This window comes from Rhea pennata, chromosome 7, assembly GCF_028389875.1.
Source record: "Rhea pennata isolate bPtePen1 chromosome 7, bPtePen1.pri, whole genome shotgun sequence".
Classification (NCBI taxonomy): Eukaryota; Metazoa; Chordata; class Aves; order Rheiformes; family Rheidae; genus Rhea; species Rhea pennata.
Window position 1 is genome coordinate 22,114,887 of NC_084669.1, and position 121,896 is coordinate 22,236,782.

The following is a 121,896-nucleotide window of genomic DNA, read 5'->3' on the forward strand; positions in this document are numbered from 1 at the left end:
CCCCCTTGGCTGATGCACAGAGGAAACACAAGCTGTGACACGGCCCAAGATGCAGAGTTTGTCTTGCTTCTAAACCTGCTCACCGTCTCTTTGCTCCCCTCTTTCTTTACCAATTTGTGAGCAAATCTCTGACTTGATTGGAGCAAACCCTTCAGCAGATGTTTTCTTAACTTCTGAGAGGCATGTTGGTGGCTCCTTTTTGTAGAGCTCTTAGATCAGGCTGAGAGCATCCAAGTGAGTCTAAAGAGCACAGGAAGGCCCTTCAACCCACAGAGAGCCCAGTTATTTTCCAGCTGCTAAACAAGTATTATCAACAGCAATGACAGAGAACTAGTTCTCCACAAACATACTTATTACTGAAAGATTTGCCAGCAAAACTAAATATCAACAAGAGCAGAGTAGTGCTGAGGAGAGAAGAGACTATTAATAAAGGACAAGGTAATGCCAGGCATGAGTGATGGTACTAGCAAGAGGCAAGTCAGTTCTGAAGGGGCAACGGTTGGCATGAGCAGAGACTCAACAGCACTGAATCTGTCTCTTTTCTGCCTGCAATCTGCCAAACAAAGAAATGCTGAAGACAGGAAAAAGTGACATAGAGCTGAAAATCAAAAGCCAACACAAGTATAGACCAGCCAGCACTCCTCTTAAGGTGGATCTGGCTAGTGCTGCAGTTCAAAATCAAAGCAAGAAAAGTCACAGTAAGAGCTAACCAAGCAGAATTAGTCAGCTTCCAACACAAATGAATGGCACAATAAAAACAACAGCTTCTGGCTCAATTCAACACACCTGTGAACTAGTGTTCAGTGAGAGACAGGTAGAGCTGAACATGCCTTCACTCACAAGAGGCTCCTTGTTCAGAGCATGGGGGCCAAACACAGAGTCCACTATCTGCTACATAGTGTGCGTTTAACTAGCTGTTCATCAGAGCTTTCTCCTCCTGTACAAGTTTCCCCTACCTTCGGCCAGCAGCTTCTATAGTCTTTGGCTTACAGTGTACAGCAGTATAGTGTACAGCTTTATCACCCAGGGAATATTCAATCATTTATTAAAAAAAAGAATGGAAGATCTTCACCTGCAGTGACTTAGAAAGCTTCACCTTGGAAAACTCAACAGGCCAGTGTGTATTGCCTGCACCTGGTTTTGAGTCCTGCATTCAAAGCCAGGGACAGTAAACTTAAACCAGGAGATATTCATAGGCATGAATGTCATGTGAAGACAGTTACCCCTCTCCAGGCAAGAGCCTAACTGCAAGAATACACATCCCATCCTGCCCTTGGGCACTTCTCACCTGCTACCTTTCACAGCTCCCCTTCCATGTTCTGCCTGCCTTACATCCTTACACCCACCTCTGCCCATAGTTAATTCAGATGTCTGTATTTCACTGTGAACAAGTTGCCTAAAAACCAAGCATTGCAAGGCTGGAGCCCTTTTGTGGATTCTTCCCCTAAACTTTGTGTTACAATTCAACTCTGAAATGGGAATAGTAGCACTGCCCTACCTGAAAGCATATTTTAAGGATATGCAAATGAAGATGGTGAAGTGTGCAGGTACTGTTATAATGTAACATAACTCAGTAACTGAACTACCAAATTTAAGGAAGGGAAAGTTAAAATCCCTATAAAAGCAGTCTGACTAAAGAGACTTTCCTCTGAGACTTTGCAGTTTATTGTAAAATCCCAGATACATCTATCCTCTCCAGCACTGCCTCCACCATATGCAAAGTACCTCAACAGTTCTCTGCCACCATGGTAGTAAAATTCCAATGATAGCACAAAATAGATGGAAAGCCAGAGGTTTTATTGAATGAAATATATGGCATTGACTCATAACTCATTTTAGTACTCCACTCCACAGAAGCACCTAAAGCCAGCTGCTTTCCCAACACGTTCATCTTTTCACAGAATCCAGGGCTCCTATGCCACTCTATACCCACCCCCGCACAGTGGATTTGCTGTCCTCAGTGCCAAGAATATTGAATACAAATTTCTCCATGTACTTCTCAACATCCTACCTCTTTCTCTTTATGGGATATACAAGAAATGTATGAACAATATTGTCCTTTTAGTGGGAGCTGACTTCAGATACCCTGTGTAACAGCGGGCAGATTATCATTGGTGGATGGTTTCAAAGCTCAAAGTTAACAGGTATGCTGTCAGTTCAGTGGTTTTTGAACGACATCTATTTTTTCCATTCAATTTGAATTGTGTGTCTACATTGTAAGCACCCTCAGACAGAAACTGTCTCTCACTTAGCTTCATCTTTTGGCACAACCAGAATTTACACTAGAAATTGTTAGCCCCTTCTAACAATTAGGCCTGCTGCAGCATACTGACTTGGGGATGGGAACGATACTGATGAAGGGATTAAAAGGCATACTGAAGGTGATGATCCTTCATATTTCCTGTCCCTGGTTGTGTAGCACTGGTTTTTTGTAACTGAGGAAACAAATGCTCCACAGAAGCAGGTTTCAAAGAGAGAGGCAGAAGTCCAGTGCTACCTCTTACTCCTGTGCTCAGACCACTAGATCCAGTAATTCATCCAAAAAACTCCTGGCCCGACATTGCTGCTCAGAACCTTAGGGAAGACCTGGAGGTGTCTTATACGAAAAGCTACAGGCCACAGGAGTACAATTGTCCTTGATTACCATTACCTGCGTAACTGGCCAGGTGAGTTACCTGACAATGCTGATCCATTGCTCAAACCACAGTTCAGCCTTTGGAAGAAAACCCTGTATCGTGACCCTGTATCTGCACCTTCCATCTTTGCTCCTGCCAGAGCACCTGCACTACCCAGGGAGAATTAGCTCCAGCAAATACCACACTAATGTTATTTATGTTAAAGTAAACATGACTTCCCTTACTCCTCTGTTGTCATATCTTTTCCCCAGAATCTTCCTGATTCTCCCTCCGCCCTCCTCCTACCAGTTTCCTTCCACATACACACAGCTCCTAAATCCCTGTCAGAAGATGTGAGGCTCAGCAAAGCATGGCTCACAGAGCAAAGCCCTAGAATGACTCCTCAGCTTCAACCACCTCTCCCCACTATCACCTGCCCCTTTGGCCCTAGCAAAGCTGGTGACATAACAGCTGGAACATCCCCCAAATCTTCACTAATTATCCCCACAGACATCAATGTCCTCCAGAACTATTTGGAGGATCTTCCTAATTACTGGCCAGACAATAGAGTGTGGAGTCGGGTCCCAGGATCCTCCAGTTTGCTGCTGCTCCTGGCCATGCATGGTCGTATTTGGCCACTGGGACAGACTACTCCGTATGGAGACCTCCACACCACAGTCCCCTCTCTGCCATCTCTCCACCCAGCTCCCTCCCTGCCCCCAACACCACCAACCCCAGCATGTGTATTTTATGAATGAAATTCTCTGACAGTTATGGGGTTGGCAGAGGCCTATTCAGCAAGCTGGAGAATGTGTGAACATCAGGCTTCATTAGAGACTTCTCCCAGTCAGCTGATAGCTCATTAACTTAAAGTGGCCTCTTGTTTTAAAACCTCAGAGACTGGGAGGTGGGGTGTAGAGAAGGGGGGGATGGTTCTTATTGTTCCTCTTGCCTTTCTCCCCCGCTGCCCCCTGTGAGATTAGGCGCCCTTAGAGGGGAGAGAGAGAGGCTAAAACAACTTTAATTAGTTATTTTCAAAGATTTTCTCCCCCTTTCTTCCTTTTTTGTGTGTATGTCGAGCAGGGGGGGTCTCTCAGCTGGGTTTTTCTGCATGGAGGAGCTCACGTCATTATGCTTAAATCCAGCTCCTCCGTCTTTTGTCTCCTGGCCAACAATAGAAGAGAGCTTGTAAAAAGCTCCTTCCAAAACTCCTGGAGACTGTATGAAAAGGAAGATGGGATAAGGACTCCTCTCTTTCCTCCCTCAGGCACAAAAGTGACAGGCTGGTGCCTGTGCCAGCAGCTTTCCTGTGTTAGAAGCTAGCACAGGAGTAAGTAGGGCAAACTGAGTGCTGATTCTTAAATTGATGCCCTAGCAGATGAAAAACAGAGCCCAGACTCACCCCAGAAAGTGTCTGGTAACCGTTCTCTGTGTAGATTTAAGGTCAGGCTGGCAGCTCTGGATGTTGAGATCAGTCCTAGGCCTTTATCCCAACTCCTGATCCTCCACTGTTCTTTAAAGAGACCATAAAATAAAAGCAGCAATAGGGCAAACCCTCCCTCATGACCCCACTTCAGAAGAGCACAAAATAAACAGCTAAATTTCTATTATTGTCAGCCATAGGTCTCTCTGGGAAAATGGGCTGAGACGAGCACATTCATTCCACACAGGCAAGTGAACTGCAAACCATAGCAGCTTCCAAGTTAAACTGATAGTTTCAGCAGAAGAGAGAAGAAAGGTGCCATCACCTCTGTGCGGTACAACAGCAGCAGCAGCAGAGTATTTGTTCCTTGTTAGCACTGAAGCCCAGAGCAGCAGCTGTTACAGTGCCAGCCTCCAACTTCACTTACTGCCCTTTCAGTAGCATAAAACACATTTCACATATTGTCTTTAAGCCCATCTGAAAAGATGTGCCTCTGAAGAAGACATCAGCTGAAGTTTCAATGACGCAGAAGGGCTTGCATTTGAGACACTGGGATGCAGAAAATCAGCAAATAATGAGCTAACCATGAATCAACACTGTGTAAAATACATTTAGTAATACCTCCTTTGCCTATTTAAACCAGGAGTACCCAAGTGTTTGGGCCAATCAGCTCCAAGAGCTTTCATACTTTATTCTCACATTCTAGCACAGAAACAGAACTGGTAAGTTGGTGAAAAGTACAGTTTAAGAGGATACCAGGGAGTAGACACTGATTGCCTACCATGGCTTCATGAGTCACAGCTTCAAAACTAATAATTTGGACTATAGATTTTTTCAGAGTAAAGACTTCTAGTGGTTTCACATCATTCAATACCTGATTTGGTCAACGTTCTCAGAGCTCTCCCAAGTTCTCTGCAACAAGGACTTCCACTCCTCTACAGCTACTGTGAAAACAGAGCAAAAAATGGGTCCCTTTCAAGCCAGTGGAATGCTCCTATTGTCTTTCTGGGGGAAGGGAGGACAGGATTTCGACCCCATTGTTCAAATTACTCCAAACCAGTCTGTTTGGTCTGTAGGTATTTGTGCTGTGATCCTGTCAGTTCTCATAAGCTAAATAAGACTGGCTGGCTGGCTTACTGCTTGGTAGTCCTCCAAGGAGTACTCCACACTGCAGCACTGAAAAAGCAGCACTTGCCGCTGGAGCCTGGGTCAGCAGTGAGCTCATGTCCCAAATCGGTGGTAAAGGCCACTGTGCTGCAGGACTCGGACTTTTTTTCCAAGACTTTAAACCAAAAAGGTCTTACAGCATTTTCAGCAAGGGTTGTAAGGATGATTACTCTTTCCTCCTACAGTATCCCTGCTGTTCTCTTTTCACTGTCCTAACTCATTCCCCACAACTTGGAGGGATTTTTTTTTAATGAAACCACTCCAATATCTCATTCAAGAAACAACTGCATTTCAAAAGTAGCAAACATGATTCTTACATACTAATCAGAGGGGAATTATATGATCTTTAAATCACAGTTGTCTAATGAGGCTGGTATCTTTGAATTAAATAAACTACACAAGTATTACTTTTTATTGTGCTTTCATTAAAACAATGAAGTTTCTTCCCTCATTGACTGCAAGGATTTTAAAATGTAGATTCATTTGCATTTGTGGGAATTTCTAATTCTCTGCCCTCTGCATCAAAAAACGTATTACATTTTGTCATGAGGCACATTCATTTTGCTTCCACCATGAACTGGTAGGCTGAAATGTTTCCAGGCAAAGCCATTCTCCAGATTTTGTTTCATTACCAGTGACTTTAAAATAGCAAAGCCTTCAGCTGTTGTGCTGCAGCTATCACCAGAAACAGTTGCACCCATCAAAATACTATACTTTTCCCTCAAGAAATATTAAGTGTTACTCATAGAACATTTATCAATAGAATGAAATTGAATTCATAATGAAGAGAAAGCAAAGACAGTAGTAGTACAAAGATTGGCAGAAAGGAGACACCTATGATACTGCATTTTACCGATCCCTGAGTAATACAGAAACATACAGACATCATAAAGCACCAAGTATTAATCACATAAACGTAGTTAAAAGCCAAGCCAGAATTTTAACACAGGTAGGTTTCCAACCTTTGGATCTAAACCAAGAAGTCCACATAGCCTGCAGATAAAAACCTAACTGAGATAAAAGCAGCTCATCAACCTCCACTGTAGTGCACTGACTAGACAGGGATGCTGCACTGAATAAGCGTAAGTTGGGACAGAAAAGAAAGAAAGAAGGTATTGTTTTTTCCTCAGTTTACGTTTGGGTGATGCAAAGAAAGACTACATGTCTTCAAAACAGAAATGCATGATTGTAACAGAACTGGAAATAAAAATGAGATTTCATGAGAATAATTTAAAAGAAAGAGTCATAAATAACAGGACAAGGGTGAGAAAGTGTTTTATTAGACCAACTGCTATACTGATACTTTCCTCAGACTACAAACTTTTTCTAGAATCTATCTTTAGAGCATCATGACTACAACAAAATACCACTTCAGCAATAAGATGGCATTCACCCTCTCTTTCAAAACACTCTTCCAGTGCAAAATGGAAGCAGAGCAGAATCTGCAGAACTGTGTGATGGCTCCTATCAGGCTACCAGTTAGAAAAGACCAAGCAGAAGGTGGATCAGAGCAAAGTAACTAGTGGGCAAGAAAAGTTTTGTGCATAGCAGTAGCACAAATAGGAATGGTTAGAAAATGCACAGAACTGACATTTTAAATGTCTTTCCCAGCAGGAAGGCTGCATGATGACAAGCTCCAAATTTAACCTCAACAAGCTCTATGCTGTCACAGCTGGGATGTTCTTGGTACCCAAGATAGCTAATTCAGCCTTTGCTGAATTTATTTGTTTCTTGGCACCGATCAAAAGCCCAAAGCATCTTTTATTTCTCAGCCTAATATGCACAACTTCTCCCATATGGAAGCACAGGTTGTTATATTGCTGTAGTATTGAGAGTTCAGCTATCCCCCTTGCTGAGTGCTGCCAAAACACATAGGAAGAAATACATCCTACTGAAGAAGTCTATGAACTTTAAAACCATCCCTTGAAGATCATTTCCTTAGCAAAGGATCTACTACCGGGCAGCATGGCACAATTATTGCATACATGTATATGGCATAACCAAAAATTAGCACATGATAACCACAATAGCATCACAACTTAGTATTACTGCTGGGCTATGCCAGATGGAGAATTCACTTAGGTACCACTAGCTTCCTTCACCTTCCAGGGCACTGGACTTCTCTTCAGTATGAGCACTATTTTTTCAAGCATCTTTTCCATTTCAAATCCCCAGTCACAGGACCTGGAGAAGGGTATGCAAGCTTCAGAGTTTAAGCAGAGCAAGTATTCTTGCTGCTGCTCTTAATGACTCACAAACATGAAACAGAGCACACTAACATCAGTCATCGCAGAGCCTGTGAGCGGGCTATCTGCTCAGCCAGAGAAAAGCTGGGAATTTCTGGCCATTAGTGAGTGAACCAAAAGTTAATGACACTGCTAAAGCTACAACTAGTATACGATTTTCATTCCCTGCTTTCACTGAGGCTCAGAGACTGCCCCAGTAGGTACTGGTCTTGGGTTTACACATACTCTCCCTTTAACTAATTAGTGCTTAGGGGGCCCTGAGTATCCCAGTTATCTTTTTTTCATTAATGCTGAAAGATAATACTTGTTCTTCTTTTCTCTCTCTCCTCTCATTCAGTGATGTCCAAAAAGCAAGCATGGTACCGATTACCGTGGATCCCTCTGTATCAGGCAGTACAATGCATTCATCTTCACTGAAGGTGAAATACTAAGTCCTATCCCAGAAACTGGCTAGGGGAGTAAGTCACTGGTTTCTCATCAGCAGTTCCGTTCAGTGGGGCATCTCCTGGCTGGTGGGAAATGATGCATTCTCTTTACCCAAAACTATATGAGGATGAAGTTTGGGTTTTATCCCCTGCCAGGGCTCAGGAAACTTCTTTACCTTCTCTCCTTGTGAAACAATCCCTTTTTACTGCGCTGTCTGTGTAAGGGTGGCAACTAAGGCTCAGCTTTCTGTCATGGCCAATATCACTCCAGATTTGGCTTGACATCATCAAAGCTCACACAGAACTGCCAACTCCTCTCCTTGTTTTCATCAATTTGATGCTGTTTTTAAAACATATCCATATGTCATAACTCTGATGGCATGCCTTTCCTAGCTGTCTTTTCCTCCTCCACTGTCACTATTTCATTTATGTATACAAAGATTCCTAGATCAAATACAAATCACTCAACATCCTGACATTCTCAAGAACTAACTGTGAACTGTGATTATCACAGAAAATTTCTCCTAAAACAAGTATCAGACAAACAGAGCCTATTTTCTCTTCTCAGTGAGACCTCAGGCAGGGTAATCCTGACATGTGGAACCTCCACATGCTCAGCTACTGGTGATACAGTGGCATAAGGAGACAGTGAGTCATCTCTCAGAACTGCGAGTTTCTGCAGGTGTGCTGAAACAGCAGGGAAAGATGAAGTCATATCTAAGAGAATAGTATGTTACTGAAAATTATACTCAATGGTGAGAAAAGATAATGTTGAAGCACTACAAAACCCTGCATACTAGTGAAATGCCTCGTGGTATCTCCTCACTCCCCCAAGGTGATTCAGGGGAGCTCAGAACATTTCAGAGGACAGAGCATCCCAACAGCACAGCATAGCCCCAGAAGCATGGAACTAGTAGGAGCTGCACAATAAATAAGCAATAACATAGTAAAACATTTTCTTGCTTCCTGTCACATTGCTATGTATTTGCTACCAGCTAATATCAAGGCAGGCTGTTTTTTAGCACAGATCAGGCAGGTTCACACAACATTTAGTTGATTATGAAGTTCTGCTAAGGAAGAGGGGGAAAAAATGCCAATAGCAAGTCTGCCACAGAAGGCAGCATTAAAAAAAAAAAAAAAAAAGAAAGAAAGAAAAAAAAAAGCTGCAATAAGGAGGTTCTGAAAGAAGGCACTAGCACTGCAGCCAAGGGAAGGGTAGAAAGAAGATTCTTGGAGAAATATCACTACGAAAGAGCATGAAGAAAAGGCCATCTACTTGATGCCTCTTTGGAAGGATGCAATGTCTTCAAGGAAGAAAGCAGAAAAGGAAAGAAAGAGAAATAAATCAATATGAACTTCTCTCAGGAATGCAATGAACACAGGGAGTGTTTCTGTTTGGCAGCCCCAGGACACTTGCAGTTCTTGCTTGGAGTGTGTGGATATGTTTTTGACTTGTCCCGGTCAGCAGATTAATGGCATTAACGAAGTTTCCATTAGCATCGGAGATTGGGGAGGAGGGTGAAGAGACAGAGGCGTCCAAGCGGAAAGCCACATGACTGCAGAATTGATAAGGCTAAAGATGAAACGGAGCTTCATTGGCAGAAGAGAGGCCAGGAAATGCCACTACAAATTAGCCCCAGGCCTCATTTCTTTTCCCTTCATTATCCAAACCCCTTCAGGAGAAGAATGGAGGAGGTTATGACCCTCTCCCAACACACACATACACAGATATTGAGTGAGTCTCTCTCAATGAGCATAGGCGTGGGTATATCTGTGTGTGTCTAAGGGTCTGTGTGTGGTATACTTCTGTTTAGAATATCTGTATGAACACATTGGTTAAAAAAACCACACGTGTATCAATACATATCTACATACCTGTAAAGGTATGTAAGCTTTTGTGCCTATGATCTCTGTAGCTAAACTACGTAATCCTTTTTTGTATTAGTGAGCTTTTACTGACAAGTAATGCCATTGAAAGCAACGGCTTTGCACAGTTCAGTAAAAGTTCTATCACCTGAATCTGCTATATATGCCCAGTGACCTATATGTGCCCAGTAACTCTGGGCACATATAAGTTTATTTGCATTGGATTGTGCATAGCATTTATCTGCTACTACATATGTACATAACCAGATCCTGTGCATATGCACTGGTGTCTAAGTGAATATTCATGCATGCCTGCAGCTGTTAGGCTATGAAGAAAGGCGTGCAAGCATGAGTGTATACATGCACAAAAGTTTCTGCATAGTTGCTTTCCTGCAGGGTTATCCTTGTACCTCTTCCTGATGGTCTATGTATGATGATTTCTCTGGGGGCATCTATATTGTTTCACATGTATCTCTTTTTGTTCTGAGTGCATCCCCTGTGTGTATGAATCTATATTCCATTGCTTATGAAGTTGTTTGTGTCGCAGCTATGTTTCTTCAGTGCATGACTGCCTTTTACTCAAGATTGCATATCCCAAGTATGTTATAGTCTGCCTGTAGCTCTGTGTGTCTTTATTTCTCTTGGTATGTATGTGCAAACATATGAATGCCTGTATTTCTGAACGTTTCTGTATGTTACATGTAAACTATTCTTTGTATACGTGGATATGAGTTTCTCTGCCTGCCTGTCCCTGTGCATTTTATTCTTGAGTGTATTAACAAGCCTGAACTTTTTGCTATTACTATTAATTGCACCTGAAAATTAAAGACGACAGGTAAATACAGCAATGAATGCTGTGATTATTTGTGGTAAGAAACACAAATCCCATTTTACAGATATAGAAAGTAGTAAGGAGAAATGAGCAGAGATTCATTTTAATAAGTCATACATATCCAGAAAATTCAGGGAGAGGAAGGTGATTTCTTGCATAGATTAAAGAATAACATTTCTCCAAGCCTAATGACATCTATGTGCTGTTAGTAAGAAAGGTAGGTTCTCTTCAAAGAGACCGTTAGCCACAGGCTACAAACATGAGAGACAACTTGGCCCAGGGGCAAACAAGAAAACAACCTCCTTCTGCGTTTGGAAAACAAAAAGAGGAAAGGAAAAAAAGCAGGGAGGGATGTGTAAATGGAGCTTTTTGTGCAATGGTGCTCTGTTATGTGAGCTGTATGTGACAATAGCCCTGAAACCCTATGCGAGCAAACTCATAAAAGAGGTCACTGTCTCTTTAATTAAAGCTCCCTGGTTTGAGGTTAAAAACAAACCCAGTGTTTTATGACCAGGTGTGCGTGTGAAAGAAATGGGAACCCGATCTCCAGCCCAGGGAGACAGCAGCATTGAGGAGATAAGGGAGGGAAGCTTTTTATTAAGGTGTCACTTGAATGCTGCAACAGGGCAGCACCAGGCAAGGAAAATGCTAGAGTGGCAGGAAGGACAAGTCCCCAGGGACGAAGCCTTCCAAACCATCAGGAGTGAGAGAGAGGGTCCTAGGAGAACTAGCTAAAGAGTGCACAGGAAACGGGAACAGTACTAAGAAGGCATGCAGAAAGTAGCAACTGATAATCTCAAAGATCTACAGAGGCACAGAAGAGAGTGCAATTCATGCAGTGTTCTCTTCTCTGTTTGACAGATAACAGGGGAGCAAGGGGAATTACAGAATCCTGGTTGGTAGGGCTAGAGGGGGACCAAGCCAAGGTAAGGCCAGCGCACTGAGATCTATGGAGGTCTGCCAGCAAGATCCTCATGTTGTTCACAGAAGCAATAGGGATGAAGCTGATTCTAAGCATCTAATAAAATGCCAAAGTAAGATGAGAGGTAGAGGCATCTTCACTCTCTCTAAGCTTTTTCTGTCCGTTATATGTATGCCTCAAGATATTTATGCCCATGACATCATTACTGACAGCAGATCACACTTGGAAACTAGAGCCTCCCTTTGCCACAAAACCTAAACTTCAGATAAGGTACCTACTAAAAGGTACCTGCACCATAATGCTGAATCCTAACAAAGTACCTATATCGCATGGGTCATCGCTCCTTTCTTTACAGGATCTCCAACAATCAGTCCCTGTCCTTAAAATTTATCAACAAGAAAAAGAGTAGTTCTTTCTTACACGGACACTGAGAATTGTAAATATCTCACCTGAAGATGAGCCACAACCAGATCCACGGATCCAGGTTCCCAGCTCAGAGTCTGCATAGAAGGACCAAACTCAAACATTCTTAACTCTGGGAATATTTGAATTCAGTTCTGGACTTCGATTCACTAATTTAAGATCACTTCACAGAAAAGAAAGTGGAACAGAGTCCCAAATCCTGCCCTCAGTCCTCACAGACAGTCAGAAGGTCCATATAGGGTCCTTCAGAGAACTGAGATGTACATACTGTGGCTTCTGCTAGGCATCTTATTATATATAAGAATAATTCTTGTCCTAGTGTAAGGAGCTGTCACAGGAGTGAATGAACTTCCAGGCCACAAGCAGTCCTGAGCAAAATCATAAATGTTATACATCACAAGTCTTATATACCTCTGAATCTGGGCACTTTTACACATGCTTTGAGCCAAATCTGAATTCCAACTTCAGCGTTGCCATGAAAATCCCTGAAGCCAAAGTGACACAGCTATGAAATTGTCAGCAGACAAATTTGCCACAGTATTATTAAAAGAAAATTGACACATAACATAGAACAAAAAAAAAAAAAAATCTGATCCTTGTGTTTCATTACAAAGCTTTGTAAATAACAGCAACAAAAAAACATGTTCTTGATTGCTCTATTATGGATAAATGCAAGGCTAATTTGGGATTTCCTCTGTTCAAATGTATGTGACTAAAAAAAATACAAATTAAAACAATATTAGGGATAAAGAAAACATATGTAAAATTTTAGTAGATATAATCTGAAGACAGTAGGTTAGCCCAACATCATTTACTGCATTCAATGAAAATATCAATGAGACATGGATGGAGAAAACAAAATGGGAAAACCAGAAGAGCAAAAAATATGAGAGCAGAGCACAGACTGATACTTTACTCACAGTTGTCAGTTTTCTGTTGCACATTTTAAGTTTCTCTACAGATGGGATTAAATATCGTATCTTCATGTTATAAGCAGGAAAAATAACACAGAGAGCCAGCAAACCTGCCTGCCAATGTAAGTGACAGAATTAGGAGCAGGACCAGAGTCCCAGCCTTGTTCAAGAAAAAGAATGATTAATCACTGGAACAAACTTCTAACAGAAGTAGTATTTCCTCCATTACTTGAAACCTCTTAGTCAAGAAAGGTACCTTCTTCCCCCCCCCCCCCCCCCCCCAAAAAAAAACATACTAGTTACTAGGTTTGATACTGAAATAACTGAGTGAAATTCTACAGTCTATGGTATAGAGAAGGTCACAGTATATGAGCTAATAGTCCTTCTGGGTTTGAAATCTATGAAAACTGCAAGATCAAATTCATCCCTGGTGTAAAGCCACTGGAATCAATTGAACTTTTTCCAGGAATAGATTTAAATCAGTTATGGTAACGTATTTGCTAATAGAAGGCAGACAAAGCCCCGAACTACAATTCTATCATTTTTTGTTCCCTTGCAACATACACGGTTCTTCCATACGAAGCTCCTGCAGTCATAGCTGTGCACCCTCTTTTTATATCGGGTATTAAATATGACTTCTAATCTCCAAAATTGTGGGTCAGATTGATTAGTAGTACAACTCTCTCACTATCAGTAAACTATGATTGAATTTACCATTTCCCAGTTTCACAATCTGTCCTTATTAGATAGTTTGTACATAATGGCATGAGTTGACATCTATTCCCTACATGAAACTGTTCAGAAATTAATCATAGACAATGTAAGGTGACTTTTCTTGTGTCTAAAACGGAAAGACTGAGCAAGAACTTAAAATGCAAGTTTGACTGAAATCATCTTCAAATTTATTTCAAAATTGCCCATTTATTTCAACTAAGAATTCTTTTTTCTTTGAAAGTCCAAATGATTCTATTTGATATTTTGAATATAAAATGTGTTCCCTTTAAACTCAAAGCTGTATTACTTTCTTAAAATATAATTGAGATTTATTTTTTTTTTAATCACAATATATGGTAACATTTCAGGTCAAAGAAAATGTTTTTTAAACTAAAAGTATTTTCCTCTGTCCTTGCTCTCCACTTTTCTGGTTCTACAAGCAAATCAATAGAAGAGTTATTGGAAAAGTCATCCTTTAACATCCAATAATCTGGCTGGTTTTCCTTGGGCTGGACTCTCTAAGCCTTGCTCACTCCTACCCTGCTGCTCCTGATACTAATGAAAAGCAAGTAGATGCCAAATACTGATGAGTACCAGTTAACAGGGTTAACAGGTTCCATTTAGTTTGCACTTGTGTAAATAGTCACATAAAGTGTAAGACTTGGGACATATGTTCACAGACTCCTGCTGAGCAGTAACATTGCCAGCATCTGCTTCATGACTAACGTTGGGTCTCTTAAAATGAGTTTTTAGAAGGGGTTGGGGGTGGTGGGTGAAATTTCTTTGTTGGGTTGTTTGTTTTTGTTTTTATTTCCTTATTACATGCCTCTTCCAGTTCTGTTTCCTGACTCTCCCTTTCAGGTTTGCATAGATGATGAAAGTACTGTCTCCAGCCATTACAATTTATTGACTTTTATATAACTTTATATAGGTTTTATATAAGTTTTCTTGCTTTAGAAAGAAATAATGCAGCTTGGTGGCATAGTTATAAGCAGACTGTCAGATAGATCTCACTGACAAAAGAGCAGCTATGCTGATTTACACCAAAAGTTAAGTACAAATGCCTAGTTCTCTGTTTACATTACTGAAGTGATTAAAACAGTAATACAGGTTGCAAAAGACATGGCTTCCCCATACGTGCTCCGCAAGGGACTATGGCTTCTTAGATTTTCTCTTTGACATGTTTCATCTTATCCAATCATAAATTTTTCAAGACTTATGAGAGAGTCTGTGCTCTGCTCTCATATCATGTGTTTCTCAAATCCAACATTCTGAATCTGTATGGGTGATTCTAGACTTTCCCATAAAGTAAATAAGAGCAGTAACAACATTTAGATAGATGAAATACACACTTGCAGCTTCTTGATCCATGAAAAGCTATATACTGGTATAGTCGGGCCAGTAGGGGGAAATGAGGAAAATAGAGAGTAAAAGCTGTTGCATTGCATAATATGGATGTGATTTGGTGCTATTTTTCCTACCCTGCCTTGTAGGACTGAAAAAGATGAAGACAAGAAGAGAAGATAAGAAACAACAACCTCTTATACACCGTTTTGTAAAACAAAAGCTCTGCTGGTTGGGACCACATATCAAGGCAGATTTCAGAGGAAGGATAGCTCCAGGGAAATCCACATATTCTCTAGAAAGGAGAGTCAGAAAGCAACATTAGCTGCATTTAATCTGTGCAAAAGGTGCATGCTGCAACACACCCCAGGATCCTGATCCACCTGTCAGTCACTCAGAGACCAGACTGGCATGTTCCACAGCTCCCTCCCTGTTGATGTACCTAACTGCTTCCATAGAGAAACTAAGGGGAAGGGAGGTTGGTGTATGTTCAAGCCTCACTGCTCCCTCCCCACAAAAGGCAAAGACACAAACAAGACAACCTTGGACTTGGAAGCATTTCTGGGTTCTCCATAGACATGGACATAGTCACCTCCATGGACAGAGTCATTGTAACCAAAACCGAGTTGCAACAGAACATGGCTCAGAGACAGTTGTGGGAGGGGCTGTGAATGCGACAAACCTATTCTTAAATGCCTCATCAAGATTTAAATTACCATCACTTTGCTCCTAGAAAGGAAAACGTGTCAGCTTCAGCGCTGACTTTGTCAGTTTCAAGAACTTTGCTGTTTTTCCCTACAAAACAAAATTAGTATAGTCCCGCATAGACTCTTCTCCTAAAAGCCTGACATTATCATCTCTTTCTGGGGAAAAGAGTTTGTGGAAGAAATGGGATTACCAAAGGTCTGCTCTACATTTTTTCCAAAAAAATGAAAAAGAGTTAAAGTAAAAAATTTAGGAAGCCAGATCACATCCCTAATAACAGAGGCAACTTTATTACGGTTTAACATAAAAGATCAGCTGATATTGATCCATAATTTGGACAAGTGCCATGCTATTGACAAGAAGACAAAATAAGTTAGAATGGCCATGTTTCAAAAATTCTGTATGTACACTCAATCACTGGAACAGAAATTGCAGCTGGGTATATAATAACACAGCCATGTTCTCTATTTCCTCTGTAGATCAATGCTAATATAAAGACGGCCCCAGAAGATGGATGTTGCCGACAGAAAAGCTTGAAATTCCAGGTTAAGACTTGGGTGGTTTCATGGATAAAAGATTGTGCTGTGGCAATGGTAGTGTAATTTAAATATAGAAGACCAAACTCTTTCCTTAATACCTGAGAGTACTTCAGAGCAGTCACTTTTGTTAAATTCAGGTTCAGAAAAAGCAGAAACTGACCCGACACTAAGTTGGATAACTATATAGGCTTTAGTTCACATACCTAGGAAACCCCCTAGACAGATTAGTTAGAAGAGTTCGACAACCACAAGACAATATGCACTTAGACCCTCCCAGATATACAGAAAAAAATATAAGCTTTCTATACATTACTGAACAATCACTCTGCCAGAAAGCAACTTCTCCAAGAGACAGGGGGGTGCCGGGAGAAACAAAACATTTCTTTCTGCTACTTGTTACTGAAAACTATTCTGCCAGTCTGCTAAACTGATGCAGTATTTCTAGCTTGTGCTGTCTGTGCCTGTGCATTTCACTGGTAAGGTTCATGACCCCCATGTAACATGTTTAAACTGGTTAGCAGGGACCAAATATAGGATCTTCAGCACCAAAAAGCAACCTTCTATTATTTGAACTAAATGAGAAATTCCTTTTGCAAGTAATTGTAACTTATTTATTCTTTGTACAGACCAATTGGTACAGAGGACAAAACAGCTGGACAAGGCGTTATACCAGCCTGTTGCCCAGGGCAATTCTTTTTGAGTACTTAAGTCCTGTAATGTCAAATTCCTACACAAACCTCTATTTTAACAAGGCTAGATCCAGTCACAGTCTAGATGGGAGGCTTGCACAAGACTGCGTATCACCAAAGCAATGCTAGTGTCCTTAAGAAGCACCCAAAAAACCTCAGGTCCAAGATACATGCCCCTACCATTCCCTACTTAAAAAAAAAAAATCCATTAAGTGATAGCAGTGAAGGTCTTCTCCTCTGTAAGCCTGCTATCTGAGGCCAATCTAATTCACTTAACAATGCACTGCATGCTATTCCTAATTATGTAGGAATACATATTAATTGAAAGAGGAATAATATGCATCAATGACCAGGAGTTTTACCAGGATTTACCTCTTCCTGTTTCCTCCTGCTCAGCATGTATTCATCTTCAGAGCTGAGCACAACGAGCCACACAGTTAAACTGAAGTCTCTATGATTACATTGGTAAATCCTTCTACAGAAAAGGATATATATACACCCATATATAAAACATTTGGACAACTAGGCAGAAATACCACAAACTCCAGCAGGTTCACGAGGTGAAGAGACTACTCAGACTCACATTTTAGTCTGACAAGAATAAAATTCTCTCCTTGACACCCCTGTTCAAGGAACTTCTTCCATACTTCAAAACAACATGTTCATGTTGGCTAACACTACACTGTATGAACAGGGAATATTTTAAAGAGATATATGGTTTGGGCAACTTATACAAAGCGCTCACTTTCAAACTGCTAAGCAGACTCAGTTTCCAGAAAAGATACTGCCCCATCAAAACTTCAGTTCACAGTTCAATCAATGTGAATTCAGACTCCATAACTAGCTTTTATCTTGGCAACCATAATCCAGATACTATTCAGTTTTCTGGGCTGCATAAACCCCATATTGAAGGTTGTGACTCAAGCCCATTATTAGGTTAGTGGGATTACAAATAGTTTTGATGTCTACTTCTCAGTACAGTGCTGCAATGTTTAGGATGCATATGGGAATGGTGAGGGAGGGGGTTCTTAACCATTCTTCTGCTAACCACAAGCTTTTATAAACTTACCTGCAGAAAGGCTAAATCCTGTACCTTGATTGTACCAACAGAAACAGTAAGAATCACAAGCCTTGGGATCATCCATTAAACTCAAAGAATTCTACCAACTGAGCTATAAATGTCCTTTCACCTTGCCCTTCCTCTTTCCTTCTGAGCTCATCTGGCCAACAGGTCAGAACTGAGGACACCTGTGTACTAAACCACTGAAGCTGAGAGATTATTTGCTAACTCTGGAGGTTTAGTTCCCATCTGAAGCACCTGCTGCTGGCCCTGGCTCACAGGCAGCTGAATCCACTGCCGGTGGCCCCTGGTTCACCTTTTGACTGTTTTGTTGGCGTCATTGGAGGGGTATGCAAGGAGCATGGCCTGTCTCTCCCCCACATAGGGCTTTCTGGGAGCTAATGCTCCTACCCTTCCCCATCAGGATGGCTCTTGCTGCAGGCTTGCAGAGCTCTTACTGTGGCCTAAGAGTGGCATCTAGCGCTCAGCTGCTGCAGCAGCAGCAGCTCAGCACTTCACCAGCACAGTTGCACTGCTCTACCTGTTCTCACAGATTATTCCACCTGCTGCCCTGAAACCACAAAGACTCTGTCTTGGACGACAAGAAAAATAACTGGGCTGCTAAAAGGTAATTAGTGTACTTTCCTCACCAACTGCTGGATTCATTGATCACATGAGGAGGAATCAGTAGCATAGTGAAATAATGAGTATTCTTACCCTAGTTAACCAGGCCATGCTCTACGAAGAAGATAACATCTATACAACCCAGACTATAAGACAGTAAGCTCCATTTAATATTTACCCTCTCCTGTACGCTATTTAAAGTGGTTTTAGTAATGTGCATCTATGGATGAAAACCAGATGAAAAGTACTAAGCACTTCCAAAGGCTATGTCTGTTCTCAGACATTGCAACTTTCTTTTACTACTGCTTAGAACAATTTTGTCTCCCAACTCTAATTTTTCCAGCTCATTTTTTCCTCTTCTTCTATCTGCCAGTCACGTCTGCAAAGCAAAATCCTTTCAGACCAAGGCATCAAGAGCAGACAAGGAACCAGATACCCACTATATCCCTTCTTCACATCCAAGGAATATTTTGGCCAAAAATACCAGCCAGTAGAATCCAAAAACCACAAACTGCCTGGAGCTCTTGAGGGAATTCCTGAAGGCAGCATTCATTTTGTTGTTGCGTGATTTACTCAAAATATAATTTTATGGTGCACGATTTAATCAAAATGTTCTGCAGGCAGGTACATTATCTCAACTGAGAACGTTTTCTCTTTTCAGCCTTCTTGAGATGAAGTGCTTGAACAGGTAAAAGAAAAGCTGTATAGTTATAATAAGAAGTATGTAGCTTTTTATACACTTTTCAGTAGCAGATCTCAAGTGTTTCAACAAGAGAGGTCAAGTGTTAGTTATTGGGCTCACTTTATCCACCTGTGTAATGAGGATAATGCCCCAAAACAGAGGATGTGAGGATTAGAATCTGTGTCCTGAACTCTCTCCAGTACAGAAATAGTTTGGTTAGATTTTTCCCATTACACCTGAACAAAAGAAATCAGAGGTAACAGTAAGACAGTGCTTAAATCGTGTCCCAATCCTATCCACATTTTAGTTTTATCAACTGCAAAAATCAGGCAATTTTTAATGAAAATTCAGAAGTATGTTTAAATACAGATTGATATGTATCACAGTTTTCCATTTCTTAAAGTAGGGAAAGCTTTCACATGTGAATTCTGGTTGAGTTAGTTGCTTAAAAAAAAATAGAAGTGACTTTCCAATATGAATACAATAGAAAAACAAATCCTGTCAATGTTGTATCTATAAAACACAACAGCCAAACTAAAAAGCTTCCAGTAAATGAAATGTGAAACAGTTTGGCCCTGATCTGGCAAAGAGCACAGCAGCTACTGTGGCATATGTCTGTAAAATATTCTAGGGCCAAAAGGTTCATCCTGGCAGCAGAACCTGCATTCACAAACAAACTGCAAGAAGCCACAACAGTTTTGATGCTGTAAATGTCAGTTACTTCAGTACAACCGAATGTCCATTAATGGCTGACTGTTGTCCAAGACTAGTAGCTAGTCTTAGTACTATTAGTCTTAGCTAGCTGACTAGCTACATCTACAAGAAGTTCAGAAAAAAATGCCCTACATAGAGTTTACAGCACTTAGGTATCTGCACCCAGAAGTATACCATATTCCAAATACTTAGAAGACTAAAAGCTCCTCCTAGCCGTGGGATCATCTGACATTGTCAGCTGGAAAGTTCTCAATTGACTTTTAAATAAACAACTTTATAATTGTTTTTTTCACTGGCTTGAGTACATCATCCTATATAACAGCATCAAGGGCCTTTTAGAGAATATTGTCTATAACACTAAACTACTAAAGAGATAGATGTTAAGTATCACATTCTTACTGCTCCTTTAAGGTTAGGTAAGTCAACAGAGCAGTTCAAAAGCTGCCTCAAAAAAAGGCACCCTGGCTCCTTACACTTTGTTCAACACCTCACAGTCAGAGACTGTAAAATGACTTTGACCACCAACCATTTCCCTCCTGCATATCCTCAAGAAGGCTTGTAAGTAATATAGTTGGTATGGCAAAAGATTCAAGGAACCCAAATTCCTGATTCCTTTTTCTGGCTCTGCCACAGACAGACTCATAATGAAACACAAATCATCCTTAAGCGCTCCAGCATCCTTCAGTGCTCCATATATAAAATGATGATAAAGACACAAATGTAAAGCATAAGGAGTTCCCTGACAGAAAGACGATAGACAAATTATTAATTTACTTATTATTCACCAACTTTGTTTTTTATTTTTAGATTACTTGCTCGTTTCTCTGTCACAAAAACATTTTTATACCTGTGAACACTAGAAAGCTAAATAAGCCACAATACAGGAATGAAACAGATTCTTTTGTCAGAGACATCTTTAGAATCGTCTGTTACTTGTCTGCAAGATTTTTGTAATTGTGATAAAATGTGCATGTAGCACTAAAGCAGAGGAGGCACAGCATGACAGAAAGAATCAAGGAAATATCCACGTAGAGCTTCTTGTTACCAAGGAAGAGCAAAGACAAAAAGACTCTAAAAAAATCTAATTGCAATGTCAAGATACAGATTCATTTATTTGTAAGACTCTGAAATTGCAAGATAAGTTTTCTCAGGAGGAACAGAAAGAAACCCCTTTTGGATTTAAAATTAAGTATATGTACTGGTGTATATGTATACTGGTGAATATGGCAATGCGTTTCCAGAGTTTAATGACTCGCATGTTCAGCTGACTTCTTTCTATACGCATCCACCAGAGGGCTCCAGGACTCCATTTTTACTCTCTGTCCTGAGAAACAGCAACTCGGCAATTCCTGCAAAAATTAATTTGGAGAGTCAGTCTCCTTTGGTAGGAGCAGGAAATCAGGGAGAGGGATGCACTTTCACAGGAGCATGCAGAGGTTTTACGCACTTAAGGTCTGAATTGCTGTAATGCCTTAAAAATAAATGCAATTCTGAACTAAAACAAACAAAAACAAAACAAAAAAATCCAGAGATTTTTAGCTCTAGAAGTACAGTTATTTTAAGTTGCCAAAGCAGGCCTGTAGAAGACTGAAGGTAAATCACCATTAAAGTGCATTTTGGCTTAGTAAGAATAAAAACAGTGGACAAAAACCACAGCTATGTACTGATATTTTGGGCCTACTAATGGATAAGAAAATATTTTGAATAGTCTGAAGGACACATATGAATAGATGATGGGATTAACTAAAAAAGATGACAAATATAGCCAGAATATCAGGAGACACACCTCTGCAATGAGCTCCTTTCTTTAGGTTAAGCCCCATTACCAGAGCTTTTCAAAACTAGAATAGACAAAATCTGTAGAACACCTACTCTAGGGAACATGCCTACATTAAGCAGGGGGCAAGACAAAGTGGATAGAATACATTTTTTTGTTCTCTAATTTCAATTCAAATATAAAAGAGAAGCATATGTAACAGTTAAAATTAGTCATGTACAAATGTTATACACCCACGCATTAAATTACCACAGAAGAAACTTACTTTAAGTATGTTATACAACAAGGAGTTAATAATAAGCTAGAGAAGAAAATACTCATCTGGCTTGATTCAACACACCTGCATTACTCATGAGGTTTGTGAGGGAACAGGATCCCACCAATTAGATGGTATGTTAACCTCTCTGGTTTGCACTAGTCTGTGACTGATGAGTGGAAGGGCTCTTCAAGAACCATTTCCTGCTGGGTTGCTCCTTTCTGCCTGGACTCTCTAAAAAGGGCATGTTTGGTGCGTGTGTGTTTGTAATATAGAAACCTTGTGGAGTTTCTACAGAGTTCTTGGTCAAGAAACTCTGAATTTAACTTTAAATTAAGGGAGCAATTAATTCCTAAATTTGTTCCAGCGCCTGTTATCAGTACCACAATATTGATCATATTCCCCTAAACAGAAAAAGAACCACCCTCTTACATTACATTGCAAGAAAGTATGGTAAAAGGAGAAGCCTAAGCACTGGTAGGAGAATTTTAGTCACATTTTAACCTTAGATTTTTCTAAAATCTCTATTTCAAAGACTAGTGTGGTTTTCTCCTGCCTTCATTCTCCCTAGGACAGACTGACCTGATTACCAGCCAGACTGACAGTTAACTTTTTAAGGATTTGCAATGTAGAAAAACAGAGGTCCTGACTGCTGTCATTCTAAAACCTATGATCTAAAGCAAAGGTTTACAAATTGTCTGAATTAATGACACCTGAGAACTCTCAAAACATCTCCTGGGTCTTGAGGTTTCCAGGTAAGTCAAGGAAACTACGAAGCACACTCACACACACAAAAATTTAGTCATTAAATTCTGCTACTGAACAAGGTGCAATGGACCACCTATGAAAAAGGCAGCAAAACCTCATATGCTATCCTGGACATAGATCAGTTTGGGAAGGCCTGGTCTAGTTCAAAGAAGAATTAACTCAGGGAAGTTATAAGGTCAGACAAGATAACTATGATCATTTCTCCTAGCTTTAAAGTCTGCTAATTTCTTGGGGCTTTACATGCGCTACTTCTTTTTCTTCAAAAATTCCCCTTCCACTTCGCTGTGATGTAATACAATTTTCATCTTGTACCGGCCCCAGAAGCAGTGGCATTTCCAGTATGCCCTTTATACAGTGGCATCATACAAGTTGAAACCTGTCCTAGCAGTATTAGATTTGATGGGGGATTTTCAGACTCTTCATTTCCCACACTAAGACAAAACCATAGAATAACGGAGGAAAAACAATACTGCATAGTTAATTAGTTTCAGTCAATGTATTGGATAAGTGTGGCAAACAGCAGTCAAGAGAAAAATGAAATATATTAACATAAGGTGAAGGGAGGAATGTATATAAGCAGAAAAAAAAAACCTATGAGTACAGATTCTGCTTTTAATGACCACTGGAGTGAGTGTGGAATAACATTCCATATCCGACTGGCATTATTCTGAATTTTTCCTGATACAGTCCAAGGCAGAATCAGGCCCATCTGTTTGGAATTTAGCAATGTATTACTGAGGAGCAAGATATATATTTAGGAATCTATTACTGAGTTGGAAAATAATTATGCCTTGCTGCTTTAGAATTTTTATGAAGGAGAAACACCTGATACCATGGTACTTCTCTCAAGCTGACGTTGCCAAAGCTTTTGCTGCAGAAAGCATCTGATAGTTTTGTCAAACCAAGTAAATGAAAGCACAGCTCACCTTACTGGGAAATGGGGGCTGCAGTGAGCAAGGCAAAAGCAGCAATCCTGTCCATCAGCACTGCTCTGCTGTGACTTCTCAAATGGCCCTGAGGCTCCCCTGAAGTAAAGCGGTCCATTCTTCCAGTCTCCCAATCAGAAGAAAGGCACAAGCAGAGACTTGTCAAATGTAGGATTCAGCAGGGAGGCTTTTAGAAGAGAAAAAATTGAGATCGGCAACTCTGATGCAGCTTCCACCTTTTCTGAAAGTGGAAGCTCCGGGATCAGTGCTTCCATCTGACAAGAACTTCGTATCTAAGGAAGAACATCCCAAATACCTGGATAGCCTCACTCATTTTCACTCAGCAAACATGCCATTTGAGCTGCTAGGGAGGAAAACTTCACTTTATGGTGGTGTTTCAGTGACTGACTCCCGCATTCTCCGACTGCAAGTACTTCTGCACCACTGCCTGCCTGGGCATCCTTACCACCAGCCATCACCTTTTGCCACCTTTTCTCTCCCCTCTGCCTTCTCCAGCGGCAGTGCAGAGGCCCTGAGCACAGGCCTCACCTTGCCGGGGCAGTAGTGGCCCTGCCCCCCCCCCCCCGGGGTCACCACAACCACCCCTTGGGCGGCCTCTGGCCTGCCGGGCCCGGCAGCCGCAGCCCCCTGCCCGGGAGCCCTCCGGCGCACCCCGAGCGCCCTGGCGCTGCCGCTAGTAGTGAGCGGATCGGACCGGATCGAGCTGCTCGCACCCAGCGCCAGAGCAACGGTCGGGCCACCGCCTAGCAGCTCCTGCCCGCAACGAAGATGGCGGCGCAGGAGCCCGTCAGCACGAGGCCGCTCTACCCTCCCGCTCCTGCCTCTATGACTGGCGGCGGGCGCAGCCACGTGACGCTTTCAAGCGCGCTGCGCGGGACCTGCGCCGGGAGAGAGCGAGGCCGCGGCGGGGAGGCGCGCGCGCGCGCGACCAGGTGACCCCTGCCCCAACGGCCGCTAACGGCCCCAACGGCCGTCCCCCAGCGGCGTCCGGGGGGCGGGGGCGAGCCGGGCCGGGCCGGGCCGGGCCCCCGAGGGCGGCGGGGCCCCGCTAGGCCGTGCGGAGAGGCGGCCGCGGAGCCCGGGCCATGGTGCCGGGCTGCCCGCGCCGGGGCGCCCCGCTGCCGCCCCGCGGGGCGCTTGCGGGGCCTGCGAGCGGCAGGCGGGCGCGGGCCCGGGCGCGGCGTGGGCGTAGCGACCACGGTCACCAGCGGGACCCCTGCATGCAGCCGAGTAAAGCACGCGTCCCCCTGGCCCGCACAGTTTCGGCCCCCTTTGTGCTTTGCCCCTTTCAAGAAAGCTTTTTGTTTTGTGCGTAATCCTGGGGACAGGGCCGGAGCGTGTGGGAGGCTTAAAAAATCAGAAGCTTTGTTTAATTCTCACGTGCGTAATGATAGCAAGATTTATAATTTGGGAGTTTACTGGTTTACCTGCAAGCCTATAAAGAGCCTTAGTTCTTTCCAGGGAAGAAGCCTGCTAGTTACTGTGGATAGCGGTAGGGAGGTATGCTTTTGCAAGGCATAAAGCTGCTCACTACAGAAGTTAGGATTATTTCATCACTAGTGCCAGAAAAGCATAATTACTGTCCCTGGTGTGTAAAGACATCTGTTATTTAAGCAAATTACTTTTGAAGAGGGTGTTAAAGTTAGGCAGTGAAGTGCTTCAAGATATATATCATGTCGAAATGGTATTTAGTGTTTTTACAGAATTTACTTAGGTGCTTTTTAAGTATTGCTGAACTCTCTCAAGTCCTTGGGAGATAAATAGCTGAGTATTATCATTGTTGTTACAGGAGAGGAAATAGCAGCAGTGGAAATAGATAACTTCCCAAAGTTACTCAGCCAGTATTTTAGGTCTAGGATTATAGCTCAAGATAAATTAAATACCAGCCATTTACCCTGTTTGGGTCTCTGATGCTTTGCCCTTGACCATGTGCCAAAAGCATGCAGCAGCAACAACAGGGGAAATCCAACCCGTGTTTTCTTGTCTATCTTATTAAAGCAACCAGAAACAAGTTCTATTTCATAGTCATGATGATGCCACAAATTCTTCTGGAATTCATTAATTATGTTCAGGGACCCTTTCAAGCCATACTACAGAAAGTATAAATGTTGGGAAAAAATCCCAACACGACAGTGAATTCTAAGGCTAACAGGATGATATTCTGGCATTCAAATTAGTCTTTTTTTGTAGTACCTTTTATTCCAAAGGACAAAGTTGTACCCTTTGCATTAGGAAACATTGTCACAAGTGACTTGAATGATAGCGTAAGGACACTAGTATACAAAGAAAGAGTCTATTGTGCTCCGTCTAGCTCATTCTGCTTTTATTTCCCATACAGGACTCTTGACTTGGGCTAAGCATTCATAGGCTGTTGATTCTACTACCATCACCAAAGTGATTTGCAATTGCTGACCATGAGCTGAGTCTTTGTACACTCCCTCTCAGGTAAGGGTCCAGTGTCAGCAGAGCACAGTATCATGAACTATAGCTAGACCACAGATATTGGCTGAGTAGCTTTAGGAAGTGCAGGCATCCAGTATGGCTCTCAGAGGGGAGGGAGAATTCTGGCTGTCAACATTAGTTTCATGTGTTATGTTAGTCTAGTGGAAGAGACTTAAGTTATTAACAGAAGCCTTATTTTAATGTTCTAGCATTAAGCAGTTAATTGCAGTATGTGCACAGCGAACTCAGCCTGCCCTCCTATAGCAAACACACTACAGAAGTCCTTTCAGGGACTTCTTCAGCAACAAAAACAGAAGCACTGAAATTGAGTCTACAAGGTGTTCCTTTAAGTTGTTTTAAGTCAGCAAAGTTTCCCAAAATAAAATAGTTTGCTACTTGTAGTGAAAATTTCTTTTGGAGAAAAGACTTGTGTCTGTTGTTGTATTTTTAGCTAAAGAGTAGCAATTGAAAACCTTGCATTTTGAATGAAGAAGATAGAAGTGGATAGAAAAGAGAAAACACAGCTGTTCTTCAGTGCCTGTAGGCAGGATAATTGTTGCCTCACAAACCCCTCCCCTCGGTTTGAGTCTCCTTTTGCTTTCTTCAGCTGGAGACAGGGTTTTTTTTTAGTCCTCTTTCACAAAGCATGACGTTTGCTCCTTATTTTCTCCTGCTGGTCCTGGAAATGAGTTTGTTAGACTGAATTAGGAAGCAGTTGAGAAGAAGAGGTTTGAAAACACTTCCAGAGGAAAGAAGCTATAGGAACCTTATTGCTGACATCCGTAGGTGAAGTGGAATAAATAGTCTGCAGGTCAGACTATTGCTTTTTATATTGTATACATGATATATGTTATTTACATAAAAGAGATTTCCTCTGAGGTTGTGTTTCACAGAGTGAACTGAGAGCTCCATATATCCCAGGGGTCCACTCCTCCCCAAGCGTGCGCATGCACACATGCAGCTGCATGAAAGGACACAGTGAACTATCCCTGTCTCATTACTTACCTATTTAAGAACAATTATTGAAATTTGGGCTGAAAGAGCCTTCTAAAGATTTTAGTCAATCCTTCTGCTGGACCGCCAGATCAGTTTTACCTGAAGTTTCTCTGACCTGCTCTGAATATTTTTAAAGTCTACAATATGCATTTCCTTCCAGTTACAGAAACTTCAACTCATTGATAGGCAAATTTATGATTTCATAAAAGTTGATATACACCCGAATGACAGTTCATCTTAGCTCAGAAACACTTTTCCTAAATTGCTCTCCTCAAGTCTGTCTTGTTAATATAAAGTCCAGGGCACAATCAATCATCGCCATCCCATCACATTGACTGCTTAAGAATGATTACTGAAAATTGGAGAGCCTTCAGAAATGATCTAGCCATATGCAAACATGTCAGATTTTCACTCAATTTTAAAGAAAGGCAGAATCATATGCCTTGTACAAAGAGAAGCCAGCTTTTCTGGAATACAGAATAGGCAGGTATTTTATACACTGCAAGGGTAACTGTACTTACAGGAGGGTGTAGTTCTGCAGTTGTTTTGCAGAAAGCAAATTTGATATTAACATAATAAGAGGAAAAGGGGCAAGAGAGATGGAGATTGCCAGAAACTCAGGACAGACAGTAGGATATTATAGTTGCTGGCCAAAGTATCCAGTACAGAAAATGAATAATTTTCACATTCGTATTTTGAAAACTGATACCACTCCTCTCTTCCTGAGGTGAGGAAATAAGACTGCCGGGAAATGTTACATGAATTGGATAAACACTGCTGTTATTTCAAACCAATCCTGTCTTAATGAGATGGCTTATAGTGCTCCACTGGAGACTCTAATGATAAACTCCAGTGTTTTATGATTGTCTAAAAAATTACAGGGACTTCCAGTGAGTTTCCTGTTCTGACAGTGCAAAGCTTTAAGCCACTAACTGAGAACAGAGCAACAGGAATAATGTGTCTTCACTGTATCTTTAAGAAAAATAAAGTTTATTCCATGCAGAATGCTAAACAGAGCCCCGCTTATAATGACAAGAATTGACTTTCATAGACAGGGTTGAATCAGCTGGCAGCTACCAAAGTGATCTTAATATCTACATTGACATTATGACTAGAAGTTTAAAACAATGTTAGCACCTTTTCAATACAATTGCGCTCTGGAGAAAGCGATTTTTTATGCTGCTGAGTTTTAGATCATTCAGTGCATTATAAATCATGTCTCCACAAAACTGTGCACAAAGGATAAGCCATACTGTTAAATCTCTCTCTTAACTATTAGATGTCACACCTGGAAAAAATGTGGCTTTTGAAGGCATAATACATAATGTGTTTTGCTGTCATGAGCTATGGAATTCTAAATTTGGATATGTGCGAAGAACATGCAACAACATCAGTTTATTCCTTGAGGAATCCAGGTGTATTTGTCTTTCAGAAGGCTTAGCACCTGCAGTCTTGTGGGAGTGGTATTACGGGAGCACAAATGGGTTCTCCAGGTACAAAGGCAATGGCTGACCCATGAAGAAATACGAAATCAGCTAGCCACTTTCTATTCTTTATTGTAAGACCATGCTTTTCTCATTAAAGGGTTTCTTTTCTTCAAAGGTAGGCTAAAGGTGGCAGCTTGGCTTCTCTAGGTGTAAGCCTTAAATCTGGGTGTGCTGGTGGATGTATTTGTGTGAGGTGCCAGAGGGAATTTATGCCCAATGAGTAAAATCTAGTGCTTTCTTTACTCTCACGGACGCAAGGAAATAGCTTTTGTTCCGATACCAGCATGGTAACTCTGTGGGAAAACATTTGAAATCATTTCAAACCAGGATTCCTTGTGGTTGTTAGAGGTTGGGAAAGTGGTTTCAAAATGAGCAATTAGCAACTGGCCATAGCTACAATACTTCTGATGCCAATTTATTTTTTTTCCTATATTTCTTTTGTTCCAGTCTGACTTGACTGCAAGTGTCTTTGCTTAAAGAGATGAGTGACTTTGCCTGTTCTATTGATAAGAATAAATTACTAGCAGTTAATTTATGGTGCTCACAAAAGTGCCTTTGACGTGGTGAATTGTGCTCTGTTGTTCAGTTAATTGGGTTGTCAGGCAATGTTACTGGTTATTATATAGTTGTCTCTCCCAGAATATTGGCTTGCTTCAGGGAAAGGACTAAAATCTTCTAGATTTCCAGTTCCCAGGATATCATGAAGACTCAGAGTAAGAAGGAAACAAGCATTTGTCTGGACAGTAGTGATGGTGGAAAGAACATTTTGACTGTTATGGTTCAATCTTCCATCCCTAATTTCTGCAACAAGAAAATAACTTTTCTTCTGAAATCTGTAAGTTCCAGGGAGGTCGGTGGCAGCCAGCATTCACAGAAGCTTAAGATGTGGAAAAACTGGCTGCTTAGGACAGTCATCTTGCTACCAGTGAGAGTCGGAATCGTATCACTGGGTTTCCGATGTCTGAAATGGAAGTTCACCTTTCTCTGTGTATGTTGCAAAGACAACAAAGGTAAACTTGTTTCTGCCTCACTGCTAGAGGTATGACTCATTTAAAACACACACAAACAACAATCAGGCAGCTGGAAGGTGTTTATACACATGGTAATTTTTACTGCCAGCTTTCACACTTGCAGGCCATGACATCTGCAAAAGTGAGAAAAATGCCAACAAAGGATCCTAATGAGGCTGAAAGACAAAAGCAGCAGCACAGTGGTCAGGAGTTCACTTGGAGGCTTGGTTTTTGCATGATGAGCTCATATTTAAGAGTGTTTAGACTGTTGGTTTCCTCTAATACTGTGAAATGCAAATTTCCTTATTGAAATTACAGAAGGTAAAGAAACTTTTTAGCTTAAAAGGAAAACAGCAAACAAAAAACCTTGTCTGATGGTGCCTTCTCCTGGCTGTTGTTGCAGAGGTGCTGAGTTTGAGTATGTCTGTTGGTCATGTAACAGTGCAGCTTTGATAACTGATTGTTCTTTGTCCCAAATGAGAGATAAATGTAAACAGGGTTTGTTTTCTTCTTTAGTTACTGGATCTAGATGCATGGGAGTGTCAATATTAATCATAGCTGCAGGAGAGTTTAGGTGATTAGGCAGCTTTTGTGTTTAGCCCTGATCGTGGTGAAAACTAGAGTAGTTCTTCTGTCAGCATGTTTCACATTTTGTGGCCAGCTGTTGTGATGGTCTTTGCTTACTTGTCTTCCTGCCTCAAGGGAGTGGTGCTGACATAGAGATACCGGAAGAGACAGTCCTGTCTCTTTAAACTTCTAGTATCTGTATCTTTTCAAAGTCCTGAAGAGTAGAAGAGCACAGACTGGGCTTATTAGGTAGGGAATCATTGTAATGAGAAGCAATGTGTGATGCCATAGACCCAGCAGAGCACTTTCATGTAAGCTTTTGTCACAGCTTTCTCCCTCTAGGTCAAGAAACAAATGACTGGAGCCTCAATATGACTATAGCTAGAGGCAGATCTGGCTGGCTTGGGTGTGCTTCTCTGGCCAGCCACAAACAGAGGAGTTGTTGCTGCCATGCATTGTTGCTGCCATGCTGCATAGCATGTTGCTATGGTCTTGAGATGGTAGCCAAGTGCAGTGCAGGGTTTAATGAACTCTAAGATACATCTCCTGACAGATGGGCTTTGGTTGTTTCTAGGCCCCTAAAGAGCTGCGTTGAATGTGGTTAGAGTGGTCCAGCTTCTATCTTGCTAGCTATGGAAGTCTCATCTGAGGAAATCCTGAACCTTGATTCCTGTGGGAATCATTTCTTAGCAGTCCACTAGACTGCTCCACATGAAGTCAGGGAGTAGTACAGCTGGGAGCATGATGACATCTGTAGCCTGTAAGCTCTATGGACAATGATTATGACAGTTCCTGCAGATGCAGGGCTAATTTTCTTCCTCAGGAAGAACTTGGGGCTTATGCTGAGTGTTCGTTCACCTGGCAGCTTTGTAGGCCCAAGGGGGGAGAAATAGTTAAGGAGTGGCTTTTCTCCACCACGTTCAGTCCAGGCCTGGTACTGATAGCAGAACAAGGGCTGTGGGCAGCCCCATTCTGTCATTGCTTGTGTAGGAGGTCTGTGATTCTTAGCACTCCCCTGCGAGTTTGAGGTTATCAAGTGCCCCTTGTTGCAGCTGCAGAATGGCTCATTTACCAAGCACAACAACAGGCTCCTGTTTGGGCAGGATTCCACTGGCAGTCCATGCCTGACCTGGAGACCTTTGATATTTTGGCTGGCAGTCTAGTTGACTGTGCCCTGCTTGGTATTTCTCTGTGAAATCCACTCTAGGTTGTCTTTTTTCTCCAAGAGGCATTACTTTCCTCCCCATCATTTTTGAGTGCAGGCATCACTACAAATGCTCTTAACTGGAGCTAAGAGCCCTTCCTGCAGTGAGCAAGCAAACCCCCTACCCAACCCCTGCTTGCTGCACAATGTTCCAGCTCAGGAGGTGTGTCTGAGGTCCTGCAGCCGGACATATCTGAATTTCCAGCTTTAGTTTATGCTGCCCCGGGAGGTGTTTTACATGTGCAATACAGCTGCGTACTGTCAGCATCAACACGAGCAGGATACTCAAGAGACTGAGTTCGGCTGATATTTCCTCATATTGCTGCTTTTTGCAGGTATCTTTGACTGCTTTTACCTAGGGGTGACATGTCAGGTTGGAGAGGTTCATGAATTGTTCTGATGGGAAGCATACATTTTCCTGTACTATGCATACCTTTTGATCATGTTGATCTTTTGATCAAGTTCTTGCATTTGAAATTACATGGAGTTTTCTTTTTCCTCTTATGTTTTAAAGAAAAAGATTTGAAGAGATATGGCGCTTGAGAGGATCATTCGAGACACACTGACACGCTTCATCCAGTCCCACATCCCTGCTGCAGACTTCAGGTATGTCTAGATAGGAACATCCAAGATCATCATTTGAGCTTTTGCTCTATATTAATTGCCCCTCTGCACATTATGCTGAGCTCCAAGTGGAGCATTGTAACTTTTCTATCTTTTGTGTTGCTTTTCCTTAAGTCTGATTCAGGATGCACCTGGTCTAGTGTGAATGTTCGAGCAACCATTATTAGCATTACAATTTAGCATGTCATTTCTTTGATGACCAAGATGATTAATTTCCTGCCTAATAGTATACATTAGAATATGGAATTCCTTTCATTCCACAGTGATCCCAGAAGGCTTTGTGAACAGCACAGTGCTATGTCAGGGCGCTCCCTGTTGCAAACTCTGCCTGCAGGCAAAAATACAGCCACCTGGAGGCTGGAACACAGCAGCTGGTTTTGCAGCTGGTGGCAGCAGTGACACAAGTGTGGGACAGCAAGAAGAGAACACTGCATCGCATAGGAATTGCAAATTGACTGGAGCATAATGACATCACCTGACCAGTCAGTGTTGAAAAGTCAAGGTTTTGAGCACTTGCAATATTTCAGCTCAGCTGAAGTACCTACAGTAGCATAGCCTCTGCCTCATGCTGGGGCATTCGTTCAGTGCTGCCCAGGAAGAGGATGGCATGCAGTATTTTCTGCAGTATTCTGTATTATCCCTAGAAGTTTCCCACTCAGCCACTGACTTCATGCTACCTGGCTTTCCTACTGAGATCTGTGCATAACATAAGAGACAGGCTATAAGGGTCCTTCTGCTGCTCTATTTAGAAAGACACAAAGTTAGAGGGAAGAGGGGGAGAGAGAAAGTGAGAGAAAATGGGCCTGCTGACCCTGCTTCCATGTCCTGTGTTCTTTTTGTCTCCAGTGGAATGGATGATGTTTTTTTCTCCTACATCACGGGTGTCCTGGAAGAGCTGGGCTCACCAGAGTCCTCTGAAGAGACCTTTGACATGGACACCTTTGTGGAAATGATGGAGGCGTATATTCCTGGTTTTGCAGAAATACATAGGTGTGTGAATGTGATTGTTTTGTATGTATGTGCCATGCCTTGGGACCTAGACCCAAGCCTCTCAATACCGTAAACTCTTTCTTACAGCCAGATCAGGAGGTATTAGTACTGAACCTGTGCCATTCTGATTAAATCAGGCTTTGTCTGGCTGCACAAATGCTAATCCCACTATAGTTTGCAAGTAGGTCCTGGGCCATCTGAAATGCCAGTTTGTGACACTGGGCTTCACAGCAAGCCTGGTCTCTCTAGAAAGAGGTAGCTAAGTAGGGTAGGCTAGTGCTTGTTCCTCACACTAATTACACAGTTTCTGTCTCTTGTAGTGGGGATGTTTGTGAGATGATGTTCTCTCTCTCTGAAAGGCTTGGTGAAGCTCGCAACAGAGGTGAGTTAAACAGAGAATTTCAGCACAAGAAGTATATTCTGCATCAGTGTTTGGGGTTGAGCAATGTCACAGAACAAAACACAATCTTGTTTGCAACATATAGGATCTCATAGGGTAGTCTGATTGATTGACTTTTTTTCCTACTGTTCGGTGTTTTTTGAGATCCACACATGGGAGGTATACCTCACATGAAATACTATCCGACATACAGGGTGGGGAGGGTTGGTAAAATACACTTGACCAGATCTCCAAATGCCACTCAGAACAGATCCAGAGTACTGAAGAAGAAATGGCAGATACAAGGCTGCTGGTCAAAATTCAGTAGGTTACTTCTGATGGTGGGGATTTCTGCCTGCCTCTGGTAGCCATATGCCTAAGGCCATATGGGCAGCCTGTGTCAGGTGCATCATCAAACCGAATCCAGCTGACAATGTCTTATCACTTGTAGACTTTGCGCATCCTTCAAACTCACTTCCTGGTCACCCCATGTATCCTGGTATTGATGCAGAATCACGGGAGGGGTTTGCAGGACTGCAGAAGACTATACCGTCCTAGGGGTCCTTTCTAGCCTCAGTGTTCACAGATCAGCTGAACTGCTACGTTTACCATCGTCAAAGCTATTTCCCACCAGAGAGCAGATAGGTCAAGTGCCTGGGCATGAAACCTTTCAGAGCATACTAGTCTGGGTTTTGCTTGTCTGGCATCATCACTGCTTTCTTCTCAGGAGCCAGAACGCCATACAGTGTAGAACAGACAATCCTGTCTTTCATCCTACTTACTGCTTTCCTGTACTTAACAAAACCTATTGCTCTGGTCCCCTGCATCCTACCCTTTGAGGATCCTGATACAGCTTGTGTGTGGAAGGACAGCACCATCCCAGTTTACAGATGACAGAAGAGGTGAAATGGTTCTTCTTAGAGTGACACAGAAAGAACCTGTATTAGAACTGCAGAGAGAGATGAATCAGAGTAACCTGATCACAGGATGTGCTGGGTCGCACACAGCACAAGAACGACCACTGTGTATTCCCTAACTTAAAATCTAACCCATACCCAGTTCACAGTTAGAGCAAACACCAGTGAATTCTTAAAAACAAGACAAAAAAAATGCCATAAGTATCCACAATCAAGCATTAGAAGCCCAGAGAATTCACAGCTAGAGTTGTGTTCAGAAGCAGCCTCTGATAAGGCCTGGAAATGCAGGGCAGAGACATTCCAGCATGTGTTAGTTCTGCCTTCCTGCAGGTCAGTGTAATTAGAGCTGCAGCTGTCCCCACTGAAGGGAGGAGGAGCACTAGCACTTTTCCCCTCCTGTCACCTAAGAAGGGTACAACAGAATGGTTGGTATTTTTTCAAATCCAAAGGGTACATGACACACTAGCAATTTAATACTAACAGAAAGCCCAGAGCTCTTGCCTTTGTGGGGCTGTTCCTCAAAAGATATCACTGTGTCTTTAAGAGAAACCTGGCCAAAAGGCTGTGGAGGGCGGGAGTGAAGCAACTTCTGAAGACCTGACCCAGGGCCAGGAGCCTGCAGCAGGAGCCTGCAACGGGAAACATCTGCGCGCTTTGACAGAGGGAGCTGGGGCCCAGGTATGGCCACCCTGCAGAGGAGCAGAAGCACTGGGGGCAGGGTCACCCAGCACCAGGTTACCAGCACCACCTAAGGGCATTTTCTGGCTCTGAAAGGTACCACAGCATAGGCTGTGACATAGTATCACTGGTATCTGTGATCTCCTCCATTATGTGGCCTCAACAGGTCTATGTCACTAACTGGAAAAAGAAAATTACCTGTTGCCAGGAGAGTATGAGCCATCACTGGCTCATTCTTCCAAGCCACTGATGTGGTGGCTTGGGGCTAATGGGAGCTTGTCCCAGAGATCCAACAGCAGTGCAGTAAGGATGCCTCTGCAGCCCTAGCCAGGCTTTACCGTGCTTGAACTGTGTTCCCCCAGGCTCACTCTACAGTCTGAGTTGGATCACTCCATTTCTCTTCCCAGCTATCAAGCTGCAGCCTGCATAAGAACAGGGTGCCTTTAGGTGTTGGTCCTGGACACTCAAGTCCCACCCTCAAGCAGCCTCTGTGCTGTGTATTTCTTGAGCCACACAGCACTGAGTCATTGATGCAGCAGTCCTGATCTTGTAGCACCATTCAGCATCACCTGTGTTACAGGCATTACTGCACCTCCCAAGCTCTGCTTGCTGTTTCTCCAGTATGGATCTCTTCTTACTCTGCAGTCAGTCATTGTGTCCATGGCCAGGAGGGGCTGTTGCCTTCTAATGTGGCTAGAGGGCACTGTGCCTAGCCAATCCTTCCTTTCCTGATTGAGCACATATAACCTTGCAGGGAGGGAAAATAGAGCATTGGCACTGCAGTGCCCAGAACGTTCACTCCTGAGAAAGCAGGGCCACACAGATGAGCCAGGCAACAGAAGCCCTACCATAAGGGAAATACAGGGGGAAGAGATAAAGGAAGAACAGTGTTTTGTCTTGCCAAAGATGCAAACCTATATCAGCTTCAGGAAGGAGATTTACAGTCATAGCTGTAAGGAGTGACAGCCTTCAGCTAAGTGTAAGGATGAAGGTGAATTTCCTGACTTAATACAAGACCAAAGGGACCCTTTTCAGTAACCTGCCCTCTACATCCCCAGCTTAGCCCATGTCTGTCTTATTCTAACTAGGAAGACAATGACTTGAAGGATGGAGTGGAGCTGCTACTGGAGATGTTCCCTGCCTGTACCATGGGCCAGGCAGAGAAGGCACTGTCCATGGCCTTGGGTAACTTGGAGGAGGCAGTGCAGTTAATTGTGGAGGAGAAGGTGGAAATTGGCACAGCAGGCATGAGCACAAAGGTATCGTACACTGAAGTAGGTGACACTAGGCCAAAAAGCAGTGCAGTGCTCAGATACATATGGATATACCAGCTGTCTACTGCAAGCTGAAATTTTTGATTGTGGGAACTTTGCCCACTTCCAGCAATGAGCTAGGCAGACCCCCCCAAACCACCACCCCTTCTCCCTCTTCTGGCTCTCTGGAGGACAGGCTATGCCTGCAGCCAAGCCAGCACCTCAGAGAAGCTGTGTCTGGCATCCCCCTTCCCACATGGGTTGGCAATGCTACATCAGCAACTGGAGTCAGCTAAGCTAGCAGGGGGAGCTGTACACCCCAACTGTTTTGCTACTAACACACCTGTTTTGTCTCCTCCCAGGAATGGGCACGGCCCCGCAGAACACCCAATCATGAGGAACTAAAACAGGTTATCTTGCAGAAGTAAGTACCAAATGCAAGGATTCCCATATAGCCTTATTCTGTTTGCAATAAAGCAGGTCATGGCAGATGACCAAGGTCAGAATGACAGTGTCATCTGTAAAGAGCGTGGGCTGCATGATGCTTGGAAAAGATATTATGATGCCAATTTGGGTGTAGCTGAAACACATCTGAGTGTAAGTATAATCAGTGGGTGGGAAAACAAGTTTGGATTTTCCTGCTTCTTTTAGAGCTCTGAAATACAAGTAAGTTACCTTCATCAGCTGGAGCACAGCAACTGGCTGGTTGTGAGACTTCAAACTGCTACAAATATATAGTAAGACACAGTATTGTCAGCTGAGGTCCCAGTTAGAGATTCAAGGCACAAACATCATGCTGCAGCTCAGGTACACATGGTGATTTGTGGAACTACAGCAGCTCATTCATATCTCAGTCCTTGGAGATAGTCCAAAGAAGGCTAAAGATTTCTTTAAGGGACTGTCTGTACAGCAACACTGGGAAGATTAAATCTCAGTTACTGCAGGTGTGCATTGGGTGTTTTTAAAGAATCCTCTCAGAAATCCCCTGTAGACTTCTTGGGAATGAAGATGGCTTTAGATTGGTTTAGCTTTATTCACTTCCAAAAGCACTTTAATTTTCAGAAGGAGAACACATACTGTGGTTTAATCAATCCACTTTAAGGTATCAGCTTTCCTGAGTGTTCTCCTGTGGGCATGCAGACTCCACATGTCTATCCAGCCATGTCTTTTCCACCACTTTACATCCTCCCCAGTGACAGAAAAACAGCTGATGGTCTAGGGAAGATAAAACAAGGCAGAATGTCATCCAGACTGAATTAATAGTCCCTGTCCTTGCCTGTGTTATGTGCAGGCTTGCTTCAAAGGAGCATATAAGGAAATAAAAAGCACCACCTGCCAGCAGTGTTTCTGGGAACTTCACTTTAATGACATTTTGGCAACATCCTGTGCTTCAAACATCACTCAAGCACAGGTACAGAGAGCAGATCACCATAGTTGACTATATACAGGAGCAACTATATTAATTACTGAGGGAAAAGTCACAGTCAGCTGCACTGTCCCCCTATTGAACCAGCTCCAAAGTCTCAAGAGCAGTAACCCAGCAGTACAGCAAGCAAATATTTGGGCCCTGGTATGTCAGTCACATAGGGAATGAGGTGATACTTTTATGAAGTTGCTTCCAGCTCAAACCCGCTTCCTACTCAAGTAGTACACGGAGCTTTAAAGGCACACCATCTCCTCAGGGCAGAAGCAGCCAGCTCAGCCCTGTGCAGTGTGGATCTTACTTTTGTCTCCTTCAGCTGCCATCACTCAGGCTGAAAAGGAGCAAGTCTGCCTAAATACCAGACTAGACTTTTCTTCATTCAACAAGGGCTGCCTTCATTGTCTCAGCAGCCTGAGTTTTGATATTGTTCACAAACGTCCATGGATGCTACTCCAGGAGAATCCTTCTGGATTCTTACTAGAAGGATGGCACACTTCTTTCCTACAAAGGGACGAAACTTCTGTTTCACACAGAGGGAAACCTTAAGTGCTCCTAGCTGCAGTCTAGGCAAGTAGTACACATTGCACAGCCACAAACCAGCCAGAGAAGACATAGGCTCTGAGCAGCTCTAGGCAACACGTCGTAGAATTTGCTAAACTTACTGTGTTTCAGATACATGATGGTGGATAGCGCAGAAGATCAGAAAACACATCGGCCAGCTCCACCAAAAGAGGTGAGAAGAGCAGACCTAGCTCACCAGCTCTTTGAAAGTCCTTTGGCTATAATGTCTAAAAAGCTGACTGCAAGCCCAAAAAGAAGATGGGCAGTCGCAAGGAAGGAACATTCACAGGACCACTAGTCAGCAAAGAGGAAAAATGAGTTTAGCTAAGGGGTGCTGCAAGGTCTGGCTGAACTTAACCACTCCTGACTAGCATGGCTCCTGCCTCCACCCCACCAGACAGCTTCCCTCCCATTTTTGACTTGGGCTCCCAGCACACGTGATGGGTAACTCAGTCCATCCCAGTCTGGCTGGCCACCCCAGGCATGCCCTGCTTGTGCTTGGCCCTTCCCTTTCCCCAGCAGTATGACAGTCCACTTAGTGTCAATGTCTTTCTTCTGCAGGCTCCCAAGAAGCTGATCCGCTATATTGATAACCAAGTGGTGAGTACAAAGGGAGAGAGGTACAAAGACATAAAGAAGCCAGAGAGCGAGGAGATGAAGAGGACTTACATCAGCCTCAAACCAGCCAGGAAGTACAAGTTCCACTGACAGCCAGTCTCTCCTGCTCTTCAGCCTCTGCCTCACTGGCTTGGGCATGGAAGGATGGACACGTGGCACTAGCGACGAGAAGGGACTCTTCTACCCTCCACTAATTGGAACTAACCTGGGAGCCAGGACACTGCTTTCAGCTTCTCCAACTAACCCAGATGACAAGGAGGGGCCTTCTCTCTGTGCGTAGCTGTCCCACCACCCTAGGGCACAGGGCAACAGCTGTCCAGGTCATGGGTTTTCTCCTTTACTCCTTGCATGGGACATTTTTAGATCTAAGATATGGCTTGTGCTTTTGCAACAAGCTTCTTACAAGTCTGTATGCACTGTTGTTTTAAAATGAGTGCTAGTGTTTAATAAAGATCATGTGAGTTGGTGTGTAGTTCAGCTGGAGAGTGCATGTGCTTTACAGACACTGCCTTCAACGCTTCCTGGGCCAAGGAGAGGAGCAGGGTTGCCCTCTCTTATCTTAACCACTGTCTTCATCATGCTCTCCACGAGAGGCAGCTGCTGTTTGGTTAAGCACCTAGTGGCTACAAGGGTGGAGGTTGGATTTTAGACCAGAGCTAGGCCACTCTTGCCAACACAGCTTGCATAAACTGCAGTTGAAAATACAGCCAGGGCCCCTGCCATTTCTCTCACCACTGTTGAGTGCAAAAGCCACAGCCTTGTGACATGGAGCAGGATGGAGTTTCAGAAGGCCTGGGCACTAACCAAAGTATAAATCAGAATCTAGAAGAAATGAGCAGCAACTATCAACTGCTTTCAGTGACAGCATAGCTAGATTTGGTGTATTTCCTCTAGTGAAACTGCAGCAGGAGCCCATTGCCCCAGAGTACCAGAGAACAACTCCATTGCACTGGCCTGAAGCAGTGCCCAGGGGCAAGCAGCTAGGCCTAGACGGACACATGCTGCCTGAGCTGGGCCCCTGCCAGCCCTTTCATGCCAGCTAGCCAGTTGCTGCCGCCTGGAGCTGTGCTCACACTGCCCCCTCTCCCCGAGCTCAGAGGGGCCTGCCCTCTCCAAGAGGAGGACTGGCAGCTTCTCTCCTTTCTGCTCCAGCTAGCTAAGTTTGTTCCCAACAGTTCTTCAGGCATGCCCTGCACACCCACCTTAAGGGACAGTACTCCACAGTCCCCATCAAACACTCTCCTGCTCCTTGGACAGCTGCCACTTAAGTTTTAAAATAGAACAAATAATAAGTCCTATCTACTGGCTGGCCTGGCCAAGGCCTGTTCAGCACCATGGTGTTCCTGCAAGTCACTCGCTCTCTGCATGCTATTGCAGAGGGAGTTACTTCCCCAGGAGACACCATCAGAGCACACTCGTGAACACCCAGAGAGAAGAGTGAGCCCCACGCAGGCCAGCCTCACCAATGGGACGACCTCTCTCCGCGTGCCTCAGCAGCAACCGGTTCTGGCATCCTCCTGGGATCCCAGTATCGTATCCACCCCCTCCCCTCCCCACCCCCAGCAGCAGCAGTTCTAGATCTGGAGGTTAATGAAAGGGGCAAAGCCAACCACGTCCTGCAGGAGAACAAGGGCCCTCTGCAGCGGAGGCTCCACATCCAGCTCTACTCCGCGGCCTCGGAGGATGCTCAGGCTGGATTCAGCCACATTGTGGCAGTGCTTCACCTTGAGCGAGCGCAGCTTGGGACAGTACTCAGCCAGGACCCTGCCAAGAAAGAGAGCACACGCAAGTTGTAAGCCAGGACTCCTGAGCACACAATTCACCCTCTTCTCCACTCCCAGCAGGTCAGCGCGTGCACACACACGCAGCCCCTGTACTTTGGGAGCAGCAACATGACAGCTCCAGAGAGAAACTCAAGGGACGTGGTCAGACCAAGTCAGCTGTGTCCCACATCTACATTCTATGGCATCCCAGGGAATTTGCTGCCAGTAGCAAACCCTCCTTCTCCTGAAAGGCCTGCCAGCAGCTTCTCCCCAAAACGCAGCTTTCTGCTTCCAGCATAAGGAAATTCAACTCTTCTTTCTCTATGCCTCCTCTTCCTCACTCCTGCCATCCTCACCCCAGCTTCCCACATTGCCCAGTACCTGATGGAGTCATTTTTGACTCGCAGACAGCCTGTGAGGTCCAGGTGCTCCAGTTCAGGGCAGCACTTAGCAATCTCCTCCACTGCCACATCACCCACATTGGCATTGACAGCCAGTGAGACAGACTTAAGCTTGCCACACTTCTGCACCAGATAGCAGATGGCTTCATCCTTCAGCTGGCGACAGGCCGTCAGGTCCACGGCCTCAAGCACCTTGCAGTGGTCAGCCAGGCTGCGCAGGGACAGGCTGTCCACCCACTCACAGTGAGCCAGGGAGAGCTGGCGCAGATTGGGGCAGCTCAGCGAGATGGCCACCAGCGCATGGCGGCTGAGCTGGGCACAGCCCTTCAGCTGGATCTGCTGCAGGTGGTGGTTCTGCCCGATGACCGGGAGCAGCTCCCGGTCCGTCAGCCAGTCAGAGCAGTTCTGGAGCGCCAGCTGATGCAATACTTCGTTGTCCTTCAGCAGGTTAACGAAAGCAGCTCTAGGAATGGCAGGTCCAATCTGCACAGAGAACCCAGGAAGAATGAGGCACTCACCACGGTCTCAAATCAGCTTGGCTCAGCCTGGCCCTCACCCAGAGGCTCTTCCCACTCCTGTCTTCCACTGTGGCACAGAGGTGACCACAGCCACCCTCCCCTAGTCCCAGGGCAAACCCTGCCTTAAGGCTTCCCTCCCAACAACATCTCGTGACCAGGCTTCTACCACTGCCCTCAGAGAGCCAAAAAGTGGTCTCTCCCCTAGCCCACTCATCACTACTGAGTTTATACACCCATGCTGAGCTCCATGTCTCTGCTCTCCGTAAACTCTTTGCCAGACCACTCTTGTCCCCTCACAGAACAGCAGCCACTCCTGCATCTCCAAGGCCCATCCAGTCTCTCCGAGGGCTTGTACAAGCTTCCCCTCAAGACAGGGCACAGCATTATCTCCTAGCAGACCCACACCAGTGCACACTCCAGGTGAGATCTATCAGGCTTGCCACTCTGGAGCTGGCTGTGCTTTTGCAAGCCACTGCCCTGGAATGGCCTGGGTGGAGCTCCAGGCACACTGCTCCCCAAAGCTTCCTGCTAAAGACAGTCACATTGCTGGGCCCTGAATCACCACCTCTCTCCCTTGAGCCCATCTGTTCAGGCCAACAAGTGAGCCATTAACTCAAGCTCCTGAGCAGAAACCAGCATCCTTGCCAGGGGTTTCTACCTCCCACATGGCCACATGCTCCCATGTTAGCCCCAGAGCAGTGGCACATCTGAGTCTCCCCCAGCCTCGGAGCCATCCTATACCTTGCTGGAGTCAAAGCAGTGCATGTTGGCCAGATACAGCTGGATGAGAGACTGGAATGACCTGCTGACCCTCTGCAGGCTCAGGAGCTGCTGCAGTGGCAGGTGGCAGAGGATATGTGGAACCAGAATGTCTTCCCAGGGCAGATCCAGGAGGCATCCTCTGGAAGGGGTCAAACTCATCATCAGTTGCCAGGGAGCCAGGCTGTGGTGAAAGCCAGGCTAAATCACCTCACATCTACTGCCAGGCACCTCTAGGACAAACAGCCAGAAAGAAACTCAGCAGCCTCTCCCACAGCCAGCCCAAAGGGGGAAATCCCCACGGCTCGCCACCAGCAGGGCACGCTCCCGCCGCGCTCCCCGCCTCCTCCCCGGCCTGGGACGCTCGCTGCCCAGGCACGAGCCCGCGCACCGGCGCCGCCCTCCCGGAGGGCTCAGCCGCGGCTCCCCTCCGCTGGGGAAGGCGCTCCCGCCCCCCAGCCGCCGCCGCCGCGCCGCAGCTCTCCCCTCCCCGCGGCCGGGACCGGGCCAGGCAGCGCTCCAGCGCCCGCACCGCTCCACCGCCGGGAGCGGGGCCGCCGGCCGAGGAGCCCCGCGGGTCGCGGCAGCGCGGAGCTCCCGGGCCCGCCGCCACGAGCGGCCCCGGCACCCGGGCTGCGCCGCGCAGGGCCAGGCGCGCCCCGCGCTCGCGGCCAGCCCGCGGGCTCCGCGCGGCCCCGCCCGGCCCCGGCCCCGGCCCCGGCCCCGGCCCCGGCCCCGGCCCCGGCCCCGCCGCCCCGGTACCTGCCGCCCCGCCGGGGCTCCGCGGGCGGCTCCATGCGCGCCGCCACCGACGTCACCGCCGGCGGCCGGAAGTGAGCGCGCGCCCTGGCGGGGCGGGGCCTGCGGGGCGCCGGGGGCGGGGCCTGCGGGGCGGGGGCGGGGCCCGGCGGGGGCGTTCGCCCGCGCGCGAGCGGCCGGCCCGCCTCGGGAGAGGGGAGTGCAGAGCCTCGGCGCCTTTCGGGCTGGGACACCGCACGGGTGCGGCGAGCGGCGAGCGGCTCGCAGCTGCGGAGGGGGCCGAGCGGAGCGCTGGGCAATGCCCGCGCGGCCCCTCACTGCGAGGGTCGTTACGGCGGCTGCAGTTGTGTCCGTGCTCTGCAGCCCGAACAGCTGCAGACCGACCCGGCAGGCAGCGCAGCGCAGCGCAGCGCAGCCCCTTCCTTGCAGGGGCGGCCCCGAGGGCCCTGCGCGGAGGGTGCGATCCACAACGGCATGCAAGCTGTGCGCAGCGCCGGGCGGGCACGCTCGCCCGCCGGCCCGCACACACCTCCGTGTGCGGCGCAGACGCATGTGCACACACACCCCGCGGCTACGCCAGTGCCCCACTGACACCTTCGTCCTGCTCCCCGCCTGGCGCCAGCCCCCCAGCTGCCCGCTGTCGCCCCAGCTCTCCCGCATCCCCGTGCGCACCCAGCCGCCCCGCTGCGCGGCGGCCCCCGGCGCACGCGGTACCCCCGCCTCCCCCCTCCCCCGCCCCGCCAGCGCGCATGCGCGCTGCGGCCGGAGCGGTCTCGCGCATGCGCGCTGCGGCCGGAGCGGTCCCGCGCACGCGCGCTGCGGCCGGAGCTGTCCGTTCAGCACCGCGCGGAGCCGCCGACGGCGCCGCCCGGCCCGGCGCGGCCGCCCCTGCCCGCCGCCCGCGGGAACTCCCGGGCCCCGGGGGCTCCGGGCGCGGCTCCCTTCCGCGGTGCTCTCCCCCCTGCCCGGGGCCGCTGCTGCGAGGCGGAACAAGGCCGAGCCCGCGCGGCGGGGCCGGCAGCGCAGGCGGACGCGGGGTCCCTCCCGCCTCCCTCCTCCCCCGAGGCGGCTGCCGGCCTGCGGGGCAGCCCCAAGGCCTCTGCGTAGGTAGATCGCGCTGACGCACAGACACACCACGCACTTCGGCCCTGGGCCGCGGAGCCGGCCCTGCGTGGACCGCCCTGGCCCGGATCTGAGCTTCTCCACCTTGTGCAGTACAGACAGCATCAAGCTACTGATTGCTGTTAGCAACAGGCACTGCAGAAAACATTCACCTGGCAAAGAGCAGGGAGTGCATGCAGTGGGCAAATCCCAGCTGTGATCATTTCAATACCTTCAGGAAGGCTGTTGGTTGAGTGTCCTTCCTGCTTGTCTAGAAGACCTAAAAGTTTTCTGCTCAGGCTACTTCAAAGCTACCTGGATTTTTTTTTCCAAGCTAACTGAAGCCTCACCCCCCCCCTTCTTATCACATCATGGACAATGGCACAATCTGTCCCACCCCAGGAAACCAGTGTCACATCTGCTTCACTCCCTGCCAGGGGAGGGGTGATCTGAAGAAAGGTCGTCTTCCTCAGACCAGTGTCTGTCCTCTGGGGATAGCCACTATAGTACCTGTCTGTCTCCAGGCAAGTGGTACTGCCCCCCCCCACACAGACTTCAGAGGTCTCAGTGCCTCCCTAAGTTAGCACAGTGCTCATCTCCTTTATGCAGGGAAAATTAAGGGCAGGATTCTTGATTTTCTAGAGGAGCTAAGAATACCCCCAGCTGTAGCCTTACCTGCTGGCTCCTGAAAGCCCTGTGACATAGAAAGCCTCCTCACACTGGTGGTTGATCCTGTTTCTAGATGGAGAATTTGATTTTGCCCTCAGAAGGTTTCAGCCCTGTGGTGCCCCTGCTTTTGGCATTCTGCTAACAGAAGTGTAGTATTTGGTAGGGAGTCCCCTAGCCTTGCACCTGCAGGTGAATGACTGTAGCTGGAGTTGGCTATGGAGAGTCTGTTCAAATAGACATCTTGGTCTAGACAGAACAGGAGGGAGCACCAGGGAGTGCAATGCTCATTTACATCTGCCTTTACAGCAAGCTTTCAGTGCCAGAGAAGACCTGGCTGGGAGCTCCGGGCTTAAGTCCTTGCTCAGCAGAGCAGTATTGTGGGTTGCTTGTTATCCTTCCTAAGCAATACATGTGTTGCACTGGCAAGTGAGGCCTGCTCTGCTCCTACAACCACCTGTGTTTGTTTTTCAGCTTATCTGATCCAGCTGGGGAGTGCCTGAGTCACTTCCCCAGGGCTTACTGGAAGCAGGGCTATAAGGAGAGCCAATACTCAGCCCAGACAAGCTTTGGGTACCACAAGGAGGTTGAGAGGTACTGTTATAATACTGGTAAAAGTGATGTCTTTCTGATCTTTTTTGCATTCTAACCTTTCCCTGAATGGGAGGTGAAGGCTCCTTCCTGGGCTTAAAGCCTAGGGCCAAGGCAGAGTATCTAGAGCAGATTAGCATAGAGCCATCTCCATACAGTTGCTCTGGGGACCATTGAGGAACCACATTTACTCCAGCTCACTTCAGCCTGCTTGCACAGAGAGGCTGAAGGCACTGTGCCAGGGCCTTCTCAAGCAGTATCAGCTTTTTTTTCCTTCTTCTTCTTCCAGGTGCAGCTCAGAAGATCAACGTCATCCTGGGAATCTTCTGGATCCTGCATCCTAAAGTTAGGTTTCCTAGCATGAGGCTGCAGAGGTGCTACAGGATGCTTGCTCCAACCAACCTCTTTAGCCCCAGAGCTTGTCTCAGCACTCAGGGGACTGCAGATGAAGGAGTTGAAGAAAAAAGTAAATAGGTCAGCAGCTCCCTAAGGGTCAAGGGTAGTAACACAGCCAGGAGGGCAAGGGTCTCACCAGCCAGGGCCCATTCACACATTACCTCAGCAAGCAGAGCAGGTCTGGAGGTGGCAGCTAGGGTCAGCCAAGGGCCCAGGTCATCAGAAAAGTTCGTGCTGATGAGGCAGTTCTGAGGACAAGCTATGGACGCAAGTCAGTCCTGGTAAGAGTAACCAGTCACAGCTAGAAATCAACAGGCAGGTCCATAGTGATGAGGCAGAACCAAGGCCAGAACATCAGCCCATAGGTCCAGCTCAACAGCTGTAGATCAGTCATGCAGATGTCCAGGTAGAGGTATAAACTATGGTTAAGCTGGAAACCAGCACCTCTACAGCATGGCTTATGGAGGGAGTGAATGTCTCAGGCGGGCCTTAAATAGAGCTAACGGGCAGAGGGTGGGCTTGGAAGCCCCAGGTGAGACTGATCAGAGCCATTAAGGCCTATTAATGCCCTCAGGGCCTTGACAAGCTGCTCATCTGCAAGGGAGGTGGTAGGTTTGATCTGCAGCTTCTTGTATCAGTAGCTTCTGATATACTTGTGCTGCATGCTGGGAGTCATGGACAGTTTCCAGCTGTGAAATAGTCAGGCTCTTCTCTCTCTCATACTCAGGGTATCTCCACATGCATGAAGAGCATCATATCTTGCTACTGTGCTGTGAGTGGATATGCTGAGACATAGCTTGATGTTGCCAAGATGTCCAGCAGGCCTAGCAACTAAGGGCCGTGCCAACGGTAAGTGTCCCAAACCAGTGTCTTCCTTGTGTTCATGTGTGTGAAGGTCCCCTATAAATAGGGTAACTGTGGAACAGCTGTGCAGCACCCTAGCACACAGTCTGGATGGTGTCACTCTCTGTAACTTAGCAGTGAAGGAACAAGTGGAAGAAGACAAGTTCAAGGGATCTGATTTTGCCCCTGCTCTGCCATCTCAGTGAAGAATTGCAGCAGGACTCAGCCTAGTTGGCAATGTCTCTTTGCCTAATGGGAATGCACATCTTTCTTGGATGGTATTTGTAAATCTACTTTTTAAGGTCCAGCCAGATGTACATCTTCAGTCAAGCCCTAATGCTTCAAGCTGGTCTGCCAAGACAGCATTGGCCCTGATGTCAGAGAGGTCCCTCCAGACCAGGGGAATTCACCTTGCCAGTTGGCTAAGATGAGGGCAGAGCCTGAACTAAAAACTTCCTGCTACAACCTTGGCTAAGCACCAACTTCAGAGATTTCAAAGAGGATGTGGAAAAGATCATCACAAGTGCTCCTGTAAAACCAAGCAATTATATTAATTTATTTTCCAAAAGGAAATAAGAGGGGCTGTGGTTTTGCTTATGTGTAAGTTTACTGGTGTCTAAGTGCTATGAATTCAGCAGTGAGCCTGGTGGAGATAGTAAATGAGAGACAGGAAATGGAGCTGACAAGCATTAGGTGAACCCAGCTAGCCTGGTTTCAGCACGTATCCTGGTGACTCCTTGGTACAATGTGTGCTGTGTGTTAATCAGAAAGCCCCAGCTCCTGGAGTTTGGGGATTAACAGACTTAATTTTTAACAAGAAAAATAAATTGATAGCTATTCAGGTTGCAGGAACAAATGGAAAACGTGGTCCTAATGAATCCAGAAGCCCTGCAAAGCAGTTGATAAATAGACTGATCCTTAGATGTCTGCTGCTATAGGTGGTTTCCATATAGCTATATAACCTATAGCTACAGTGGATGCTTTTTGCATTATTTTGATATCTGGGCTTGGTAATACAGTTTATTGACTGTACTGGCATGTTCAGTGGTCTGAGGTGAGCATACCACTAAGGAGAGGCAATCTCTGCCATGAAGGGTGTGCCAGCTAGTTCAGATACAGGCACTCAGGTGGACACATGTGAGAGAGATTTCCAGATCAGGGGGGTGCCCTTTACAAGAGGAATAAGGTGGTGCTGGAGGTACTTCACTTTCAAGGGTAAATTGCTCATGTGCATGAGACACCTTCGTGTCACTTCTGGTCTGTTCCCATCATTAGATGCAGTTTTGGGTGAAGAGCAGCTGAAGCTTCCTGTTCCAAGAAGCAGTGCTAGGCTATGAGACTAGTGGTGGATGCAGAATGGGTGGGGAAGTGTATGGCACAGGGTTGAGCATGGATGCCTTCAATGAGCACGCGACATTGCTGAGTCCAGTGGCTCTCCTGCTATCCCAGTGACCACTGATACTCTGGGAGGGAAAGGAGGCCTCCTGCGTCAAGTCTTGAGCTGATCTGCAGCGATGAGTGACCAAGCTGAGCCCTCAGGGGGAGGGCACAGATTAGCTCACAACTGCTGCTGCAGCTTTCTTGCATCTTCCTTGGAAACATATGGTGTCAGCAGCCTGGCCTCAGTCGGCCTTGGGTCTGATCCTGCTGGTACCTTCATCTTTATAAATGTCCTGTCAAAAGGAGAGGAGATTTCAGCTAGCTTCACTAAGGTGGGGCAGAGCTAGCACCTAACTGTTCCTTTGAAGGATCTAGAGGAGCAGTCTGGATTTGACCTCATGCTTTGGGGATTGGGGTGAGATTTAGGAGTTTTGATGCCTGGCTAATAATCATTAGAAGAGATGATTTAGAGCCAGGAATCCAGGGTTCTGTTCCCAGAGGTGCTCCTGATTTGCTGACTGATAGTAGGCAAGCTACTTTTTGCCTTCACTTTTTTTTTTTTTTTTTTTTTTTTTGCCTTGATTTGCTTTGAGAACCCACTTATTTTCCTGTCGGAGATATATTGAGAGGCTGCTTTGATTTTTCTCAAGCCTGCTGGGGTCCCCAGAGGGGACTCTGAGTTGTGGGAGGGCACAATTTATTGTTGGGAGATTGGTGCAGTGCCAGGCTAAACCTAACCCCCACCCTGAGACCTATTGCAGAGCATAATGACTTGGCACCTTGCTGACTAAATACCTTTAGCCTTGCAGTTACGTTGGGAGTATTTCCTTTACAGTTTTCTGTCATTCTCAATGGGATAAGAGGCAAGGTCTTTTCAAAGACAGCAGTAGCTCTGCAGTATTCACTCTTTAAGACATGCAGGACCCCAGAAGATCAGGTAAAATCTCTCAGCACTGTCTTTGCTCAGTCTCTTACTGGGATCTGTCAAAGGATTTGGATCCATTTTCTCTCTGACTGCAGAATAAGTCCAAACCACTCTCCATTGCTCTATGGGATGGAGCAGATCATAGTCAGACTTCTGGTTGCACGGGAGAGAAAGATGTTGAGCTTAGAGGGACAAAACTCTGCCCTCAGTGAGCCCTGAGGTTGCTTTAGTGCCCTCACTACCACCAGGAGCCACTCTTTAGCTGGTGAAACAGGAACCCATCCCTTCTTCTGCCCAGCTCTTCCCTGCAGATGCCACCTTACCCTTCTCCTTACTGAGAAGTGCATGAGAAGTGAATCTGAGTACACAGCGTTTAAAAAAAAAAAAAAAAAAAAAAAAAGTAAAGCTTTGTGTAAAATGACAAAACTGTTCAAGTCAGAGTTGGAAGAGGCATGTGCACGAGGGACTCCTTCCTACTTGCCAATGCAGGGCTCTTCTAGCAGGATCCCCTGAGGTACCCACTGCTCTGCCTCTCCCAAGCTTTCAGCAAATCCTTTGCATGTGGCTCCACTTATCTCCAAGTTGGTAGGTTTTGCCCAATGCCTGGACTAGATTCACAGTTTCCTTACTGTACTTGTAATTATGGCTCCTTAACTAACCCTTCAAAGTTTCCACACCTTTTAGACAATTCTGGTATGATCACATCTCCTTGAGTTGGATCAGGCCATGTGCCTGGAGCTTGCTGTCCCTTTTCTACGTAAGACGCTGCCTGCAGCCTTTCGTTCATTGCTCTTACTCACACTCATCTGCTTGCTGATTTCATCCTGACAGAGCTAGGCATGCCTGTCCATTCTGAGCAGGAGACTCCAAGGGGAGATGTGTCAGAGAGAGAACTCTGCTCATGACCTGCCACATCTGTCACTTGCCCTACAGGAATACCAGCAATCAGGGCTATCTTGTGCAGCACAACATAATTACAGTCATAAACATAACAAAAGGAGGAGTTTGGAATCAAAATGTATAAGATCAGCAAAGAGTGTGAGGAGACTGCGTATGAGATGTCTTGTCCAAGACCACCAGGTCTTGATAGAGAGCCCTGGTCCCTGATTGCTCATGTGAGCTCCCAGCTGTGTTGCCCTGACACACAGTCTGTGATGTCTCCATCCTCCAAACAGAGATACTGCTCTTACCCAAGAAGAATGAGGGAGTTGCATCAAAACCCATCTCTGGGCACTGGGAGTTAGGAGTCCAGCTCTGCCAAGGACATCCTGAACTAATGGACTTGCCTTTTGCCAAGCAAACAGCAGGGAATCCAACCTAAATCTTCCCTAGGGCCACCCTGGTGTGAGGAAGCGCTGGGCTCTCCGGGATGGGGAGAGCAATTGTTGATTTAGGTAGGACCACTGCTCTCCCTGTGCTGTCCCCTTCCAGCTCTATTCCAGCTTCACATCATACAGCAGCTGCAGAGCAGGGCTGCACAGTGAGTTAGTAAGTCCCTAGAAAGTTTATTTTCCTTTGCAAATGTGCAGGGGTTATAAAGCCCAGCCAGCTTCAGGAGGACTCCCAGTGTCTGCCCAGGACCCTGGGTGTCTAGGAAAGGAGCTCAGAGAGAAGCACTGAATCCCGTGCTGCTCACCGGCCAGTTGCGTGACATTGGGTGAATCACTGAGCAATCCATTTCTTTCCCTCCCTGGATCCTCTCTCCCTGAAGAATAGCCATTAACCTCCCAAGGGATTTCCCTAGCCAAGGCCAGACCCTTTGCTCCTGAAAGTTTGTATTTCTCCCATGTGACCCCTGAAGATGGAGGGAGGGGATCACATACCACCACTGCAGAGACTGGTTGGAGAGCAGTCTTAAAGAACTGCCCCACAGTGTAACCTAGTCCCAGGAGGCTACACTGACAAACCAGTGCTTTGGGTTGTTTTAAGGCAATTTTGTCTCTTTGGAGAGGTGACTCACTGCAGTGAGGTGGGTCTGATGAGCAGCCTGCTGGCACACCAGGAAGCTTTATCCCTCCTCAAATACGAAACCCACTAACCGGAAATCTTCTCCTGAGTGCATTCCCTCAAGACTGCCTTTTCCTTGAGCATCTCTTTACCACAAGAGATACTCCTACACAGTTGTTTCTCTGGCTGCTATGCAGCAAGATTATTTTTGGCTCAGAAACTGTGCTGGGCCCTCCCCTTCCGCATCTCCAGGATAATTTTACCACCCTGGCACCTTTGCCCTCATCCTGACTGCGGACACTGCCAGTGCTGGCAAATGTCCTAGCTGAACACACTCACTTGACATTAGCAGTGTATTTGGCCACCCCTGGCTGGGGCTCAGTTCCTCTCCCCTGCCCCTCCAGCAGCCCCTTCTCTCCAGGAGCACAGATTGGGGCTAGTGGGTACAGGGAGCCCTGACCTGGGATGCACCCAGGTAAGGATCCACTCTCTCAGGCTCCTTCCCTCTGATAACATTTCCTGCAGTCTGTGTCCTCTTCCAGAGTGCCTTTCCCCTGAAAGATCCTGCGATGGTCCCACTGGCCTACTCCACACCACGGAAAGGCAAGGGGCACTGGACGGCATGGGTATGGTCTCCTCTGATGCCAGGTCCCTGCAGAAGCCTGAGTTCCGGCAGTGGGGCCGAAGGAACTGTCTCTGTGTGGGTGCTGTGTGGAGTCCCCCTGAGGCAAACTCCTCTGATTTGGAAAGGCGGAGGCTGATCTCAGGCATGCACACAGATAAATCACTGCTCCGAGGTAGAAGAGAGGGACTTTTACAGAGCATGCAATCACCCTGAGCAGGGGGTTGTGGCTGGAATAGCTGTGCAATAACCTTGGGTTTCTCTGGAGATTTGCAAGGGGAAATGGTGGCTCTGGAGTAACCCCGGGACTGATCTCCACTGCTGTCTTTTTGCCCACAGTACATTGTAAAGCAGCATCTGTATAATAGGCTGTCAAGGAAGAGTATTTTCATCATTCATCCTTAACCACCAGCCTGGTGGAATAATAGATAAGTGCATCAACCCATTAAAGACTTGGCTTAAACTGCAGTGGCTTTTTAAATATATAGCTAGGATGTTTGGGTGTTGGCACTGAAGGCAGAAAGGATTAATTGGAGCTGTGTAATTAAGCCTAGGCCACAGGGGAACACACTGGAGGAACATAATCCGTTGCCCTGGAGCCCTCAGCGTGGTGGAAGACGTGGGAGCTCAGCTTGCCTTGCCCTCACTGGGAATCGGAAGAGCTCATCTCCTGCAGGACCTGCTCGCTATTTCCGTAGTGCTTCTAGGTAACTGGGTGAGGAACACCCACTTGCTAGCAGAGTGACTGTCCCCGCTTGCCAGGCTATGCTGCACTCAGGGGCCTAGGCACAGCCCCACTGACTTGGGCAGCAGCGAGTCAGAACACGGCCCTTATGCCCTCTGCAGTACGTAAAGCATCGACTGCTCCGAATGAAAAGGTCCTGAAGTCTGTTCGCATCCAGGAGAGCAGAGTGCAGGTGAGGTGCTGCGTGCAGCCTTCTTGCTTGGTATCACTGCCCTGCGGTGAGGACCACTAGATGGGGCATGAGTGACCTGTGTGGCCAACGACCCTGCACTGCATCAGGGTGTTTGCGACTGGGGGAAGCCAGTGGAGTTGCAGCTGCCGGGAGAAGCTGGCAGGCCGCAGAGCTGGGGTGAGACACTGGCTGTGGAGCAGGAAAGTGGTGTTTGTGTGCGTCCACAAGAACCAGCGGCCAAGGGTCCTGGGGACTGCTTGGTGGCACAGCAAGCACAAGGATGCTGCTGCCCTCACCCTGAGTCCACCGGCTGTCCTGAGGGCAAATGCACCGTCGAAGGCTAAGAAGCTGTGCGCTTCCCCAGGGTGGATCCGGGCTTGGGGACTCCTGGCATTCGCCACCATGCCTGAGTGTCCAGCTGTCCCTCTCTCGAGACCAGTGTGAGCAGTCTATGCATCCCAGGACAGGCCGAGGATCAGCAGCATGTGGAGCTGCCGTGGGGAAAGAGGTCCCTTGTCTACTGCCTTCCCACCCAAATGCTGCCTGGATTTGTACAGCTGCTGGGACAATACACTGTACAAGGACTGTCTCTTCTGAGCAGGAAGTCTATAACTGTGCTACCTAGTGAGACCCAGTCCCTTCTGGGCTCAGAACGGGTGGATACGTTGCTGATCTGTAAAGATAACCAACAAAAATGCCAGCAACAGTTTGAGAGAAAACTGCCAGAAGCTGCCTCTGGGCATGCTTGAGGAACTGGCAGAGACCGCAAGGCTGAAAGGGGCATGGAGGCGGATGGACTGTTATGTAGGACAGATTTGGTACCTGCAGGCAAGGACAGGCTGGGTTGAAGTGCCCAAGGGAAACGTGTAGTGAGAAGAGGGCAGCAAGGGGAGATGATACGACAGCGTGGGGTGCTCCTGGCTCTCTAGCCAAGTGTGTTCAGGGTAAGGACCATGGGGACATGGCACAAAGAGTGGGTGACTTTGTCTGTCTTCTTCTCTGCCATCTGCCAGAAGAATTCTCTGCTCTTCTGGAAGAAGGAGCCTCAGCTGGGGCAGTGGGCAGGGATTTGTGACAGGAGGGCAGGGGGAGCCAGGGCTAATTCCTGGCCTAGCACAGCTCGTGCCAGCGCTGATCAGACCCCCACACATGTGAACGCGTCCCTTGGGAGATACAGGGACAGTGGGAAGGAGAGGGGGACACAGCAAGAAGCAGATGGTGGCAGGGAGAGCAGCAGCTACTGTGGGAGGAAACACAAACGATACAGAAGGAAATGTGCTTTCCACGAATGGCCTGGAGCCCCAGCCAAGGTGGCAGGAGAGGGCTTCCCCGGGGAGCCCCTGCCGCACCATGCGGCGCCAGCGACGGCCAGCCCTGCTCCAGCGGGCTCCTGCCCTTGGGTGGAGGCTGCCTGCAGGCGCTGGGAAGGCGCCGGCCCGCCTTGTCCCGGCGCGGGCACACCAGGAAAGCTCTGAGCTCTTCCACTCGGTTGCGTTTGTCACTCGGCTGCGGCTTAGCGAAAAGCCTCTCCCCCAGCTCGCCCTCCTGCCAGCGAGAAGCTGCTGAAGGAATCAGGTCGTTGATCCCACGGCAGCGAGGCCCCTAATTAGCCCAGCTCCGCCGGAGCCGCCCGGGAGAGCTGTCTGCGCGCCAGGCGGCTCGGGGACGGCCGCCGCGGGCGGGGGGAGCGGCGCCCCGCACGGGCGGCAGCCTGCGGAAGGAGGGGGGAAACGGCAGCTCCGATGCATTAAATACGAGGAGGAGCGTGTGCTCCGGCTGCCGCCTCCTCCCGGCGCGCCCGGGCTGCGCGGCGAGAAGGGGGCAGCGTGCGAGGGGACGGCGAGGGCGGGCAGGTGCGGGCAGGGGCAACACCGAGAAGGGGAAGGTTTCCCCCAGCTCCCTCCAAGGCCTTGCAGGCAGGTGAGGCAGCGGCTCCCCGGGCCGCCGCTCGCGCGCTCACTAACCGTCGCGGCTCTGGGTGATAAAGCGGTTTAAAAGCAAATCCCGATCCGACGGCCCGGGAGGACGGGGAGCGCCGGCTGCCAGGCACGGTGCGGGCCCCTGCGCCCGGCGGCCCTTTGCAGCCCGGGGGGCGGCTGGCCAGGCGCCTCGGCCGCCCGCGGCCGTGCACAGGGTGACGCCGGAGAGGGGCGTCCCCAGCGCAGGGCCCGCACCCGCGGGGAGCGGCCCCCGGGTGGGCACCCGTTGCAGCAGGGCACGGGGCGGGAGGGCCCCTCTGCGGGAGCGCCCGTGCCGGGGGATTTCGGAGGCCCCGTTGGGCCCAGCGCTGGCTGCAGCCTGCTTCTCCTCCTGCTCACGGTGGGCGGCTGCGGGCCCCCCACGCCGCAGCCGGGAGAGCCGGGAACCCCAGCCCCACGGCAGGGGGTGCGGGCAGAGGGTGCCCAGCCGCCCGGGGAGCGCAGCGGCGGGCAGGGCGGCGCGTGCGCCCCGACGCACGGCGATGCACGTGGGCCCGAGCGGGGCCGCGCAGCCCGGGGCGGGGGCACGCCGGTGCCGGGGGACACGCGCCCCGACGCACGGGCACGGCGCTGCTCGGGGGCGCGCAGCCCGGGGCGGGGGCACGCCGGTGCCAGGGGACACGCGCCCCGACGCACGGGCACGGCGCTGCTCGGGGGCGCGCAGCCCGGGGGGGCGGGCACGCCGGTGCCGGGGGACACGCGCCCCGACGCACGGGCACGGCGCTGCTCGGGGGCGCGCAGCCCGGGGGGGCGGGCACGCCGGTGCCAGGGGACACGCGCCCCGACGCACGGGCACGGCGCTGCTCGGGGGCGCGCAGCCCGGGGGGGCGGGCACGCCGGTGCCGGGGGACACGCGCCCCGACGCACGGGCACGGCGCTGCTCGGGGGCGCGCAGCCCGGGGGGGCGCGCACGCCGGTGCCGGGGGGCGCGCGCAGCGGCACGCGGGACCGGCCGCACCGGGTGCCCCCGGGCCACCGGGCGGGGGCGGGGCGGGGGCGGGGCGCGGCGCCCGGCGGCAGCTTCCCATTGGCTGGCGGGGCTGTCAGCGGGGCGGAGTGACAGCGCCGGCCGGGATTAGCGCGGCGGGGAGCGCCGTGCCGGCACCGCACCGCACCGCACCGCACCGCACCGCACCGCACCGCACCGCACCGCGGGCCCGGACCGGCGCCGTGGGCAGGGCAGAGCCGCGCAGAGCCGCGGCGCGCAGGATGCTGCCGTGAGCCCGGTAAGCGCCGGTGAGCGGAGCGGGGCGGGGCGGAGCGCGGCAGGGCGCGGAGGCCGGAGCCCGCAGCCCGCAACCGGCGGCGGCGCTGGGAAAGTTGCAGCAGTTGCGGCGGCGGCGGGCGGTGCGGCTGCCCCGGGGGCGCGAGTGGGCCGGACCGGGCCGTGCCGAGGCGGCGGCGGCCCGGGGGGAGCGGGCCGGGCCGGCGGGAGCCGGCGCCAGCCTCATCCGGATGGATGTCACATCCACTCAGCGCTGATCCCGCCGCGCCCGGGCCGGGCCGGGCCGGGCCGGGCGGCTGCGGCTCCCCCGCCGGAACGGCTCTGCCCGCGGCCCCGCGCTGCAGCGCCAGCCCGAGCCGAGGGCCGGGCGAAGCCCCCGGGCGCCCCTCGGGCTGCAAGGAAGGGGCAGCCAGGAGGAGCAAGTTTCTAGCGCGGGTAAGCGACTGACTGAACGAGCGGGGTCCCCGCGGGGGGCAGCCCCCGCGGCGCGCCCGGCTCCGGGGTCGCTCCCTGAGCGTGGGCCCGGGGCAGCAGCAGCCTCCCTGGGGCGGCCTGGCTTTGCGAGGCTTCCCGGCGGGACCAGAAAGGCTCCCGCAAGCCCGCCGGTGCCTTACAGCCCAGCCCCTTCATCGCAGTGGTTTAAAGAGCATCAGTTTGAGTCATGATTTAAATCGGCCAGGAGGAAACCTGAGCTACATCGCCGATCCTTCATCTCTGTTGCATTTGTTCTTTTTAGCTTCTATGGTTAAAGAAAGGCTCACGCTGCTGGCTGGTGTAGCAGTCCAGCTGCAGTGACTTGGAGACGGATATGGCCTTTACACTGAATTTGATAATTCTGCTTTGATAACCAGGAGGACACGCTGTGCTCATCCCGTTCGTTTCACCCCCACTTATTTAAGCAATAACTTACGTGTGTTGAGATAGGCTGGGTTTTTATACATTTGTTATGTTACAGTGAATGCCAGCAGTCTTTTAGTGATAACATTTTTCGTTGGCGTGTGTGTTAGTAGGCGTCTGGATAAAAACTGGAATTTAATTTGAAATGCATAAAACCCTCATCATTGTTATTTATCAGTTAATCTAAGCAACCTTGAGAGTGAACACTACCAAAAGATGGGAAAAGATTATAAAACAAGTAACTAACATGTTAAACAGGGGAGTGTTTAGTGCAGTGAGTGAATTATAGATTGCCACTGCTCAGTATGAGCCAGATTTTTTTTAGAAGTGTAACAGTGCTGATAGATAGGCGCCTGCTCCACGTGGGTGATCTTGGCTATTTTGAGTTATGTCTCTGTATCTCTTGAACCTAAACACCTTGGACTATCCAGTCCCACATCTTTCATTCTTGACGTTGGGAATTTAAACCTGTCTGGTCTGCCCTCGGAAGCAGGAAGAAGTCGTGCTTTCCTCCATTTGCAGATGGCATTTGGCTCCTTGCTTTCCAAGGAAGGGATCCAAGTGAGGGAATTATCTCTGCATCTGCGAGAAGCCGAAAGGAGTCGAGGCAGAATCATTTCTGCACACCAGGAATTCAAAGAAACCTGGGGAAAGATAAATACAAGTCTCGGCCCCATTGTGAGGACCCAGCTGTGCCAGCGGTGCTGGAGAGGGCTCGGGGTCCTGCCTGCCAGCAGGACCTGTTGTAACGGGGGCTTGGACCTGCCGGCGTTGACAGCTCTGCCTGTGCTGCAGATACCGGCCGCAGCATGTGACTGTGCAATGTATTTCAAAACACAGGCTGACCTCCGAAGAAAGGCGCCTTGCTGCCTCCGGGCCTTGTTAACAGCGCCTTCGTCCTGATCGGGGGTGTCTCGGGGATCCAGTGTATCTTTTCTCCCCACTTACTGAAGTGAATTTTAGACTACACATGCTAGATCTATTCAACCACAAGAAGGATTAAATCGATTCAAATGAAAGCAATGTTAAAAAAAAAATAATAAGTACTTTAAGAGTGCTTCGAGCCCCTCGCCCGGCGCCTGCGCGGCGCTGGTCTGTCGGAGTGGTGGCATCTCCTGGACACGCCGTGGGTCTGGCAACGGGGCCGCTGGGTCCCCGCTCGGGCCGGGCCCGCGTCGCCCCGGGCGCCTGGGCCAAGTCCTGGTTTGCCCTGGCCGGGCCGTGGCCCCCCTGCCTCCGGGACGCCCCTCTCTCCTCTAACCCGCTGTTCCCACCTCTTTTTCAGGGCCGCCTGAGGATGCGTCGCCCTTCAGCCCAGCCGCCGTCCGGGGGGCGCTGGGAGAGCTCCTCGCCGCCCCCGCGCCGCCCCGCCGGGCTCCGGAGCTGACGTCCCGGCGCCTCCTGCGGCGGGATGGCGCAGGCGGGGGGGCCGGTGCGCCCCTGCCCCCGCGAGGGCTGCCCCGCCGCCAGCCCGGACCCCGGGGGGGCCCGCGGCCCCCCGCGCTGCCTCACGCCCAACCTCAACGCCGGCCGGCTCCACCTGCTGCGCAAGGGCCTGGCGCCCGACGCCCGGCGCTGCCCGCTCGCCCTCTACGGCAGCACGGGCTCCCTGGCCCGGCCGCCGGCGCCGGCGGGGAGCCCCGGGGGCGCGGGGCGCGCCACGGCCCCCTGCACGCCGCGCCGGGGCAGCGCCAGCCCGCCGGCGGCGCCCCGCGGGCGCAGCTCCGTCGTCACCTTCCGCTTCATCGAGAAGGCCAGCGTGCGGACGCTCAACGGGCTCCCGGCGCCCCGGCCCCGGCGGGAGGACAGCCCCGGCGGTGGCGGGGGGCCCGGCGGCGGCTCGCGCACCGCCCCTGCCTGGCCCCAGCTCCAGGAGCAGCTCGCCCGCGGGCTCAAGCTGGAGGCCTCCGCGTCCGACCCGCTGCTGGCTGGGAGCAGGTCGCCGGGGGACGGGCGGCCCGGCGGGGACGCCTGTGCCCTGAACGCCAGCTGTCTCTTCAGCTCCCTCGCCGACGGGCTGCAGACCCCGCCGGGCCACCCGGCCGCCTTCGCCAGGAGCCCGCTGAGCCCGCAGCCCCGGCGGCAGGTGGGTCCCGGGCCCGCGGGCTGCCCTGGCCGGGGCTCGGCCGCCGCCGTGCTCTCCCCGGCGGCTCACTGCGCTTGTGTCCCGCAGGGAGGCTCGTGGGCCTGCGCCCGGGGCAGCTCGGCCCACGCCCAGCGCGTGGCCAGGGCCAAGTGGGAGTTCTTCTACGGCTCCCCGGACGCGCCCAGGACAGGTGAGAAGCGGGTGCGGAGGGAATTTTCCCTCTGCCGGATCAAGCTCTGCTTCGCAAACGCGGGTCTCCGTCTGGGCTCCCGGGAGTCGTCCCCCTCCAGGGTGGGGGGAGGCTTCTCGCACCGCAGTGCAGGCTGACAGCCCAGGTCCCCCACGGCCAGGCTCGGCGTGTCCTCCCGGGGCCGGAGCTCTGCCCCCACCAAGCTCTGCAGAGCCCCTGCGCGGCCTCGGGAGCCCGTAGGGCCGCAAGAGGCCTCCGCCCCGCGCCACCTCCCCAGCGAGGAGCTGGGTGGGCACGGCCGGCACGTGTCCCCGCGGGGTGGCCTTCCCGTCCCGTCCCTTCCCTTCCCATCCCGTCTCTGCCTCTCCCTGCACTCCTGTTTTCCCTCGGGCTCCTCGGCGCCCCATTGCATGTAAGAGCCTGTTCCCGGCGTGCATGTGGTGTTGCTCTGTGGCCCCTTGGGTGCAAGCTGCTCCCTGGGCCCCGGCGGCAGCACCCTGCCCCTAAGTGCTCTGGGCTCTCTTTCAGGCTGCTCTGCCCAGGAGGCCCCCGACGCCGCTCCCCTCGCCGAGCCCCCGCAGCAGCCCAGCCGCTTGCCGCCTGCCGAGCCGCAGAGGTTGGTGGCTGAGCACGGCCTGAGCCACGTGGAGGTGGAGATAGAGATGTCTCCTCCAGGCTGCAAGAAGCCTGGTTTTTGTGAGACTGGGATTATAAGGAGGACGGTGAAGTACTCTGAGACAGACCTGGACACCGTGCCGCTGAGATGCTACCGTGAAACCAACATTGATGATATTCTGGCTGAGAAGGATGAGGTGGACTCGGCTATTGAGAGCCAGAAGGACAGCGAGAGCAACCCGAGCTTCGCGGGCACACCAGGGAGGAGGGACAGCACGCCGGAGGAGCCCCCTGCCCAAGGTGCTGCTGAGCACCGGGCCAAGGGCACAACGAGCGGCGTGCGGGGCGGCAAGGCAGATGAGGATGACGAGGTGTTTGAAGCGATGAGGCAGAATGGGCAAAGGTGAGGCTCAGTGTGTGAGGGTGAAAAGCTCCTCTCGCCTGCTGTGTTATCCCTCGTGCATGACAGAAGGGGCTCCGCTGAGAGCGTCCAAGCCAGAAATCCCCGTAGCTGTGTGTGAGGGGCTGGGGCCGTGTCCTGGATCACCGCGCTGGGCAAGGCTCGGGGGAAGCTCTCGCTGCCCGGCAAAGGCGGCCAGTGCTGGGGTTTCAGCACAGGGCACTGTGCCACAGGATCCACTCTCACGGGGTGAGACCTGCTGGCCAGGTCACCTGCCTGAGCTGGGGCTCGAGGCCCCCCTGCACAGGGAGTCCTGCCCGGTTAATCGTGTCCTGCCTCCCCCGTTCTGCCTGGCGTTCAGAGTTAGCATATCTGAGCTGAAGTCATGCCTCGGTAGCGCTGTGCGCTGTCAGGCAGTGGCCAGGCTGTCCTCTGCAGATGTCTGTGCTTCGGTGGCAGGGCATGAACCCTTTTGCTTGGCCACAACAGTTATTTGCTGTGTTTTGGAAAGAGTTTGGGGTTTCTTGACTGGCAAGAGCCTTTCCACACTGTCGTCTTCATCATATTTTTGCTTGTGTGGCAAAATGCTCTTAAATGGGGTGCTGATGACAGGAGAGGACACTTGGTTATCATTCAGGTGCCCATGAGTGTGGTCAGCTAATCTCTTTGGGGGTGCTGTCTGTCCTGTATTGGGTGCTGGCAGTCAGGATGTGGGCCCTATGGGATATGGTCTTCTGGCATGGCAGCAGGAGCCAGGCAGGGTACTAGATATGGTGTCAAACACCCATGTGTCTAATGAATGAGCTCGGAAGATGCAAAGGCAGAGCAGGAGGCTGGGAGAGAGGTGCTCAGGGCCTGACCCAGAGCCCGTGGATGGTGCTGGCACTGCTGACGCATGCTAAAGGGGCATTGAAATGGGCCCCAGGTCCCAGCTGAGGTGGATCCCGTGGCATGGTCTGCGGAGCTCTGGCTCTCTGAGGGCACTGGGCAGGGTGGGCAAGGACGAGGTCACCACAGCCTTTGCTGCAGCAGCATCAGGGGAAGCTCAGGACATCAGGGTGCAATGGCAGGCAGTGCTGCCCATGCACTGGTGCGTATCACAGCAGAGAACAAGACATTTAGCTGGAAAGGAGACACTGTGTCCAGACCCTGAGTCCAGACTAGGCCATCCCTCTTCTGGAAACCAGTCTGGGGGCAGCTGGGTGATGCTGTAGAGGAGCGGGAAACAAGGGAACCAAGCTGCCTCAGTCCATGAAATGCTTCCAGGCAACATCAGTGTTGGGGCTGACCCTTGCAGAGCCAAGCTCCATACTGAGACTTCAGGGTGCACAAGCAAAGAGCATCTCTGCCTCTTCCTCACCAGGGGCCCAGCCACGGCCTACAGACACATGGCTGGCCAGGATCAAGTCCTGGGAGCTGAAAGGCCCTGGGGTGGCAGCTGGGCCAGCAGGACCATTTGTCTTGATGGGGCCCAGGATGCAGTGTCATATGGAGCTGTATGGATCAGCTTGCAGGTGAGGACTTTGTGGAGATGCCACCTGCAGTTGGAAGAGCAGAGTAACATGAGGCTCTGCTTAGCCTCTTCATTAGGGTTAGCTAGTCCCAGGAGGAGCAGCACTACACGTTTGTGTGCAGGCAGGTACCTGGCACATAGGACCTGAGCTAGCTCCCAGCAATTTGGAGACTTGGGCCCTGGAGAGGGAAGAGCAAGTGACTGCCCTGGGAAGCTGCAGGGGCAGAGCAATCGCCATTGAGGTGGCAGTGGACCTTTCCAGGGAGAACCACTTGCTGGGAACCTGAGGGGTGAGGAGCTTGGTGACACCCTGCAGAGCAGACCAAGGAGTTGGTTGAGCCGTGGTTTGATCATGAGGAGAGATCTCGCCTGGGTGCTGCTGGGCACAGCAAAGCTGGTGATACCTGTGTGCAAGGAGAGGGAGGGCGATGTGCTCACGTGCTTGCAAACCTAACTGTGCACGAGGCAGGCAGGAAGCACTTGGATGAAGGAAAGGGATTGGGGATGTTTTGGTGTTGGCACTGGAAAGAGACAATAAAAAATAACCCTCAGGTCCCATAGTGGTGCCTCTGCCTTGTGAAAGAAAAGCCTGAAGGCCCTGGGCTGAAATGGATGGTAGCGCGTGCTTCATGGGGGAGAGCTGGTCTGTTGCTTGCCTCTCTAGTAGAGGGGACAGGTATCTCTCTCCCTGCCTCCTGCCTGGCCCTCCAAAACTTGGAATTATGCAGAAAAGCTGAAAATAAATTATTTTTAATAGGAAATCTACTTTTCTCCAAACAAATTTGTAACATAAGTTTTGAGTAAGGTCTAATGTGATAGTATTATTGCTGCACACAAGTTATTTTATTTCCAAGTATGTACTAGGTCATTACATATGAGCTGTAAGCCTAGACCTGTTTTCTGTCCCCTGCAATATTTTTTTTATATCTCCCCATACAGTGCTAGAAATCTTGGCGTATACCTAAACATAGTGTTGCTCCTAAACACAGTGCTCCCCGTATAACTACCAATACATATATAGGGGCGTCATGTTCATTTTACAGGGCTTCTCTGTCTGCCAGCGGCTTTCAGCCTTTTAGATTTGCAGACCCCAGAACATTTCCTAATTAGGTGCAGATTCTGCAGACAACATTTGAAAATCACTAGTCCAGAAACGTGAGCTTGTTTTGTGTCTGCATTATAGCTCTGGGTTTTTGCTTGTGCGCTGTTTCTGTGCTCTGCAGCTGCAGTCCTCCTTCCTGTTTACCAGTCCCCAGCAATGATGACTTCTACTTGAAGCTTTCTGCTGTACCTGCTCAAAGAAGGGGCAATGCTGAGGGTGATTAAAGAAGCCCCCGCCAGCACCTAGTGCTGCCCTGCTGCTGCAAGCGCTGCTGTCAGCCAGGCCAGTCCCTGCCGCGGGGAACCAGCATTTCGTGATGTGATCCCAGCAGTTGCTCTGCAGAGCAGGTTGTTAGTAGCTGGGAAGAACCAGCCCCACGAAGTTATTGAAGCACCTGATTTCCTTTGGATGCCAATTCACAGCATTTAGACATGTAAATCCCCTTGCAAATCTATCCTTAGGGGTTTAGCACCCTCTGTAAGGGGGATTTTGGCTTGATACTATCCTGTTGTCCTTGATATTCTGGCCAAAGGGTATTTTGTGTGATTTACCATCTCGTAGTAAGAGAGCATGCTAACAGCTGGCAGGATGTCTGTCTAGAAAATCCAGCGCAAAATCAAACAGGCAAAGGAAAGTGACAGAAGAAACAGCGTCTTCTTCCAGCCAATCTGCTTGCTGAATATATTTAGAGTCAGATCTACTGCCTCTAATGACTAGTCTAAGCCTTTACTGTCTTTAGTCCCATTAGTCCTGGAGAGCTGAGACCTGCCAGCAGGAACAGGCTCAAATCCCTTCCTCCCATAGTGGCCTCCCATCAGATGTGGCTGCCAGGCTCCCGCTGGTGGGGCCCCGGAGGGCCAGCGTGGCCGGCAGCACTGGCCGCCTGGCGGGTAAGGTGGCAGAGGGCTTTGCAGCGTGGTCCCGGGTCCCCTGGGAGGCGCAGGGCTGGCAGGAAGCAGAGTTGTGTTTTCTCGCTGGCAAACAGAGCAGCCTGGCCCAGGAAAACCCTTGGAAAATCTGTTACCTGGGGAGCCCTTTCCGAGAGCCGCGCAGCTGGCTTGTGCTCTCTGCTTGCGGAGAGAAAATAGCTGCAGGGCAAGCCTTGTTGGGGATTAAAAAATGGTTAAGGCACCGATTTAATCAAACGCATAAGCATATGCTTAACCTGCCTCAGTAGCCACAAGCCTCTCACGTTGTGCTGAGACAGAGCCTCAGACCCAGAGCCCAACGTGGCTGCAGAACCGCGGCTCAGCACTGAAGGCAGTTGCCCCGAGTGCCGATGCCTCCTGCTTTCAGCAGGCCTGGGCAGCCCCTGCTCCCTGGGGTGGGAGCTCTTGCACCAGCTCCTACGGCCAAAGCGGGAAACATATTTGTTACTCCACTGCCCCTTGCTGTTGTGCAGATGCTTAATTACAGCCTTCGCATCTCCTCCCCTGGTCTGCTCCTCTCAGCTGCGTTTCCCTTGTTTTGTGACCATATATCTCTGCACCGATCCTTCCTGCAAATGTGCAGCTTTCCTGGGAGCAGGACACAAGGCGCCTGGCAGAAGCTGGAGCCAGGGAAGGCTGGGCAGCACAGGGCTGATGGGACAGCTAGATCTGAGCAGGAGCGGTACGTTCAGGCAACTTTGTGCCCATGTTACTGTGACTAGATCCATCTGGATCTGAACTGTTTTATGTAGAGCTGGCTCAATATTTCAGAGTGGAGAAATAGTTCCCAGAGTTTCGGTGGTGGGGACAAAACCAGCTATGTTTTTTCTGCATTTTGGCAACGTACCTGATCACGAGATTCTGCTCAGTTCCCTTAGCCTCTCCTGGGAACAAGGTCCCTTCTGTCTGCTGGTACTGTCCTCTCTGGTATAGCCCACAGCCCTCCTGTTGGATGCTAGATGCAAAATGAAGTTGGCAGCATTAGCTTGATTTAAGAGAGGGTTGCTGGATGGTAAGGACAGTGAATGAACAGTCATATCTGTAAACTCATCTATAAAGAGGTCTCTCCACCCTTGAGTATACCAGGCAGGAGCCACCACTGAGTGGCTTATAGTGGAATAGGTAGAAGTGTAGACCAGGACTACACAACCTGAGGAAACACTGGTGGATTGACAGGAACACCCTTCATCCTGCCCTTCATACCTCCTTCTCGCTTAGCTGAGCTCCCCTTGAAGCCTCCTGGCCTTCTGGTGGAGTAAAGTTGTCAGCTCACAGCCTAGTGAAATAATCAGAGTGGGATTTCTGAGCAGTATACAAAGGCTAATTAATTGGAAGTCATTTGGTGCTTGTAACGGCAATACATTTTCTGAGCCCTCTGCGTGAAGCTGTTTGTTCATAACAAATGTTATGACAAGCTAGATCAGTTCTTCTCTTTTAATCAGAGAAGACAGTGGCATAACAAGTGCTTTTCTGGCATTTTAATAAGGTGATAGCAGGTTATGAGTAAAATTGGCTTTTATGGTTGCATTTGTGCTTATACAAATGAAGCATTGATGTTCTCTGGGTTGGAAATATCTGTACTGTCACATACCCAGACTGACCGCCTGGCTGTAATTTACCTCATTTACCTGACAAAGCACTCAAAGGTTCAGGATTTAGAAACTCTTGCCTTGGGCTGGACGCAGACCTGTGCTAGGGATGGGCTGGGCCTTACTGCCGGGTTGATACATGACAAGATAGTTAGCCAGGGCTAAGCCTGGCCTTTGGGTTGTGGGGCCAACAGGCAAGGACCCCAAGCCCAGTGCTGGGCATAAGGTTCCCTACATACTGCCTGGAAAAACCTGGGACCTCAGGATAGCTTTGTGCTAAGTCCCAGAGAGTACTGGGGACCAGACAGCAGAAAGCGCTGCTGTCCCATGTGTCTCTGCCCAGCTTCCTACTGAAGCTGAGCCACAGGGCAGCAAAAGAGGATGTGGTTAGGATGCCTCCATGAGGAGGAAAGCCCTGGGTTTTGGTCCCTGCTCTCGGGATAGGATATCCTGCTGTCTCCCTGGTATCATCTGTCATATTACATTTTACATAGTGGTTTGGCTTTGTCAGGGAAGGTATAGCCTAGTGGTTAGAGCAGTCTCGTAGGAGGTAAGCCTAGCTGATCCCAGCCTAGTTCTTTTGCAGGTGCTCTAATCTTTCAGCCATCCTACTTTTTCCTCCTGCTTTAAAACAAATGTCAACAACCAGTTTTTGTGTAGACCTTGCAGGTGGATGTTAGGCATAGTGTGGGCACTTCACTGTGAGACCATGATGGCACATCTGTGGAAGAAGGTACTGTGTTTTTCTAAGCAGCTTCAGGAAGAGCATTCTGGGTGCCAGAGAGCTCTGAAGGCACATGGAAAATTCAGGCACTTCCAGATTTGGCAGAAATGGAGCTGAAGAACCACGTCTTGCTTCTGGCACTTGAGCCCTTTATTGGATCTAACCTCAAGTCAAGTGACTGGAAGCAGTAGCCATCTCATAAGCTTCTTATGAGGATGAGCCACTAAAGGAACAAAAGTCTGTGTTGCATTAAAGGAGAAGCGTATGTCTGGAGGGAGTCCAGTGCAGTCCCTGTTCCCATGATGTCTTGGACAGGTGAGGCTTTTCCTTTGAGGCCTGGCATCCCACAGATGTTTAGAGGAGATTTCTGCCCTTCCCAGTTTCTTTCCAGAGCAGAACATGGGCTTTTGTTTTTGGGCTTTGATCCATTGCTCCTCAGTGACCAGTTATTCTCACTTTCTTTCCCTCTAGGATCATGGATCAAGAAACACAGAGTATGCTCAAGTCTCCAGTGCCCTTTCTCCTAGGGCACAGCCTCTCCAAGGATGGCATGGATTCTTTCAGCAAGCATTTTGAGAGCATCATGGAGTCCCATCGAGCCAAAGGCACGTCTTACACCAGCCTGGACTCCATCGACATCCTTTCCTCCCCAGCCCGCACCCATGGGACCATTTTCACCTTTGACCTCCCAACCCTCACCCCAGAAGTACAGGGACAGATTCAAGACAGCGCCAAGCTGATTGAGGAGAACTTTGCTCCTCTGGCTCACTTGGAGCCAGACTCTGGGACCAGTTCGGCCACAGATGCTCCATGGACTGAGAGGGAGGAGGAGCGAGGAAGGCAAGGGAAAGGTGCTCGGCACAGCCCTTGTCACTCAGAGGACAGCTTTGGTACTCCCTTGGCCTCCAACATGAGGTGAGTGATCAAAGTCATTTATTGCCCACTTGGGCCTCTAAGTCTGGGTGTTGAGTCTAACCCTGACCAGAGCCTGATCTATGTCATTGGCGAAGAGAGGAAGGGTCAGGACTGTATGTGTTGGATCTTCAATAGTAAAGACAATTCTGCATAAAGCATGAACTATTCCTGGTGGGTCAGAACAGGCCTGGCCCTGTTAAGTGGCTGATGAGGCCAGTAATCACCATCATGCTGAGGTCAGCATGTAGGTGAGAGCACATCTCATCCTTTCTTCTTCATTAGCTTTGCTGGTGCTGGAGGACTGTGGAATTACATCCAGCCTAGCAAACAGAGAGTTTCAAGACTTCAGTCCTGTGGTGGTTCCCATTGCAGGACAGTCCAGCATCTGTGGTGCCAGCATGGAGAGGCCTATCAGAAGCTGGTATTGGTAGATATTAAAGAGCCTTTTCATCCTGGAGGTCAAGACTCCCTGCTACTGCTGCATCCCTCCCCATCTGAGCAGCGGCCTATTTCTTGAACGATGAGAGTCCCACAGTCCGGTACATATTGTTCTGGCCTGGCTTGACCTCCTGAACCTCCTTAGCTTTGTCTATGCTGGGAGACCAAGACTGGAGATGAGCTCAGCCCACTAATGACTCTCTGTGTACATTGCTCCTAGCCTGACTGCACCCAAGCTCAGAATAGCCACCCTCCCCCCCGCCTTGGAGAGATCTCTGGCGGAGTAGGCTGGAGCTGCTCAGCCTCACCATTTCCAACCTGTCCATATATAAGACCATCTCCAGGCTGAGACAATGCCTTGTTTGGACTCTTCCCCCTCCCAGCAGAGTCTTAGCTGGTTGGCAGGCTGCATCTTTTCCTCTTTTCCGGGGTACATTCATCTGGAGTGCAAACAGGTCCTCTTTAGATGTCATGTCCCATCTCATGGCTCAGCTGCAGAGCCAGTGGCTCTCAGATAACCTGTTGTCTCAATCACATCAGTTTTCCCATTTCCATTGCCTCCCTGCAAGGTCTCCTCTCTGCTCCAGCAACTTCTTACGCAATGCAAGAGTCTCCTGAATCCCTCACCCATCTTGTAGGCTTTCCCACCAAGGCTCAGGGAAGTGCTAGAGGGGAGAGAAGCTTGTCTTTCCCTCAGCTGTCAAGACCAAACCCAGCATCCCTTCTGGCAACAACCTGTGCTGGCCTCATGGGTTCAGCTTGAGGTGATCATGTGGGAACTGAGCTCTGTGTCATCTCTGGCTGTCTGCAGTGCTGGATACCTGTGGTCCCTGAATCACCCCCAAGGCTGTCTTGGGAGAGAAGCACTGAGTTAGGCTTTCCCTTTCCTTTGGACAGGGCTGACGCTGAAGTCTTGGCAAGGTGGCACAGAGGCCAAGTGAGATCTGTGCAGCAAAGCTGGTTATGTCTGAGAGGCACAAAGCAGTGAAGGGTGGCAGTATCCAGCCATGATCATTGCTTTCTGGAGGAAGAATCAGCTTGTTATTTATCTGCCAAAGCAAAGGACCAAAATAGAGTACCCTAGAGAAACCAAAGGGACAGCATCTCACCATTCATAGGATGCTGTTTTACTATGTCAGTGCCGCTGCAGGGGTCACAGGAGATGGGGAGAAATGACACAGCTAACAATAGGAATGGCAGTGAAGAGGCTTAGAAGAGATTTTTGCTCAGTGGCTGATGTTCACTGTAGTGAACATCAAGGGCACTGGAGCTCTGTGCTCCTCTTCTAGCACAGGTTTTGGAGCAGCACTGGGCTGTGACAGAGGCCATGGAGGGATCTCCCCTGTAGCCTAGATATGTTCTGGGCTTGCTGCCATCCTTCCTAACAGAGAAGGTTTAATTGAAACATCACAGAACTCTCCTGCCCTGTGGATTTTTGCTGGGCCTGTCTTTGCTGGGCCTCTTGTCTTCTCTTGTCCTCTTCCAGGCCTGTCTAAAACCACACACTCCTCTGCCCTGCAGAGAAGGGGAACACAGGGGAAATCGAGCTGTAGCCCTTGCTGCATAGTCTGACCTGGGGACCCTGTGGCTTGGATTTTCCTTCCATAAACTATACAAGCTAATCTATTCTTCTTAAACACACACATGTGTAGGCACTCCGAGTCCCAAGCAACTCGCCTTCATTTAGAAATTATTCCTTGGGGTATTTTTTTTATTGTTCAGCATAAAATGCCTCCGTAGGTTTTTTCTCAGGTTTCCTCTTGGACCCGTACAGACCCCATTTCCCTCCTACAGCACCTTGGCCTGCAGCTGATTTGCAGAACTGCTGTGCTGCTTTAGAGCAAGTGAGTGAAGTATGTGAGACATGGCTTGATGGGAGCAGGGACTTGCACCAGGACCCCAGCAGGCAGCAGCACAGCTCTCTGCTCCCCAGGCATTGGATGAGTCTTCCCTTATGGCCCTCATGGAAGATCACAGACGTGGAGGCAGATGTGGTTATGATCTGGTGTCTTGCCCAGTGGACAGGACTGAAGATTTGATTGGGCAGTATAAACCAGAGTGGGAACCACGCAAGATGCAGGATACTGGGTGCTGAAATTGCCTGTTGTCTGGACAGGTCCCCCTGTTGCTCCCTGTACCAAGCCAGCCTAAAGGCAGGAGATATCTCCGGTCTTCTGGGAGGTGGGAGGCATTGTTTTCTGTCAAGGCAGAGGTGGAAGAAATTTCCTCTTTCCCATCACTGATGCTAACCAGCTTTCTAGACTCAGAGAGGAGCTATACAGAAACCTAAAACTTCTCAAGTAATTTGAGGAAGAAGTGTCAAGCCTGATTCTTTGAAGGGTTGCCCACGAGTGGGAGCTCAGCAGAGCTGCTCACAGTTCAAGCAGTGAGTATTCTTGTGATGCTCCTATTAATGAGTCTTAATGGAAAGAGCCAAGGAAAGAAGCTCAGGAACCTCCAAAGCCTCTACCATGCTGATCACCCGTGCTAGTGTGACTGGAGTGGGGGATTTACAGCTGGCTGCATGTTGCGAGCTGTGTAGATAGTGCCATGAGCACAGATGTATAAATCCCATTCACTGCCCCCAAGCCACAGCCGAGTATGAGGTGCAGCTTGCTGACTGACACTGCATGTCAGATGTTGCCTGCCACCCGCTTCTCTCTGCTCCCTCCAGGATCAAGAGGCTGGTGCAGCAGTCCCTCATACTGGGCTCAGGCTTTCAGAGAGGCCTATGTGCTGTCCCCACGAGGCCTCAGGGAACCCTGCAGTAGAGGTTGTGGTTTTACATCGCCCATTGGGGTGGGCAGAGGTGTGTTCTCAGGTTGCAGGGCTTTGGCATGAGGAGTTACTGGTGGTTAACACCAGGAGTGCCTGGACCTCTGTGTGCTGTCAGCTGCCTGTCCCACTTGTGCCTCTGAAACATTTGGCATTACTTTTTGTATCGATCAGTGATGGATTGGAGTCCAGGTCAGATGCAATTGCTCTGCAGACCATAATGTTCCATTTCTGTGGGAGGTAGAAGTGCCAAGGCTGCCACTCTTACATTGCTGGTAGGTGGATTTGGTAGCCGCTTGGAGCTGTGGTGTCCTCGCTGTCTGACATGGTGAGATAACCTTGGTTTGCACATCCTCAAGGCTCAGACCAAGGCTTTGGTGTCCCTTAGCACATGATATTCTGAGCCAATGCTCTTATCTTGACCTTGTACATAAGAGATTTGCCTAAGTGAAAACATAGCAAACCCTGCCCTGGCATTGGTATGCCTCTGCTGCCTCTGATGTCCTTAGTTAAAAGGAGGTTAATACTGGCTGAACAGCAAGACATTGAGACTTCCAGCTGGAAGCTGGATGAGGAGCAGAGGGGGCCACCTCAGTGCTTTTATCCCTGAGCTTGAGGAGAACCTGGCTCCCACCTGAGCCCTGTGTGTCCCAGGAACAGGCCTTCCTGCGCTCCCCACGTTAGGAGCCACTTTTCCCCTTCCCAATTAGATAGCACACAGCAGTGGGAAAGGCTCTGCTGTGGGGTCCCCTGACAACCACCCTATGGTGGGAAACCCTATAGTGGGATACCCCACACTGGGCAGCTTGGCCACCCTGCCATGTGGGCCCCTGCCCCCCCTCCCCCATAGTGGGACACTGTGCAGTGGGACCTCCAGAGTGGGACAGTGGCTCCATGAGCGCCTGGCCCTCGCTTTGGGGGCATGCCACAAGCTGTTGCCCTGTTGGGGTAGGAGATGATGGTGTGCAGGTCCCTGGCTCTCACCGGGCTGAGGGCTGCGTTTGAAGCAGTCTGTCCCCAGAGCAGTGACTGTAACCCACAGAGTGAGTGCCTGAGTGGGGAGCAGAAGGCAGGGTGTTGCGGTCGGGGCGGAGTGGGGGGAAAATAACACATGTAGGGTCTCTGGGCTGGCAGGACTTGCCAGGGGCACGCGTGATGCTGGTGAGATGGAGGGGTGGGAGCTGGGCAGCTGTGACGACCCCAGGAAGATCGCCCCGGCGGTGGCAGCCAGAATTTTGCAATTAGTAATCCAAATCCCAGGGCTTTGCAGCGCTGCCGGGTGTGAGGAGGCCGTGAGTGCAGCCTTGCTGCCGCAATACCATACATAGGCAGGCCGGGGCTGCCGCCCCTCCCCACCAGCACTGCAGAGCTCAGGACACCAGCCCCAAAGAGGCAGGAATGGCAAATCGTGCCTCCCGCACAGTGCAACCCCCCTAAAATCCAGCAGCTCTGCTTCCCCGGCCTGCCCGTCTCCCATCCTGCTCCTCCGGAGCCTGCCTTGTCCCCGCTGCAGGCGTGACCAGCCCCGAGGAGCATTTATCAGCGCTGCAGAGAGAGGGGATATTAATTGCCCCACATGACATCCCTGGGGGAAGCAAGCTAAGCAGGTTCTGCAGGGACTGGCAGAATTGAGGGCATCGCCTGAGGTGGGATGGAAAGAAGGGCAGGCAGGAGAACCAGCCAGCAGAGCAGGGTTGCAGAGTCCCTGGTGAAGGGGCTCAGATAGTCCAGTGATGGGCAGCAGGTCTGGAGTCTCGCTAGAGGGAGAAATCAGCCCTGGAGATAGGGCTGTGTGGGAAGAGCAGGGAGCTCCTCGGGCTGGCAGCCGCCCCAGGTGGAGGATGTGCCGGGAGTAAAGCCTTTTTCCATGCCAGATCGCAGCTGCTGGCGCGCGTGCTGGAGCGGCAGGCCGTGCCAACATGCTGTGCTGTGCTTCTTTATAAGGTCCCTTTTGTTACTGCAGCAGGCAGCGAGCTGGTGCCCCCCCATCGCAGGGGCCATGCAGGTTCCTCAGCTAGTCTCAGATGACCTGAGCAGGGAGGCGGCTGGATATCGCTGGGCAAACTGGTGTGACGGTGCACTGAGCGCTGTGCCCAGCCTGGTGCCCGCCTGTGTGAGGCTGTGGGGTAGAAGGCAGAGGTGGGATGCAGGAGGGTGGAGGGCTGCATGGAGGAAGCAGGGTGACAAGGACAGGATGGAAACATGGAAAGGGGGGACAGCATGGGGAACAGGCGGGTGGCCGCGTGCAGCTTGGTCTGGCTCAGCCATTCCCAGATCAAGGCGTGAAGGGCAGCAGGAGCCAATACTGGCCGGGCAGCGAGGTCAGGGTTTGCAGACAGGGCTTGCGAGGAGCAAGGGTGAGTGGTTTGGGCTGTCACACCGGGCATGTGCCATACATGTGCGCGAGATGTGCACAGAGGGAGGCGAGCGACACTGGGGCACACTCGCATGCTTGGAGATGGGGAGGAACTGGCAAGGGCAGAAGAGGGTGATGCACAGCCAGGGACACGCATGCCCACGTGGAGCCCCACGCGCACACAGGCAAGTGCCTGTTCACAGATGGGCAGGCACGTGCACACCAGGGAGCTGGAAGTGCTCCGTGCTGTGCTGCACACGCGTGTAGCAGGAGTGGTCCTGGCACATGCAGCAGGCACAGAAAAACGCTCGGAGTCACCTACCCGGGGCTCAGGCAGGTGGCTCATGTGTCTGGAGAGCAAGGTGGCTCCCGGTGAGAGCAAGCCCCTTGCTGAGCTAAATTGATGGCCCCAGCCCCCACCTCCCCTCTCCGAGCGCAAAGCCAAGGAGGAGGGGGAGCTGCGGTGAGAGACAGGCAGAGACAGCCACACGCAGGATGAGGAGGGAGGGAGGAAGGGGAGGCAGGCAGGCGCGGAGGCTGCATGGGAGACGATGGGAAGGGGCTGGAGCTGCGGGGCCTAGGCAGGGCGGGAGCGGAGGGGCCGAGCGGCCGAGCCGGGAGCCCGGCGGCATGGAGAGCGAAGGGGAGGAGGCGGAGGCCCAGGGGTGCCAGCCACGCGCGTTACCTCCTGGTAGGGTCCCTGCAGCGCGGGAGAGCCAGGCTCCCCTTGGAGGGCAGCACTAAGGGCCGGGAGGCTCGGCAGCGCCCCGTGCCGCGGGCTGGCTGTCCCTGGCTTGCAGCTATCCCTGTGCGCAAGCTGGGGGTGCCGCGTGGAGCTGCCTGCTTGGCCCGCAGGGTGATGCCAGGCTGGCCTCCAGGCTGGGATCAGGCAGCTGCTCGGGGGCACAGGGGAGCCGCACAGGCTCTGATCGCCCTTGAGGACATAGCTAAGAGCTGCAGGGCCCCGTGGAGAGCCACCTTCCTCGTGGAGGGTACCGGGGCAGGCAGCCCCAGGACCACGCTGAACACACCAGTCAGCTCCGGCAGGGAGGTTGCAGTTCGGATCGTAGGTCCTGGCGCAGAAGAGCTCCTCCATCCTGAGGTCAGTGCCAGAGATCTCTACGTGAAGTGGCCTTTTGCGTCTAGTTTTAATTTCTACTACTGTGGCCCCATGGGTCTCGCTCAAACCCTGTTGACTGGACTTTGCCCAAAGGTCTGAGAGATCCAGATTTCCCTGGATTAATATCATGACATCTCTATCTCTCAAAGAGAAGCTGACCCTTCGCCTGATTGGTGAGTAACCTGATTTTAAGGACCTCGGAGCCTGTTGACTCTAGAAACTGTTCTGAGGGAGGACTCAGATGCCTGCAGAGACAGTCCTTGTCCTCTGCAGAATCTGAGCTGTCCCCTGTGAGAGGGGCCGGTGGGATAGGGGCAAGGGAGAGGATGAGGAGCCACCTCTGAAGAGGGACATGCTGCAAGGGAGGGTCTAGCAGAACAGATTAATTGTTGCTCTCCAGAGGAACAGGATGGAAGAGGGGTGCCATTGCCCAAAGTTAGGTTTTACCTGGCTTTCATAGCAATAGCGTTCGTGGCGGGGAGCTCTGCAGTTGAGTGTTTTGAGGAGCAGCTCAGACAGAGCTGCCAGCGTGAGGAAGGCAAGGCTGTCCTGCCTGTGGTTGGAGGCTGGCCTGGCTGACCTTCAAGTGTCCTCCCAGTCCTAACTTCAATTCTGCTAGGAACGAACCAGCCTAGATCTTGGTGGTCATAAATCAAAGTCGTTCTGCTGAGACCAGTGGAAGAAGCTGCATTTATTTAGCTCAGCCAAAGATCCGGTCTGGTACATTCTTAGCAGTGATATTAGGCGGGCTGGACTCGCTTGGCTGAGGCGTTGTGCATCTAACCATGCATGCGGGGTGTCGGGAATAGAGGGCAGAGTGCTGGTCTGCCCCATGCCTGTGTCCCTCAGGTTTGGACCAAGCTCCCTGCCCTTCCTGGTGCAGGGAGTAAACTGAGTGTCCTGTGGACTTCCTTGCCAAGCAAGTGGCACTTGGATCACAGTTGGGATTTTTGAATTTCCTACAGCAGATGAGTCACTGGGAAATGTATCATGCAGGAGCTGGACAACCCAGGAGCTCAGCAGAGCATCCCCAGCTGAAACCCACTGCCATCTGGCTGAGCCTGTGCCCAGGGATGTATCTTCTTCTCTTCTCTTGGGGAGTAGCGCATTGGGAAGCCACCCTGCAAATATATCTGTGCTAGGAGTGAGAAGTTGGAGGTCAGTCCCCTTGGGAAAGCTTTTCTGAGGTAGTGGCTTATGGCTGCCTCTTGTCCAGGCAAGATTTGTTTGTGATTTCCAACAGTCCCTGAGGGAACATAATGCCAGGTGAGCCTGGGTTCATGGTAGGGGGATGGAGAGTGTCCTGTGGTGACACACTCCATTCCAGCATGGAAGGGTGCTCAGGTCTCCCAGTGGGTCCCAGGCAACCAGTGTGGACAGTACTCCCCACAGCAGGTCTTGGCACTGGGGAGTAGAAAAATTAGACAGAGTATAGACAAGGGATGGTGTGCTTGGCACGGTGCATGGCCCTTGAGGGAATTCCTGCCTATTCCCCGCTTCTTGCCCTTTCCCCTTCCCACCGCTTTGTCTTACCAGAGTCCAAACAGAGCATTTGCTCCCTGTACAAACCACACATGCATTTCCCTCCTTCTTGCCCTGTACACGCTCTGGATGCATGCCCTCAGGTGCAAGGCAGGGGCTTTCTATCAGCTTTTAAACTGTCTCTGTGTGCGCAAGCACTTGCATGCTGTTGAGTGGAGAGTTTGAGCCCATCTCTGGGAGCATCATGTAAGCTTGGAGCCAGGGACTCCCCTGGCCCCAAAACCTAAGCAGACTCAATTCCCTGCTCCAGAGTCTCCTATGAAATAAGGTGAGCCCACTTTACCATCGGCACTCACCACAGGCAAGGCTGGTTGGTGCTGCACTCTCTGGAGCTACTGGACGGGAGCTTGGGCAGTGACAACAACTGTCCCTTGAACTTTGCCACCTTGAGACAAGCCTGGGGGACACCAACCCCTGTGTCACTGAGGTGGCCACATGCATGGGGACCCATTGGCCAGGGTGCCGCACTCCCTGCAGACACCCGACCACCTGCTCCACCTGGGTGGGCCCACTGTGACCCTGCTGTGCCTGTGTGTGTGTCGGTGTAGCTGGGGCTGCCCCACGGCATCCCCGCACGGGGATGGCCGTGTGCCACCCAGACATGAGGGTGCCATGGCAACAGGAAGGGATGGGGCACCTAGCAACTCCCTCCCCCCCCCCCCGGTGGGGGGATGGGGCAGGTGGCATTAACCTGCCCTGCAGGGACACAGGAGCACCCCACACTCGGTCAGGATGGAGCGCAAGAGGGTGACCCCCACCTCAGCACGGCCACCACCACTAGGTAACCCCTCACCATGGGGTGCTGGCACTGGGGCCCAGGATAGCACTGTGTGGGACTGGGGAAGTGTGTGTTGTGTGGGGCTGGAGAAGAGGTGTTTGGCCAGAAAAGAGGGGGGCAGAGCAGAAGGATTTGGGGCTAAGAAGACTGCCTGCAGCCCTTCAGAGGAATCTGGGCCCCCAGGGAGGAGCATTGAGGGCCTGGATAGGGAGCACCCCATCCTGGAGGCAGCGGGAGTGGGGCACCGGGCACGCAGCCTGCCCCTGGCACAAGTGCTACCCCATCTTTGTGCTGAACGTGAGCAGGAGGAGTCAGGAAGGAGCGTTCGTCCCGTGGCACCAGGTCGTGCAGTGGCAATGCTGGAGCTATGTCTCACGGCAGCGTTGGAACTGCTGGTGTCACCAGCCCTAGGCATCTGGGATCTCTAGCAGACAGCTCTGGGATCTCTCCAGAGCTCTCGCTCCAGAGTGTAGCAGACTTGAGTTATTTCCCATCTATCTGAGCCCTTCTCCTGTAGAGCTGGAGCTGGCCATGGCTCAGGCCCTGCTGGCAGAACAACTTTAAGAAGCAAGCTGTGATCCTTGCACACCTATTTCAAGAGGCAAGGCAAGAATTGCAGCCACAGGTTGGGAACCTGCAGGAGGAGGTTGAAGGGCAGAGAAGTTCTTGTAGGGAGCCCATGAGTTGGCGCTTGGTACTTTGCACTAGAGAGGAAAACTGAAGAGCACAGTTTGGGAAGATAGGTCATGGAGAGACCCTCAGAGCTCTAGGTCTGCCGCAGGAGACACCTTGCAGTTACCAGACATGTGGAGATACCATGTGGTTACCAGCCATGAGGCAAGGTCCAAAAGGGTATCAGGATATCAGTGATATTGGCTAAGAGTGAAAAAGTTTTCAGAGTGTGACTGAGCAGCCGCTTGCTCTGGGGTCCAGCTGGACTGTGAGGGAGCAGTGGTGAGGTGGCTTTGGGTTTGGTAGCTCAGCCTGTGGCTGGAGGAGGAACCCTGGAGGTCCCGGGCTGGGAAGGGGACAGCGCCTGAGCCCCTGTGATTGCAGCTTATGAAGAAAATACAGTCACCACAAACCATCTGTGAGTGTCAATTGCTGGGTGGATTCATCTCAGTGTTTCCTGGAAGCAAAAATAGCCCGTAAGCCCTGTTCTTTGGCTAAGGGCACAGCGGCTACATCCGCACAGGGAGATAAGGAGGGACCAAGGTATATGCCCAGGGCTGGTCCAGCAGCACCTGATGTTTCCCTGTCAAGCTCTCCCCAGCACAGTTTTGGCCCTGCCAGCCAGTGCTCCCGGGTGCAGCTGGAGGGTGGCAAGCACCCAGGCCGCTCCAGCGGCACCTTGGGACACATCTGCCCTGTTTGGGGAGGGTAGAGGTTTTAGGCACACGGATGAGAGCTGTTCCAGACGCTTGACTCCAGAGCCACACAGCAGTCTTGGGTCTGTGTTACACAGTGGTTTCACTGTCACAAAATGAAGCTGTGTCTGCCTGGCATTTGGAGGGGTGCCCACAAGGCAGGGTGTGCTGTTCGTACTGACAGTGAACCTGACGGCCTCCTGCCAGGTACAGCCAGAGGCTCCCCTGAGCACACTGGCCCAGGGCTGGGAGGGGGATCCAGGCAGACTCGAAGGCCATGCTCACACCGCTCCCAGGAAGGCCACGTGAGGCCATTGACAGGCTCCATCAGGATGTCTGGAGCCGAGCAGGAGCCAGACCTCCCACTGGGCCACCCATCCAGACCTCACAGCAATCAGCCGCCAGCGCTGGCAAGCTCAGCTCTAGTCCACATCCAGTGCATCTGCTCCAGGACTCACAAGGAGTTGGAGCTGCTTTACTCCAATGGCTCACGGACTCAAGGGTCAGAACAGCTTCCCCAGGTCCTAGCTCATAGTGGATGCTGAGAGGGTGGGAGGAGGCAAGCAAGAGCCCCCTGAAACAGAAAGGACAGCCTTTCCCTGTGATGCTGAGCTTTCCCAAGACACGCTGCATTCCAGCTACAAATGCAGCACAGGAGGCCAGTGCTGAGCAGTGGAGAGGTTTCATCCTTAGTGGAACAAGTGGAGTCTCAAGGAGATTGGATTGTGTAACTGGCTCAGGAGAGTAGGCCTCTTAAAAGTCAATTAGAGACTTTTAAAAATAAATCAGACTGGAACATTGCAAGATCTGCCAGAAAATTTAAGCGAGGTCAGAGTTGCTTAATGTTTATTGTTGATTAGGTTCTACGTACTTTTTGTTGGGATAACTTGTGTGCCGCTGAGTCCGACTGCTTTGGAGGCTCAGCCAAGAGAGCGCTAACGTGGCCTTTTAAGGCAAGATGGGGTGAGAGCTGATGGACAGCCTGAAGAAGACAGTACGCCATGCTGTGAGATGGGAGGCCACATGTTTTCCTTAGTCTGCTCTCTGTGCCTCGGCTTTCTCCTCTGTGAAGTACTTGGAGGTTTGTGGATGGGAAAGGCTAAGGGAAGGAATTATAATATTCTTGTCTTGTGTATAAATTGCACTCAAAGAGGAGCACCAGGAGTTTGTCCAGGTTAAAAATGAGTTCAGATATATAGGACAGCATGTGATGCACGCAGATAGCTGTAGGGCAGGGTGCTCCTTGCAGATGCACACGCAGAGGGAGCTGAAGGATGCCCAGACCCTGAAGGCCGCAGGTACAGGAGGAGCAAACAAGCAGTTCAGAGCATCCTCCCTTGTTGCTGTAGCCCAACAGCAACACCCTTACAGCCTTCGAGTGGGGACGACATCTTCTGTGAAGACCTGGTGAGACAAAATAGCGTGGCAGTTCCAGGACAGTCAGGAGACCTGTGAAGTGCTCTGTAGCCACATTTGCCAGCACAGAGGGGTTGAGGCGGTGGCTGGTGCCAGCAGTTTCCAGGACCAGGACCAAAAGGGTTGGGGTGTGGGTACTACAGAAGTGTGTGCCCTGGCCCTCCAGCACCAAGGATGCTGGAAGTGGGCCTAGCAGTGAGTGTTTGGGATGAGGAAGGAGGTTTCTGCTATAGCTGAGCTTGGCAGAGCCTCAGCCTGCACATGACATGTTATGGCTGCAGGGTCGGGGAGTTTGGGGCAATCCCTCTAAGGCCTTTGGAGTCCATCACAGGACAGGGGTTTGGTGCAGAGCAGAGAGGAGGCCTAAGCTGTGAAGCTAAGTCTCTCCTCTTCCAGCTTCACTGGTTACCTGAGGGACTAGCAGCAGTCTGTTGCCTCCATTTTAGAGGCTGGAAACATAGTTTATGGGCCAGACTCTAGCCTGAGGCTTAGGAGATGTGGGTTCAGTTTCTGACTCTGCTCTCAGCATGCTGGATGACCTTAGACTGGTCATCTGAGCGCTGGTCATCTCACCGCTGCTTTGGTCTCTGCACTTGTAAGAAGGCAAACATGATGGGCCTCCTGGAGAAAAGCTTTTGGAAAGCTCGGAGAGAAAGGCTCTGGCTAATGACAGTGAGAAGCCCCATGATGGCTATGATCTGTCCCCATAGGTGGGCTCAGGTCTAGGCCCATGCAGGCTTTTCCTTTCTAGACTGGGCGGCTGCTTAGACTTACTGGGTGAGTTACCCATTCTCCAGAGTAGATATATGTTGATGGCCATCATGCCTTCTGCTCTGGGTATTTGTCCTACATTTGTCTCCTTCCCTGAGCAGAGTGCTTGACATCCTCAGCCAAGCTTGAGGATAACCACCAAGCATTTCCTCAGTAGGATGTAGGCCTGGAAGGGAGAAAGAGGCTACTAGCAAGAAGTGAGTTAGTGGTAGTACATGTCTGAAATTCAATATGGTCAGCACTCTTGGCCCAGAGCCCTGCTGCAGAGAAGCGCTCACGGGATGAGTCTGTCTGCATCCAGTTTGGAAATGGCTTTAGGTCACTTGGTCCTGTCATAATTCACTGGAACTGTCCTGTCACCTCTTCTCTCTTCCAGCCACATCCCCAAACCTTCCCTTAGGGCCTAGACCCAGCCTCTGATCATCTCTAACCGTTCATAATGCACCCCAGCAGTGAGTAACTGGCCTCCAAAGCAGAGTGAGGAGCCTGGATTTCTAGAGAAGCTGAAAGAGCAGAGGATCTGTTGGCAGACTAACATGAAGTGTGTTTCCATTGCAGCAACCACCCCCTGAGCCAGCTGGTTTCTGACTCAGACTCGGAGATGGACAGCATGGAGCAGCTTGCTCTGGGCAGCACGGACACCCTCTCCAATGGGCACAAAGCTGACCTGGAGGCTGCCAAACGCCTCGCCAAGCGACTCTACAACTTAGATGGCTTTAAAAAAGCAGATGTGGCCCGTCACTTGGGGAAGAAGTACGTGTGGGTATTCACAAGGAACAGCCTGCTCTGCAAGGCTATCATTCCACCCACCTGCCCCACTGGTGCACCCACAGCTGCCCTGTAGGGCACAGGGTTGTCAGAAAATAGCTGGAGGGATCCCAAAGCCCTCTCCCCACAACAGCCTGCCTGTACCAGGTGTTCCCTCTATAGGTCTTAATACCCAAGAGACATGAAGGTTTTGGTACCCTCTACCATGATTGCATCTTGGTGGGGACACCTTCTGCAAGGTGTTAGGGGCACAGGGGACTGGCTCTCTTCTCCAATTTTTCTTACATACTGAATGCTCCATTGGATCTGTGGATGATTCCGCTGAGTTTTGCAGAACTTTGTGGCGTGCTTGTCCTCAGCGCACTTCCCCCAGAACTGCCTTCATTCTCCTGGGGGGTGCCCAGCCTACTGAAATCCACTCCATCCCTCCTCTCCTTGTCATTATCCTGTGGGGACATTGCTGTCCCCATGGTCTAGTCGATCCCACTCTCGCTCCTTCCTTTCTTTTTCAGCAATGAGTTCAGCAAAATGGTGGCAGGGGAATATCTGAAGTTCTTCGTATTCACAGGGATGAGTCTGGACCAAGCTCTCAGGTCAGAATTGTGTGTGTGTGCATGTGTGCGTGTGTCATGGCCACCTGAGATGGTCCCAGCAGATCATACTTTCTGCAGCTCCTCACCCACGCTGAGATCTGCAGGAGGAGGCAGGCCCCACTGCTCCCACCTGGAGATCCCCCCTCTACCTCTTAAATAGAGAGATTCATTTTCCTAGGTGGCTTCCCAGCCACACAACAGAGGGAGAGCATCCCTGGTCTTAGCTCACAGGCCAGTGCAGTTCAGCACTGCTCAAGTTCACCTAGGACAGAGTTGCCAGTCTTTAAGCACAGAGCCTTCAGTGCCAACCTGACCTCGTTTCCCAGTGTAGTGGCTAGTGCCTAACGCCCTGTTGTGCTGGCAGGGTATGATACCATGGGCTTGGAGGGAAGTCCTGCTGCTGCCTGGGAAGGATATAAGAAATCAGGGCTTCACACATCAGACATGGGATCTCCAGGAAGGGACAGAAAGGGCAGTTCCACAGCTGCCCAGACTGGGTTAGAGAGGGCTGTACCTGCAACCAACACTGCTGCTTCTTCAGGTCCTTTCTAAAGGAGCTGGCCTTGATGGGAGAGACACAAGAGCGAGAGCGAGTGCTGGCTCATTTTTCCCAACGTTATTATGAGTGTAATCCCAATGCCATCTCTTCTGAGGGTAAGAAACTCTGTGTGTGTGCACGTGTGTGTGTGCATGTTTCTATGCAAGAGTGTGTTCATAACTTGGAGAAGGGTCTCAAACTGAAATTAGAGAGCAGTCTAAGAGCCTTAGGCAAAAGCCCCTGTTACAGTGATGCCATCATTTCCCTCAGACTACTTCAGGCACTTTAGATAGTTTTGTTAAAACCTGCTCCAGTCTGAGGATGCACAATTAGGGCTCAAACCATCCTTAATTCTGACCTTGAGCAGATTAGCTCCAGAGGCGAGAGAAAGCCCTCCTCACCACATAGACGCAGCTCTCAGATCCATGCCTCAAGGAACAGCCAGGTGAGAAAACTCCGGTGCCTGGCACTCAGCAGGGCCCAGGGAAGCACCCAGATTGTACTATTTTACCTGAATGTTTTACATCTTTGCACCCCTCCTCTGTGTGTTCACATGCTGAAATCTGCCCTGGTTTGGCTCTGTGGGCAGGTGAATTTTTGGCTGTCTGGCTGGAAAAGGGCTGTGTTGTTGCCACTTTGCCCGTGCTAGGAGCTGTGCAATATTAGTTCAGCATCACTGCCTGGCTGAAGGGGCTGCAGGGTTTGTTTGCCCAGTTTGGGGGTCAGCTTTAATTTAATGGCCTCCTATCTACCTGTCTATGTGCTGTGAGCACCATGCTGAATGCTGTGTGTCCCTGTGTGCCCAGGGTGGGAGGAATGGGCTCAGGAGCATCTTGGGCTCACCCAAAGCCCCTGTATCACACCTGACATCCCAAGTGGATAGAGCCCAAACTGCAGGGCAATTCCCAGGGTCTCTGATCACCTGTCCCATGCTTGTGCTGCAGATGGAGCGCACACGCTGACCTGTGCCCTGATGCTGCTCAACACAGATCTTCATGGACATGTAAGTTCCCACTGCTGTCAGCCTGGTCTGTCCCCTGCCCTTTCGATCACCACTGTCCCAAACTGCAGGTCCCAGGGGAAGAGTGAGGACTTCCCAAGGACAGAGCTGGGTAAGCAGGAGGCACAGGGGTTATGCAGTCCACCCTGGTCCCATAGGGGCTGTTCAACCCTGAAGTGTCTGTGGAAGAAAGAGAAGAAAGCCTAAATGAGAGAGAGGAAGCTGGTGAAGAAGAGAATGGGGCTATGAAGGAGACACATTAAGCTGGAAGATTTAGGGGTAGAATGAGGATACAAGACGAAAACGGGCAGGGAGAGGGTGGCAATGAGAATCAGAAACTGGCTGACATGGAGGGAAGGTAGTACTGAACTTTGAGAAAGGAAGGTTTTAAAAATACCTGGAGTCTAAGCAAAGCAGGAGGCTTCCCCACACCTCCAAACGGCCTTCTGGAGACCTGGCTGACTACTCACCTTTTACCAGAGAATGGGGAACTTGTTCCTGGGCTGTGGGAACCTTCTCCAGCCAGCATTAGCCCTCTGGCCCAACAGTAACCTGCCGCATTTCTCTTCCTCGGCTCCCCCAGAACATTGGGAAGAGAATGTCCTGCTCGGATTTCATTGGCAACTTGGAGGGGCTCAACGGAGGCAATGATTTCCCCAAGGAGCTGCTCAAGGTAAATCCAGTTGCTTTCTGTGGTCAGCTGAGCAGCAGGAATGATGAGTTTTGGGTGGGGTCACATGGGTGGCTGCATGCGATGCAATGAATGTGTCCATCCTTGTGCTTGTGTTAAGCTGTTGGAGCTGAGGCAGGAGTAGTGATTTCTCTCCAAGCTTTCCTTGGAGCTGGGCTTTGCTTCTGTGGGAGATTTGTTGCTCTCTGAGGTGGAACAAAGCTATTGCCACTCCCAGGCAACTGTTGCCCAATCAAACGGTCTCAAGGCAACTCCAGGTTTTGAAAGCCTTTCACACACCTCGTGAAAGCTTCATGTGTACATAGGGGAGTCCAACAGGCAGGAAAATGGCGTGCTGAATAACCAAGTAAAGCTGGCTGCGCTGGCCCAGGCTGATTTTGTGGATGTAAGCAATCTAGGAGGGTTTAATAAAGCTGGTGTGGTTACTGCTGCCAAGGTGTTGCAAAGGGCTTGCAAAGTCCCCAAGTGCCCTGCTGTGGCCAGCAAAGCCAGGAAGGGCATGCTAGCCTCCCAGGAGGGCTACAGCTGAGGCAGCCTGGACACCACTGGTGCAGCTAGGGAGAAGGCAGCTCGCCCACGTGTCCCAGTAGGCAAGGACACAGTGCTGAGAGCCTCATACATTGCTGAGGGGACCCAGGATGCCTTGTTTCTCCAGGAGGACATCAGGCTGGGGTCCTGGATGCCGTTGCTGCTCTTGCACAGGCCACACAGCGGAGAAGAGAGGGATGTCTGGGGCAGCTTTCTAGGGGTTGTTTGCCCAGCTGCAGCCAGAGGCTTTATGGCATTGGCAGCACAGTACTTAGTCCTTCCTGGTTCCCTGGAGAGGGCCTTGGAGCACTGGGCCCTGAACCCAAGGTCAGGCCCGGGGAAGAAAGCCATGTCTAGTGGCAGAGGAAACATTTCTGGAGATGTGGGCAAGGCACAGAGATGGGAAGGGTGTGCCAATGGTTAACGCCCTGGAGCTGGAAATTAGCAATGCTTCTGTGACTTGGGAGGGGGGGGTCCTGTCTTTGCTGTGTGACCCAGTTTGAGCCGTCAAGCTTTGCAGGGGGAGGCGTGTCCATGTTCACAGGAGCTGGTGAAGTGCCTCCAAACAGGCTAGAGCAGGGCATGGCGTTAACCACCAAGTGAGGTTGGCCCAGGAGCACCTCCAAGAGGCCGGTCGGAGGAGGGAAAGGGGCCGGTGCATCGGTGGGTGACTGCACCAGGCCACTGGCAGGGGCTGATAATGACAGTGTGAGCTGGCTCCTTCCCAGGTAAGTCACGCTGGGAAGGAAGCAGGGAAGGAAGCCTTCCCCTCCCCACTGCTCCACCGCCTTGCCCATGAACCATGGCCCCCAGTCGCCCTGGCCCCTGCTGGCAGGTGCCCGGCTCTGCTGCGGGGCCTGGCTGTGACGTGGCTGTGGAGGTGCTGACACACAACGGCTTCTCGCGTCTCCAAACTGATGCACACGCACGCCGCTCGCGCGCACTGGAGCAGCAGCCGTGGGAGGGCCTGCGTGGCCCGGCAGGGCTCCGCTCCCTCCGTGGTGTTCGTCATGGAGGTGGCGCTCCCTGAGCACGTCGAGCCTTGACCTGATTGCGTTTCTCTGTCGTGGCCCTTTTCTTTTCCTGACCGTCACAACTAGTGCAGGAGCAGAGTGGTTCAGCTAGTGCGTGTGTGAGAGAAAAATTGCTTGCTGGCTGTAACGTGGGCTCTGGCTGCTGCAAGGCAGCAGTCCCGCGGGTGCCAATGGGGACAGCCTGACCTTGAGGCTAACGCGCAAGCCTAGGAAATGGCTTCCCGGCCCAGCACTGGGGTCTAATCGAGGGTGCACCTGGGGCCAGATGCTTGCTATTTCTGGGCCTTCATTTCTCCATTCTGGGCCCTGGGAATAGTATTAGTTCCCATGGGACCTGCAGGGCAGAAATCATTCATGTTTGTGAAGTGCTACAGTTGGAAAACACTCATGAAGTGAAAAACAGGCTTCCACACGGTGCCAGAAACACTAGTGGGGATTGATAAAAAAAACGTAATGCAGGGTGAAAAGCTGGCTCTGTTTTCAGCCATTTGTGGGCCTATTCCTAGCTGTGTCACTTGCCCCTTCATTAAGGGGTTACCAAGAGCTCTCAATAGGGCTGTCCTCCCTCTCAGCCCACGCTTCTCCAGTAAAAGGAGTTACTCAGAAAAAAAGTCTTATCTAATTTTAAACCGAGCTCCAGAAAAGGCTTTAGGCACCCAAAGTAGAATAGAAACCCCCAAAATGAAGACTCTGAACCTCTGCCCTCCAGTGCTGCTCAGCCCTAAAGCATCCAAAATATGCAGGCTCCTCAATGTGCCACTTTTGAAGCTCCTGGAGTCCTACAGTTGGGTTCATGCATTTCAGGTGCTGTGGCACCCTTGTGTTGTTGCTTTCTCTCTGGGACCTAGCTCATGGGTTAAATTTCCACCCCCAAAAGTACTGGCAGTTTAAACAGGCAATGTTCAAATTATCTTGTCAGATCCCAACCAGTGTGAGACAGGGCAGCAAGTGAGTGCTGGAGAACTAAGCTTTCTGTTAAAGAGGGGCCAGAACGTGTGCGTGGTGTAAGGCAGCATTGCTCCCGGGCGGGGGGTGGCGAGGGGAAGGCTGCAGAGCTGCGCCAGATGAGGAGCAAGCGCATCCCCGCACAGCTCTGCCGGGAACCCGGCAGCGGGGAGGCTGCTCTGCTAAAAATGGACTGTTCCCTCCGCAGCTGCAGTGCTTCGCACAGATGCCTTTCTGCCGCCTCTGTACCAGAGCCGTGCAGGGGAGTGGGAGCAAAAGGCACCTCAGAGGAATGGCATGGGGGGGGGGAGGCTGCAGCTCCTGCATCGCACTCCTCTGCCCTGAGCACCGGTGCCCTCCAGGGCACACGAGGGAGAGCAGGGGGCACAGGGCAGCGCGTTGGGGAAGGTGCTGTTGGCCGGTGCTGGGGAGGGGAGCAGTGAAGGGGGCACAGGGCTGAGGACTTTGCTGCTCCGCAGCAGCCTTTGCTGGGCACAGCAGGAGGAGACCCTTGCTCCCTGCCGCAGGCTTTAGGCTACCTGGTACGTTGGTCTCCTTGCAGGCTCTGCCGGCAGAGAGGTGGGGAAAGCTTCTCCTGCTCCCCTCCCTGCTGCAGCCTGCCCTAGCCCATATAGGATGTCGCCTCCCTGACAAGCCTGGCTCGCGGGCTGTACCTGGGGACCGAGGCTCCTGTGCGAGCGTGCTGCACAGCTGGCCAGCTAATTTTAGCGCTCCAGGAGCACACACTAGGGCTGCAGGGGAGGCGACGTGCTGGCAGGCCTCAGAGGAGCTTCCCAAAGCCCCGGGGTGCCTCATGGGCAGCCCCAGCAGTGCAGAAGGAGGGTGCTGGCGACTCTTCCCACGCCTGTCCAGGAAGCTGGCGCAGGCTGGTAAACCACAGGCATCACAGCTGGTGGCCGCTGCCCTAGAGCACTCACAGTCGGGGGCCTGGGGAGTGGGCACCCAGGGACAGCAGGGGAGCACAACGTGGCTGCGAGGGACACCAAGCCAGCTGTTCCCCGTGGCTCTGGGGAGGGTGTCAGGATGGGTGACCCGCGCGGACCCTGCATGCTCCCGTCGGCTCCAAGTGCAGGGAGTCCCAGGACAAATGCAGCATGACGCCTGAGAGCGGGTGGTGGCTTGAGTCAGACAAGAACTTTGTCTGCACCTAGATAATCCATGCAAACAATCAGTTTTATGCTGAAGAAACCAAAACACCGTGATTTCCCAGTGGAGCACCACATCCCCCTCACGACCCCTTTCTTGCTGTGCCCTTGGCTGGTGCTGCTCCTGGTGCAATGCAGCGATGCATTGCCTTACTGGTGATCAAATACCAGGCCTGGAAACCATTTTCACTAGCGCTGAAGCCTCCCCTGGAGCAGCGAGCTCCGCAGGCAGGGCTGCCTACCTCTCTGCTCAAGGGTGAGGCCTGTCCCTGGGTGGGCTCTCCAGCAGGGGAGGGAGCGAGCTGGGGACATACAGAGCAACGAAGCTGCATGATGCAGTGCTGCAGGACACCCACAACTGCAGGCTTGGTTTTTAACTCCTGTGCCAAAGTGAAAACAACTGCCCGACCAGCAAGGAGAGAGGCAAAGCTGGACATACTAAAGCTGGTAATATTTTGGTTAGCTTCTCTTTAGCCCCGACCTCCCGAGATTTCACTGACTGTTGTTAGTTGTACATTATACTCCAGATGTGGATTTGCCCTTTACATGATTGATCAGTTTGCTGAGCCTTGTATCTTCCCTACCTTCCTTACCCTTACAGCTTAACTTTCTCCTTTGTCGGTGGGTCTTCAGCAATGCAGTGGGGCCAAACCAGACCCTGTTTCTCCCCAGCACTGCCTAGCATTTGCAGGAGTGAGCCAAATTTGTGCTACATTCCAGCCAAGGAGCCTGGAGCATTTCACCGAGTTAATGAATTAAACCTCACAATGCAGTCAGATCCCCTGGGGGAGGAGGGCGGGATCGGCCCCCACTTTACCGCTTGGAGGCACAACCGCAGAGATCAAACGCTCAGAGTGCTGGGTAAGTGATTAGCAGACGTGGGAAGAAAGCCCCGTCTCCCACCTCTGAGCTATAATCACAGGAACGCTTGCTCGGTCTAATCCCCCGAGATACTCTTTCGCCTGCGCTCCTCAGCCACGGTTTCTCCCCAGGAGCGATACCCGGCCTTGCACCTCTGTCTCCCATGGCTCTCCCCGGGGCCCGTGGGCCTCAGGAGCAGCCTGCTCATCCTGGCCCAACATGCCTGATGCGCGCAGCCCAGTGCCCAGGCCCCCTCCCTTGCAAGTGTTGTTCAGTGATGGTGATGCCAAGCGATTACGACACAGTGGAAAATTTCCCCTTCTTTGCTGGCCACATCTCCTGCTCAGTCAAGCCTAAATAGATTAAACATTGATCCTCCTGCTTTCTCCAATGATGCCCAGCCTGCTGGTTCTTCAGGAGCAGCTGGCCAGAGTGTCTATGTCCTGCCCATACCTGACCGAGCAGCTCTAGCTACAGATCTCCCCTTCTGTCCTGGACCCAGAGAAGGGACAGGCAGCAGAGGGAAGTATGGGATGGGCATCAAAGATTGAGGCCCTAAGCCCATCTCTGCCAGACCCAAGTCTCTGGCCACTCTTGCCTCTTTGGAGCTCCTCAGTTCTCACAGCCCAGTCCAGCTCCGGCCGCTGTGCTGAAGCCCATGCAGCTGGCACGGGGCCGGCGGCGCTGCCTGCCCCTGGCCATACTGGGGCAGACTCAGCTGCTCCCGGGGCGCGTGCACGGCGGGCAGCGTCACTGCAGCCCCGCTGCAGGATGCACGCCTGCTTGGCGCCGCGGAGGCTGCTGCCTGACGGCGATGGAAAGCCTCAGAGCCTCGCCAGCCAGGGGACTGCCCCAGGAGGGAGGATCAGACCTGGGGGTTTTGGGACCCTCTGCTGAACGTCACTGGGGGAGGCCTGGTGTGACCCAGTACAGAAGTGGCTCCCTAGTGGGTTCAGGTACACCCTGGTCCCAGGGCACCGCTGTCTAGCTTCTCTGGCTGCCAGCCCTAGGCTGGAGCTCACCAAGTCTCCGAGGTCTCACCACCAGCTCTCCTGCTGCCCCCCACCCTGACGTGTCGGTGAACACGAGGGCCCAGTGGCCCCGCTGCTGCTCTCACTGCAGCTGGCTCGTGAAGCAAAAAGGAGGCAGGATGAGGCCAGCTCGCGCACTGAGGACAGCTCTGACGGCGCGTGGTGCCCGTGCCCAGGGTCACGTCCCGCACACGGGAAGGCGTGACGCTCCTGCCGCCGTGCCAGCCTGCCCTGGCTCCAACGGGCGAGCGGAGCGAGGCCTCCTGGCCACGGAGGCAGCTCCGGGCACCACGCAGATTTGCTAAAACCCCCACTGGGCCAGGAAGTGGGGGCCACCTGGGCCACAGAAGAGTGGCGCAGCACCCGGCGCCTCGGGGCCGCGTTTCACGGGAGCCCACGCAGGCCTCCCGGCGCGGCCCGCTCTGCCCCACTGCGCCGTGGGGCCCGGGGCCGCGCGCGGGGCTCCCGGCGAGCAGATGCGGCAAGGCGCCGGCGGGGCGCGGGGAAAAGGCTGGGAGCGGGGCTCAGCGCCCGGGAGCCCGGCCCCGCACCCCGGCCAGGCCCAGCGCTGCCCACTGGGGCGCTCCCTGCGCTGGGCACCGCGGGCCTGGGGCCGTGGGGCTGTGGGGGCCTGGCGCCGTGGGGGCCTGGCGCCGTGGGGGTCTGGGGACCGTGGGGCCGGGCGGGCGGAGCCCCGCGCTGCCGGGCGACGCCCGCGGCCTCCATCTTGCGCGGGGCGCCGCAGCCCCGCCGCGCCCGCTCGGCCCTGCGCGCCCCTCGGGCCTCGCGGCCGCCGCCCGCGGGCCGAGCCGGGCCGGGCCGGGCCGGGCCGGGCCGGGCGCCGCCGCCGCGGGCCGCCATTGGCTGCGGGCGGGGCGGGGCGGGGCGGGGGCCGCGCCGCCCCCCGGCAGCCGCCGCCGAGCGCTGCCCGGCCCGGCCCGGCTTCAACAGGCGGCGGCGGCGGAGCGGGCCGGGGCCGCAGCGCGGGCAGGGCTGGGCCGGGCCGGGCAGGGCGCCCCCACCCGACCCCCTCCCCGAGCGGAGCGGAGCCGGCGGGCGGCGGCAGGATGATCGGCGTGAACAGCATCAACAGCAGCGCGGGGCGCATGCGGTCCCGCTCCATGTGCTCGGTGCGCTACGGGCGCAACTACCGCGGCGTGGAGACCTTCTGCTACGGCTGGCCGCAGCGCTCCCGCACGCTCAAGCCGGTGCTCTACACCGACCTGGTGGTGAGCCGCCTCCAGAGCCGCCGCAAGAAGAAGCCGGTAAGGGCCGGGGCGGCGGCGGCGCGGGGCTGTGCAGCGCCGAGCGCAGCGGCGGGCGGGGGGCGGGCGCCGCTCGCCCCGCTCCCGCCGCTGCCCGGCTCGCCGCCCCGCGGGGCGAGGGGAGGCGCGGGCAGTGCGCGGCCGGCGGCTGCTCGGCGCGGGCCGGCGTCGCTCTGGGGGGTCTCGGGTCCCGGCGGCGCGGGGGGGGACGCCGCCCCGGGCGGGGGGGCCGGGCCGGGCCGGGCCGGGCGGGCCGCGGCAGCAGCGGGCCCGCGGGCGGCCGCTGCGCGAGGGGCGCCGCGGGGAGGCCGCGGAGCGCCGGGCGGGGGGTGCAGCCCTTCCCTTCCCCTCCGCCCGCTCCTGCCGCCTGCCGCGGGGCTGACGGTGGCGCACGGGACGCCGTGCCCACCGCAGCCCTGACGAAGGGGAGGGAAGTCTGGCTGCCCCCGAGCCGCCCTGCTCCTCTGGGCTGACGCAGGAGCCTGCAGCGCGGTAGCGGGGGGCGGACGGGGGCCCCTCGTTCCGCTCCTGCGGCACCCGCGCCGGGGGGGCGGAAGGGGGCACGGGTGGCGGGGGGCGGACGGCGGCAGGGGGCTGCTGCCAAGGCGAATAAGGGACCTGGCGTAGGTAGGGCCGGGGCCGCCCGCCCTGGCGGAGGCCCCGGTCTGACAGCGCCGCTCGTCGCGTCGCAGCCGGGGGGGTCCGACTGCCTGAGGGGCAGACGAGGCTTTGCGGCTGGGCGCAGGGAAAGGCTTCTGCCGAGGAAAAGTTAGGGAAAGCCGCTGCCTGAGCTCCCCTGTTGAAACGCTGCCGGGCACGGAGAAAGGAGGAAGATCTGCAGGGAGGGTGCTTTGTAGCTGTGAAGTCTCTTTTGCAAAATGTCACACGGCCGTGACTTTTCTCCGTGCTGGCAGGAAGAGGAGGAATCTTGATCCGCACAGGGCAGCTTGCAGCTCTGGGAGCTGGATATTACGTTGCTAAGCTCAAGAACCAGCACCCTGGAAAAGGGACTGGTCGCTTCTGTAATGCGTCCGTAACAATCGTGGTCTTTACCAGAGGAACCTCAGAAAGGGTTAACCCTCTCTGCTCCATGCCTGAATTCCTGCCTTAGCCCAGCATGTCCAGCACAGAGGAGAGTTACAGCCCCCAGTTCAGTCCTGTCTGTGCCAAAGCTACTTAGAGGATTGCTTACTGCCTGTGCTCCCCCCCCCCCAAAAAAGCCCTGAATCTCCCCCAGGCAGCTTCCCTGGGCTCTACTTCTGTGATGGCACCAAGGCTGGGGCAGAGGGTGAGACACTTCTTACTTCTTGCCCAGCACAGCGCATCCACCCCTCCTGGAAACGTTTGTAAGAGCAGGAGTTGGAGAGCTGCCATCAGCCCTCTTTCAGGAGGGAAGGCGCGGAAGAAAGAGGTCATTCGTTCGGTTAGAAGTCCCCTCGGGACAGTGTGTTGCTGGGTCCCTGGTGCTGCTCATGGCTAGGGCATGGCTGGCTCCCTCGCCCGGCGTGCTGCAGCGGTGAGCTCACAGCCCTGTGATGACAAACAGACCTGCGCTTGGGATCAATCTTGGTGGCACAGGGCCAGCCCTCTGCCCTGCTTTCTCTCGGGCAGCCCTTGCAAATTCAGAGATGTCGAGGAGTGCCAGCCTTTTGCTCCTTGGGAGTTCAGAGAGCAGTGACAGCCTGGAGAGTAAGCTGAGCTGCGAGGTCGTTGCCTCTGGCCCCTACTGATGCAGCTGTTGAGAGTTTGCGTTCAGGAGCCCAGACAGTTCAGTCTGCCCCATCAAAAAGAGTTATTGAGCCAAAAAGCGGGGAGGTCAGTGGACAGACAGAGAGCAGTACTGCTGGGGGGGACAGAAAAGCAGGGACAGAGTTTGCAGTTGCGGTGCATCTCCTCAGCTAGGAGTTGGACTGAGACCACCAGATTCGTTCTGTAGAAGGCTTCAAACAGCTGTCAGTTGGGGATGGCGTTTGGCCAAGCAAAGTTTTGGCAAGATTTAAATGTAGATGTAAAATTTTGTATTGCCTGCTCCCCCTGCCCTCCTCAGCCCTCGTATTTGTCTCTTGGGGTCCCTGGCCGCACAGAGCGCCGGCCAGCCCGCTTCCCAGTGCCCCGTTTCTGGGGTGACGGTGCTTTCCAGCCTCTGCCCTCAGCAGGCCTGGGTGATGCCGTCAGTGCTTGTGACGGGGCTGCTCAAACCTTTTGAAGCTGCAAGGCAGTTTGTCCTTTGAAGCGCTCGTAGACAGCGCCGGAGCCCAGGTTTTTATAGTGTTTTGCTCTGCTGGGCTGTTCTCCGGCACTGTGCAGACGTCGCTTTCATTCAGAATTACTCCCCAGGCGTTTCCTGGCATCAGCTCTTCCACTCTGCGTTTTAGCAGAATCCCTCCCACAAGCCTGGCACGGGGCTGTGATCCAGGAGGCCTCCCTCCCCTCCAGCACAGCACGGCTCTCTACACATCTCCCTCTGCCCCCCAAACTCTGGGCTTGGCCGGTTCCCGTCCCCATTCCTCGGCGTAGAGAGCTGACCTCCGTGTACAGTCACTGGAACAGCTCGGATCCAAGCTGCCATGTGCCGTTCTGCCAGCAGCTGCTCCGGCCCGTGTAGCACCCTGGCCCAAGTGATTATTCCCAGCTCTGTCTGCGGAGCTTTTCTGCGGTTCCCGTGTTTTCAGTCTCCACCTCTCTGTGCCGTTTTTCCAGTCTCTTTGTTTCTGTTGCTTTGCAGGCTCTGCTGAACCCCCCTCAGTGAGTAAGATCCCTTCCCTTCTGTTACGCATGATGATTCCTTGCCGTAAACGTTGTTTTTCAAAGGCCTGGTTCTCTCTCCTGCTCTTTTTCCATGACTAGGTTATATTTTGCAGGACTTTGGTTCCTTTTTTTCCCCAGGCTGCTCTGTAGATATCTCTGTAACTGTGCTCGTCTGGCACTCTCGCTGCCAGACTGCCAGCGGGTCCCTCCTTCCCAGCCCTCAGCCTCCCGCTCCTCGGGGGCCAGGGCTGCATAAATGGGGCCCAGGGCTCATCTCCTCTCAGGTGCTGAGGCTGTATGCTTTTCACGAGTCTTGTGTCTTCTCAGCAGACAACTGAACCCTGTTCCTCATCTGCAGATAGGGAAGACCCCTTTCCTCTTCCAAAAAACAAATTGGTGTTGAGCCAGCATCTCACTGACCAGGAAATACATAATGAGCCTTGTCCCTGCTCCACTCTAGTTGGCTGCATCTCCCATGTGGAGTGATGGACTTGTCTTGCTCGGGCACTGTTTGGGCTTGTCTGCTGGCTGGGTTTCCCAGGTGTCTGCACGCCTGCAGTTGTACTTTCTCAGCCATCAGCAAGATCTCTCACCAGCAGTCTCTGGCCAAGTGATGAATGTTGACAGCTGCCCGAACAGTCTGTGCAAAACTCAATTATTCTCCTCCAAGGATGATGTCTTGCAGATCTGTCAAGCTCCTTGATCTCAAGTCCTCTGCAAGCTCTGGTCTGAAACCCTCTCTCCAGCCTCCCTTGCTGCAGAGCCAAGCTGAGTGCCCGTGGCTTGCACCCAGCTCGGGCTTGGGCAGAGCTGGGAACTGGGCTCTAGACTGTCTATCTGCAAAGGGACTTTTAGCTTCTTTCTGTGCTGAAACATGGACACTACACTCTGCCTAGCTGAACTCTGCAAGCATTTGGGCCAGTAGGGAAGCTCAGGGAATTTCAGAGATGCTGGAGAAATTTGATGTGTGCGGGGTAGGCTGTAACTACCCAGAGCGGCAGTTGCCCAATAGTATCCAAACGCCCATCCTGCCTGGAAAAGCCAAAAGCTCTTTTGTGGGCTGCATGAATGACAGTGCAGTGGTGCCTTTGCAAATCCCATGTAGAGCAGAGACTTGGTGCCAGGCTTAAGAGCCAGTGCCCTGCAAAAGTCATGCTCAGAGGGAGTCTGGAGGTTGTCTCAGCCTGAAGAGTACTTCTATGGAGCACCCATATTCTGATAACTCAGGAAAACAGATATTTTTTTGCAGAGGTGGGGAGGGGGATTTGTGTTGGGTTGTTTGCTGTGTGGTTGCTGTGTGAGGCTCATCCCGCAGGCCAAGATCCTGCAGAGCGAGGTGCTGTGTGCGTGTGCACCACCAACGCCCTGGCGCAGAGGCTTTCTCTCCTTCTGTGGCCCCACCGCTGTTCCTTTGGGTCTTCTGTCTTGGGGGCACCAGAGCTGCCTGGAGCAGGAGACCCCAAGCCTGGTGTGGCTGACTGTGGTGCTTGGGCCAGTGCCTGAGTCTGAGAGCATCCTGGGGTGCTGGGTCAGGGTTACATGCATAGTCCTCCCTACATGCGTTTCCGCAGCTCCGTGCACACCCGGTGTCTGAGAAGGGGCACAGGTTTGGGCAGCCTGCTCAGGCCTTGGGACAGATGACAGATGTGGTATCAGGTGAGAGACTGAGTCTTTTCCAAGTTCACGCAGCAAGCAGTGAATGTTGTAAGGCCCATGGCCTCGTTGCAGTCCGTGGGTGCTAGAGCCTCCCTCTTCCCCGGGGCTGTCCCTGGCCAATGCAAATCGTGAGATGTGTGCTGCCTGGCCGGAGCAGGGAGCTCCTCCTGGAGCAGGGAGAGGATGACATCTCTCTCTCAGGCTTGGGAACGCTTGGCAAAAGGCACCTTTGTGCCTCCGTCATGGGCAGACACGTAAGACGGGATGCCGTAAGCAGCGCCCAGCGCGGTGCCCCAGTCGACTGTGGGGTTGCACGTTCCGTGGTGCTGGGCAGAAGGTGGCTGTGGGTACCTTACCGGGGTACCTCGCCGCCCAGCGCCTCCGAGCCAGCCGGGCGCGCTCCCGGCGTCCCCCGGAGCGGCCTCCCCATCTGCCAGCGGCACCGTGCGACCAGCTCCGAGTGTCTGCTGTGGCCGCCTCGGGCCGAAGGGTCCTCGTCCCGGCGTGCGTGGGGCCCTCCCTGCGGCGGGCTGCGGGCCCCGCTGCTCCCCGCGCCTCACCCCGGCTCCCATCTCTCCGCAGGGGCTGTACGGCTCCATCAAGAACGAGAAGCTGCAGTGGGCCATGTGAGTATCCCTGCCCGGGGGGCTGCTGGTGCGGCCGGGCCGACGCGCCGAGAGCCCACCAGGGCCGGGGCGAGGGAGCGCCGGCGAGCTCGGCCCATTGGGCGCGGAGGCCGCGGCGGTGCCGGCCCCGCAGCTGCCAGCTCGCGCAGCAGGAGCGGCAGCGCCCGCGCTGCGGGATTAATCAGCCCGGTGCTAACGCCAGCGCCGAGCCCGTGCGCTCGGGCCGCTGCCATGGAGACGGCCGCGGATGCTGAGGGTTTAATTAGCAGCGAGCGCTTATGAGCAAAGGGGGAGGGGGGGGGGACAGCAGCTCCGCGCTGCCGCCACGCCGTGCCGGGGTGGGGGAGGCGGCACCGACGCAGCCCGCGCGGCCCGCCGGGGCCCCACGCTGGGGGCAGAGCGCGGGCCTGCGTCCAGCTCGTGCACGCAGCCGCCGTTCCCGGCACCTTCGTGCCCCCGGTGCCGCTCGAGGCGGCCCCGCTGCGTGCCCCACGTGCCCCCTTCGCTGGCTGGCTCTGCGCCCCGGGCCCAGCGGCTGGCCCAGGTGAGGCTGCTGCGAGCGGGTGTCCCCTAGAGCTTGCTCCCTCTAGCCCGCCGTCCTGCCAGCCATGGCCCGGACACCCACGTGCCTCCTTCTTTTCGAGGGGCCAGGCAGCACCAGAGCTGCCAGGCCGGCGGCCCCCTCCCGAAGGCACAGCAGTGACGGGAAACGCCCCCACCTGGTCTGCTGCTCCCTTCGGGAGCCAGGCCCAAAAAAGGCCTGGCAAGGAGGAGGCAGGGTGTTTGCTGGCCCCAGCCAGGTTAACAGACTCTTTCCTATCCTCACGGACCTCACTGTACTGGGCAGAGATGAAGAGGAGCTGAGAAAGTCCCTCTCAGAGCTGGCTGACCCCAACCCCAAGTCCATCAAACGCATCAGCAGCTGCAGTAACCCCTTCCTGGACTTCTCACAAGACCCCAGCATCGCCACCTACAAGCACGGACTGTTAGTGCGCAAGATCCATGCTGATCCCGACTGCAAGAAAAGTAGGTGCCTGGGGCCCCCACGAGAGGGACTCGCTGGGGGGTGGGGGAGAGCTCCAGAAGCTGTCACCGTGGGAGCAGGGCAAGAGTCACAACACTACATCCGAAGGCGTTGAGCATCAAGGCAGCCTCCAGCAGCTACCCCCCACCTCCCTCGTGCCTGTCACGCTGCGACAGGCACCCAACAGCCTCCCCTGCCTGTCCGCCCTGATGAAGCTGGGCAGAGGCTGACGGCAGTGGGCAGGAGCTGCAGGACCCCGTGGCCGGGCCTGGTGTGTCCCCTGCCCATGGCGCTGGGAAGGCTGGCAGGCGAGGAGGTGCCGCGGCTCTCCGGGGGGCCCGGCCTCGCGGCGGGATAGGGAGAGCAAAGGAGGGCGTCCCGTGGTGCCGCAGCCGCGTCGCACCGCAGGCTGTGGCTGGCTGGGCGCTGCCAGGCGCGTTCCCGATGTGCGCTGCGAAATCCTCGCTAAGCCCCAGCTGTTTAATGCCTCCTTGATCTGATTAGATGCTGCCGCCCGCCGAAGGCAGCGTTACCTGGCGGGCAGCACCACCTTGCCCCAGCCCCTCTGAGCACAGAGCGGGGCGGCGCGGGCGAGCAGCGAGGCGTTGAGCGCAGCGGCCCCGGCCCCAGGAGGCAGCGCGCAGCCCCCCGCCCCGCAGCACCATCTGCCAGCGCGCGGCCGACGTGGGCTCAGGTGCATGGGGACAGTCCGGGCGCGCAGCCCGTCCCCGGGGTGCGATGACGTGCAGCGCGGCAGAGCACGTTGGAGGAGGAGGGGTGGTGCTGACTTGCGCTGCCCAGCCCCGGGGCTGATGTCTCGGTTGCTCTGTTTTCCCTGGCAGCCCCCCGCGGCAAGCGCGGCTGGAAGCCGTTCCACGCCATCCTGAAGGGGATGATTCTCTACCTGCAGAAGGTAGGGAGCAGCAGGGTGCCCCATCCTGGGACAGGCGACAGGGTCCCGGCAGAGGACCCTCCCCAACCTGGGCTTTGTCCGAGGTTGGTCCTTGTGGCTGCTGGAGAGCAGAGAGGGGGCTCCCAAGTACAGTGTCACAAATCCCATCATAGAGACTCAGCAACATGCTCTCCAGAGCCAGAGACCTGCCCAGTTTTGGGTGGTGAAAGCAGCTGCTGGCCAAGGGCCCTGCCTGTTCAGGCTTTGCTGGGGGCCTGGGGAGAGGCGGCACTGTGCGCCTTTGACCTGCGGAGCTTGGGCTGCAAATCTATTCTCATGTGGACACACTGCCCAGGCATAGAGAAGTGGGGAAGAGCCACAACCCTCATTTTACCAAGCCCAGGGACCTGAGCCGTACAGCCCATCTCCTCCTCTAGCAGCCCCACAAGCTGGAGGCAAGCCTGTGGCAATGCATGGGCAGGGCAGCCTGCACAGCTGCTTCTCCATCAGGCCTGCAGCAGCCTGGTGGGGGCGGAGATCACTGCCTCGTCGCTGGCAGAGCTGCCAGTGTGCAGTGTGTGTGCTAGCCTACAGTCCTGGTGACTGTGGAGTTGAATCCCAGTGAGGAGCATCCTTAAGGTGGCCCTGAAATGCTCCCTGACTTTCAGGAGGAGTATAAGCCAGGGAAAGCACTGGCAGAGGAGGAGTTGAAGAACGCTATTAGCATCCACCACTCGCTTGCCACACGAGCATCTGACTACAGCAAGAGACCCAATGTCTTCTACCTCAGGACAGCTGACTGGAGGGTCTTCCTCTTCCAAGCACAGTGAGTAACCCCAGGGCTGCTGGGGGAGAGGGGCTCAACAAGACAGGCTGTGGCATGGAGGCCTGGTGGAGCCACCAAACTGATCCTTGCTCATCAAGCTGTGGACAGGTGGGTGGGAAGGGGCTTAGCACCCCATTGCTTCTCCTGTTCTGGCCCTTTCTAGAGAAGAGGGGGGGAACCAATGTCAGCTTTGCCCAGCTCATGTCCTCCTCCCTCCCTCTTATAAGCTCAGAGTGAATTGAGCTGGTGAGTCACTGGGTGCGGAGGTCCTAGGTGCCAAAGCTAGGCAGAGCCAGGCCTATGGGGACCACCAGTTCCTGTACAGGGCAAGTCCATCTGGCTTTGAAGGGCTAGGGTCGGCATGAGACTGGAAAAGCAGGCAGGAAGGCTATTGCTGTTTAGGGCCCTTCTCTTAGTGTTTTGGCCTTTCCCTGCAGGAACCCTGAACAGATGCACTCCTGGATCACACGCATCAATGTGGTGGCAGCGATGTTCTCCGCGCCTCCCTTCCCCGCAGCCATTGGCTCCCAGAAGAAGTTCAGCCGCCCGCTGCTGCCCTCCTCCTGCACGAGGCTGTCGCAGGTAGGCCAGGCGCTGTGGCAGCAGTCAGGGTCGCGGCTGGGAGCAAGGGGTCTAGGAGAGACTCCCTGTGCCAGCGGAGGGAGGCAGCTGAGGGAGCTGGAGGTGGCAAAGGCTGCAGCAGAACCCACCGAGCTCAAGAGGGGATCTTGTGGCAGCAGGGGAAAGCTCGCAGCTGCTGGCTGCGGAAATGCTGGTCCAGGCCTGTAGAGGGACCTGCGTTAGGCTGCAGCCCTGCTGCCTCCACACTCGGGTGAAAGGGAGAGGGCACCAAGAGCCACCAAAGCAGGGACAGCTGATGGAGTCAACAATGCAGAGGGCTTTCCCCACTGCCCTCTGACCTATGGCCCTCCCTGCTACAGGGTGCTGCTACATCCAGGACCTTGAAAGGAGGCTGGAAGGGGGGATTAGCAGGCTCTCACTCATGCCAGTGCGGTTATTCATAGAGCAGAAAGGATTTAAAAAATAACCTAGTTCTAAAGAGGATTAAATTCTTTGGCTTTAAGACTGCAGCCAGCCCACCAAGCAGCAGTTCCCCTAAGGGCCTGTGCTTTTGCCAGCTACTTTCATTAAAAAAAAAAAAAAAGGGGCAGAAATAGAGGTTCTAGCTGCATCTAGGAGGGGCTCCAGCTTGCTTTTACTGCACCCATTACACTGATCCCAGGAGCAGCACTGACATGGTATTACCCTTCCCCAGGAAGAGCAGGTGAAGAGCCATGAGACCAAGTTCAAGGCAATGTCAGCAGAGCTGGTGGAACACCGCTCCTCACTGCCAGAGAAGAAAGTGAAGGGCAAGGAGTATGAGGAGCTGAAGCAAAAGGAAGAGTATTTGGAGTTCGAGGTGAGCTGGGAGAACGCGCGGTGCCTACCATCACCTCAGCATGCCCACACGCTGTTGCCACTGCAGAGGATTCATCCCAAAGGTCTTTGCTAGCTTTGAGTGACAGGGAGCGTCCATGGGCCCCTTGGTGGGCTGAAGGCGCTGAATTGCAGTCTCCTGCCTCCATCTCCAGCAGTACGAGCTCCCTGAAGACAAGCCAGCCCCCCCCCCCCCAAACCTGCTCACACTGATACAACACTGCTAACTCCTGGGGTGTGCCTGGTACTGCCACGGTCAAGGTAAGGGACCCACAGGATCCGGGAGCTGCATAGCAGGTGCTGGGAATATTGCAAGGCTGAGAGGGGTGATGGGACCTGAGAGAGCAGGGCCTTGTGCTGCTCCTGTGCCTCAAGGATGGGGTGGAGGCACCACTGACACCCCCAGGAATGAGTGCTAGCCAAAAGGGCAGTGCCCTGCTTCCTCTAACCCTCAAATTGCTGCACTTTGCCCCCAGAAATCCCGCTACGGCACCTACGCCATGCTGCTGCGAGCCAAGCTGAAGGCCGGCTCCGAGGACCTGGCGGCGTTTGAGTCCACGCTCTTTGATGCAGTAGTGAGTGAGGACGATGGCCTAAAAAAGTCCCACTCTAGCCCGTCCCTCAACATGGAGCCCCCCAGTACGGGCACCAAGGTCAAACGCAATGTCTCGGAGCGTACCAGCCGCCAACCCTCCAGCCATCCCCAGAAATCGTAAGTGAGGGGCATCAGCCACCTGCACTGCAGCTCCATTCCTGCCACCAGGTGCTGGGGAGGACAACAAGTGCCCGCTGAGACCCTGCATAAGTCCATCCTTCTTGGACACACGCCGCAGGGCATGACAGCCCTCACCCAGCTGCCGGCCCCAGCCAAACAGGTCTGTGGCACCCTCCGGCCACATCTGGGCCCCTTTGGAGGTGGATGCAGAGCAGGACCGTTCCCAGTCCTTGCCTGTGGGAGTTGCCCATAGGGTTGCCTCTGTCAGACTTGCACCCTCTCCCCCACTGAACTGGGCTGCAGTTCCCTCCCTTCCCTGGGGAGGAGAAACTATCCAAAAGCCACTGCCTGGGCTAAATTCTTTAGTGTTAAAAAAAAAAAAAAAAAAAAAAAGCCAGGGGCTGATTTCCTCTAGCTAGGCTCTGCTGTGCCATGTGGGACAGATTGAACTGGGGTGGGGGGAGAAGCTGGCCAGGGCTTGGTGATCTGTTGCGGCCGGCCCTGGCCCTTTTCCCAAAGGCTGGTGGCCAGGCTGTGCCAAGGCCACGGGGGGGGGGGTGAGGCCTTGCCCCCTCCCTGCTGCCCCAGCCGCTCCCACACCTGCTGCTTTCTTACAACTTTTGAAGTTTTTTGTGATACAGTTTTGCACTTTTTAGTACCAGATCGAGCTGACCACAAGGGAGTTTTGCCGGGGGGGGGGGGTAGGAGGGATAATTTTGATGCTTTTGGGGAACTGTAAAAAACCAAAACAAAACAAACTTGGCCCTTTCCTGTAGACACTGCACTTATTTGGGGAGGGGAGGGGAGAAGGGGCTGTTCTTTTTTACAGGGACTCCAGGGGAGACAGCACTTCCCCCAGCAGCCAGCTAAGCCCAAGGGGACCTGCTGCGCCCTGGCCAGCCTGTGTGAGCCTGCCCGCTCCGCTCCTGGCTCCAGCACCAGCAGCCCTCCTGGAGAGACCGGCCTGGCGGGGCCCTACCGCCGGCTGGCGCCGAGCGCACAGCAGGAGAGCACAGTGCCTGGCCTGAGGCAAGTGGCACTATCAGCCGGCACCGCAGGGTGCTGTTCGGGTGCTGCGCGAGCATGGGCACAGTGCCAGCAGCTGGGACCAGGCCCATCCCCCTCCTGCTTTAGCTGGGTGTAGGCGTAGTGCCCCCAACAGGTTAGCTAGCAGCATTTAAGTATTGTTACAGTTAGTGGGGAGGGAGAGCACAGAGCTAGTTCTCAAGCTGGCTGGGATATGAACCCCTGCTCAGGGCTCAGGTGGCTGGGCAAGTACACTTACTTGGGGCCTGCCCCTGCCTGCTAGGGCTGGCAGAGCCTGGAGCTGGCGTTCCTTCTTTTGGTGCTGGTGCTCCAAGGTATTTAGTGCAAGGGGCCCAGAGGCTACTAGCAAGTTCTCATGCAGCCAGCAGCATGGTCCGAAGCTCAGAAGCAGGCAGAAGTGCTAGCGAAGGAGAAGCAGTGGCCAGAGCCCATTCCTCTGCTGCATGATCCATCTTCGTCAAGGTAAGCAGCAGGCTGGTGTAGCCCATACCACCCTAAGGCAGGCAAGAGGTACTCCTGCGCACTGGCAGCAGGGATGCTAGTCCCAGGGGACAAGGGGCAGCCGTCCTGCAGCGCTGGTATTTAAGTCATGACAGCAGGAACACTAAGGGTACTTGCAGAGGGCTCCAGTGACCAGGAACAGCAGAAAGGCTGGGGAGGGAGGCTGTAAGCAGGCACTGTTCTTGGCTGCCAGGCACTCAGCTGGTTTCAGCGCTGACTTTGTGAATGTGTCAAACTTTTTATTCTGCTCTTCTGAGTCTATTGCAAAAAAAAAGGGGGGGGAGAAGAAACCCACCCTTGCCTCAGGTGGCTTGGGGCAGGGAAAAAGAGAGAAAAAAAAAAACAACTTTGTACAGCTTCTTCTGTTGGTTACTGAAGTAAAAACGTGCTCTTCAGTTCTTGTGTGAGCTGTGGCTTCTCCCAACCATACCCCAGAAGAAAGCTTGGGCTGAGCACAGCCCTGGGCCCCAGCTGTCACCCCAAGCACCATGGGCTGCTGAGGAGGGCAGTGGTGGCCGTATTTCTGCTAAAGAGCAGGGCCCCACACAACAGGGGAAACACAGGCACCGTTTGGTACTGCTTGATTAGTGCCCTGCCTCAAGCCTTGCCCCATCAAGGCAGAGGCCAGAGACATGGACAGCAAATGTTAGTGGGAACTGTCCCCCTTTATTCACCAGAGGAGGGACCATTAAATAAGAGCAGAGTGGGGCCAGAGCCCAGGGCCAAAAGCAGCCTAGTGGGCTGCATCCTGACCCCCCAGAGTCCAGGCAGCCGGGCAGCAGGCTGCAGGGAAGCCCCAAGTCCAGAAGGCACTTGCATAGAAGCTGCAGGGCCCCCACAGGCACCCTATGCCCCAGATGGTGAGTCTCTGCCAGGCTCCCGGGCAGCTCAGTGCACCTGCTGCTGCTGGCTGTGCGGCAGCTCGGCTGTGGGCGCCGGGCACGGCTTCAGGGCCAGGGCGGGGGGCTGCTCCTCTTCCACCGACTGGCTCCCATAGGCACTGTCTTCCTTGATTTCTGCGAAGCAAGCGCAGGGTGCGGTCAGCAGGGAGAGGCCAGGCCCAGGCAGCAGGGACCACCCCCCACAATTCCCAAGCTGTCCTCATACCTGTGCTTTGCAGCTTCTCCAGCGTCTCCGTTTTGCGCAGCATCCTCACGACCTTGCTGAGCCCCATGGAGTCCAGTGCCTCCAGCAGCCCGCCCAGGCTGCCACCTGCAAGCTGGGGAATGATGAGCAGTGAGCACATCTGGCCATGGGGCAGAGGAAAGGGGTGGTTTGGGGTGCTTTGGGAAAGGCACTGACCTCATAACTGCGCAGAAGGCTGATGCTGGGGGAAGGTGTGTCCTTGTAGGTCTCCACCAAGCTGCACAACCCCAGTCTCTTGGCCAGTTCGGTCCAGTCTGAACCACTGCAGTCCTGGTTTAACAACTGCTCCAAGCCCTGGAGCATTTCACTGTCTAGGGACAGGACGTTCCCTGCAGGGCAAATACACCTCCATCACATGCTGCCTAGCCACCCGCTGGCAGGAGGGGGCCTGCCCTGCCTCGGCGCAGCGTGGGCAGAGGGCCCTACTCACCTGGCCGGGGGGCAGCAGGTAGCTCGCACTCGGGGCTCTGCTGTGAGGCCTGCAGCAAGATCTCCCGCACCTGGAAGACAGATGTGCATGAACATCCCCCAGTGCAGAGATCACCCCAGTCTGGCTACTGCCCCAGTTCCTGCCAGACCAGTGCAGCAGCATGCTGGAACTGCAGCACAGGCCAGTGCATCCCACCGCCGCACGCAGCCCTCTCACTCTGGCCTGCCCCAAGGCACAAGAGGGGACAGGTCTGGGCAAGGCTGGCTCCAGCTCCCCAGCAAGAGACAGGCCTGGTCTGTCCCCAGCCATCCTTGCAAGAGGATCTCCCGAAGCTCTGCCCTCCGTCCAGCCTATAGCCCCCCCTGAAAACGCTCAGCCCAAGCTCTCATGCGGTCTGACCCCTCACACGCCGCACCTTCTGGCTCCGAGTGAGGTCCAAGGGTGTGTGGCACCGGCGCTGCCCGGGCCTTGCCTCCCCACGTGCCCGTTCAGCAGCGGGATTGGGGTCCGAGCTGCGCTCTGCTCTGGAGGTTGGCTCCTCCAGCTCCATCCCCAGCTCCTGCTCCTCAGGGTCGGTATCTGTGTCACTGCTCGCTTCCGACGATGACGGGCTCACTGGCTCGTCATTCTCACACCACACGTCCGCCCCTGCTAGGAAGGGATGCACTGAGCCCGCCAAATGGTGCATTAGGCCTGCACCTGCCTGCAAAGGGGTGTGAGCCCAGGGCATGGGACTCCCACTAGAGCCAGTAAGCTTCCCATACTGCCTGTGTCGTTCAGTGCCATGGCCTCGTCGGGGCAAGCACGGCAGGGTCCCTCCCCTGTGCCCCACGAAGGCCAGGGCTCAGCTGGAGCAGCACAGTGCCCTGCAGCAGCGCTTGGGGAGGAAGGGCAGCACCTTACCCGCTCTGAGGAGCAGCTTGGTGAGGGTCGGGGAGCCCAGGCCGGCTGCCAGGTGCAGGGGGGTGTTCCCAGCAAAGGTCCGGCTGTTCACATCTGCTCCTAGCTACAAAAAAAAATGCATGAGGCCATGAACTTGGGCCACTCTGGTGCTGTTCATCCCTCCTTAGACTCCTCACCCCCTAGGCCAGAGCCCGGAGCAGAGGGGACCTCCTCCAGGGCCAGCAGAGGTTCTGTCCCCCTCTTTCAGTGTGCTTCAGGCTTATTCCTTTCCCACAGTTACCAACCCCTGAGAAAGGAGGCTGGGCCCCCAGTCCCATACCTTCTTCACCAGGTGGGTGGCCATGTTCAAGTTCTCCATCTCCACAGCCAGGTGCAGCGGGGTCCGCCCACCCTGCCTCTCCACAGCATTGATGTCCGCTCCCTTCCTGACAAGCAGGTCCAGGCAGGCCAAACTCTTTGCTTTCACAGCCAGGTGCACAGGTAGGAGGCCTGCAACAGGGAGAGAGGCTCAGTGGCCTCCGGCCAAGCCTTCAACAGCACCATTCCCCACCCTGCCAACTCCCTTTCCCTCCGGGCTTCCCTTTCAGCTTTGCTCACCATGGAAATTAGGCAGACGGAGCAGATAAGGGGCAGCAGAGCCCAGATGGGCCAGCAGTGTCCTCAGCATCTCTTCATCGCCAGCCTGAAGTGCCAGGTGCAGCAGGGAATTGCCATAGCGGTCCAGCAAGGTGGGGTCAGCATGGGCTTGCAGCAGGAGCTGGACCACCTGAGGCTGCTTGGTGATGACTGCCAGGTGCAGTGGTGTCTGCAGGACAGCACCATCACCATCATGAGCGCTTGCAGGAGAAGCCGAGTCCCACAGCACCATTCTCTTTGCCACCACGGACCCACTGTGCTCAGCCCTGCTGCCTCCCTATGCCTTTCACACAGGGCCTAAGTAGGAGACCCCAGCCCTCAGCATCCAGGAACAGGGGCAAGCCCCAGGTAGAGGATAGTCCCTCCAGGCCTTCTCCATGGCAATGGGCTGCCCTGGGAGAACTGTACCTGCTGCAGGTTGTTGGTCACATTGATGATCTGCTGGTTGGGGATGCTAACAACAACCTCAATCAGCTGCTTGATGACAGCTGTTTGCTCGTGGATAATAGCGAGGTGCAAAGGCCTGGGGAAAGAGAGAAGATAGCCCTTGTCTCAGCTCCACATCTCTCTAGATCCTCCCCACCCGCTCCTGTCCATGGGGATGGACCCCCCATCCCACCAAGGCCCTACAATGCTGTCCCTGCCCTCTGGAGCAGAGCTCTGAGCCAGCAGGGCTCAGGCACTCTCCCACCCTGACTGTCCTCGCACCCTTAGCTCTACAAACTCACGTGTCTCCATTCTCATCCTGCGAGGCAGCCAGGTGCCTCTGGACTGCCAGCAGCATGCGGGGGTCAGCAGTGACAGAGTAGTCGAGCAGGGCATGGGCATTGCGACGGGCAAGTGCCAGCATCCACAGGTGACAGATCTGGGCTAGAAGGCGAAGAAGGGCGTCAGCTCCAGGAGCAGCAGCGAGAGCCCCATCCACCCTCTAGCATCCCAGGGCAGGGAGAACAGCAGCCTTCAGCCAGGTCCTGAGCCTGAGTCACAAGCAGCCACTGGCTGCCCCTCTGGAGGCTCCCTCCAGCCCCAAGTGATGTTTCCCAGCCCTTGCTCAACCTCAGCCACCTCGTACCATGTTTCTGCAGCTCCTGGCAGTACGTGCTCTCCGTGGGCACCTGCCTGTCGCCCCTGTCCCCGTCCGTACCGGGAGCCTTCATCTGCACGCCGCCCTGGTAGCCCCCGACAGGGTGCGGGCCAGACGAGTAGATGTTATTGTATGCCAGCCCAGGTGAGTAAGGGTAGCTGAGGTTCCCGCCTGCGGACCAAGATGAGATGGGTGAGGACAGGCAAGCACGTAGTTTTGCTTTGCTCTTCTTTTCTGGCCCGTGGCCAGGCTGTGGCAGACAGAACGGGGTGCAGGGACAGGAGAAAAAGACAGCCTGACTCACCTCCGCCAGAGCCAAAGCCCCCAGCACCCCCGCCAGCGCCCCCCATGTGTGAGCCCCCACCAAAGTGCTGGGGAAACTGGGGCAGGACTTTCTTGCGTTTCCTCTCCACTTCCTCCTTATCTGTAAGCAGAAACACAGGCAGAGGGTTCAAGGACAGGCCCGAGCCCCAGGGAGGCAAGGAGAGCAGGCCAGTCCCATCTCAGCAGCCAGTACAACCCAGGTGTGGCACCCACTCACCTTCCACCACAGGGTAGTAGGTGAACTGTTTGGAGTCACTCACATCACCCCCTCGCTTCCGCTTCAGCTGTAGGAAGACTGTGACGGGGCGGTCAATCTTGGGCTTGTGGTACGGGGGTGTGCGGAAGACAATGGCATACTGCAGGCAGGACAGAAGGACATTGGACCCCATTGCTCCTTGGAGCCAGGGATGGGTGCTCCTCAACCCCACAGGGCACCCACCTGCTTACCAGGCACAGCAGGCCACCCCCAGTCTCCCCTGTACCTGCTTATGCACGTCCGTGGGGGAGAAGTCCCCAAAGGCTTGCCAGCCATTCTCGTCATCCTCATAGAAACGCACCTCAATGTCATCTGGGGAGGAAAGGGGAGCCTGGCACAGCCCGTCTCACTGGCACAGCCCAGGCTCAGTGGGCACGCTCCCCCGACCACTACGGTCCCTCCACCTGAACGGCAGACTGCCTCAGTGCCCTCGGACACAAATACCCTCTGCTGCAACCCACCCAGAAGGGTTTCTGCAGGAGCAAACACCTTTTACCTTTCTGAACTTTATCACACAGCAAGTAGACTTCGTCTCCTCCCCGCACTGAGCCTGCGGTCTTATCCATCCGTGAAATCTTCAGGTTGGAAGCTCCTGGGGACTCTGCAGAGTGAAGAAGTATTTAGAGCCCCTGTGCCAAACAAAGCGTGTCTGTGAGCTCCTTACCCTGTCCTGCCCTGTCCTCTCCTTGCTTGCCCACAGTACTGTTGGGAGCCTGGGCATTGGCACCAATTGGCCAGATGGAGTCTATTCACCCCTTAACACACTCAGGGAAACAGCCAGCAGGGTTTAGCATGTCCTGGGCATAAGGCAGAGAGCTGCATCCAACAGTCTCCAAGGCTGCATCATGGGAACTGCCCCAGTCTAACCCCCCAGTCACCCTCCCTGGGCACGAGTGAGAGCAGGGAGCTGGGACTGAGCAAGCACCAGGCTGGAAAAGCCCAGGACAGCACCTAGGCAGGCAAGAGAGGCTCTTCCAAAGTTTCCCACAATGTTTTCAACCTGTCCCCCACCAAGCACTATCTGGCCCCGCACTCACTGCTGTCATGGATGGGGTCTGAGATGACAGGCTGGAGGGCCAGCGTGAAGTTCCCACTGCTGTCGCGAAGGTAGGCGGTGAAGCGCAACCGCACAATGCTCAGGTCCATCACCTTCTTCAGCTCCTTCGCCTCCAGCTCAATCTCACGCAGCTCAGCTTCTGCCCAGGGCAGAGGAAGATGCCATCTTTACAGTCAAGGCAGGTGAGGGGAAAGGTCTCCAAGTCCCCTAGCCCTTCCCCCAGACTGACACACCAGCTCTATGCCCACCCTACCTGTCCAGCTGTACCCTCACGTTCCCACAAGCTCCTCAAACCCACAGCACCAGGTCCCTACTCCTTCCCAGCCACCCCACTACAGAGTCTGCTGAGGCCCCAGGCAGCCCTCACCCGTCAGCAGATGACTCCTATTGCGCATCTTCTGCTGCTTCAATTTTTCCTTCATGATCTCCATCATGTTCTTCTTGGTGACATGGAGCACACCAAGGTTGTTGAACCTGGGGTAGAAAAGCCTGCTGTGATCTCAGTGAGCCAGGGCTAGGGAGCAGATTGCTGCAGAGGTACAGGGGCTGCCGAGCCCTGGGAAGGAGCTGGCCAAAACAGAGTGGTGCAGCACAGACAGCAAGGGGTTAACATGCACAGGGCAAAGAGGAGCACCCACAGTGGGGAGGGGAAGAACAGCCAGGAAGGAGTAGCCAGGAAAGTCCTTAATGCTGGGAAAGAGCTAATGCCTGCAAGAGAGAGCTGGGCTCCCAGAGGTAGCAAGTCCATACAGGGGAACCAAGAGGGCTGGGGGCCACATGGATGCAAACAAGACGAGGCTGAGCCATTTACCATCCCCCAGGAGGTGGCTGGACTTATAAGAGCTACAAGGAGCTACACATACAGTGGTAATGAGACTGTAGCTCCTGCCCTACTCCAGCAGAAGATGGAGATATAGCACCCCCTTTTTTCCTTTCTTTTCATTTTCTTTTTCTTTCTTTTTTTTTTTCAAATAGGGCTGCTGAACCGTATATGCAACCTTTGGGCACAAAGCCACCAGAGCAAGCTAGGAGCCTGCCTGGATCAGTTGCAGCAGCTGGCCGTGTAGGGAGCCTTCTGCTGGGGTTACCAAATAAGCCCAGAAGACATAGGCTAGCTACAAAGTTTTTCTGCAAAGATGGAGCAGAGCCTGCTCCTGGTTGCAGCAGGAGCTGCAACCATGAGGACAGGAGCCCAAAATAGGCACAAACTTTTATAGCTGTGGGCGCTGGACTCAGAGCTAGGGAAAATATTGAGGGGATAAAGTTGTATTTATGACCTTGTCTAAACATTCTCATCCCAGTCCAGCAAAACCTGCTCCTGGAGGCATTAACCCCTCTCCTCTCCAACCCACAGCCACAAGACAGGCCTCCAGCCACACTGCACCCGATAGAGATCCCCCACCCCAGGCCCAACACTAGGTCTCCCTTGTACATACTGAGCAGTCATGTCCTTGGGTCCCACAGTCATAACGCAGTTCCCAGCCTCATTGCACTGCTTGCCCACCAAGCTGTGGGCATGCACCCGCGGAGGGTCGCTGTGGGTCACCAGGTCCACCTCGATCCGGGCCATCCCTGCGTAGTTGCAGATCTGGAGGGAGAAGGCAGATGAAAGAAAGGCACAACTCCCCTGCGCTCAGGCAGCATCAAGCTGGCAAGGGCAGGACACTGGAGAGCCCACAGGACTCTCCAAAAGTCCCTGCTACTCCCTCCCCATGGTAGTCACAGCTTCTGCTTCAACCCTCCAATTCCCTAAACACTACAAAATGTACAAAATACTACAAAATGTATATTACAAAATGTAATATACAGATCGTGTTCTTCTTCCAAGGCGTTCCCCCCACCATCACTGCCCACACAAGCCAGCCAAAAGCGCTGCCCCATCTCCTCCCTACAGCAGCTCTCACCTTCACAGTGGGATACGTCTTGCGTCCCTTTTCGCTGGATGCTCCCGGCAGGCCCCCATGCGAGGGACCTTCGCAGCCGTACCGAAATCGGAAACCACGCTGAGGAGGCAGAGCAGGGGATCAGCCCGCCGCCTGTCCCCACGGCCCCTGTGGCCAGAGCTATGGGGCACCAGGTCCGTGGAGGGCAGAGCCGCACCCATACTGCAAGTGCAGCAGGTTACAGCTACACCTGCCACTACCCGAGCGATGTCCTTACCTGCTTTGGCTGCTCAATGATAACGAGGTAGGGACCTTCCGCTGGAGGACAGGGAGGAGAGGCATCAGTGAGAAACACAGGATAACCAAACCCTGCTCCCAGTAATGATGTTAGAGGTGTGAGGATGGCGCTGGAGGTGAAGGGGCCCTGTCTGGCCCGTGTGGGGACCACAGGCCCACAGCAGGACACCCCAGCCTCTCTGCTGTAAGAGCCCATCTGGGAGCAGCAGCCGGAGCCACAGGCTGAGGAGGAAAGGGCCAGGTAGTGCTCTGGCACGAGGAGAGCGGGGAGCCACTGGGGACACGTCTCAGTCTGACCTTAAGTCCCCGGGAGACTGAGCAGTGGGGCCAGGACAGCCCCTGTGCGGGCAGCCCGGGGCAGGGATTCCCAGCCAGGACAGTGGAGACACAGTACTGCGGGGAACCGCTGGGTGTGAGTCAGCCTGCCGGGAAACCCCGCTGGAGCTGGGGACCCCCACAAGAGGCACAACATGGGGCTCCTTACTCGTCTCCATCAGAGGCTCCTTCTGCTCCATCATGTGGGAGCCGAAATTGAAGTCATCATAGTCAATCCCATCCAGGCACTGGGGGCAGGGGAGAAGCTGAGTGTGAGAGCTGCTGGGGCCAGGACCCCCAGCACCCTGGGGGGCAGGCACAGACCCCCATGTTGCATCTACCAGGAGCATGCGCAGACTCTCCCATCTCCCACTTGGGGGGCAGGCACAGACCCCCATATCACATCTACTAGGAACATGCGCAGACTCTCCCATCTCCCACTTGGGGGGCAGGCACAGACCCCACCTCCCAACCCCTAGGAGCCAGCACAGCCCCTCATCTCCTGTACCCCCCAACTCCCACCTGGGGGGCAGGCACAGACCCCCATGTCACTCCCCCTAGGAGCAGGCACAGGCCCCCCATCTCCTGCCCCCCAGCAACAAGCATAGATCCCCCCATCTCCCACTTGAGGGGGCAGGCACAGACCCCCATCTCCCAACCGCTAGGGGTCGGCACAGACCCCAATCTCCTGCTCCCCCAGCGACAGGCACAGACACACCCCAATTCCCACCTGGGGGGCAGGCACAGACCCCCATGTCACTCCCCCTAGGAGCAGGCACAGACCCCCATCTCCTGCCCCCCAGCAACAGGCACCCCCCCCCCCATCTCCCTCGCGAGAAGGGGGCCGGGCTCAGACTCCCACGTCCCACCCGGCGGCAGCGCCGCCGCACTCACGGGCTGGTAGTGCTCCTCCATGTCGGCGCGGGGCCGGCCGGCGGCCTGCGGGCAGAGCGCGGCGCTGAGCGGGGCCGCCGGCGGCGGCAGGAAAGGCCCCGCCGCTCCGGAAAGTCCCTAGAAACCCCGCGGAGCCGGGAAATGACGGCGCCGCGCGTCACCGCCCGCCCCGCCCCGCGCCCCGCCCCGCCCCGCCGCGCCTCGCGCGCGCCGCCAACCGCCGCCAACCGCCGCCAACCGCCGCGCGCTCACCGGGGAGGAGGCGGCTGCTCTCGAGAGCCCGTCCAGGCGCAGCATGGCGGCTGGGACCGCCGGCCCCCGCGGGCAGCGCTCCGGCCGCCCGCCCGGCAGAGCGGCGGGATCAGAGCGGCGCCCCTGGGCACGGCCTCTCTTCCTCCACGCTCCTCCTCATCGCTAAGCGATGGAAAAAGAAAGAGGCATCTGACCCCGCAGGGCCTCATACCATGAATTTCTGAATCAGTGTTTGCTGCAGGCCCCACTCGGGGAATTTTGGGGCCGTGGGGGCAGAGGGGAAGGAAGGGGACTGTTCAGCTCGTGACTCATATTCTTCAGAAGCTGAGGAAAGTAAAAGCCTTTTCAAGGAGATTTTCCAGCCTCTCCCAGTCTCCAGAGGGGCTGCCCCAGGCTTTCCCACCTCGGTGCCATCCCGGCTGTGCTGCAGCAGCCCCTCTCCGAGCGGCCCACGGGGTGCAGCCAAGGCAGGGCTCCGTCGGGGAAGTGGGGCTGAGGGACCTGCAGGCACGGAGGGCTCACGGGAGGGTAGGGCAGGGGACCAGCGTTGCAAAGCGATGGGACGGATCCTGCAGGGGCTTTCAGAAGTCTGGGAGCATGGGCACAACCCAACGCTGGCCAGCGTCACGCCGTCTGGCCGCTGCTAAGCCCACCAGAGCATCCTCAGCCTGCCACAACCAGCCAACTGCTTAATCCATCGGGAGAGATTTCCCAGAGAGGTGAAGGGGGAGACAAGCGTTGTCCTTCCCTCAGCGTGCTGGAACCACCTCTAACCCTACCCTCAGGGTCTGCTCAGGGCTAGTCCAAGCCCAAAGACGCTCCAGAGTATCGGCGCGTGCCCCTCAAACAGAACAACCCTCCCACCCCGCCCCGCTCCACTGCAGTCAGCCCCATCCCTCCTAGAGGGGTTTCCACAGCTCACTCATTGCTGCCCCAGGCACTTCCACTTGTTGCAGCAAACAGTGGTGTGACTAAGGAACGTCATGGGGTCGCTCCTGCCCTCTCCCCAGTGTGTGCAGTAATGTCTCACGCGGGAGTTTTCCGTCCTCATGCGTGCACACTCGCATGGTATGTGCTAGAGGAACGCACCTTGCTTACCGAGCAGAGTCGAAGGGTTATCACCGATTTCCTTGTTCCTGGAAGAGCCCACGGCAACCTCACAGCAGCTCTCACGGTAAGTCCTGCCGCCTGTGCAGAACAGTGTTGCCCTTCAGTCACCCAGAACCAGGAGGGAGACCCTGTTTTTCACCTGGCAGTGCAACACACGTGGCTTTTATCCCCTGCACATCCAGAAGGGCACCCACCCAGCGCAGGGCAGCATCTCTTGGGCTGCTGGTACCCAACACATCTTGCCTGGAGCCCTAGGTGTGCACACACCATCGTGCGTACACACACACATGTGCATGCACACACACACACACGCACACACATACAGAGATGGTTCTTCTTCATCTCCAGTCCTTCCCATGAGTCAGGAAAGGCACTTCCAGGGCTGAGCACTGGCCCTGCTGAGTGCGGGGGAGAGAGCACCAGCCCCACTGCCCAGAGCTGTCCTGAGCAGCACTGGCACCTTGCCCCAGGGCCAGACAGCATCCCAGCCCCCTTCCTGGATGGCCCAGCGAGCTGCTGAGCCAGCCTCCCTCTGCCAACCAGACCGCTGCTGTTAAGGGCCAGCCGCTGGCAAGCAAAGCAGATCAGAGCCGTTGTTTCATGCCTGCAGCTCCTTGAACATGACCTAGCAATGCAGGTGCTATTTTCTTTTCTCCTGTGACAGCGGGCAGAGTTTACACCCTGCAGGTAGGAGGGGAGCATCGCCCCTGCTACATGCATCTTGAGCAGGAGCGTTCAGCAGCCACGAGAAAGGACACCCCAAAAAAGCAGGAGGCAGCATGAGCACAGACCTAGCTCTGAACCACCCTGGTGTACAGCTGACACATTCAGCCATCCAGCTGGCTGCTCCTCCAAAACAGTACTTCGTGTGCGCTTTGTGTCCCCAGGGGCTGCTAAATCCTGCAAATCATGGCCCGAAATTCCCAACCTTGTTTTCTGTGCCTGGCTCCATCCGGAGTCCTGACAGCATCTGACAAGCGTGTGGCCAGCGGAGTCTTGCTGCCAGCCCCTAGTACAGCGTTCGGGACGCTTCGTTCGGACATCGCCCTCACAATCTACTTCCTGACCTGCGAGCGTGGCAGAGAGAAATCCCCCCCTCCCTGCAAGCTGCCTATCCTTTACCTTTCCCATAAAGCCTTAAAATGCCTTTACTCCCATCATGGCTTTCAAGTCGGTTTTGGCAATCCCCAGCCACCCACTGATCAGCTATTTTCCTTCTCTAGGGGCCTCTAAAGCAGCTGCTTTCTTGTTGTGCTATTAGCCATCTGTTCCAGTTGTGCATCCCCGTGCCCTCAGAAAACCCCTTTTAATGCTGGCCGGGCACTTGCCCTCTCCCGCGGCATCGCTGTCGCCTCCGCAGCTGCGGGGAGCAGACCCACCGGAGCTCGGGGACGCACAGCCTCTCACGCAGCCGGCTCGCAGGCGCAGAGCGCAGGCTGCCGCCGTCTTAGCGGGGAGCAGCTGGAGCCCCGGGCCGGGAAGGGCCCCGGGGCAGCGCCAGGCGCGCCTCCCCCCCCTCCGCCTCCTCCTCCTCCCGCCGCCGCCGGTCCCTTACCTCCAGCCCGGTCCGGTCCGGTCCGGTCCGTCGCGGCCCCGGCCCCGGCCCCGGCCCCGGCCCCGGCCCCGGCCCCGCTCCCGGCCGCGCTCGCCCCGCCGCCGCCGGGGCCGCGGGAAAGTCCCGGCGCGGCTCCGCCTCCCGGGGCTTCCCGGCGCCGGCGCCGCCCCCGGCCGGGCGCCCCGGCGGCGAGGCGCGGCGCGGCCGCCTCCGCCGCGGGGCACAGCGCGGCGCGGCCCCTTCACCACCCCGGCTCGAGAACCGGAGACCGCCCCGCGCTCGTGGCCACCAGCCGGGGCCTGCGCGGACCTGCGGGACCCCTCGGCTCTCCCTGGTCCCAAGGCCAGGAGCCGCCTCAGCCCCCAGCAGCAGGCAAGGCTTGCCTGCTTCACACTTGCCGGTTTTCACTTTTATTAAGGCAAATTCACTGCTCTCCCTCTATAAACTTTTAAACATATATTATATATGAAAGTCAGATATGCTTCTCTTTCAACTACATATACTGGTGGATTTATAGGCCAATTTTGAAAAGGTGGGCAAATCAGGAAGCACAACCTGATCAACACGCACAGCAGCAGCAATGCCCCTCTCAAGGGGCAAGGGGATAATTTTTTTATATATATATATATATATATGTAGATTCATATATATACACACATATAAACCAAACTCCACCCTTCATCCTCCCACAACCCGCTGCCAGCCCAGCTCCCTGCCCAGAACATCCTCGGTGGGATGTGGTGGCAGGGGCTGGGCAGGGCTGGGCACCCCTGGGTGCTGGGGCACAAAGCCCAGGAATTGCCACCAGCACGGCACGGTGAGGACCGTGGTGCTGCTGGCTGAGTGCTGCTGGCAGGCGCCGCGCGGGTGCAGGCACCAGAGGAGAGATCCGGTGTCGGAGCCAAGCTGGACGCGGGCTTTGGTTCCCACAGCAGCAGGCGTTCTGCATTTCCATGCCTCCGCTTCCTGGTTGGGAAGGCGCCCGGGTAGGAAACGCAGGATCGCAATGTGCCACCTCGCGGGCTGAAGCGCCCGAGAACGGCGGCGATACAGGCGAGGCCGGCTGCGCTGGGGAGGGGAGATCCCCCCGCCGCGACAACGGGCTCCTGCGACCGCCAGAGCGAGCCTCCCTGACGGCACGGCCCCAGCAAGGAAGAGCTGTCTGCCCGCGGCAGGCGCAGGCAGGCGCCACCAGCACCGACTCACGAGGAAGGGAAAAGGCACTTTTGTTTCAGCTCTGCTGACTTGCTGCTAGCAGCTGGCTAGAAGTCCTGCTGCGAGGCTAACTGCAGCCACCCTGCGGCAGGAGAGGAGGGAGGGAGCGCAGCTGCCCCCTCAGTGAGCACGGCCTGGGTGCTCCGCAGGACCTGGGGTTTCTGCGGTGGGGTGGCAGGAGGGTGAACCTCCTGCCCCCTGGAACGCACCTCCTTAGGAAAGAGGTCCACTTCACGGTTGTCTCTGTGTGACCACCCAAGACTCAGCAAGGGCATTCCCAGAGGCTCCAGGGATGAACCCCACCTCAGCCACACAGCCCGGGGCTGGCAGCACCCGTCACCCCCAGCACCTCCTGCCTAGAACTCCTGGGGGAGCTGCTGCCCTTGCTGGAGGGTGGCACATCCAGAGCTCCCACCCCAGGAGGGGAGGACAGGGCACACACCCACGCACACATGCACACACACCCAGAGGCAATTGGGCTCTCGGGGCCATTCGAGGCAGCAGAATCACTCACAGTCTGATCTCCCGGTCCCTGCTGCAGCCTCAAGGCTGCGGCCCACCCACCAGGGTCAGATCATTGCCAGGCCCTCCGCGTGGCTGTGGATGTGGGCTGTGCTGGACACACTGCTCTCAGCTTTGTAACTTTTTGGAGCCCGGCTGGCTTTCAGGAGGACCAGGAAGGTGTCTGTGGAGATGGCCCCAAACTCAAAGGTGAAGGTGCCGTAGAAGACCAGGACATCAATGATGAACATCCACTCACATAGGGCAGCCACATGCTGCAGCACAAAACTCTCCTGGATGAAGAAGACGCCACCTGAGGGTGTCCAAGTCAAGGAAAGCGCTGCTGGACCCCAAGCACCCCAAGGCACAGCCACAGGAGGTGTGCTCTCTGAAACCATCCCCAGCTCTGCAGGTGCCCTGTGTCCCACAGAGGGTTGCTAGGAACCAGACCCCAGGCTCACCTGGCACCTCGTGGACGAGCAGCAGCTCAGCACCTGCCCTGGTGGCCCCTCGGCTTGCTGGAGCATCGTGAGAGCAGCCTGTTTGCCCTTGCTCTGCACCCCAGGCTGACCAGGCAGGTTGGTGAGAAAGTGTGAGAGGTGCTGAGCTAGCACCGCCACCACCTTTGGGGCGCGCCGATGGGGAGACCCGTGAGCAGTCTGGTAATAAACCCGCAAACTCCTGCCCGGGTCCGGGCAATGCCGACAGCCACCGCAGCGCAGGGCGGGGATCGGACTCTGCCTGCCACAGCGTTAAGCACCGCTTGGCTTGACCTTTTCACAATGAAGGCTGCTGGCAGGAGGGAGAGCTAAGCGTAACCCGTTCCCCCTTCCCGAAATCTCTGATGCCAATTGAAAGTACAACCACTTTGTGCAGCCATTACCCCAGTCCTGTGACACGCCGGTCACCCTGGTCACTCACAGGACTGCCACCAGCTAGGGATTTTCTGAAGACGCTGTGGAAAGGAGGAACTTGGACTGCAGGCACCTCACCCTAGTGCCTGCTGTGTAGGGCAGTCTGCCCAAATACCCCAAACTCCTCTTCCTCAAACTCCAATACTGCCAGTCCTCCTGCTGGACAAACATTCAAAGTCTAAAAATCTCATCAGCCCTTGACCCTGTCGGCAGCGTGGTCTGGGCTGCTGCCTGCCTGCCTGCCCTGCAGCATCTCCCTTCGGCCCCCTGATCCCCTCTGTGCTGCCCCAGGGGTACCCTGGGGAGGGATCGCACTACCTCTCTAGGTCTTCCCAGGTGCTACCCTCCCCAAAACTTTTTTTATGCTCTTCTAGTCCTTGTGTTTTTCCAAGGAAGCCTAAATCCAGACCCACTCTAGGTATGAGAGACAAGGCAGGCACTTTCCAGGCATCTCTCAGCCCTGCGCCAAGCAGCTGGATCAGCCACTTCCTATTTAGTGCACCGTATTAGGAAACCCTTTTCCTGGAGTCAAACGGCTCCCACAAGTTGCAGCTTGCTATTGGAGAGCCAGGATGTGCCAGGTGAAGCCTCCTGCCAGGTGGGATGCAGATCCAGGAGAGACAGCGAGAGGGAGGACCCCGACCTGCGCAGGGCAGGCCGCTCTGCTTGCCCTCTCTAGTTGTTCCAGGAATGGTCGCACACATTTTCCCCACATCCGCCCCCACCGCAGCTTCACATTTTTCCCAATTCCAATCCCAGGTGCCAGCAAGGACAAGCAGCCCTCCAGCCTCTTTGGGACCTGCAGACACTTTGTGCTCTCTCGCATTCCTGCCCGTATAACCACCACCTCGCTTCCCAGATCATCCCTAACCTCAGTTCCAAATAAGTCCCCAGTGCCCTGGCCAGACACCCAGGACTGGGCTTCCAGCGAGCGCTTAGCCTGCTGCCCTGCCCTGCCTCCCTGCTGGCAGACCCAAGCTCTCCGGCATCCTGCTGGGCAGGCCAGCCCCGTGGTTTCCTGGAGCACCTCTCTCCAGCCCCGTGGTTTCCTGGAGCACCCCTCTCCAACAAGACCACGCTGCCCCACGTCCACTGGCGTCTGCACAAAGCACATTTGCACCCTGCTCTCAGTGTTTGCCAGGCGGACCGTCATAGGTGTCTTAGCTGGGTTTGGCACTGCCAAAGGCTCAAAATACTTTTGTCTCATTAATGAACTGGCCACTGTGCTCTGCAGGACGAGAGACAGGGTCTCCCCCAAGCGCCCGCCCCTCCAGAGGGGCCGGCTGTGAGCCCGCACGTGTCAGATTCGAACCTGCAGCCCAGCCTGTTCTGCAGGGCTGCTGTCTTCGAGCAGACGGGAAGCTCTTCGCAGCGGGCCCAGAGCTCTTGCGGGCTGAGCTGGGCTGCAGCTGCTGGCAGGTCCGGCCAGGCCCGGGTCCACCCAGGGCACCTCTCCGTACCAGCTCCTGGTCCACAAGAGGCCCTGGCAGCAAGCGCCAACACCTGGCAGCACGCACATCCCTCCCCTTCCTCCTCGCTCAGCCTCCTCCTCTCCTCCCGCTGCCCGCCTCAGCCCCGCTGCTGCAGCTCCTCCGGTACGTCCACACCGAGCTGCCCACGCCTCGCGCCTCCTGTCAGACCGACGGGTGGGCGACACGCAGCGCGCCACCCCGCACCATGGCCAGCCTCTCGCAGGGCTGCAGCCTCTCGCCAGCCCGCCCCGGCAGACCTGCTCCCCACGCGCTGCTGCGGAAAGGATACTGAAGACCAGGGTGATGAAGGCCATGGCAGTGAGGATGCTGCGCAAGTGGCCGGTCCAGTAATGCCTGCGGGTTTTGGCCATGCGGTAGGTGAGAATGGACTGCAGGAACACGAAGAGCATGCTGGTGGGAAAAGCCACCCCAGCACCGATGTAATGCAGCACCTTGGCGTGATCCACCTGCAGGGGGGAGACCACAGCGCTGGCACCACGGGGCTCCGCTCCTGCAGGGCAAACCCTGCTCCGAGCCATTCCCACGGCTGCAGCTCCCTGGGAGCAGCCGGTGAGCCGAGCCCACGAACCAGCGGGAGCCCCCGGGTGGGCGCTCAACTGAAGGGCGGATTTCGACCCGTCCGCAGCTGCCGGGGTTTCACGGCACGAGCGTTTCCTCGATCCGTGCGATGCCCCAGGGCTCAGAGGGCCGCTGCGCACATGGGCACGGGGCGGGGAGCGCCCTGCACCTCCGTGCCGGCCCGGGGTGGTCCCAGCGCCAGGCAGACCCAGCCCGCCCCTCGCCGAGCTGGCGGAGGCAGGGCAGCGCCAGCTCCCCGTCCCCGCCCCAGCGGCGGCCGGCCCGGCTGCAGGCACAGAAACGCAGCGCCGCCGGAAAGCGGCGGCCGCCCGGACACGTCTCCCGGAGCAAACGCCGCCCTGCACAGGGGGAGCACGGGAAGCACACGCTGACAGCAGGGAGAAACCGCCGCCCCAGTAGCAAAGCCGCAGCGTGGGGCGACGGGCCCCCGCACGCCCAAGGCCCGGCCGCCAGCAGGGAGGCTGGAGCACCTCCGAGGGAGCCGCCCGTCCGCTTGGGCTGGGGGCAGGAGTGCTCATCCCAGCGCAGCCCGCCGCCTAAGTGCTTGACGAGACAAGGGTTAAACCCAAAGTGGCGGCTCAATCTGGATCCCAGCTTAGGGGCACATAAACAAGGAGGATCTCCCGGGAAGTCCTGCAGAGCTCGGAGGAGGTCCGGGCCCTGCCGCGGCGAGGGGCGGGCAGGCGGGAGCGCGGGGCGGGAGAGCTGCCCAGCACGACCTCCCGCCCGCCCCGCCACCGCCTTACCTGGAAGTTGCCGACCATGGTGAGGCCGGCGGCGCAGACCCAGCCGGTCGCCAGCCCCAGGGTGTTGAGCAGCGAGGGCCCGCAGCGCTCCAAGACGTGGGCGTACCGCAGCAGCCCCACCAGGATCACTGCGGGACGGAGACGGGGTGCCGGTCGCACGCCGCCTCGCGCCCCGCAGGGTGCCCGGCTCCCGGCCCGGCGCGCCTCTCGGCACCACACACTCACCCATGAAGGAGCCCACGCTGCAGATGAGGCTGAAGAAGCAGCTCTCGGGAGGCAGGGTGCCGCACTTGCTGCGGGCAGAAGGCGAGGCGCGGGCGGCCCTCAGGGCATGGCACGGCGCGGCGCTCCCGGGCGCCCCGCGAAGCCCCAGCCCGGCCCGCGCGCTCCCACCGCGCAGCTCCTCACCTGACCAGGGGGATGCGATCCAGCGTGCAGCAGGAGCCGGGGCCGTCCGCGCCGCACGACTGGTTGTAATTCCTGCGGGGAGCCGAGGAAGCGCTGGGGAGCGGGCACCCCCTCGCTGCCTCCGTGCACCCGGCCGCCAGGCAGCCCGGGGCAAACCTTAAACCGCCCTCCAGAGCCACCGGGCTGGGGAAGCACTGGGGCTGGGGCGATGCGGGGCGGGCGCCAAGCCCAGCTGAGGCCGTGCGGGCCCTGCGCGCCCCGGGGTGCTCTGCCCAGCAGAGGGCTGGGCTGGCCTCCGGTGCTGCTACGGCCCGCTGAAACCCAAGTGAGGCGGGCAGCCCCCCGGGTCCTCCGCGGCGGCTCTTGCTTGGGCTGCTGTTTGCTTTGGGAGTTTCTCTCTTTTTTTGCCATTTTTTTTTTTTTTTAATAGCAAGCGGCCCAGAGTTCGGAAACATTATTCATCATTAGCGTCTGTTTATGCCCTGGAGACAACGCCGACAAACACATTCTTCCCAAGGCAGAATAAGCTATCAGACAGGAAATGGCAGAGGGTTTTTTTTTCCTCTCTCTCTCCTTCAAACACTCCAGCAAGAATTAAACTAACATGGATTTTCTGGGCACATTTTTTAGGAGACGCAACAAGCCAAAAACTGCTCTGAACAAAATGCCAAGGGAGCGGGCCAGCCTCTCCCCAGCCCTCGCCTCTCCCGCGGCTCGTCCGCCCGTGCCGGAGCGCTGTGCCCGCAGCCGGGCCGCCCGCGACAGTGCCCCAGGGGCAGAGGGGTGGCCAGACTCGCCCTAAAGCAAGCGAGGCTCAACCCTTTCCACGGAGACACACGGCCCTCTGTAATTCCCTAACCGCTTATTTTCATACTTTTTCCATACTGGGATTTTTTCTTTTTCCTCTTTTTTTTTTTTCCTCCCAATAGCCTGCTTCTCCCCTTGCGCTTGGGACCTGGCTCGCACCGTGCAGCGGAGCCGCCGCAGCCACGCTCAAGCCTGCGCAGGGCTTCACACAGCCCCGCTTGGCCCCGAATCCCCCAGGACCCGGCTGTGTGGGGCCGTCCTGCTGGCAGGCAGCGCCCGGCGTCCCCCGGGTTTCCTGGCCGCCGGCTGCCAGGCGGCCCGAGCCGAGCCGAGCCGAGCCGAGCGCAGCCCCGCTCCTCACCAGTTGTGCACGGGGCAGATGTGGTTGTTGGAGAGCGCCATGGCGTACCTGGGGGAGAGGAAACAAGGCGGCGTGAGGGCGCCCGGCCAGCAGCTCCCCGGCTCTTCCCAGCGGCTCCAACGCCTCGCTGGGCGCAAGTGCGGCCCCGTGTGACACCGGCCCTCGAGGCTGGCGGGACGCGGCATGGGGGCGGCCCGCACCGGCGAAGGGAGCCCTCGTTTGCGGGCTCCACCGACCCTGCCTTTAGGGGTGCTGGTCCCGGGGAGCAGAGCCGGGCAGGATCCGGCCTCGCCAGCGAGCCGGCCGCTCCTTGAAGGCAGAGCCGCACTCGCTCCGGTGGGGACAGCGGCCCCGCGGCTGCGCCGGCCCCTGGGGGGGGGGGGCTACGGCCAGGACCCCACCGCTTACCCCAGCCTAAATCGGGACGAGCAGAGGCGAGCAACGGCCGAGTGTCGCCGGGCCGAGCGCAGGCAGCCGGGGCTTCGCCGCGAGGGCCGCGACCCGCCGAGCGGGCGGTGGGGCCCGGCGGGACCCCCGGCCGCCGGCCCGGCCCGGCCCGGCGCGGCCCGGCGGGACCGCGCTTCGGGGCCCCGCGAAGCGAGGGACACGGGGCGCCCGGCCCGTCGGGGGCCGCCGCGCGCCTCGGCCTCGGGCGGGGGCTGGGAAGCGCCGTCGGTGCCGCCTCGGGCGCGGCGGCCCCCGGGGGCGGCGGGGGAAGGCGCGGCGGCGGCTCGGGGGGACCCGGCCGGCGGGGGCACTCACACGATCCACATGCCGGTGATGGTGAAGGCGGGCAGCGTGACGGGCAGGATCCCCCAGGCGGGCATTTTGGAGCGGGCATGCCCCGCCGGGCTACGGGCGAGCGGCGCCGTCCCGCCGCCTCCTGCTGCCGCGGCGCCGCCGGGCCGCGCTCCCCATGGGCCGGGGCCGGGGCCGGGGCCGCGCCGGGGCCGGGGCCGGGGCCGGGGCCGGGCGCGGCGCTGCGGGCCCGGCGGGCGGAGCGAGGTGCCCGGGCCGGAGAGCCCGGCCCGCCCCGGCCCGCCCGCGGTGCCGCTCGGCGGCAGGACCCGCCCCGTCCGGCGCGGCCGCGGCCCGGGCCCGGCGGCGGGGGCGGCCCCGGCGCCACGTGGCGGCCGCGGGAGGGCTCGGGGCAGGGCCGAGGCGCTGCCCCCGCCGGGGCGGGCGAGGGGGAGCCGGGCCCGGGGCCGCCCTGCTCCGTCCTGGAGCTCAGCGGCGGCTCGGGGCGGGGAGGCTGGCCGGCCCCCAGGCAGCCCTCGGGGCAGCGGCCCCGGAGCGGCCGAGCCCCAGGGCAGCGCCCGGCTGCGGGGCGCTGGGGACCCCGCCGCCGCCCCGACCGCCTTGCACCCGCGGGCGCCCGGCAGCCGCCACCTTCGGCGGGCAGCTCTCGGCCTCGCTGGCCTCCTGCGCCGGCCGGGCCAGGGGCTTTACTGGGGGAACGGCATCGGCAGCAGCGCTCCGCGTGCCCTACTGCCGGGGCTCATTTCGGGCTTCTCCCACACGGCTAGCGGTCACCGCAGCTACGTAACGGCATAAGCTACCGGCCGCGCACAAGCTCTCCTCGTTTAGCTTGACCTCTCCTGTCCCCAACGCTCTCTGCAGATTGCTCAACTGGTTACTATGGTCAGCAGCTGCCCACCAACCCCGCTGCCTGAAGAAGTTTCCCATTTTCTCAGTGGAAAACTGAAAACAGGAGAGGAAGCG

The 121,896-nt window shown here is 54.0% G+C and overlaps 5 protein-coding genes and 1 long non-coding RNA gene across 20 annotated transcripts; 2 read left to right on the forward strand and 4 right to left on the reverse strand.

Annotated features, from left to right (window-relative positions):
- Positions 1 to 20,997: 20,997 nt before the first annotated feature.
- Positions 20,998 to 24,425, reverse strand: LOC134142729 (uncharacterized). 4 transcript variants are annotated; one of them, XR_009958949.1, is made up of 4 exons: positions 24,304 to 24,418; positions 23,948 to 23,995; positions 23,632 to 23,818; positions 20,998 to 21,253 (listed from the first exon to the last, which is right to left on the reverse strand). It is a non-coding gene; the product is annotated as an uncharacterized LOC134142729 (long non-coding RNA). The 4 variants fall into 4 exon arrangements; XR_009958950.1 differs by lacking the exon at positions 23,948 to 23,995 and having other exon boundaries at positions 24,366 to 24,425; XR_009958947.1 differs by lacking the exon at positions 23,948 to 23,995.
- A 64-nt stretch (positions 24,426 to 24,489) lies between these two features.
- CUEDC2 (CUE domain containing 2) lies at positions 24,490 to 39,273 on the forward strand. Of its 4 annotated transcripts, XM_062580170.1 has the most exons (10): positions 24,490 to 24,584; positions 25,991 to 26,097; positions 31,873 to 31,964; positions 32,829 to 32,972; positions 33,293 to 33,354; positions 34,813 to 34,946; positions 36,035 to 36,205; positions 36,562 to 36,623; positions 38,295 to 38,355; positions 38,745 to 39,273. In XM_062580170.1, exons 3-10 carry the CDS (start codon positions 31,891 to 31,893, stop codon positions 38,889 to 38,891), a joined length of 855 nt encoding a protein of 284 aa, XP_062436154.1. In that variant the 5' UTR covers positions 24,490 to 24,584; positions 25,991 to 26,097; positions 31,873 to 31,890; the 3' UTR covers positions 38,892 to 39,273. The 4 variants fall into 4 exon arrangements, with proteins under 4 accessions (XP_062436154.1, XP_062436157.1, XP_062436155.1 ...); XM_062580173.1 differs by lacking the exon at positions 32,829 to 32,972; XM_062580171.1 differs by lacking the exon at positions 25,991 to 26,097.
- Positions 37,061 to 43,067, reverse strand: FBXL15 (F-box and leucine rich repeat protein 15). Of its 2 annotated transcripts, XM_062580167.1 has the most exons (5): positions 43,005 to 43,067; positions 42,225 to 42,475; positions 40,946 to 41,448; positions 40,412 to 40,565; positions 37,061 to 37,414 (listed from the first exon to the last, which is right to left on the reverse strand). In XM_062580167.1, exons 2-5 carry the CDS (start codon positions 42,405 to 42,407, stop codon positions 37,283 to 37,285), a joined length of 972 nt encoding a protein of 323 aa, XP_062436151.1. In that variant the 5' UTR covers positions 42,408 to 42,475; positions 43,005 to 43,067; the 3' UTR covers positions 37,061 to 37,282. The 2 variants fall into 2 exon arrangements, with proteins under 2 accessions (XP_062436151.1, XP_062436152.1); XM_062580168.1 differs by lacking the exon at positions 37,061 to 37,414 and having other exon boundaries at positions 37,544 to 40,565.
- A 12,423-nt stretch (positions 43,068 to 55,490) lies between these two features.
- On the forward strand, positions 55,491 to 101,403 carry PSD (pleckstrin and Sec7 domain containing). Of its 2 annotated transcripts, none has more exons than XM_062580153.1 (17): positions 55,491 to 55,594; positions 57,776 to 58,576; positions 58,664 to 58,766; positions 59,295 to 59,784; positions 66,110 to 66,553; positions 79,675 to 79,869; positions 80,397 to 80,477; positions 81,019 to 81,131; positions 81,960 to 82,018; positions 82,599 to 82,688; positions 94,523 to 94,566; positions 95,414 to 95,592; positions 96,433 to 96,503; positions 97,151 to 97,308; positions 97,746 to 97,890; positions 98,585 to 98,728; positions 99,222 to 101,403. In XM_062580153.1, the coding sequence occupies exons 2-17, from the start codon at positions 57,902 to 57,904 to the stop codon at positions 99,459 to 99,461; spliced, it is 3,231 nt and encodes a 1,076-aa protein (XP_062436137.1). In that variant the 5' UTR covers positions 55,491 to 55,594; positions 57,776 to 57,901; the 3' UTR covers positions 99,462 to 101,403. The 2 variants fall into 2 exon arrangements, with proteins under 2 accessions (XP_062436137.1, XP_062436138.1); XM_062580154.1 differs by lacking the exon at positions 55,491 to 55,594 and adding an exon at positions 55,919 to 56,028.
- On the reverse strand, positions 101,227 to 113,235 carry NFKB2 (nuclear factor kappa B subunit 2). 7 transcript variants are annotated; one of them, XM_062580158.1, is made up of 25 exons: positions 113,151 to 113,235; positions 111,575 to 111,673; positions 110,486 to 110,674; positions 110,234 to 110,278; positions 109,509 to 109,587; positions 109,005 to 109,045; positions 108,749 to 108,847; positions 108,281 to 108,432; positions 107,212 to 107,318; positions 106,825 to 106,983; positions 106,284 to 106,388; positions 106,014 to 106,099; positions 105,749 to 105,887; positions 105,512 to 105,631; positions 105,196 to 105,378; positions 104,852 to 104,993; positions 104,532 to 104,646; positions 104,085 to 104,292; positions 103,807 to 103,976; positions 103,488 to 103,590; positions 103,000 to 103,235; positions 102,585 to 102,654; positions 102,311 to 102,483; positions 102,116 to 102,227; positions 101,227 to 102,024 (listed from the first exon to the last, which is right to left on the reverse strand). In XM_062580158.1, the coding sequence occupies exons 3-25, from the start codon at positions 110,528 to 110,530 to the stop codon at positions 101,897 to 101,899; spliced, it is 2,817 nt and encodes a 938-aa protein (XP_062436142.1). In that variant the 5' UTR covers positions 110,531 to 110,674; positions 111,575 to 111,673; positions 113,151 to 113,235; the 3' UTR covers positions 101,227 to 101,896. The 7 variants fall into 7 exon arrangements, with proteins under 7 accessions (XP_062436142.1, XP_062436144.1, XP_062436141.1 ...); XM_062580160.1 differs by having other exon boundaries at positions 110,486 to 110,647; positions 111,584 to 111,734; positions 113,151 to 113,227; XM_062580157.1 differs by having other exon boundaries at positions 111,584 to 111,734; positions 113,151 to 113,227.
- Positions 113,236 to 113,591: 356 nt separating this feature from the next.
- Positions 113,592 to 121,093, reverse strand: TMEM150A (transmembrane protein 150A). Its single transcript, XM_062580174.1, has 7 exons — positions 120,937 to 121,093; positions 120,175 to 120,222; positions 119,007 to 119,078; positions 118,824 to 118,891; positions 118,599 to 118,726; positions 117,542 to 117,719; positions 113,592 to 115,179 (listed from the first exon to the last, which is right to left on the reverse strand). Exons 1-7 carry the CDS (start codon positions 120,999 to 121,001, stop codon positions 114,935 to 114,937), a joined length of 804 nt encoding a protein of 267 aa, XP_062436158.1. The 5' UTR covers positions 121,002 to 121,093; the 3' UTR covers positions 113,592 to 114,934.
- Between the last annotated feature and the right edge of the window lie 803 nt (positions 121,094 to 121,896).

Excerpts from the sequence above, each read along its gene's own strand:
- TMEM150A (XM_062580174.1), bottom strand. The coding sequence starts at position 121,001 with ATGCCCGCCTGGGGGATCCTGCCCGTCACGCTGCCCGCCTTCACCATC. Across the intron at positions 118,892-119,006 it reads GATCGCATCCCCCTGGTCAG|CAAGTGCGGCACCCTGCCTC; the intron begins GTGAGGAGCTGC and ends TTCTGCCCGCAG. Across the intron at positions 118,727-118,823 it reads CAGCGTGGGCTCCTTCATGG|TGATCCTGGTGGGGCTGCTG; the intron begins GTGAGTGTGTGG and ends TCCGTCCCGCAG.
- FBXL15 (XM_062580167.1), bottom strand. The coding sequence starts at position 42,407 with ATGATGAGTTTGACCCCTTCCAGAGGATGCCTCCTGGATCTGCCCTGG. Across the intron at positions 41,449-42,224 it reads ACTGCTTTGACTCCAGCAAG|ATTGGACCTGCCATTCCTAG; the intron begins GTATAGGATGGC and ends TTCTCTGTGCAG. Across the intron at positions 40,566-40,945 it reads GTCAAAAATGACTCCATCAG|GGTCCTGGCTGAGTACTGTC; the intron begins GTACTGGGCAAT and ends CTTTCTTGGCAG.
- PSD (XM_062580153.1), top strand. The coding sequence starts at position 57,902 with ATGGCGCAGGCGGGGGGGCCGGTGCGCCCCTGCCCCCGCGAGGGCTGC. Across the intron at positions 66,554-79,674 it reads CCCTTGGCCTCCAACATGAG|CAACCACCCCCTGAGCCAGC; the intron begins GTGAGTGATCAA and ends TTTCCATTGCAG. Across the intron at positions 96,504-97,150 it reads TGATTCTCTACCTGCAGAAG|GAGGAGTATAAGCCAGGGAA; the intron begins GTAGGGAGCAGC and ends CCTGACTTTCAG.
- NFKB2 (XM_062580158.1), bottom strand. The coding sequence starts at position 110,530 with ATGCTGCGCCTGGACGGGCTCTCGAGAGCAGCCGCCTCCTCCCCG. Across the intron at positions 109,046-109,508 it reads GGAGCCTCTGATGGAGACGA|CGGAAGGTCCCTACCTCGTT; the intron begins GTAAGGAGCCCC and ends CCTGTCCTCCAG. Across the intron at positions 105,888-106,013 it reads CCACGGACGTGCATAAGCAG|TATGCCATTGTCTTCCGCAC; the intron begins GTACAGGGGAGA and ends TCCTGCCTGCAG.
- CUEDC2 (XM_062580170.1), top strand. The coding sequence starts at position 31,891 with ATGGCGCTTGAGAGGATCATTCGAGACACACTGACACGCTTCATCCAG. Across the intron at positions 31,965-32,828 it reads ATCCCTGCTGCAGACTTCAG|TGGAATGGATGATGTTTTTT; the intron begins GTATGTCTAGAT and ends TTTTGTCTCCAG. Across the intron at positions 36,206-36,561 it reads CAGCAGGCATGAGCACAAAG|GAATGGGCACGGCCCCGCAG; the intron begins GTATCGTACACT and ends GTCTCCTCCCAG.